The following is a 144179-nucleotide window of genomic DNA, read 5'->3' on the forward strand; positions in this document are numbered from 1 at the left end:
GCTCCACACTGTCCGCATAGAGCCTGACTCAGGGCTTGAACTCATGAACTGTGAGATCATGACCTGGGCTGAAGTTAAGTCAGAGGCTTTACAAACTGAGTCACCCAGGGGTCCCTCTAATGAATGATTCAAACTAAAATAGGGATCAAAATGTTTAATGTTTTCAAAAATACCGTAAAATATGTATCCTAAAATTATTTTATTATCTTTTAACGTTCGACAGAGTGCGCATGCCTGAGCGGGGGAGGGGCAGAGAAAGAGACAGAGAATCCGAAGCAGCCCCCACCCCCGCCCCCCGCACTGTCAGCCCAGAGCCCCATGTGGGGCTCGATTTCGCAAACCCTGAGATCATGACCTGAGCTGAAATCAGGAGTCTGAGGCTTAACCAACTGAGCCACCTGGGTGCCCCTAAAATTATGTTACGATACAAAATATGGATGTTAAGTAATCTTTCAGTGCTGCTATACCTTTTTTTAAAAAAAGATGTTAAGTAGTCTCTACACCCAGCATGGGGCTCAAACTCACAACCCTGAGATCAAGAGTCGTATGCTCTTCCAACGGAGCCAGGCAGGGACCCCAAGTACGGCTACACCTTAACTTTGGAATGGGAATCACAATTTTTTTTTGTAAGGTCTTGTGTTGAAATCTTTACCCCAGGGAAAAAAGAGAGGGAAAGCACAGAGTTTTGGGTTCCTCTTTGTATCCCTAAATATATCATGGCTGTCGTCTGCTGTCTGAGGTGCCGTGGTTTAACTTTTGTGTGGTGTTGGTGGTGGGCGGGGGTTAGGATGGGCTTATGTGCCCCTTGTTTGTACAGTGAATAACAATAGCATTGACGTAGAAGCCTAGGAAGACCACTCTGCCACTTCTAATTAGTGTTTAAAAAGTACACAGACGGGACGCCTGGGGGCTCAATCGGTTAAGCGTCCGACTTTGGCTCAGGTCATGATCTCACAGTTTGTGGGTTCAAGCCCTACGCCAGGCTCTGTGCTGACAGCTCGGAGCCCGGAGCCTGCTTCGGATTCTGTGTCTCCCTCTCTCTCTGCCCCTCCCCTGCTCATGCTCTCTCTCTGTCTCTCAAAAATAAATAAGAAGTGTTAAAAAAAAAAAAAAAGTAACTAAAAGTATATGGAATCTTTGAAAAGTCTTTCTAGGCATGTATAAATATTTGTTCATCACTCTTCAATAAGCAGAATACTTTCGCTCACTTTCTCCCATTGTGACGATCACAACACACTGTAAGGTTTATTTCTTAGATAAAAGAAATTCCTACAGGACATCTGAGGCTAAAAAAAGAAGTTACATAGGTTAGCCAGCAATTTACTTCGGAGGTCGTATTTGAACCCAGTTTTAAACACTAGAAGCCTTCTGCCCCTTGTCAGAATATCACATGGTGTCCTACCTACCAGTCTAAGTAAGCAGCAGGATCTGCATAAAACACTGGAATTTTCCAGAGGAAACAAGCTCTCTAGATGTTTACATTGAAAAGACTTACCCCATGAATAAGGAGGGCTATGTTCAAGTCATGCATTTTTGAGGCTCAGCTGTGGATATTGATGATGTGGGACTAAAGATAAACTTGGGCAAAGTGCAGTCCTGAAATTCCACCACGAACAGAAGGTACTAGACCACAAGCACTGCAGACAGCTTCTGTTGCCCTCTGCGTGCGTCACTGGTATGTTATCTGATTCGGCCTCGCATCCTTGTGGCCTATGGGTTAAGTGTGACTGGTTGACCCGATTGGATAAAGTTCAGGATTTTTCCTTAGAGCAAAGGCGAAGTTGTTTCAAGGACAAAGGCTAAATTCAGATGGAGTGACAAAAGTCAACCCTGCAGACTCTTGGTTTCTTAAGCGTGGTCTTTGAAAACGTGGACTACTTCGTGTAGACCAGTAGCTCATACTAATATAAGAGGCTTATTGCACAACGGTCAACACGCTTCTTGTCGCTAACGAACTGTATCCTTTTAAGCTACGCTTGTGCTCTTACAGTAATTTCTAGAACTTCCGCCAGGAAAGGGCCACAGTGACCACTCACCACTTTCAGCCAACATCCAATTTTGTTATTATAGTAACCTCGAGTAGATGGGCTCCCCAAGAACTTTGCAAAGAACTTGTGAGCGAATGCTGTGCAAAGTGACTTTACTAAATTCACTGATATTAGCCATCCCCCAATTCACAATTGCAGCCCTTTAAAGAATGCCACACGTGCATTAGGAGGCATTTTGCTTTGGTCCTTCTAACCAAAATAAAACTTCTGGAGTTTACTGTTACATGAATACACAGAATCATCTTGATGGCAACTTTAATGGAGACTTTCTGAACGTCATTCTAATCATAACCTTTTAATGACAAGCTGTGTAATTAAAACAATTGGAAATAATAGGGTAGTGAGCACTGGGGAGATATTTTAGTATGCCTAAATTGTTGGGATGTTCAAGATTTGTATAAAATTCTGGGTATTTCCATCCAGGTTAGCTTATTCTAATAAACACTACAAAGAACATATATGGGGAGGAAATCTAGATGCACAGAGGGATAAAGAGACTCCCAAGCAGACTCCACACTCAGCACAGAGCCCCACGACCGTGAGATCATGACCTGAGCCAACATCCAGAGTTGGAGGCTCAACCGACTGAGCCACCCATGCGCCCCTGGGATTTTAAAACATTAAGTCCCGTCAAGGCAACATGGATTTGGTGGTAGTCTCACAGAAACGTGACCGGAACGTGGTTACACTTTTTAAAAAGCTAACACCTGAACAACTGAAAAAGGCAGCACGGCTACTGCGGGGGGATGGAAAGAGGAAGCTGGGAAACGCAGCTGGGGACGACTGCGCGAGGGGTGGGGAGCATCGAGAACGTTACACGCCGACAGCTGAACCGCCATGGCTACCCGACGGTCAAAACGTGCTCCAATTTCTGGCTCACCGGGCTCCATTTTGGTAATTCTGCGTCCCACGAGACAAGGAATTCATGTGAGTGCACTCTGTTCCCTTGGCAACTAACTATATCACTACCACAAAGGCCGATGGGTTTGGTGTAAACCAGAATCGCACCTCCACGACCATGGCCCGCCTTCATACAAAGACATGGAAAAGCTAGTGCTATCGATGCACTCATTTATTTATTGGGAAACAGTTTGGGGAAAGATATTTAGAAGAGGGAGCCACATAGGCCTGCCTGTGAGGCAATGAGTAATGTAAGGAGTAAGAGGACAACTTTGATGTGCTGTGAAAGCGGAGAGATTTCTTCTTGACGCTCTAGTTACACAACCCGTACCCGTCTCATGCTGTTGTGACTAGTAATTACCAGTTCGTGGTGTGAGATTTCAACTATCTTAACCGGAAATACTCTATAGATAATAGTAAATAGCCAGTTATTCAATAAATTGGAACTTGTTTGAAAAGCCTCTCTCTCTGATGTTTTAAGGAGTACACAATTGTTCACAGTCCTCACCAACGTGAAGGTGCCTTGGGAAACAGCAGGTACCAAAGTTGGACCGTGACTTGTCTGGCACTCCCGATCCCCACGCGTGTCAGGACGAGCGACGACAAAATTCTCGCAGAATTTTTGAAAGCCATTATATAATGATGATGTCATTTGTCAGGCAATTAAAAATACTTTAAATTATGCACAATTGCTTGTAGTGCTGTTAAGAGTCCTCTGGGAAATGGGGCGCCTGGGTGGCTCAGTCGGTTGAGCGTCTGACTTCCACTCAGGTCATGATCTCGCTGTTCGTGGGTTTGAGCCCCGCATTGGGCTCTGTGCTGACAGCTTGGAGCCTGGAGCCTGCTTCGGGTTCTGTGTCTCCTTCTCTCTCTCTCTCAAAAAATAAAGATTAAAAAAAAAAAAAAAGAGTCCTCTGGGGGTGCCTGGGTAGCTCAGTGCCTGAGCTGACCCTTGATCTCAGCTCAGGTCTTGACCTCAGGGTTGTGAGTTCAAGCCCTGCACTGGCCTCCACCCTGTGCATGGAGCCTACTTAAAAAAAAAAGTCTTCTGGCAAGATTTCCAGAGTACAAAATGGCCACAGTTGCAAAAGTTGCTCACTCATGGTTTCAGTGCCTCAGGCTAAACTTGAGGAATATTCATGAAAATGTGGTATTTGCAAGGATTTAGTTATGTCTATGGTGGCATGAAACGGAGGGCCAAAGCATACATTTCTACTAGACCATGTCTAACCTGTTTCCAAAGTTGATACCTACATGTATGGGACACCTCTTAAAAAATGTTTGAGAGAGACAAAAAAGAGAGAGAAAAGAGAGAGAGAGAATGTGCGGGGGAGGGGCAGAGAGAATCCCAAGCAGGCCCCACGCTGTCAGCCCAGAGCCTGATGTGGGGCTCAATCTCACCAACTGTGAGATCACAACCTGAGTCAACATTAAGAGTTGGCTGCTTAACCGACTGAGCCCCCCGGGGGGCCCCCAGAATTCATAATTCTAAACAGGTTGGATAAAGAGGTAAACTTGTAGTATCTGATTATAACTGGAATTGCTGAGAACTCAGGCATCTTACACGCTCGTGAGATTCGGCTTGACACTCGTGGGAGTTAAGAACTCTTCAAGACACTGAGCAGTTCGCCTTAGAGGCTTGGACTGGTTAGGCAGACAGTCACCGGTACAGCGGAATTCCAAAGACGTTACAAGTGACACCTGCATTAGCTATTCACTGACGGGTGGAGGGCTTCGCGGGTGGCATTTCCAAATCAGTCCGAGAGAGGAGTATTACACCACCAATTGGGAATTAGACCGGCAGACGCATCTTTGCTATGAGCGTCCACAAAGTTGGAGACCTTTCGGAAGCCACCCGTGAAAGTGGTAAAGATTTTTCTCACCCTGCGAGTGTCGGAAACTCCCGAATTGCCCAGATTATAGTGATAGTGAGCACGGAGGGATTCTTCCGTCTTGCAGGCCTAGCACCTGCCCTGAGGCAGAAGGAAAGGGGGACATCTATGAAAATGGTTTAGGAGCACAGTGTTTTCACGGGGGGTACGGACGCCGAATGGAGAGGCATCGCCGGGTATCTTCGCGTGGGGCAGTTACTGCTTTGATGAGAGCACACAGGGAAGCGATCTTGCATTTTGTCACACTGATGCTGGCCACTTGTTTCCACTAACACGAGGACTGGTGCTGCCAGTAAGACTTATTTAAGGCAGGAACGGAACAGGTGGCGCTCAGTCTAATGGCCTCCAAGTGTGAGACACCTAAGAAGTATGTAAACCAAATAGCTTTCAGCTGACTGCAGAGTCTCGTTACCACTATGTTAAGAATTGTTTGAAAGAATTTCCACCTTACAAAGATGATAAATCATCTAAAAGTATGTTCAAAAATTGGCCAAAGACGGCTTGTTTATATTCTGAGAGTATGACTAATAATAAAAGCTATCGATTGGTGGACAGTAAGTTTTAACTGCTTCCAGGTTTCGCTAGTAAGTAAAAGACATATTTATGGAAATTATTTTAAAGTATTACCTAAAGTTTTGTGGCTTTAGACATCACTAAATCACATTCTAAAAAAAAAAAAAAAAAAATCCAAGGCAATCCGTAACTCTTTCTAAATATTAAAGGAAAACGGCTGCTTTGCACCCAACTTCAGAAAGAACTGTGGTGGTTTAAAACAGACAATTTCCCCCCCACCACTCCTACACTTGCAATCTGAGTGGGTTCTGTTAGTCTGACCAAAAGACAAGTGGCCTAATTGGACTCCCAAGCGTCTGACTTTTGGTGCCTCTTTTAGGAATGCTGTTGCCACAGCTTAGAACCCCAGGGCGTTACGACAGGCCACAAGGGGAGCCGAAGCATCCCCGAGGACAGCCCTAACTACCCTTCAGACACTCTCGTGAAGGCGTCACGTTGCGTCCGGCCTGAGTGGGGTCAACAGATGCCCGCAGCCACGTGAGCGAGTACCGGGTCTAGAATGAACAGTGACGCAACAATGGGCACTTGACCCAGAGATCGGGACCAAGAGCGCGGTGCTGCCACAACAAAAGCCTAACGGTTGGCGCGGCCTGACCACCAAGGCTGGGAAGGTAGGGAAACTGCTCCTGGGCTGGAAAGATGACCAGTTTTGCGGCGGCAAAACAAATGTGTGCCTCTGGCTGAAAGTTTGGAAGAAACACTCCAAGTGAGAATTAGTTCATTCTGGCTGTGTGTAACGAGGCATGGGGAGAAATGGTTCCAGAACGCACGTCTCTGGGAAACGTGACTTGACGAAATAAAATACGAAGAAGCACTTGAAAACAGTTGTGGCAATCACACCACGATAGCACAAGAAGAGAAAAAAACAAAACAAAAAAACAAAAAAAAAACCCAGTAGAAAAGCTCTTAGTAAAGGCTGTGGGCTGTACATGAAAGGAAACGTAATCGTAGTTCACGACTTTGCTCAGCCAACAGTAGAGAGTCATGATAACGTAAATGCTACTGAACCAGCTGGAAAGTAACATAGTAAGTTACTGGAAAAACAGCAGAGAACGTTCTTACGCAATAGCTAAAATGTCATATAAGAAAGTAAATCGATAAATGATTTAGCAAGATAATTGCAGTGTAGTTGTATTATTTGGCACTTATAAGCTACAAAGTATACCTCTAGGTGACACAACTGGGAAACAGAACAGGGGCTTGGGAGAGGGTTCACTGTCTTGAAAGCATAGACATGTTTTACGCCATGATAATTTAAAAAATAAAAATGAAAGTTTACGTAATTTTTGCTCCTTCTGTTCTTAGCATACGCAGAGGTATCTTTGCGAACATCAGTAAAAGTACCCACATAATCCATGTGTGCTTAAGTTTTACTTGCAATAAAATGATTTAAGCACGATTCTTGTAATAAAGCAAGCTACGTTTCTATGAGAGATTGGGTAATGAATGTAACAGGCTTTGATTATGCAAAAAATCTTTATAATACCCAGTGTTTACTGAATACTTAATGTTTTTCAAATTGTTTATAGCACTTTATAGGTTTATTAACTTCATCACTTAACCTTCAAAATAACCTTATGAGGTAGGTCCTACCATACCATCTAGGGAGAAAACTGAGGTTCAAAGTTAATGCACGTCGCCCAAAGTGAAGGTTAGATCTAGATGGAACTCAGGGGTTCTGATGCCCAAACGCTCAGTACACTGACCGTAACCATACAAAGGGAAGAACTCCAAGAGTTTTGCCAGGTTCCATTTCTCTTTTTAACAAAGAAAACTGCATTTTCTCTCCATGTGCTTTATAAAGGGATATGTGAACACCGATGGGATGGCCATAAAACAGGATGTAAGAAAAACGATAAGCGACAAAATCCAACATGAAAGAGCAGCGTCAATGAGATGACGGCTTCCACGTCGTGTCGGGCCACGGCGGTTCCACAGCACAACGACCACATATTTCTATGTGTGAAAGGCACCCAGTCAGTCAAAATGGTCCACCTGGCAGATTCATTCAGACCCAACCAAATCTGCTTAACAAAACCGCTCTGGAGATACGGCAGTTTATCGCTTTGGTATTCTTTGCACTGAGAGGTCATGGAAGGACTGAATAGAAACATGTGAAATCATTTGTTCATTTATTCATTAATATGTTGTCAAATTCAGTTTTCTATACACTATGGTGTTTATTCCATTTTCTGTACTATTAGATATACATATTTAAAAAAATATTTAACTTATTTTTAAGAAGAAATTAAATATTTTCTGAAAAAGAATCATTTTATTATCGTTCTCTAGCAACAAACCTGAAACAAGCCTCCTCCAACTCAACTAACTCATTTAAATACCTTTGCTCCGTAGCAATTTGTCTAAATATCGAGTTTACACAATTCTATTCTACAGAACACTGTTTTACCCTGTTACACAGTATATAGTTAAAGAACATTTTTGTAATAAACAAGTTTCTCTTTCGATATGATACAGAACAAGTTTTTCACACTTCCCAGCAATCACTCGAATATATTAAAAATGCATCCTTCTTTAAAAGGCACACACATTTACAGGTTCAAATCTTTATTGTTTTAAAATTCTACATGTCTTTTACAATACAATATTTTGTTATTTAAATGACCTCTAAATGGTTAATGTACAATGAATATGCTTTTTCTGAACTCAAACCATGGATTACGATTTCATCAACAGGATTATTTCCAACCCAAATCAAAAGAGGTCGGGAAGGTTTTGAGTGCCGTGTTTGAAACGGTCAAGAGCACACACGCTTCCCCGTAGAACCCAGGTGGCCGCTGTTCAAAGTGCTTTTGAAGACTGCTGATTATGGCTGGCCTTAACATCAGTCGATCAAATGACAAGTTTTTATTTTGAAACGTCAAAGGGCATTTAAAAAAATAAATGAAACAATTTGCTTTAGTAATCTACAGACGCAAACTCAAAGTTATGATTATCTGCATGCAGTAACACTCCCCTTTAAATAGTTCTGAAGAATTTATACATTTTATAAAGAATGTGTTTCAGAGTGCAAGTTTTCTGATATTGATTTCACAAAAGGACAAATGCTGGTAATAAGAGCTAACATTTACTATCTAAGTCCAAGCTAATGTATACGTAACAGGCAATTAATATGGCTCACCGTAAGCCACAATGCAGGGTATGCCCTTTGAGAAAATGAACTACTTTGGTCCGCATTTCTAGTTATCTGGGTAAAAAAACCAAAAACAAAACCATTTTAAGTCGGCCAAGGCTTTTGATGAATTTATTGTTCCTAAAACGTAGCCAGTTAAAAAGGAAGTGATATACACCAATGAAGTGTATTGTCACGGCGACCTCCGTATAAAAAGACGGCCTGCTGTTTTTGGAGTGAGGAGTAAGCACTGTAGGACAGATCAGGCAGCTGTCACAGAACGTTTGATTTCTTCCTTAAGTTATACTTTCTTATTCCATGACACAGCTTTCACTCTGTAAAACTTTGTCCCCAGAGGAACCTTGAATCGGTTTTGTGCCTAAGAAGAAAAGAAGAGGAATGACTTCAATGGTTAAAACCAAACTACACAGTACTGTCCGATCGTACTGCTCAGTGCGAGAGTACTGGGGGCTGGGGAGCACGGGCGAGCAGAAGTCTTTACCAAAGCGCCCAAGACCCGCCCCTCCCCAGGCTGAGAGTACACGGAACCACTAACATTGATGGAAGAAAGAGCTGGTAATCGTTGCCCAACAATACGGTACAAACGGAGCCACGGGTCGCGATTTCGTACCGAAGAACTGTCAGTACACAGTTTAAGTTCCATCAGTGCTTTGGAGCAGAGAGGCCCCAAACCGTTCGGTACATTCCACCGACTCTACGGTGTCGACACTGCTGACACTACAGTCAGGGACGTGTTCAGCCATCAGACAGTTCACGTTATCTTCCTTCCCGGGGGATAGCATATGAAAATAAGAAAACAACAACTCTGCCTACAAACGGATGCACTCAGTCATCAGTTACGCTACGTGTTCTTTCTTCGCACACGAAAACACTAATAACTGGATAGTCACAGGAGAGCGTAGTAGTTTTCACGTACAGCCTGAGGAGTTGTTGGTAATCACCTATCCATGTCCACTCTCTAAAGAGAAATAACAAATCCTTATAAAACTCCTGGTTCGTACTCACACTCCTTGAACTCAAGGCCTAACCGGGCCTAACTCGATCGAGTGAGCTAAAACGCCAACCACTGCCCTATGAACAATTTCTGTGTATAGGAGTATGTGAATCTGAATCTTCCTTATGGTTCCTAGTTTATATTACCTGATGTAGTTTTTACCTTTTTGGCTTGACAGTATTCCTTTTCCATTACTTTTCCAAGTACCCAGGGTCTTCGAGATGCACCTGAAGCTAGTGAACGAAAGTGTGAGTTTCTTTTTAAAAGTAGTTATAATTACCCATGAAAACATTAACTGCCAGAATCAAAACAGACGAATAAAGTTCTCAGAAGTGAAAAAAGGTGTAAGACTCTTAAAACTGAAATCCCTAAAAAACAAAATGTTTTCTGAGACAGAAATGGAATCATTTTACTTTTCAGCCATTGATTTTAACTTTCTTCACTAAATATAGATGGTAAAGCAAATCACAGAACTAATAAAAGTTCAAGAACTACAAATAATCTAAGTACAAATCATGAACAAATAAATCTAGGGATTCTAAGTTAGCTCAACAGTGCCATCTACCGAAATGCTAATGAAGATGGCCATTTCTATTTCTGAAACAGTTTTTCAGACAAAATTTATCTTCTAGGTTCAAAGCAAAGCACTGCCTTTGTGGGGGTGGTGGGGGGGTGGTGGTGCTTTTAACGTCAGTGCTCAAGGGTAGGAGCCTGTGTCACATCTGTCCCGCACAGCGCCTGGCACGGCAGCGGGTAACATGATTGGTGCACAATAAATAACATAAGGGCTAACGGGTTAAGAAGCAAAGCCCGGAAGGGCGGTGCTTGTGTGAAGGGGAGACGGAAAATGCAGGGGGAGACGGAAAATGAGGGAGGAGACAGGATGAAAAGCTAATCCTCAAAGAGCCAAAGTGTGACAACCTAAGAAAGGGAGAGTACTCATTTCATTTTTAAATTCATTAAAAGAGAAGCTAATAAAAGAGTTGATTTCCAAAGTATTGGGTCAATAAATGATCTGCTTAGGCTAAAGCCTGAGATTCCCAAGAGAAGACAAATCTGATCTTTATTCCCTAAACATAGTTTGGCAGGATATAAATGAAGGATATCATGAATGAACTATCAGAAATGGAAAATGCTCTACAGAGTAATTTAGCACTTCACAGATAATGCGTGATTTCTGAAAAGAATGATCTAAAACTGAATGCTTATGTTTTATGTCTGAGGAGTAATGGGTCCCACTGTCAAGGGCATAAAAACACTCTAGTATTTTGTATTTCTTTAAAAAAGTGGGGGTGGGGTGGGGGTCAGGAGGGTAGAGTTCCTTGGTAAAGTAAGACTGTTAAATTCTTTTCTCCAAGACTTGTGATAGCCCTTCACGTGGTAACGTGCACTGTAACCTCTAAGGGTACACAGGAAGTGTTTCCTAGATTTAAACACTAACTCTCCTATTCTTGGGAAAGGCACACTGAAATTTTTAAAGATCCATGATATACCTTAGCCCCTTATAGTTCTGGAAACAAAAATAAACACGTTTGTGTATATTTATGCATTTATACATTTAGACATACACATGTAGAATAAAACAAATGGGGCAAAATGTTAACAACAGGTGAATCTGTAAAGGTCTATAGGTCTTTTTTTGTTTTTTTAAACGCTGGTACTTGTGCAACTTTTTGGTAAATTTCAGAATCATTTTCAAATAAAAAAATTTAAAGAAATGAAAAAAAACCCAGAAAATCGAAAAAAAAATGTTGTTCATTGTTTTCAAGGCACAAAATCAGTACGTTGTAAGCTTATCTTCTCATTTTTCAAGGTTCTACGAAAACTGTACAAGTCTATCCGCATTTCTGTATACCCATCACCAACAGCCATGATGGAGTGATCGTGTGACACTGGCCTAATTCAAAAATTGGTATTTGCCCATGTCGGTAAGTCATTCCACACGGACACATCAATTGTAATGGGCATATATTCCTGTACTTTAATAATCCTATTTAAGCTAAGTACCCCAAGGTATCTATTCTCTTTTAAAGATCAAAGCAATAGATAATAGACACGGTAATGTAGTATATTTTAACACATTTTTTTTTTAAAAACCAAAAAAAAACACTAAGTATTGAAAAGTTTAATGAAAAAAAAAAAAAAAGGAAGAACGTAAGATGATAAGCAGGCTAGAAAAGGCATTTTACAACCGGAGAACTTTTTTTCTAAAACTGGTCTTTACTGCCTTTATAGACAAATGAGTGTGTACTAAGCTAAAATAGGCTGCATGTGTATGAGAATTTTGACAATATAATTCTGCCTCTGCTAGGGTATATCTGATCCAATCTCATTAAATCCACTCTATTTTCGAATTGTCAGTAGATCCTGGAAAATAATCTGGATAACGCAGATTTTATAAAACAGCAACGACAAAAACAAAACGAAAAAACGAAACAAAACAAAAACAAAACAGAAACAAAACAGAAACAAAAACGTATTAAGCAGAGTTCCGTCTGAGTGATGTAATTCTGTTATGATTAGACAGGAGGGGAAAACCTCTGACATACTGCATGCGCTCCGGCTTCGCTAGTGTGGTTCCGGATGTGACACTTACCACCCTCACCTGGTTTCAGATCCAGGGCAGGCAGAGACTCCGAATGCAGGAAATACAAGGTTGGACTAACGGTAAACAACACGTAATTGTCATGGCGCTCGTCTAGGATGATGAGCACCAAATCTCCCACCTGAAAACTGAAGAAAGGAATGTAATTTATTGGCCTGCAGAGTCACTGCCGCACTCTTCTGAAAACTTCAAGCATATATTCTGCAGTGTTCAGCCCTATATTCAAGTATCAAACACTACCTATTGTTTAGAAAAACAAAACAAAACAAAACAAAACAAATGCTTGGATGAGGGGGGAGACCCCCCCCGGGGGAGACCCCCCCCAGTCATCTAGTCACAGGAAGAAGATGTTTATCCTTTATCTTCCACTCACACTACGTGCTACCTGCTATTTCTGTCTCTGGGTCTAGTGCTCTTCTGTTTGAAAGAAAACCCAGCAGTGTTCAGTTCATGTACTTAATCAGGCTTAAACAAGTCGGTGGAAATGACTGCTTTGGGGTGACGCCTGAAACACGGAGCGAGGAAAGAAGGAAGGGGGTGTAGCTGCCCATAGGCTCTAAGTGATGCTCTCTTCAGAATCAGTTTTCAAAATGTTCAAAATATGAACAGGCCTTGAAGGCTAATCTTGCGGCCTCACTGAATTTCGCTCTCAGTCTAGCAGTGTTTTAGTGGAGGGTTTAGGGTTTTCTTGATGAAGTATCATCTCATCTGCAAATAGTGGAAGTAATACGTCTTCCTTGCAGAGCTGGATGCCTTTTATTTCGTTTTGCTGTCTGACTGCTGTGGCCAGGACTTCCAGTACTATGGTGAACAGAAGTAGTGGTTACCGGAGGGGAGGGGGGTGGGGGATGGATTAAGAGTAAGTACACTTATCACGTTGAGCCCTGAGTAACTGAGTAACGTACACAGTTGCTGAAATACTATGTTGCACACCCGGAACTAATGTGACACTGTACGTTAACTATACAGGAATTCGAATTTAAAAACTTAATAAAAAAAAAAACAAGGAAAGTTAACCTTGGATTTCACACTTGCCATGATCATTTAATTCTGTAGGTCTTGCACCTGATAAATCATCAGAATCACTGGGAAAGCTTTTAAAAGAGAACAGTTTTTTATTCATTAATTGCTTATCCTACAAATCCTCGATGCCCGCCTCACAGGATGTGGCAGGCACTGTTTTGGCTAAACACCAGAACATCTTTAAAAAGGCAGATAGGACCTCTCCCAGGCAGTTTTTTCTTTTTCATAAAGCTCATCCCATTCTAATCTTTGAAAGGCCCAACCCTGGATCTGACTTGACATACAGCTGATACATGAAAGCAGATACCATTTAGCCCTTTGAAATCACTGAGAAAAGAGAAGATTCTAATGAGGGTCAGTAACCACAGACGTCTGACAACCAAAAATTTCATTGACAGACCTATTACGGACAAAATACAGAAGACTAACCAGTGCTTGTGAGCTGTTAACAATGCTTTTCAAAAACCTTATTACGGAGACCCTCCTTTCCAACAGCCCGTGTCAAAACCCAATATATTACGGTGAGGTAATGTGGAACAGGATGGCTGTCTGTGAAATTATTCAACTGATAAATTTAATAGTGTATTATGAATCTGTAGTGTATCAATTACAGTGAAGTCTGAAAAACAGAAACCAGAAACACTGTAACTTAAAAAATCTATTTGAAATGACTCTCCGATCTAAAATGAAAAAGACTAAGGTGATCAACAGGATTTAGAAGCGGTGGCATTGGGGGTGCCTGGGGGCCTCAGTCGGTTGAGCGGCCGACTTCGGCTCAGGTCGCGATCTCACGGTTTGTGAGTTCGAGCCTCGCGTCGGGCTCTGTGCTGACAGCTCGGGGCCTGGAGCCTGGTTCACATTCTGTCTCCTTTTCTCCCTGCCCCTCCCCAACTTGTACTCTGTCTTTGTCTCTCAAAAATAAATAAATGCAAAAAAAATTTTTTTAAAGAGGTGGCATCAGCTGAAAAGTGGAGTCAAAAAGATTTCAGAAATATCTGTGTACAAATGATAATTAAAGCTGTAATAGGAATGGCTTTGAATGTAATCCTAATGTTTCCAAGAATAACTTAGAAAACCTTTACTTTTAATAGAAAATGTTTTACTACCAATGAGTACAAAACACTCAGCTCAATGCACCTGAAATCTGAAGGATTACAGCCACTGAAATATATTTCCATTAACAATCCAATACGATCTAAATCAGTGACTCTCTTTCACAGGAAAAACTTTGAGAAAATATAAATAAAATACTTACTCTCTAATAGCTATCTTTTCCGAATGCCTTGAGGATACCGAAGACATGCTCTGAGACATCTAAAAAAATGGACAGTTCATAAAGCTATTTACACAATTAAAGCACCACATATATTTATTAGGTCCTTGCTGCAAAAATTTCTCTCGATGTCACACACATTCAGATCTGTGCCTCAGCTTTTAAGAGTCCAAGCATAAGGTTCATTAATGTAATTCCTTTCCTTCAACAATAATTTTCAGTGGACAAATTCACCTACACTTTTACTTATGTTATTTAATCAAATTTGGCTGCATTAAAGACTACGTATAGAATATTTTATTTGTAATTCCATAGCTAATATTAAAAATATCACAGGGAAAGAGATTAACAATTTTTGGAGAAGAGTTTGCCAATTCTAACACATCAGTTTCAAATCTACTGGTAAAAGAACAAACCAAAAAACTCTGCAGGAAAATCTTACTCAAAGACTCACTAACTTGGAAAAACAAATAAACACAATGCTACTCTGGCTGAAAAGTGGGTGGGAGAACAAAGTTCTCAGAGTCGGTAAAGTCCCTCTCTGACGTCCAAGGCAACTTCTGAGAAGCTTCAGTTTAAAAACCCACAATTCTGAGCAAGTGCTAAATGAGGAAAGGTGTGACTGTCACCCATTTCCTCTCCTGAAGATGAACAAAATGGGACGAGACACGCGAGCGGACGCGCTGTTGCCTTAGCCCAGCTGGGACGGCTTGCTCTTCAAACGGGCTTTAATCCATTTCTGACACCATCACATGACCCACGGGGCACGTGTCCCCCAGTCTCAGGGCCAGAAAGGATGGTGAAGATGCCTTCACTTCCCAAGCAGAGTGGGCAGCACAAATCAAGGACAGACAAGTGCATTTCTCTTATTAAGTCTAATTCTGATTCTCAGAATTTCTTCCATTGCTCTCTGAACTTTATATCTGGAATAACGAAGGGTCTCATTCGTGCTTGAAACAAAATAAAAAGAACAATAACAAATAATGAACAGAAAGGCCTAAAAGTACAGCAATTTAGTATCAAAATCATCCAAATGGTCTACATACTGCCAGTGAAGGCAAGTTTGACCATCCATTTTCTGGACCACATTTTATTTAGATTTTTTAAAAAGCTTAAGTTTTTCATATATTTATTATAAATGAGGTCTTAGATTTAAGAAAACACTGTGAAAACAGCTGTAAATTGACATAAGAGTATCCTTAACATTGAGACACCTCTCTGGGTGGGAGTGGGGTCCTCTGGATCTGAAGGGCAAAACTCCTTCTTTCATAAACACTTCCCAAGCATCAACTGTGTACCAGTTACTACTGAAGGTGCTAGGAACACAGACAAGACTGACTACAAAACCCTTGCCAAACAGGGCTTAAAATCTATTGGAAATACTGCATCAAACGGCATGTTGAATGATGTCTGGGACAGGCAACTCTTCTCAGTCTTTTTGAACAATGGTTTGCTGTACTTACAAAAACAGCAAATAGACTTAAGACTGTCTTGGTGATAAATTAATGATTGACTATAATGACTGTAGACTAATTGACCATATGACTAATGACTACAGAATTTAGATGTAATTTTTGCTGTTCAATAAGGTATAGGAAAGAAAAGCAGATGTTTCCCTACAAGACACTGTTTTTAAAAAGCTCAATTCTAATCAGTATCAAAACTTTTCAAAAGTACTGAACACACGCCTTAAGATTATTCCTATTTCCTCATAACTTACAATTATTAGAACTTGCAAAATGAAGTAACTGCCTTATTAAAACAAGTAAGATCAACTGTACAACTGTTCAAGTAATTGGTTAATATGTTTGCAGGTTAGAGTAAAGCCAAGATTAATTCAGAAGATTATACAGGGTATCATGCAAAGTGTCAGGATCAAACATGTTCAGTTTAAAAAAAAAAGTGAACGGACATAATGTATTAATTACGCACCCTTAAGAGTGAATATGTTAATTTCCAAAAGGCCTGTAAAAAGTACTTCTAACTATAAAGAGTTACTGACTTAAGAATCCCAACTTGATGTTACAAATACATGTAATTACGGAATCCTAAGTGATCATAGCTTATTAATCACCGGAAACGGTCTTGAATTTGCTGACTGATATTAACGTGACATTAGTAAGGTAGTCAGCTTCGTCCGTTCTACTGCCACGGAGGGCACCTCTGACCTACGGTCACCTCTCTGAGAATCAAGTCATTAATGACCCACACGGCCCAATGAAACTACTAGAAATAAATTCATCGAGCCAAACATGTTGCTGACGGTATTTATAATGAAATGTAATGCAAAACATTTTGAAATGTTAACATCTATTGGCCAAGAAAAATAACTTACCAGTCTTTGATTTAACCGCTTGTTTTCTTCTTCTTTCAATTGTAATGTCTGCAGGAGGAAAAAAAAGGGACCTGTGGTTTATCCCTTGTATCTTCTCTACTTGAAACTTCCTAACTGTCAAATTTCCTTCATCTTCACATTAATGTTCTGATCTAGGATGAAAAGTTAGTGAGGATATTCTTTTTTATGGATCCTTTCCAACTGTTTTAATTATTTACAGGCTTAAGAGAGAATTAGAACAATTTTAGGTACATTTACCTAAGCTGAGGGTTCTCAAAGTTTAATATGCTTTAGAATTACTTGTGGAACTTGTAAATGTGCAGTAAATAGCTGGGAGCTATTCCCGAAGACTCTGTAGGGGATAGACAGCAGACGGGGGATAGGAGCAGGTCTGGCCTAAGAGGAGGATTCTGTAGTTATAACACACACCCCAGCTGAATTTCACAAAGGTGATCACACAACCCTTTAATAAGAATGCACGATAGAACACAAAGTTATAGAATTCTGACTTTGGATTCTTACTGGACGATTAAGCCTGAAAAGAGCAAGAGAAAATGTTGAAAATCTTAAAAGCCCAAGGAATGAAAGTGATCTATGAGTAAGGATATGTTAACTCTGAATCAAAATTATATATAACCTGATAGTACAATTGAGAGGAAACCCCTTATTGCCATTTTTTTAAAATTTCAATTAATCTCAAAAAAAAAAAACCCACACAAAAAACAAAACCCCTAACTTATCTCATTATTCATACTCTATTTTTGCCCACTTCTAGAAAATACTTACCTTATTTTTGAAATAAATACATGAGGGTTCCTATTTATAATCTTTTGTTGCATTCTGAACTGTTATTGAATAAAACCATTATTCCCTATATTCATTTTATAAAGACCACCAATCTTCTTTTCGGATATAGACTTCATTTACTGGGAAGAAATGACAAATAAGAGACCTGGAATACTATTACCAAATATTTAGCCACCTGAATAAAAAAAATGACAGGATTTCTCAAAACATTAATCGCAAAAGTAACCACTTTTTAAAAGATCTAACTTTATAAACACAACCTGGTATGTTTTCAATATAAACATTTTGTAACAGCGTCCAAAACGAACGCGAACACAGTCAACACTGCATTTCAAGAAAGAAATTTACTTACTCGTTCTAACAGCATTATTCTCTGTTTTTCTTCAGATAGCATATGGATATTTTCTCTAAAAGAGAATGATTTATTTTAGTTTAAGTCTTTTAAAATTCTGGACTTTACATTCTTCAATAAGATTTGGAAATTTAACTATTACTACAGAGCACTTTAAAAATTAAAGATTTGGACTACATTTTCTTTTTTTTTTTTTAATTTTTTTTTTTTTATGTTTATTTATTTTTGAGAGAGACAGAGTGCGAGCGGGGAAGGGGCAGAGAGAGAGGGAGACAAAGAATCCGAAGCAGGCTCCAGGCTCTGAGCTGACAGAATAGAACCTGATGCAGGGCTCGAACTCATGAACAGTGAGATCATGACCTGAGTTGAAGTCGGATGCTCAACTGACTGAGCCACCCAGGCGCCTCTGGACTACATTTTCAAAAGCAGCCTTAATGTTTAAATTAGGACACATTTCAATGGTACATGTTCTTTGTAACTGGAGGTCTTGAATCCAGATCGACAAACCTTTTGAAATTATAAGCAAAACTTTGTGCATGCATTTTTCTAGGGGCCATGTCTTTTGAATCTGAAGTTTTCCCCCAGAGAGGAAGAAGCGCTCCTCTTCCTACGTGTGGGTTAATGTGTGGTACCAATAAAGTGGTATTTCCTGGGTGGCTTCACCATTAAAACTAGAAATAAAACACAATACATCTATGAGTAAGCTACAGACAGAACTTAAAGTTTTATTCCACAAAAAAATAAACCAGATCTCAATAAAGATTTCAGTGGTACTACTAAGTGGCTAGAAATGTGCTCATCTCTCTGCCATGCGTAAATCTGCCCATCGCACTAAAACACTCAAAAGTTAGAAAAGAAAAAAATGTCTAATAGGGTACAGGCTTGAACGTTGTATTTTTATTACAATTCTTTATGGAGGCACAATTGGGAAATAAATTATGAGACATTCAAAGTGTAAAATATGATGATGTGATATACATACACATTGTGAAAACATAAGTTCAATGAGTCAACTAACACCTCCATCACTTACCTTTTTAGCAAGGCAGGGAGAATGTTGAAATTCTACTCTTATCAAATTTCAACTATACAACACAGTGTTATCATTTACCGTGACCATGTTACATCCTTAGGTCTTGTTCATCTTATAACTTGTACCTGAAAGATTGCAACCTTTATCCAACCTTGCCCCCCCCAGTCCCAGCTCCTGGCAACCACTTTTCTACTCTATGAATTTGACTTTTTATTTAAAGATTCTACATATAAGGGATACTATGCGTTATTTGTCTCTCTCTGGCTGGCTTATTTCATTTGGCATGTTGGCCTCCAGGTTCATCCATGCTACTGCAAAGGGCAGAATCTCCTTCTTTCTCATGGCTGAATAATAATTCGTGAAATATTTTTGTTCACCATTTTCTTAATCCATTCATCCATCAAGGGATACTTAGGATGTTCCCATGTATTGGCTACTGTGAATAATGCTGCCGTGAACATGGGAGGACAGAGATCGCTTTTGAGATAATGGCTTCATTTCTTTTGCATAGATGTACCCAGAGCTGAGAGACAGCTGGATCATACGGCAGCTCTACTTTTAATTCCTTGAGGAACCACCATATTGTTTTCTATACTGGCTGTACCAGTTTACATTCCCACAAACAGTTCATGAGAGTTCTCTTTCCTCCACATTCTCACCAGCACTTGTTACCCACTGCCTCTTTAATAACAGACATCCTAAGAGATACGAGGAGCCTGGTATCTTGTGGCTTTGATTTATATTCCCCTTATGATTGGTGACACTGAGTACCTTTTCATGTAGGTCATCCGTACGTCCTCTTTGGAAAAAGGTCTATTTTTTGCCCACTTTTTAACTGGGGTTGTTTCTTTGCTGTTGTGTGGGTTCTTTATATATTTCAGGCATTAACAATGTATTAGATGTATAATTTGCAAATATTTTCTTCCACTCCATAAGTTGTCTTTTGATTTTGTTGATGTGCAGAACCTTTTTAGTTTGATGTAGTCCTACTTGTTTATTTTTGCTGTCTTTGCTTCCAGTGAAAACCCCCCACACCACTGCCAAGCCAATGTCAAGGAGCTTCTCTCCTATACTTTCTTCTCTGAGTTTTACAGTTTTGGGTCTTCTATTTAAGTCTTTAATCCATTTTGAGGTGATTTTTGTGTATGGTGTTAACATAGGGATCCGGTTTCATTCTTTTGCATGTGGCCGTCCAGTTTTCCCAGCACCATTTATTGAAGACACTATCCTTTCCCTACTGGGCATTCCTAAACTCCCTTGTCAAATTTTAGTTGCCTAATATGCAGGAATTTGTTTCTGGCATCTCTATTCTATTCCATTCAGCTTTGTATCTACTTATGCCACCTGTTTGATTACTACAGCACTGTAATACAGTGTGAAACCTGTCAGAAAGTCAGAAAGTGTGAAACCTCTAGCTTTGCTCCTCTTGCTCAAGATCGCTTTGGTTATTCAGGGCGTTCTGTAGTTCCGTATGAATTTTGGGATTGCTCCTTTCCATTTCTGTGAGAAGTGTTACTGGAGTTTTGATAGGGATTGCAAAGAATCTTCAGATTGCTTTGGTTAGTAAAGACATTTTCATAATTTTAATTCTTCCAATCCATGAACACAAAATCTCTGTCCACTTATTTGTGTCTTCTTCAATTTCTTTCACCAACATCTTGTAGTTTTCAGTGTACAAATCTTTCACCTCCTTGGTTAAATCTATTACTAAGTATTTTACTTTTTGATGCAATTGTAAATGGGACAGTTTCTCAAATCTCTTTGTTAGTTCATTGTTAGCATATAAAAACATTACTGATCTCATGTCCTGCAACTTTCCTGAACTTATGATTAGTTCTAACAGTTTTTGGTGGTCTTTTAGGGGTTTCTACATATTATCATGTCATCTACAAAGAGATAATTTCACTTCTTCCTTACCTGTTTGGGTATTTTTTATTTCCTTTTCTTGCCTAATTGCTCTGGCTAGGACTTCCAGCACACTATGGTGAAAAGCAGTGGCGAGAGTAGGTATCTTTGCTTTGTCCAGATCTTACAGAGAAACTTTCAGCTTTCTGCTGTTGAGTATGATGTTAACTGTGTGTTTCGCATATACAGCCTTTATTATGTTGGGGTACATTCACTCTACACCCACTTTGTGAAGAGTTTTTATCATGAAAGGATTGATGTTGAAAATTCTGTCAAGTGCTTTTTCCTCATCTATTGAAATGATTAAACGATGGCCATTCTTTGTTTTGTTGATGGCGTAGATTGCACCAGTTTGCTGAGGTTGAACCACCCTTGTATCCCTGGAATAAATCCCACTTGATCCTGGTGTACATTCCCTTTCGTACGTTGCAGAACTTGGTTTATTAATATATTGCTGAGCATTTCTGCATCTATGTCCATTATGGATACTGCCCTGTATTTTTCTTGTAGCTCCCCTGTCATGCAGGTAACAGGGTAATGCTGGCTTCATATATTGAGTTCCGTAGAGCTCTTTCCTCTTCTATGTTTTAAAAGAGTTTCAGGAAGGTTGGTATTAGTTCTTCTTTTAAAAAAAATGTTTGATAGAATTCACCAGTGAAGCCATCTGGTCCCAGACTTTTCTTTGCTGGGAGGTTTTTGCTTACAGATTCAATCTCCTTACTTAACTGGCCTGTTAAGATTTTCTATTTCTTCATGACTCAGTCTTGGACGGTTGTATGTTTCTAGGAGTGTATCCATGTCTTCTAGATTGTCCAATTTGTTGTAAATGATTGTACATAGTAGTTTCTTACAATTCTTTATGTCTGGTATTAGCAGTAATGTAGACTTCTAAATTATTCTGGGTAATTCCCCATTTACATTTTAAGCAACTGACTAAAGCAGGAATTGTGTCTTCTAAATGTTAATTCTTTTTTTTTGTTTAAACTTTTTTATTTGAGACAGAGTGAGCACACATGAGCTGGGGGGCAGGGGTAGAGGGAGAGCAGGGAGAGGGTGTAGAATTCTTAAGCAGGCTCCATCCTCAGCATGGAGCCCCACATGGAGCTCGATCCCATGACACTGGGATTACTACCAGAGCCCAAACCAAGAGTTGGGACACTTAACCGACTAAGCCACCAAGGCACCCCTAATGTTAATTCTTGTAGGAAGAGGCTATGCCTAAGACAAGGTCATGAAGATTTAATTTCATTTTAGCTTTTACACTTAACTCTGTGATTCCCCTGTCTTGTAAATAGGAGATCCAATTTCATTCTTTGTTTGTGGATATTCACCTGTCCTGTCCTAGCACCATTTACTGAAAAAGCTACCATTTCTCCATTGAATTGTCCTGGCACCATAATACAAGGATTCAGGTTCAACAGACTATAAAGTTAAGGGCTTATTTCCAGACTCTATTTCAATGGTTTATATATATGTCTACATACATATAACTACACACATATATATCAGCTACCAACATCCTTATTACTATAGTTTTGTATTAATTTCTGAAATAAGGACATGTGTGTTTCCAACTTCATTTTTTTTGAAGACTGTTTTGGTTATTTTGAGTTCGTTGCATTTCCATATGAATTTAGGACCCACTGTCCACTTCTGCAAAAAAGGTGTATTTCAACAACAACCGTGTTGAATCTGCAGATCACAGAGTATTGCTACCTCAACAAAATTAAGTCTTTTTTTTTTTTTTTTTAAGATTTTGTTTTTAAGTAATCTCTACATTCAACGTGGGGCTTGAACTCACAACCCCAAGATCAAGAGTTGCATGCTCTACTGAGTGAGCCAGCCAGGCATCCCAAGATTAAGTCTTCCAATCAATGAACATGGGATGTCTTTTTAGGTCTTCAAGTTCATTCAATAATATTTTGTAACCTTCAGTGTACATGTCTTGAACAACTTCTGTTAAATTTATTCTTAAGTATTTAAATTTGTAGTGAGATTCTGGGGACTGTCAATATACAAGATCATATTATATATACAAATAGATAGTTTTATTTCTTCCTTTCTAATCTGGATGCCTTTAATTTCTTTTTCTTGCCTAAGTGCCCTTTATAGAACCTCAGGTGCAATGCTGAATACAAGCAGCCAAAGTGGACCATCTTCTTGCTCTTGATTTTTTAGGGGAAAGCATTCAGTGTTTCACCACTGAATATGATCTTCTCGTGGGTTTTCTTTTTTTTTTTTAAATAGTTTTGAAGACTTTTATTTTTGAGAGAGTGCATGCACATGTGCACGTCAGTGGGGAGGAGGGGAGAGAGAGAGAGAATGAATATGAATATGAATATGAATGAATCCCAAGCAGGTGCCACACTGTCAGTGCGGAGCCCAATATGGGGCTCAAACTCACAAACCGTGATATCATGACCTGAACCGAAACCAAGAGTCAGAAGATGCTTACCTGACTGAGCCCCCCAGGAACCCTGATGTTTAATTTACTTATCGCATTCCTGAAATACTCCAATGAGTCATGACGATCATCTTTGACTCCATTCCATCTGAAATGTTAAAACTGTCCTTGGGATTTTTTACACCTGTATCTTAGTCTCTGTAATTTTTAAATCCATACGTGTGGTTATGGTTCTATTCATTCCATGTATTTGTACCTTCTTTTTACTTGATATTTTATTTATCATAGTTTACATACTTTTATTAATTTCATTTTCTCATACATGTACTTGAGATTACATAATTGTCCCAGTGTTACCACCTTGATTATAGCTCTCATTTTTGATACTTTTGTTTAGACTTAAATAACTCAATTTCGATTTTCTTATCAATACCTATGTTGTATACATAGGTATTCAAATTAGCAAATGGATAAACTACTTTCGTTACTAATTTTCAACTGCTTATGCTTAGTGGCTGTAATTACTTCAGTATTTAGAACTCTGAGACTTGTTTTGTGATCTGGTATGTAGTGAATTTCCTTAACGGTTTCTCTATTGCTTTATTTATTTATTATTTTTACTTCATTGTGTCACGAGAGGAAAAAGGCCTACCATAACTGTGGCTCTACAAAGTTCTCGTTCTAGATTTAATCCACTTTCTATTCATACACAATTGATCGAAGTTACATTTTTAAGCAACTACAAGTTACCAACCAACTGCTTAAGGTAAAACCGTGCCCTCTCTAAATCTGAAACTTCTTCTTTAACTTATAAAACCCTTTTGCCTTGAATGATTTACACACTTTTCCCCTTACTATTTTTCTTCAGGTGCTTCTCATATGTAGAATTCAGTTGGATACTTTTTTTTCTTGAGAGGTTTTGCTGCGATCGGCCGGTTAACTGTTCCCGTGTCTGGACTTCCTTCTGTCGCTTACGCCTTCTAATTAGGATAGTCCCTTTAGGAACTCCTCTGCCTTCCCCCGCCCAACACACACTCACCAAAATCAATATATCCGTTACTATGGTAACGCCCCTTCCTCCTAGGTAGTGGACCTCAGAGTTTAAACACTTCCTGCGAACAAGAACAGCTTCACACTCCTGCAGGGAGCCTTCAGCGGGCAGCCCACGACAAGTGTGGGGCACCCGTAAACTATGAAAAGAGGCCAAAGCGACTCACATACACACACAGTCAGCGACACTAAAGTATTGCTCGGATTTGCGGCTCAAAGATCTAAAAGGCACAACGACTTTCAGGCACAGCAGCGCCACACGTATTTCCTGTCCTCGGCGCTTGGCTCACGGAAGTGCACCGGTGCTTGGAGAGCCTGTCCTACTTGGGGCAGCTGAAGCCGGACGGACTTACTGTACAGACATCGTGCTGGTCTCCATCGCCGAGTCGGCTTTGCCTTCGTCTTGCGTTTCCGGGCCTGACCGCTCTGGCTCGCCTGGGAGTTCCGGTGCGCATGCTCCGTAAAGTTCCGGGGCCGCGGCTACGTACGGCGAGGGAACAAAACTGCCGCCGCGCAGCTTGCTGACTTCTTCCTCCAGTTTTTTCTTTTCCTCAAGCAATCGAGCTCGATCTTCAGACAGTGACTCTATCAGATCTGGAGGCCCCCCCCAAGGTGAAATCACACATTATAAACATTTCATGTGACTGTTTTAATCTTAAAAGGCGTTGAAAATACATGACAAAACGTCACTTACCTTTATCTCGCTCTTGCTGTTGCATTGTACTTTTCAGCTTATCATTGAGATCGTTGATTATGTTTTCTTTTCTCATTTTCTCTCTTGTTAAAACAGTGTTAAAGTTGGTCTGGAACAAGAGAATGACAACTGTTTAAATTATCTGCACGTACACAGCAGCCAAGGCGGAATAAACTAGCCAATATTTTTGTTTTGCGTGGTGCATCTGTATGTGGAGAAGCTATAGTGCAGCTCACAAATGATGTATGTCTGGTTTGTTGGTTTGTTTGTTTGTTTGTTTGTTTGAGGGGCAGAAAGGGACGGAGACAGAGAATCCCAAGCGGGCTCTGCACTGTCAGCGCAGAGCCTGATGTGGGGCTCGAACCACAAATCCGTGAGATCGTGACCTGAGCCGAAACCAAGAATCAGACGCTTAACCGAAGTGAGCCACCCAGGCGCCCCACAAATGATGTTTATTTTTAAATAAGAATGCTATACTGTTGTAAATACAGTGTCACTGCACTGTCCTGGTTCCACATTAAGATACGTTCCAATTTAATACCTTTCAAATGAATTCTATTTTCTCATTACAGACTGTCTACCTATTTATCGTCAGAGGAAATTTAGCATGAAGAGATGATTTTAAATTTGGGGGGAAAGAAAGAAAACGAGGTAACGAGTGTTGTTATACACTCCCTTTTTCTTCTTTAATAATCTTCCTGCTTCTGGAATCTTCCTTTTGTTTTTAGCTAAATCTTGACTACCACAGTAATGTTTCACAGAGATGACATCATCCCATCTCTTTATCTGGACATCTGGCTTATAATAACTAGACTTGTTCTTCCTCGACTTTTATAAAAACTTTCCGGGGCGCCTGAGTGATTCAGTCGGTTAAGTGTCTGACTCTTGATTTCAGCTCAGGTCATGATCTCACAGTCATGAGATCGAGCCCCGCATGAGGCTCCAAGCTGGGCAAGAAGCCTGCTTAAGACTCTTTCTCCCTTTGCCCCTCTCCCAGGCACACACACTTGCTCTCTTTCAAAAAAAAAAACAATTAGAAAAAAACCAAAACCCCTTCCTACTATGAAGCCCATGTACTGAAGTGCCTGCACAGATCGCGAAAGTCCCTGTGGCAATTCTCACTGTAGTTTCTTTTATAAAGATGACCAAATGGTTGACAATTTCATTTGCAAAATCTCCATTAAGATCTTCTTTAAACTTAAGAGCCACAGGGGCGCCCTGGTGGCTCAGTCGGTTGAGCATCCGACTTCGGCTCAGGTCATGATCTCACGGCTTCTGAGTTCGAGCCCCGCATCGGGCTCTGTGCTGACAGCTCGGGGCCTGGAGCCTGCTTCAGATTCTGTGTCTTCCTCTCTCTCTCTGCCTCCCCCACTCACACTCTGTCTCTGTCTCTCAAAACCAAATAAACATTAAAAACTTAAGAGCCATAGATGGACGGCAAAGGCCTCTTCCCATCTGCCCAGCATTTGCAATTCCAAAATTAAGAGTCAGGATCCTTCAATTAATGCATACTGCCAATAACACTAAAAACTGGGAGACAGAGTAAGGATATGGCATTTTTAGAGCAAAATTAGTGAATTCATTAAACACTGAGTTAAGCCAGAAAGCATACGTGAAGATGCCTCAAAAGGGGCACTTGTGATGTCTTTTGTTAAGCCATCTCTCTATGTATTATTTATGTAAAAAGAATCAACAAATATTTATAATAGCACACACATTTCTGTCAGTTAATTCATCCCCTACCTAATTCGGGCAATCTAAAATTATGTGTCGCTCATAAAGGAGCACACAGAGAAAGATAGCAAGAGAGTGAGAGTTCATGTCGAATGAATCATACAAGGGAATGTACAACCTCAGATTTTTAAAAACAGAGACATCATTAATGATCTCTTCCTTGGTAATTCTTAAAACTGGTCGCTACTTCGCGAACACTTAAAATTCATTGGCTTCCATAAAGCCGCACTCTTCCTTTTTCTAGTTACTCTCCTTCCTTCTTTTCAGGCTCTCCTTTCTTTCCCCAGGCCTTAAAACTTAAAATGTAAAGTGACTACAGGTTCTGAACTACTGGACTTTCTTGAATTCTAAAAAGACATGAAGGTAATCATACCATCTCAGAAAAGGGAAAAGATCCACATATATCGAACGAATGTGGGTACCAACTATATACCATGTGTCACCGTTTCAGAAACGCATCCCTCGGGGTAAGAAAACCAGGTCACTCTTCTCGCCGGCCCGAGCTGTCACTGCAGACGCCCACTGCCCTACGCGCCCCCCCCCCCCCCCCCCCGCCCCGTGCCTAGCAGTTCTCCCCTCTTTCTCCCTGCCCCAGAGGGCGATCCCTATTAAGTACAAATCAAACTGTGGTCCCTTGATTTCCTCTCCAATTGCTCGTCGTCATCCAGGCCTGCGGTGAAGTACAAGCTCCTTCACCAGACCCCCTACTTCTTAGCGGTCTGGCCCCTGCGTCCTTCACGAGCTTTACACTCTCGGTAGTCATCAATACTAACAAGTGAATCGTCAAAGTTCAACAGCCCGCCATTATCTACCACCGGCCTGTCATGTGGATAAGAATGAGGGAAGTGTAAGAAGTCTGTACCGATTAGCATGTAATTTAGAATAATAAAATTTTAGAGCTCAGGGGGAAAATTCAATCATTATATATGAAGTCGTATAAACACTTAAAAGTAATCGGAATTGAAAATGCTTTTATCATGAGGATATTTAATAAATATTATCAAGGTCAAAGCTGGAAAAATCACATCTAAGATATGAGGCACCCTCAGCTGCACAAAAAAATTATATTCGTTAATTTATATTTAGCTTCTTTAGACCTAAAGTAAATGTAATGAGGGTTGGGGAACATACCTGTTGTTCAGCAATCAGAGATGTTCGAACATTCTGCATTTCTTCATTCTTTCTTTTCTCTTGCTCTTCAAGTTGTTCTAGAAACTTTGCTTTTTCTTCCTGAAGCTTTTCTTGAAGTTCAGCGACTAGGCTTGAAGAATCTTCTCTGGTAGATTCAGTGGCAAGACTTGAAAATTAAATGAAGTATTAAACTTTTCCCCCAAAATAACATATAATCATGAATATATCAAATGCCACAATTCGCTGACATCAGAAAGGCTACGTATCTTCCTTAAACCTAACAATAATTAGGAGATATTTCTGGGTAACCCTCCACCCTTTTTATCTACCAACTGGAAGCAAGTAAGAGGGGAAAGTGCCAGATACTGACACCAGCATGGCTGAACGACTATGATAACCGTATGTGATAAATTCAGGATAACCTGCTTCTACCAGTAAGTGGGAATGTTCTCAATATAAAAATCAATATGCGTCTCAACTCAGTTTCAAATTTCAGTTCTGCTATTCCTACAACTATAATGTACATGACACAGATAAAAAAAGAAAAAAAAGAGAAAGAAAAAAGAAACCCATACGTGAAGATCACGTACGTTGAAAAGACCTTAATTTTTAAAACAGGTTTTGGGTCATTTTGTTAGCTAATGAATAAATAACCCAAAACTACAGGCGGGCTTAAATGTTCACAGTAAATCCACGTATTCCTAATTCATACTCATCTCCCTCGAAATTAGCTAACCCCTGACGGGTTGCTGACAAAGCACCCGAGAGAAGAGAAGAGGAAAGGCGAAGAGAAAAAGCACAAACACAAGTTAGTAAGCACTGTAACTTCTGATACAGAAGTGAATTTTGTCTGTCTTCAACCCAATAATCTTGTACCTCAAAAACCTTTGCCCATGAAGCAGGTAATTAATCCCACCAAAGGAGTCACAAATATGTTAAAACCACAGGAAAAAGGCTGCCGTCTTAGCAAATATTCCCACACTATTTTGGTGACCAAATCAACTCAACTCATTGCTTTAAATGTACACTTACACAATTTCAAATGACACTTTAATGTTTCTGGAATGACGAGGCATTTTACAACCAATGTGGATATTGAAATTGTTTGCTCTTACTTATTCCTGATGTAATTTCATAATCTATAAAATTATTATACAATTAATACAGCAATTGACAATCAGACAAAAACTGTTCACTGTGATTCTTTTAGTCATACTTCCAAATTTACTGATAAAATCTAGTAATTCATATGAACTTGGTCCCCATTTTCTCCTAAGAGATGGTTTTAAATGAGCAAACATCAAGTATGAAGTTAGAGACATAATATTTCTAACAAAGTCTGACACTTCTTAGTTTACAGAAAGGCTTCAACTGGGGAAACACTTAATCCGTAATATAGTAAAAAGGGATAAGGTAAAAGATTTGTTTTCAAAGTTTTCCTTTAGGGCTAGACGACAAAGGGGTACGGAAGGTAAAAACTGTAGCACAGAAAGAAACCTGACAGGCTATGTAAAACAAAGGATTAGGGAGAAAACAGAATATAAATGTGGACTCAACATACCAAGTGTTCAGGATTAAAATTAGGTACACGCAGAGTTTACATATTAGCTTGTCTTCAACAGTGCTTGTCTAATAAAACGTTTTATGTTTTTAATTAAAAAAAAATTTTTTTTTTTTTTGAGAGAGAGAAAAAGAGCAGGAGCCGGGGAAGGGCAGAGAGAGAGGCAGACACAGAATCCGAAGCAGCTCCAGGCTCTGAGCCGTCAGCACAGAGCCCCACGGGGGAATCGAACTCATGAAACTCGAGATCACGACCTGAGCTGAAGTTGGACACCCAACGGCCCCAAAACTTGGGGATTTTATAAGTACAATGTAAAGTCATTAAAGAATTTTATCTAGAGAGAGAATGATAAAATATAAATTCAGGTTTGTGAAAGACTTCTGTGAGGATATTGGTCAGAACACTGGAACACAGTAACAAAGTATAAAGGAGGGAAGGTTCAGCATGAGAAAGGATTCTGGAAGCGTGCGACTCTCTCCAGAGCTCGCATGGGCTCCTGGGGAGGAGGGAGCCGGCCCCGCAGCGCACGACGCACAGCCGCGGTGCAGGGATCCCCAGGGCGCGCCGGGCGAGAACGTTGCCCTGGCCGAAGTACTTCCGGAAGACGGTGTATTGCCTCCCCAAGGACCAGAGACCCTACAGGTGCCAGCGAAAGGCTTTCCATTGGCGGGGGACAGAGGTGCACCCAGAGGGCATATAGCTTTACTGCTGCCTTTGGAGGTGCTACACCACAGATTCTGTGCACTGCGCAGGCAGTGGGACTGTTTTTCTGCGACGAAGGACATCAGACACAGCGTGGAGAGGCTCTACTCTGGAGGATGGGGGGCGGGGCAGTGTGGTGTCAGGTCCTTGAAGATTTGAGTCTTGAATCCCAGCTCCCTGCCCTGCTATTCCGTAGGGCTGCCTCAACAGCAAGGGGTGTGAGATCGCCCCGTCTGGGACGAGAGACTGTGGCGGTGCCGTTTCCCCCCCAACGACAACACCGCAGGACTTCAGAGAGCAGCCCGGTGGCCCATAATGGAGGACGGGCCACTTACACCAAACCCTGCCCCCCTGTGCCTGGCAGCCGCGTGTTTACTTGGGCAGGGGTGACTCGGAGCCAGCGCACAGGGCCTCTCCTGCAGAAGACCAGCACAGAGAGCACTCCGCGGGCACAAAGTGTTCCGAAAATCCAGTGCTTCGAAACGACACCTGCAGTTCTGGGGGAAACAGGACCAGGCCTACTGGGTTTTGTTTTGTTTTGTTTCTTCTTTTGTTCTTTTGGAATCAGGCTCATAGTTTTTTGTTTGTTGGGTTACTTTTTTTTCATTTTTTTTTTCCAGGCTTATTTTAACAAACAAATCAAAGCATACTATTTAAAAGTCCAAACCCGCCCCAGGACAAGCAAGGAGGAGCTCTGCACAGGACTGACCAGTGGGAATGAGCAGCCAAAACTCAACAGCAGAGTGCACACGGTATACGCCAGAAACTCTTCCTGAAGTGCCAGGCTGGGGGCAGTGTATTCCCCCTTTTTAATACGGCATTACTCTCAGGTGCAGAAAACATGACAAGCTTTCGAAACACACAAAAGACAGACACGCAGCCCAAATGACAAGATGGAGGAATTCTCCCTAAAAGAAAGGTCAAGAAGAAATCAAAACCAGAGACGTGCTCAAAACAGATATAAGCGATATATCTGAACAAGAATTTAAAATAGCAGTCATAAGACTACCAGCTGGGCTTGAAGAAAGTATAGAAGACACCCGAGAAAACCTTGCTGCAGAGATCAAAGACCTAACAACTAGTCAGGCTGAAATAAAAAAATGCTATCACTGAGATACAAAACTGACTGGATAGTCACAATGACGACTGAAGAAGCAGAGGAAAGAATAGGTAACACAGAAGATAAAATCATGGGAAATAATGAAGAAAAAAAAAACTACTGGATCATGGGGAGCCTTTAGAGAACTGAGTGACTCCATAAAACAAAGATTATCTGTATCATAGGAGTCCCAGAAGAAGAGCGGGAAAAAGGGGCAGAAGGTTTATCTGAACAAAGTTTTAGCTGAAAATTCCCTAACATGGGGAAGGAAATAGGCACTCAAGTCGAAGAGGCACAGAGAACTCCCCTCAAAATCAACAAACACAGGTCATCACCATGACATATTGTAGTGAAATGTGCAAGATACAAAAATAAAGAAAGATTTCTGAACAAAAGGCCCTTAACTTACAAGGGTAGATACATGAGGTTAGCAGCAGACCTGTCCAGTGAAACTTGGCAGGTCAGAAGGGAGCGTCAGGAAATTGTCAACGTGCTGAATGCAGAAAACATGCAGCCAAGAATTCTTTAGCCAGCAAGGCTGTCATTCAGAATAGAGGGAGAGTTAAAGAATTTCCCAGACAAAAACTGAAGGAGTACATGACCACTAAACCAGCCCTGCAAGAAATTTTAAGGGGGACTCCTTGAGAGGAGAAAAAAATAGAACAAAACAAAAAGATCAAAAGTAACAAGGACTAGACAGGACCAGAGAACATCACCAGAAATATCAACTCTACAGGTAACACAATGGCACTAAATTCACAGCTTTCAATAATCACTCTGAATGCAAATGGACTAAATGCTCCAATCAAAAGACACAGGGTATCAGAATGGATTAAAAAAAACCCCAAGATCCATCTACATGCTGCCGACAAGAGACTCATTTTAGACCTAAAGATATCTGCAGATTCAAAGTGAGGGGGTGGAGACCATCTATCATGCTAACAGTTGTCAAAAGAAAGTCTGAGTAGCCATACTCCTATCAAACACACTATATTTTAATGTTTATTTATTTTTGACAGAGAGAGAGACAGAGCATGAGCCGGGGAGGGGCAGAGAGAGAGGGAGACACAGAATCCAAAGCAGGCTCCAGGTTCTGAGCTGTCAGCACAGAGCTCGATGCGGGGCTCGAACTCACAGACTGTGAGATCATGACCTGAGCCAAAGTCGGACGCTCAACCGACTGAGCCACCCAGGAGCCCCAAACACACTATATTTTAAAACAGAGCCAGCAACAAGCGATGAAGAAGGGCATTATATCATAATTAAGGGGTCTGTCCACCAGGAAGATCTAACAACTGTAAATATTTATGCTCCCAACTTGAAAGCACCCAAATACATAAATCAATTAATAACAAACATAAAGTCAATGGTAATAATACAACAATAGTAGGGGACATTAACAATCCACTTACAGCAACTGACAGATCATTTAGGTAGAATGTCAAGAAAGAAACAATGGCTTTGAATGACACACTGGGCTGGATGGACTTAACAGATATATTCAGAACATTTCATCCTTTTTTTTTTAAAGTTTATTTATTTATTTTGAGAGAGAGAGAGAGAACACATGCAAGTGGGAGAGGGGAAGAGAGACAGAGGGAGAGAGAATCCCAAGCAGGCTCCGCACTGCCAGCATGGGGCCTGAGGCGGGGCTTGAACTCACGAACCACGAGATCATGACCTGAGCTGAAGTTAGACCCTTAACTGACAGAGCCACCCATGTGCCCCTCAGAACATTTCATCCTAAAGCAGCAAAATACACATTCTTCTTGAGTGCACACGGAACATTCTCCAGAACAGATCACATACTGGGTCACAAATCAGCCCGTGACAGGTACAAAAAATTGAGATCATACCATACATGTTTTCAGACCATAACATGATGAAACTTGAGGTCAACCACAAGACAAAGTTTGGAAAGCCCTCAAATACATGGAGGTTAAAGAACATCCTACTAAAGAATGAATGGGTTAACCAGGAAATTAAAGAAGAAATAAAAAAGACATAGAAGCAAACGAATATGAAAACACAACAGTCCAAACCCTTTGGATACAGCTAAAGCAGTCATAAGGTGAAAGTGTATTGCAATTCAGGCCTAGCTCATGAAGCAGGAAAGGTCCTAAGTATACAAATTAACCAAAGGAGCTAGAAAAGGAATAGCAAACAAAGCCTAAAGCCAGCAGAAGGGAAATAAAGATTAGAGTAGAAATAAAGGCTACAGGAACAAACAAAAAAACCCAGTAGAACAGATCAACAAAACTAAGACCTGGTTCTCTGATGAAATCTTAGCAAGACCTACCAAAAAAGAGAATGACCCAAACAGATAAAATCACAAGTGAAAGAGGAGAGATCACAAACACCACAGAAATACCAACAATTATAAGAGAATACTATGGAAAATTATATGCCAACAAACTGGACAACCTGGAAGAAATGGACACATTCCTAAGCACTCACACATTTCCAAAACTCAAACAGGAAGAAACAGAAAATTTGAACAGACCCATAACCAGCGAAGAAATTGAATCAGTCATCAAAAGTCTCCCAACAAACAAGAGTCCTAGGCCAGATGGCTTCCCAGAGGAATTCTACCAGACATTTAAAGAAGAGTTAATACTTATTCTCAAACTCTTCCAAAAAAGCTTCCAAACTCATTCTATGAAGCCAGCATTGCCTTGATTTCAAAACCAGACAAAAACCCCACTAACAAGCAGAATTACAGGCCAATATTCGTGATGAACCTGGATGCAAAAATTCTCAACAAGATAGCAGAAACTGAATTCAACAGCAAATTAAAAGAATTATTCACCATGATCAAGTGGGATTCATTTCTGGGCCACAGGTCTGGTTCAATATTCCCAACTCAATGTGATATACCACATTAATAGAAGAAAGGGTAAGAGCCATATGATCCTGCCAACAGATGAAGAGCATTGGACAAAATACAGTATCCATTCTTGATAGAAACCTCAACAAAGTAGGAACAGAAGGAATACACCTCAACATCATAAAGGCCACATATCAAAGACCCACAGCTAATACCATCCTCAGTGGGGAAAAACTGAGAGCTTTTCCCCTATGGTCAGGAACAAGACAAGGATGCCCACTCTCACCATTACTATTTAACACAGGATGGGATTCTTAGCCACAGCAATCAGACCTCAAAAAGAAATAAAGGGAAGACAAATCAGCAAGGCGGAAGTCAAACTCCCACTATTTGAAGCTGCGTGATATTCTACGTAGAAAACCTGAAAGGCTCCACCAAACAATTGCTAGAATACATGAACTCAGCGAAGTTGCAGGATACAAAAATCAATGTGCATAATCTGTTGCATTTCTATGCACCAATAATAATAGAAAAAGAAAGAGCAGTAGAAAAAGAAATCAAGGAATCAATCCCATTTACAACTGCACCAAAAACAGTAAGATACCTAGGAATAAACTAAAGAGGTTAAAGATGTGTAGTCTGAAAACTACAGAACACTTATTAATATTGTTAAAATGTATTACCCAACGCAATCTATACATTTCATGCAATCCCCATCAAAATACCACCAGCATTCTTCACAGAGCTAGATCAAACAATCCTAAAATTTGTATGAAACCACAAAAGACCCTAAATAGCCAAAGCAATCCTGAAAAAGAAAAATAAAACTGGAGGCATCACAATTCTGGATTTCAAGCTAGATCACAAAGCTGTAGTCATCAAGACACTATGGTCCTGGCACAAAAACATATGCAAACATATGCCAACACATGCATATGCCAACATATGCAAACACCACACACACACACACTCTTTGCACTTCCTGTGTACACAGGTGTATGAGAAAGCCCTTTCCCCTTAAAAATAAGGTATACTATTAATTTTTCCCAGTTACATAGGAAGGAATGCATCTTATTTTAATTTTGCATTTCCTTAATCCCACGTAGACTGAAAAGCTACTTGCATGTTAGCCATTTGTACTTCTTCACTGATATGGCTGTTTATATCCTCTGCCCATTTGCCTAACGGCTTGCCTTTTCCTTACTGACTTGTGGGAGTTACATTATGGACACAACCAATATCCTTGTGTCTTGCTGCTGCTTCCCACCGTCCCTCCACGATGCCTCTGGCACATGTGCAACCAACCGAGTGGTGGAAAGCAAGGAGGTGTGCTGGGCTGTGTCATCGCCTCAGCATCATTTCTTCTCACCGATTTCCTTTCTTTTGTTTTAAAAGTTTATTCATTTTTGGGGGGGTCAGAGAGAGGGGCGGGGGGGGGGGAGAGAGAGAGAGAGAGCGAGAGAGTGTGTGAGTAGGGGAGAGGCAGAGGGAGAATCCTGAGCAGGCACTGCGCTGTCAGCACGGAGCCCAACGCCGGGATCAATCTCACAAACCGTGACATCATGACCTGAGCCCACACTGAGGGTCGGGGGCTTTAACCGACTGAGTCGCCCAAGTGCCCCTACTTATTTTTTTTCAAATGTTTCTTCTGTGTGACAGAGAAGCCTAGAACTGCACCGTCCAGAAACTCCTTCCCAGTTAAGTTCTGAGTTCAAGTTTGCCAATGATAGACGAGAAAGAGTCTGTCACTCTCCAGAGGTGGCTATGGCTAGATATGGGGGCTACGTAAGATTCCGAAGGGTTTTCCAAGTGAAATGCCTGCACTGGTGCCCCACTAGGCAACTGATGTGGAAGTCTCCAAGGAACTGTAGCCATTTCCTTTTTTTTTTTTTTAATGTTTATATATTTTTGAGAGAAAGAGCAAGCAAGGGAAGGGGTGGGGTGGGGGGGGGGGGGAAGAGAGGACCTAACAGTCTCTGTGCTGTCAGTGCAGAGCCCGATGTGGGGCTCGATCCCAGAGCTGAGATCAACAGTCAGATGCTTAGCCAGCTGAGCCACCCAGGTGACCCTGTAGCCATTTCCTGACGAGCCACCCACTTTTGGTGCTTCCGATGGCTTTGAATCCAGATTTCCAGGTCTTCAGCAGCAACTCCCTTACCCCGTCCCTCCCTTAGGTCTCCCCAAATTCACAGAAGTTCTCATTTTAATATATAACCCTTTAATCCTGGAGTATTTAAGAGATTCTGTTTTCTAGACTCAATCCTAACAGACACAAATATGATCCTTGGGGGAAAAGAGCATAAAGACAGCAGTCTGGAATTGGATGCTCTGATCTGCAGGCAGTCGTGACCTCACTGCCAGCGGGACACGAACTCTGGGAGAATAGGGCATTCCAGGGCCTAACAGCTGACACCTATAGCTGTCTGGCTCAGTGGCTCAGGTGGCTAAAGGTTTTAGAGACGCCATAGCTGTCCCCACCGAATCCCACCCAGGTGTTTTGGCCAGCAGCAGCAGCCTCTGTTCCCTCATCTAAAGATTAGTGTCCCCTTGCCCCAGGGTCCCATCTCAACAAGCTGACCCCTCTCAACCGGCTCCCCTACTATTTAATTACTTCCAGACCCATCTCTACTTTCAAATCTCCAGATCCCAGGCGAGTTGAAAATCTAACCAAGGAGGAAGTCCAACTGCAAAGTTTCCATTTATTTTGGTAGCAATATAGGGAACATGTATGGGAATACATCCGACAGGAGTCTGAAGGGGAAAGGCAAACATAGGGATAACCGAGGCCACAATTATCTGTACAGCTACAATAATCAGAGACTCTACATTCAATGTTAACAGTTTACTTCACTGCCTGCCTGACACCTGGACCTAATGGCCAACACTACAAGAGAATGCGATGCGGAGAGGAGATATTCTAGACTACAGGCAGGCACACAAAGGCGGGTAGGCCAGATGCAGCTTTTACCCGTTGGTGTAACTCAAGTTTTACTGCAACGCGGCCACACCCAGTCATTTATATGGTCTCACTTGCCTCTTGCCAAGTGAGTAGCGTGGACAGAAACCTTATCGAAGGGTTACAATGGTGCCAACCAGTCCCTTTATCAACGATTCTCAAAGTGTGATCCACGGAACCCTGAGGTGACTAGAACACTTTCAAGGGATCAGTAAGAGCACAGCTATTTTCATAATAATACTAAAATGACATGTCTCTTATACTTTGCTGTCATCTGTACATGATAAGATCGCTGATCCCTTAGCATAAATTAAAGACAATAGTGCCAAACTGTACTTTTAGTCACTGTTTCCTTTCCATCAAGGCAGTCGAAGCGATAAAGAAAAAGGCAGGTTGATTTTGGAACATCCGTAATGTGGTAAAAATTGTCACTATCGAAATCTGACCACGGAGTATGCACTTTTTAGTGTCAGGTGTGACAAAATGAGAACATATAAAGCCCTTCTGCCGCTTCCAGAAGCGTGTCTGTCTCACGGAACAGTTCTTGTATGACTGTTCTGGCTGTGTGAATTTGGCTGCTTTTTTCATCCTATACGATTTCTATTTGAAAAATGACAATCTTTGTTATTTAAATTTGAGTTTTCCAACAGACATTTTTTTTTTCAAAAATGACCCACATGAGTGTGTTACTTCAATGAACACCTGACAGAATTTACCAGTGGTAAAATGTCACTCTTTAAGAATAAATTAAAATTTTAGAAAATTTGGGGCACTTGGCTGGCTCCGTCAGATGTTAACTCTTAATCTTGGGGTCATGAGTTCAAGCCCCATGTTGGGTGGGCATAGAGAAAATGTAAAACTAACAACCCCCCCACCGTGCCCCAAACCTTAGAAAACTTGTATCTGCCACTATAAGTTTGAGAGCTTCCTAGCACCTAAGATCTTTTTCATAAAATTGGTAGGTATATTAACATCTGATTTTTCTGTCAATAAAATATGTCAGTATTTACAAGATCCGTTTAACTCCGGGAACCAGTGGTTTTCAAATGACCAAAATCATGCATGAGTAAAACATCCACTCCAAGTGCAAGACAGATCGTTCAACAGATATTAGCAAGTAACAGTAGGAAAAAAATCCACTTGACAGTTTAATATTCCATACTGAAACCAATGTTTAAGAAATCATCATTTGTTGGATTTTTATTTAGTATCAAAGAAATATTCACAAGCATCTGAACAAGCTCTTGAAATATACCTCTTTTCCAGTTACATGTAAGTGAAAGGCTGAATTTTTATCACCCGTTAATCAAAAGACACCGCAACAGATTGGACGCAGAAACAGGAGACTCCATTAAGCCAAACATTAAGGAGATCTACAAATGTATAAACACAATGGCACTCTTCTCACTAATTTTCATCTTAGAAAACGGTTTTTAAAGAACAAATTTCGTCTTGAGGAGGACACCCAAAGAATGATGGTGACAGGCACCGTGGAAGAGATTTATTATTTGTACCCTGGGAGGGTCCAGAGAATGTACCCTTCGCCAAAACTTTGGGAAATTCGACTTCAAAAGGCTCTGTAGTGGTACTCCGCAGGACAAGGAGAGCAGAGTGGGGCGAAATCGCTGAAAATCAATGACCTTAACGGGAATGACAAGACTCTGGAGGGGTGGAGGCCGATCAGCGGCACTTAACCAGACACACGATGTGGGGCTGTTATAGACAGCAGTGCTGGAGCGGCAATTAGAAGGTCTGACCCAGAAACACTCTGGTGCTGGCTGTTCGCAGGGCTAAGACAGAATGGGATGATCAAGGATTAAAACTTCAAAAGCCTGTTTTGTTTGGTTTTGTTTTTTTACAACTCAGTATCTGCTGCTCAGAGAGCTAATTAAAATACAGAGAATCACTACCCCTCACCCAATCCCAAGACCTGAGTCAGTCACCAACTACAATGCCAAAGTTTGATATTATGGTCTCTTTTATAGTCTTTAGCATAGGGACCTGTGCCCACTTCTCAGGCTGACTGTGTACTCTGGGTAAGTAATTAACCAACTCTGGAGGGACTAATGAATGCTGGCTCTGAAGGGGCTCGAATGTCACTGCAGTCCACCAGGAGATTATGGACAGCCAGGTGATACATGGAGCTTGGACCCAGTGGGTCCCTTACATCCACAATTTATAGTGGAACAGACACAAAAGCAACTGTTGGAGATACCCTGTTGGTTCCCTTATTTACGGAATGGAGACGTATCATGGTGAAAAGCCAAGTCAAATCCCTAAAACCGCCTCTCGCTTCACATGATATAAGGGAGATATCTACCACATTCTTATTCAACTTAAGTGTGTGTCCTGTAGAAAACGCACAAAAACAATGGATTCTCGTCAATTCGATCAGGCAGCGGCTCCAAGAAAACAGTTATTCCACACGTGCCCTCTCTGCTGTGGCAAATCAGCAAGGCTACCACTACCTGACACGGAGCTACTGACTTAGTGATTTCTTTCCCCTTCGTAGCTCTAAGTAGACACCGGGGCTGACAAACTCCTTTAAAGGGACGGGTGAACATTTTCGCCGGATGACCCGTCACACCTACTCAACTACGCCAAAAGCAACCACAGGCAACAAACAGGTCAAGCAACGGGTATCTGTGTATTCCGATACAGCTGCGTTTACAAAAACAAGTGGTGAGCTGGATTCCCACAGGCCAGTCTGTCAATCCCTAGTATAGACCCCAAGAGTCCGTCAAATTTCACCTACAGCAACAGCAATACGCTTCCAATGTCTTATCGTCTCTGGATTATACCAATTCTCTAGTCCTCTGTTAAAACCACGCTGGCAGGGATATTGGTCTTCTGGCGATTCCTCAAGATATCACACTAATCTGAGAGGTGGGGAAAAAGAAGAAAAAAAACAGATCACACCAATCCGATACAGTTATGGCATTTATGCACCTTGGGCCAAGCAGGCAAAAGCGGCAACCACCTGAGCTACCAGGGCAAGGCACACGTGTGCCAGAAGGTGAGCGATAAAGCAACAGATGAAAATTCAGCTGCTTGTTGGCACGGTGAAATTTCTAAGCGCCCGGTGGTCTGATCACGTGAGCTGCCCCCTCTAAGGTGAAGGGCCAAGCTGCTGCCAGGGGAGCATCTCGGAATCCTGCAGGCAAGACGCACCTGGGTATGCCGCTCCGACTCGTTTACGGGAGAACCTGTGAGGCTCCCTGGTCGGTAGAAGGCCCAGAGCGGCGAGCAAGTCGCTCGGCCCCTCGGGCCACGTTTGCCAGAAGACGCCTGAAGTGTCGGTAGCAGAGATGAACACCGCACAGAGCTTTTGGCGAGGCCGATACGAGAAATCACAGCTGAGACCCTTAGAATTGTGAAGCGCACCACCAGCTCCCTGTCGTAAAGTGACTGCGGCTTGCTGCTGGGGCTGTACAGATTGACAGACTGGCCACGGTCCCCCAAGCTACTGGGTGGCCTGAGCTGACCGTCGTCAAGCGAACACTTGAAACCACAGGCTGGGTAGACACAGCAGTCTTCTTTCAGAAGACAGGTGTGGCGTGCGTGAGAGCCAACGAAATACGGCACAAGTAAGAGGCTCCGGTTCCCAAGGTGCCTCCTCCCGCTACACTGCCTCTCTCCCCCTCACCGCTCTGACATTCACCAGGAGCGAAAAAAACTGGCAGGCCTGGTTTCACCAGGATTCTGCAAAATGCACTGCCACGATTCAAAGGTCCAGTTGAGGTACAGAGCCCCACTGAGGAGTGGCTCCGAAGAAGAGTAGAGAAGGGAAAGTTCCCAGCGGCAACATGTCAAACAGTGTACCCGAAGTTAGCTGGGAGGAGAAATGGTCAGGGGTACAGATTTACGCTGCTTCACGGAGACTGGTCAAAGGCTCGGCTGGATAGTGAGGGACTCGGGAGAAACTAGATTGAAAGCTGGTGGGAAGGTTTCTGGAAAAGAAATACGGATCACACTCTTAAATGTGCAGGATATGTAAGTATGAGATTAGGTTCTGAGTATATTCTGTCCCGCTGTGAGGAACCTCTTGATTCTCAGATGGGCAAGGTGAGCATTCTGTGAGTATCAATCAGTCCTATTCAAAAGGTTCACGGACAACTATCCACAGAGGCGGGAAGTGAGGTTACATATGGGCTCGGTAACATGGATTTCTGTGCGTCTAGTAACCAGCAGCGAGCCCCCGATATGGCAGTGCTCATTTGGGAGACCAGCCAGCTACCTGGTGGCAGGCTGATCCCACGGGACTGTTTCCGTCATAAAAAGGATAGTAATCTGTCTTCACAAAGACAGTTTATTACTCTCCGAATGGAACTACCTTCCATGCCCGCAGTATTTCTGAACATACCCACCATTCCGGAACAGACAAAAGGCCTTATTCACTGCCATGATATTCTACTAGAATTGCTTCTGAACAAGGAATTTCATTTTACAGCGAAACATATGTAGCCATGGCCTGTAGCCCGTGGAAGTCACTTATCTTACCACACAGGCCAACCCTTAAAACAGCTGGGTTGATACAACTGTGGATCACTGCACCGAAAGCTCAGTTAGGGTACCAGATGGGCGGCATTCTGAATGGCCAGGCTGAAGGATGCAGTGCGCGCCCTGAACCACAGACTACTTTGTGAAACGAATCCTCCCACAGTTAGAACACACAGGCTGGACAACCAGGGATGAAAACTAGAATAACTAGTATCTCAATGAGCCAAGAGCAAAAATTTTGCTTCCCTTCCCTACAACTCTGGACCCTGCCAGTTTAGTTCCCTGCAAAAGAATTCCTTTGCCAAGAGACAGAACCGGGGCCCCAGTGAACCGGAAGCTTCAACCACCACATGGACACCTAGGGCTCATCGCAGCACGGAATCAACACACAAAGAAAGAAGCTGCATTATGTACTGATACGACTGAACTTATCAACGGGAAACAGCTGCTCCTGCACTGTAAGGGCAGAGGAAGATGCCTGAAAGTCAGAAGCTTTCCTAGGATGTCTCTTGGCACTGCTGTGTCCATTGAGAAACAAATGAGCACCTACATGAACCGCATTACAGGAGGAACCATTAACGGCAGTCTCTTCAGGCCAAGAAGTGAAATCAGCGGAGGTAACGTCTAAGGTAGAAAATGGAGTGCGGAACAGAAGGAAGCTGCAAATACCTACTAGAGTTGCAAGACTAATTAGAGAAATAAAGACTACCATAATTAAACCTCTACATATTGGATCAATTTTTTTTATCTTTATTCCCCTTCTCTCATTATTTTACTATGTAATTAATGTTGTGACAAGTGTAGTTAACCCTGTATTTCAGTATTTAACCTACAGAATATCAAAGAGAGATTAGGTCTGTGCAGAGAGAAACATGAAGAGCTCCAGGACGGCTAAAATGACAGAATGAGTCTCACGTGTCGAAGAGGGTGAGGCTATCGGAGGTGATGTGAGGGACATAAGCTGAATCACGTCCAACAGAAACCTGACATTTTAAGTGTCTCTATTTGGAATCAATATGGGTAGAGACAGGAAGGCTCCCCTGAGTTGGAAATGGGAGGTATACAGTGCTGGACTGTCATCATTCTGCCACTGCTCTCCCTCCTCTTCTAGAATCTCATCCGCACTGTACTGCAGAGAGGCTATATTTCCGAGAATCCCCTTCTAACTAACTGCAAGTTTGCCAATGAAAAGAAGTTAGGAAAAAAACTTCAAATAAACCAAAAGAAGGAAATCAATGAATTAAAAAAGGAAGAAGTCCTTGAAAACACTTGAAATTTGCAAAACAATCCTTCTCTGGAAATCCAAGATGCTAATCCATTTTATTATTATTTTTTCCTATTTTTTAAAGAAGTTTATTTATTTTAAGAGAGAGTGCACACGCACAAGATCTGGAAAGGAGAAAGGCAGTCCAGGCTTACTCTCCAGAGGTGGGTGTACCCAAGATAATTTCCACAGGAGCTTCCTGTCAAGTGAGTGAGAGCGGCCCATTTTGTGCTACAGACTGAGCTGCATCACTGGGGCTTGGAAGAGATTCTGGGTCGCCACAGCAGCTTTCCAGTGAGCCGTGAAGAGCTATCAGCTTTGGTGGGCATTTCAGCATCTGTTTTCTTTCACCAGAGCTTTCCTTGTTTTTAGAAGCCATTCCCTTGACCTTAGCTCCTCTAGCCCCGTAAATGTTCGTGCAGGCCCTGATTCCTGGATTAAACCCTCCAATCCCCCCAGAATACGTAAAGAGTTTCTGTTTTCAAAACAGAAGGGGAAGTTGAACTGTAGGTCAATATATGCATATTACACAGCAGAAAGTCAATCACAAGAGACTGTAAAAGTGATCAGGCAAGAAACAGGTTAAAACATACCAGGCATACAAACCTATAAATATATTCACTTGGAAGAATTAGTGATAGAGCTCGTGGATAATGCTCCAGAAATTCTTTATTAGGCCATAAAACCCCTCAGTGGAATTTAAAGAGCAGAAATAACTGAAGACTACTTCTCTGGTCAAAAGGCAGTAACATCAGACAGGAACAATATTAAAAATGCAAAAAACCCAAAGCCCCCAAAAAACAACCCCCACTGTATAAAACCTGGAATTTAAAAACATTATCTTTTGAACCGCAGAGGGAATAACTGAACTTTAGTATGAACTTTAATATCAAGAAAATAACAATGAAACTAGCCCCAATTTAGAATTTAGCCTTTACTAAGCGCTGCTCAGAGGAAGGTGTTATCTTTCATACATACGCAACTTCTTAAAATGGTTTATTTACTTTATTTATTTACTTTGAGAGAGAGCGAGAGAGCACGAGCGAGCAGGGGAAGGGGCAAAGAGAGAGGTGAGAGAATCCCAGGCAGGTTCCGCACTGCCAGTGCAGAGCCTGATGCAGGGCTCGATCCCACAAACCGTGAGATCACAACCTGAGCCGAAATCAAGAGTTGGGATGCTTAACCGACTGAGCCACCCAGGTGCCCCACACATCCACAATTTAAAAAGAAGGGAAAACAGTAATTTTCAACTGGAAGAAATTAGAAAAAAAAAACTTCACATAAACCAAAGGGAATTTAATGAATTAAAAAGGAAGTTGTCCTTGAAAACACTTGAAATTTGAAAAAAAAAAAAAAATCATCCTCTGGAAGTCCAAGTGCTAATCCATTTTATTATTATTTTTTCTATTTTTTTTTAAGTTTATTTAATTTGAGAGAGTGCACACGCACACATGTGCTCACGGGGGAGGGGCACAGAGAGTGAAGTGAGCGAGTGAGCGAGCGAGAATCCCAAGCAGGCTCCACACTGTGAGCAAGGAGCCCTACAAATCGTAAGATCAGGACTTGAGCTGAAATCAAGAGCCGGATGCTTAACTGACTGATCCACCCAGGGGCCTCATCAAGATACTAATCCATTTTACAAAGCCACTAATGGACTTAGGTAGTGTTATTTTTTAAATGTTTCTAAGAAACACTGACTATAAAAGTTTTTATTTTATAAAAATACCTGTTACTATATTTACCTAAGATATGTAAGTAAATCAAGGTACTGTGATTACACACACAATTAAAATTTGACTCGCCAATATTTTCATTCTATAATTACAGCCTAAAGTAATTCTTACCTTTTTGCTATTTGATTCTCAAGATGTTTAACTTTTTCTAATAACTCTTTCTCAACAGCTTCTCTCTCCAATTTAAACTCCTTTAGGGCAGTCTGAACAGCTTCTTCTTTTTCACAATTAAGCTTCTGAATTAACCGTTCTCGGTCTTGTTCCTGGCTCATGACAAATTTCTCTTTGTCCTTCTCAAGTTTCTGGATAATAGCTTCATACTTCTCCTCCTGCTGGGTGAGTTTTTCCTCTTTTTGCTTTTCAAGAGCACTCAATTCCGCATCCAGTTTACCCTGCAGTTCAGCTATTTCTTCTTTCAGGTTTTTTTCCACTTCAAATGCTTGGTGGTGCAAGGATGTTACTTGGTTTAATTCAGCTTTCAGCAGGTCAGATTCTTCTTCGTGTCTACTAATTAACTCTGAAATGCACTGATCTTTTTCAATGGCCATTAAAGTTCTTAGTTCTGCCAAGCCCACCTGGTAGCTTTCGTTATTATCCTGAATCTTTTGGTTGAGTTTACTTATCTCTGTTCTCAAATTTTCCGTCTCTTGTTCAAGGAGAGATTTTAAGGTCTCCTTCTGCTGGGCTCTGCTTTCTTCCAGCAAAATTTTTATTTCATCGGTTTCTGCTTCCTTCAACGCAAGTTCAACCTCTAACTTACATCTCACGTCCGACAGATCGGAAACTTTGAGTTTTAATTCCTGGAGCTGTTGTTCTTTCTCCTGGATAGCGGCGGCATGAGACTCCTGGATCTGGTCGATTCTGTGCTGATTCTCCTTCTTCAATTTCTCCAAAGACGCCCCGTGGTCGGTCTTGGCCTTCTCGACCTCCTGCATGTGCCTGGCGTGCAGAGCGTCCTCGAGCTCCTTGAGGTGACGCTGCTCTAAGCCCTGGAGCTCCGTCCGCAACAACTGAATCTTCTCATCATTTTCCACGTGCAGCTTCTGCAGGTCTTCCAGAACGGTCTCCCGCGAGTGTTTCAGCTCGTCGATTTCGCAGCTCTGAGTGCGCATGAGACTTTCCATCTCCAGCAACTTCTGATCCTTCTCATTTTGCAGGCAGATGACGGCTTCTTTTTCGTGTTTAACCAAAGCAAATTCGTTATCTTTGTTTTGTAAAACCTCCTCGAGGCACGCCAAGTCTCCTTTCAGCTTTTTAATTTTGTTTTCGTTTTCCTCGCTCTCCTTTCTGAGTGCAGCAAGTCTGTCTTCGTACTCACTTTTTAAAGACTGCAGTTCTTTTTGATGTTTTTCGTTTAGTGTCATTTCCAGAGAATATCTTACCTTTTCAATAACGTTTCTTATTTCTAATGCTGTACATTTTAAAGAATTTGAGAAGTCACACTGTCCTTTCTGGACAAATGTTCTGAAGTGGCAAAGGTCTTTCTTGATGGTTTGTATACTGAAATGCGAGTCTTGGGCAACAAGTCGGCACTTTTCCAACTGGACATTTAGAGAAGCACGATCTCCTAAATCCTCTTTCCCACATACAGTTGTATCCTGCATCCGTCTACTGTCTATTGCATTGATGACTGATGAATAAAGCGATTCCACCATCATTTCTGGACTCTGTGGATCACTTATAGGATTAGGAGATGACAAATTTTCTTCTATTACAAACTCATTCACAGCAGACATAAAATCCGATTCAGGACTTTCTGCTAATGAATCTAAGTCCAACGAAACTTGATGAATAGTCTGTTCTATGTTTGGATGAGGGATAGTTTCAAAATCAAAGGTATGTGCATCGATGCTATCTGGAGATAATTCTTCTAAGGGACACACCGCAGGACACAAGGGATCCTGAACGGCGAGCGGAGGAGGAGTTCTCGGTGAGGTAGTAGTTGCAATTCCTGCTGTACTTTCTATCCTTGGTGAGGAAGCCGACTGCGGGGATACCTGACCCACGGATGCCTGGAAGAGAGAGGGACAGGCTTTACAGAGCTACAGCAACAAAAACACGTAATACCAGTGAAGCAACCACTTGTAAGAACTTAATTTGCCTTTTGTTCACTCAGTAGATCTGTAATGGTCTGTGACATTTCATCCAAACTTTGTGCTGCTTTTACCAAATTGTGTAGAGCGAGTACATGCTGGTGTAGAGGTTCAAAATCACAAAGTAAGGGAACCCTGAAACAGAATGCAATTAAATTAGAGTTCTGATTCTGCAATGACAAGATGGATACCTACACGCAAATATGTCAAACTGTGTCCAAAATAACTACAGTATTAACATCCTCTTCAAATCAACCCCAGCAACAGCTTCAGGGGCCTGAGGCATAATCATTACAGTGATGAATTAGAAATCCCCCACAGTATACAAAAAGTCCGAGTAATTACTAGAAAAGAAATTAATTGCATGTAAGGCATTAATTTCCTTCTGTTTTATCTTCGTTTTCTGATCATTTGCATATTCCCTAGAAATCTCCTAAAGCAGCACAGGAAAGCCAGTCTATCATAACGCATTTCTATATTCGGGCATCTCCTAAGACTACTGGTGCTACTTTCCACAGCTCCAAAATAAGGAAAACATTGTAAGGGGATAACCCAAGTCAAAAACACTAATGACATTTACCTGAGGAATGGCTGAACTTCTGAAGGACAAAATGATTGCAGAAACTGTAGATCTTTTAATGAAATATCTGGAAGTTCACAGTCAAACTTTCGAGGCTTCTGTGTCTACACAAAACAAAACAAATCAACTCAAAAGTGACCAAAAGACATAAGAGGACAAACTCACGAATGCTTCTTTACTGTCATTAATTCCAATATAACAAAGAAGCAAACGTGCTACAAAGCCCCTACTAACATTTAAGGAATAGAATAAAACAAAATAAAAACAAGGGACTGTTCAATGACAACATGGTATACTATTTTCTGAGTCTCAAGTAACTGGGAACCATAAGCTGTTGGTGATTAACTGTCGGCACAGTTCCTTTCTCTCGTCAGCTTTTTAAAAATGGGGTAGCAGCCTGTCAACATTAAAGGAACACATCTGCGTCACTAGCACATAGGCTGTTCCCGAAGTTTTCTTTGACTGACAGCCTCACCATGAAGATCTCTCTAGCCCTGGCCCCATCTCTATGCCTATCGCTTACTAGCACGCCTTGTTGCTGTACTGTGAAAAGTTTTCTCCTACGTAACACTGCCTTGCTTGCCTTTCACTGATCTTTTTTCCATTACATTTTCAAATATAAACTCTTAGCCGATTTCAGCTTCTTTAAAAACAAATTAGATTTATAACATCATTTCTTTATGATATTGGCAAGCAATACTTTGAGAGAGAGAGAGAGAGAGAGAGAGAGAGGCAGGCAGCGTGTGTGGGGGAGGGGCAGAAAGAGAGAAGGAGACAGAGAATCCCAAGAGGCTCCATACTGTCAGGGTGGAGCCAGGTGTGGGGCTGGAACTCACGGAACGGTGAGATCACAACCTGAACGGAACCGAGAGTCCGACGCTTAGCCGACCGGGCCCCCCAGGTCCCCCCGAGAAATACAACTGTTAAAGTAACTCCAATTGTTGGATTCATTACCTAACCAGATTTAGAAATGTCAAGATGTTCTTCATTAAAGAGTGTGGGGAACCCCATTACATCGCTTATTCTTAGATACTCAAAATTGCATAGTTAAAGCCCTAAGAAATCCTGCAGTATACAAACATGGTTAACAGCTAAGCAGTGTATCTGAAGACCAACAAAAAAACCTACAGCATTTCCCGAACTTCTTTGCCCTGTGGAATCATTTTTTTCATGAAATAAAATGATCGATCCCCGGTAATCCTGGTTTCACAACACAAATGTATTTCTCATGGGTTCAATGAAGACCACCTCAAGAGCTAGCTACCCTCTTCTGATCTGTAAACAAATGAATAAAACAGGATGGAGGTGGTGGTGGTAGCAGTGGTGGTGAAGAGAATGAAAAGGGGAGAGGACAGAAGGACGAGAAGGGGCCGGGAAGGGGAGAAAAAGGAGGGGAGAGAGAAAGAGGAGGGGGAAGGACACGGGCAAAATAATAAGCAAATCTGTTCCTACCAATCAACAGCTTAACAGTATAGTATGGCTTATCCTCCTGTGTTATGAAAACCCTTGACTGAAAACTATGAATGTATCTTAGAGTTAAATGACAACTGGCTTTTAAAACCAAAACTGTTTTTACGTTGATAAAAAAAAAATCCTACATGTTTCTGAAAATCTCCCTCCTTCTGAAATAAAGGTTTGAACACATACAAAATATAGTCACGGTTAGAAAATATACACACAAGGGGTGCCTGCGTGGCTCTGTCAGTTAAGCGTCCGACTTCAGCTCAGGTCATGACCTCATGGTTCGTGAGTTCGAGCCCCGCGTCGGGCTCTGTGCTGACAGCTCAGAGCCTGGAGCCTGCTTGGGATTCTGTGTCTCCCTCTCTCTCTGCCTCATCCCCGCTCACACTCGAGCTCACCCTCTCTCTCAAAAATAAACAAACATTAAAAAATAAATTAAAAAGAAAAAGAAAAAAGAAAATACATACACAAAAGGACGGGGGCCAGGAGTCCAATCCCTTAAACAGACGATTTCTTAAAAAGGACTTCCCTGTGTAAAGAAATGAACAACACGGTTATTTTATAACTTTCTATTTCGGGGGGAAAAAAAACCCTCTGGTTTTTAAAAAAACAAATGGACAATTCTTCATATTTGAATTTTAACAATGGATTCAACTCTACAGACCTTAAAAGCAATGTTCCTCCAGATCTGACTGTAATTAATACCACATACATGCTACAGAATAATACATTCATATCTACAAAACAGAAACAGCATTTTTCATCACATATAAATTTATTAGTGAAGAGCACTTACTAAACAATTTCCCAAAGGATTCCCTTTTTGACTTTTCAGCTTCGTATAATCGCTTTCCATCTTTGACCAAAGCACCAGCCCACTAAGAGGAGGAAAGCTGATGTTAGTGTCACGCACCAATTCATTAAGGCTCATACACAACGAGAACAGAATTCAACTTGCGTACCTCCCTGTAGTGTTTAATGAACATTTTTCTCCTTACAACCTCAACAACAGCTAAGCAGTACATCTGAGGAACTGTACTAAGAGCTTCAACAATTTTGACTCTTTCTAACAGTTCTATTACGAGGCGGAGCAAAGCTTGCAATTTCTCTCCGTCTTGATCAGCATGAAGCATCACAAAGCAACACCACCTACAGAATGAAATTGAGACACACAAACTCTATAAAAATGATCTAATCCCAAGTTTATCAACCAATCAAATATTTCAATGTAATGGTAAGAGACAATGACTCCATTACGTGGTAGAAATTTTAAAAATCAATGCTAGCCACCCTAGATTCGATGGAACAGTCACTTACTTCAGTCTGACATGTAGGTTATTTGCTAGCTCCTGTTTGGCAGTGGTACACTTCTGTTTAATATCCAACAGTTTTCTGTGATTTTGCAACATAATCATCAACTGATTTGCGTGACTCAGGCACAAATCAGGTAATACAGATGCATCCTTCAAGTTTTCAGCTCTCATCTGATTAGCTAAAAATCCCTTTGAGAGAAAATATTGAAAAGGATATTAACTTTCTTTCATGAAAGACATCAACATTCATTTAAGACGAAAAATCTTTGTTAAACACGAACTGTTCTACTTTCAAACATGATTTTTTTTTAAAGTTCATTTATTCTGAGGGAGGGAGAGAGACGGCGAGAGCGAGCACGCACCCACATGGGAGGGGCAGAGAGCGAGCGAGGAAATCCCAAGCAGGCTCTGTGCTGACAGCACGGACTTACAAACATGAGATCATGACCTGACCCGAAATCAAGAGTTGGAGCTCAGCCAACCCTTAAACAAGATTTTAAAAATCTACTTTACTGAACGTAGGTGTGTTCATAAAAAGAGATTGTTTTTAAGAACTCTCTGCTCATCTAATTCTACTCCATTTTCACGCTAGGGGATTAAAAAAAAAACACAACAAAAACCCACTGGGAAGAGTGATTTGTCCAAGGACACACTTAGTCAAATTACAACTGGAACTTATGTGTCTAGACTCCTACATCATGGGTCAGTCAGAGCATGACATTACATAAAACATGGGCACTGATTTTAAGCCATGAAATAACTGACTTAATCTAACCTCTATGATACTCAATAGTATTTTGTACATTTCCCCAAAAGAGTAACAATCAATTGACTGCACTTTTTATTGAAAAGTCATTCCTCTCTCCAGTATTTCTGGACTACATTTTGTTCTACTATACAGATAGATATATAGATACATAGACAGATAGGTAGGTAGATAGATGAGTGCAAATATTGTTAGAACAATAACTTAAATGTGTAATTAAACAAAATTTTTTAATGTTTATTTATTATTGATAGACAGAGAGACAGAGCCCGAGCAGGGGAGGGGCAGAGAGAGAGGGAGAGACAGAATCCAGAGCAGGCTCGAGGCTCCAAGCTGTCAGCACAGAGCCCAACACGGAGCTCGAACTCACAAACCACGACATCGTGACCCGAGCTGAAGTTGGACGCTTAACCAACTGAGCCACCCAGGAGCCCCTTAAGTGTGTAATTTTACAATGCGATTTATTATTTGGTAAGAAAAATAACTCTCGTACTTTTTCTTGGCTATCCTTACTCAGTTGTTTTCATAGGTATATGCATCATTTTGTTAAGTAGGGGTTGTGTTTAGGCTACAAATTAATTCAGACAGATATGCCATATTTAAAACAAGGCAGTTGTGGGGTGCCCGGGTAGCTCAGTAGGTTAAGAGTCTGACTCTTGATTTCAGCTCAGGTCAGGTCATATCTCATGGTTCGTGGGCTCGAGTGCCGAACCTTCTTTGGATCCTCTGTCTCCCTCTCTCTATCCCTCTCACTCTCTCTCTCAAAAAACAACAAAAAAATAAATGTTAAAAAAAAAAAAAGGTAGTTGTGTGTACAAAACTTTAACCAAAACCTAACAGCAAACACTTAAAAAAGGTCCAAAGACATCTTGATGATGTTGTTACTAAGTATTTTTATTGTATTTGTAGGTTCTTTTTCCTTCTCTAAATAATTAAGGTGCTATACAAGTTTCAGGATTTGCACATCCATCCTACTCCCATACTTGCTGCTGTAAATAATTATCCTTCTAGGAACAATATGGCTGGCGACAGTATGTCTTCCAACTTTTGGTAGTTCTCACTCTCTGTTTTCATGTCTTTCTAAATTTCAAGAACACATTTGAATTTAAATGATGTGCATTAAAATAAAGTCAAAATGGTTTAATATCTGAAAATAAGACAATTTCAACAGTAATTGTGTATCTTACTTCCGTTGCAATATGCTATATGCTCAACTGTGACTATATTTTTCCGAATTTAAAAATAACTTACTGTGCTTTCATCAACTGTGTTAAAATCTTAGTAAGTTTTCAACTACTCTTTACTGAACCCAAGTAAATGACATCATCCATCCCCCAAACTAAATTCTCGACTATCAATAAAGAACTTCCTGACAGCGGGAGCACATATATGCAAGGGTTGCAAGAAAAAATGTAAATCCATTTTCAATAAAATAAATTTGTTACACCATCCTTAGTATAATAGACTAAGTAGAAAAATCCTTACAAGGTACAAGCTTCTTAAAATAAGTCACAGGAACGAAAAGTACAGCATAGGGAACAGAGTCAACAATACTGTCGTAAAGTCATACGGTGACAGATGGTGATTACACTTAATTACGGTAAGCACTAAGTAATGTACAGAAGTGTTCAGTCACTACATTGTAGACCTAAAACTAATAGAGTATTGTATGTCAACTATGCTTAAATTAAAAAAAAGTAAATAAAAAAACCAGAATAATCTCTGATGTCATGTAGTATTAATTTTTTGTGTAAATAAGGACTGATAGCTACATGATGCATATATGTTTAAAAGAAAATTACATAGGTGACTGAGCGAAGATAGAAAGCAGAACTTAAACTATATCATAATTCTGAATTTCACTAGATTATCTAATAAGAATTAAATAATCATGACAACGTTCTAAAGAAATATAACTACTTGCTAGTTTACTACAGTATTTACGACTGCCCTCAAGATGTATTCTGTGAACTTTTCGTTTAGGAAGAAGATTCCTTGTTATTTATTTATTTTTGAGAGAGAGAGAGAGAGAGAGAGAGAGACAGAGCGTGAGCAGGGAAGGGGCAGAGAGACAGGGAGACAGAGAGTCCCAAGCAGGCTCCCTGCTGTCAGCGTGTAGAGCCTGACGCAGGGCTTGAACTCACAAAATAATGAGATCATGACCTGACCGAAATCAAGAGTCAGGTGCTTAACCCACCGAGCTGCCTGGGTGCCGCCCCTGTTATTTTCTTAGTTTGCTGATAATCCTTAAGGATAAGAAGATGGCTAAAGAAATAATACATACTGAATAAATTTTCAAGGCTCCAGTGTTCACAGACCTGGTGAAGTTTCTCTGTCAGACCAGATAGAAGGGTCCATAAACATCACCAGAAGTGTTGTGGTTTTAAAAAAATTACTCGCTTAAAGCTTCCTGAACTGATCTTTATCATATAAGATATGTAGACAATAAATCTCCTTCTATCATTTCTTTTCCTTTCTCTTCAAGAATGCTTAGAAGATTGAACTGCTATGTAGATAAAATGAACTACACAAAATTGTGTTTCCACAAGATTTAAAATCAATTCCTCAAATCAATTAATCTGAATTTATCTACTTTCACCAACCATTCTCAACAAAATACTGATAAGCAAAGAAAATATGTGCAATGGGAAAAAAAAATATTAGCTGTAACAAAACTGAGAGATGAGACATCTATAAATAAAATGTGAAAGATTCCAGACCAGATTAAAGAGAATTCTAACATTTCACAAACTTAAGACTATGCTAACCCAAATTCTGATTCTAGAAGTATTGATCGCCTACCTACTATGGGTCAGGAACAGTGACAAGGCACTGTGAACAGGGCAATGAGAAAGACAGACTACAGTCCTGCTGGCGTGGAGCTTATATTCTTCAAGAAGAAAGTGCTTTTTAAAAAACACACACCATCACTTAAATATGATTATGACATAGGCTAAGAAAAACATGCGAAGAGAAAATAAATCGGATCAAGACTGCAAAATCAGAGAAAGCTTGTCTGTGGAAGTGATATCTCAGTTAAAACCCTTGACTCTGAATCCCGTGACAGTCAAATACATAAAAATAGGGGAGTGAAAAGTTGCTCCAATGTGCACATATCACCTAACCTCAACAGGTTATCTCCCGTCTCTCATGAGTGCACTGAGAATTATCTTATTAAAGTCAATTTCTCTCAGGGCCTCACTCAGGCAAGCCCAGCTGACATCCATCAATCTTAGGGACTTAATTTGCATCTATTTTACAGTTTTGTTCTGAATATGTAACACACTTAATGTTAAAAAGTATGCAGGAACATCAAAAAATTTCACTGAGGAATAATTAAATGAGAATTTAATTGCCCCTCAACGTCAAAAAAGGACTATAATGTTTCAGGTATCAAAATCAAAGAAAAACGTATTTTTTTAAAGTAGGAGTATTATCGCTAGTTAGGATAAAATGTTCTAAAAGCTAAATTCTATAAGCTACTACAGCTTAAAATATTAGCAAAAGCTGCAGATACATTAGGGGGAAAGAAGATGGTTGGACAGGGTACTTCTATCACCACAGGACATCAAAAATTAATTTTCAAATTTTCACAGGAACAGTATAGGACATGTCTACTAAATTTTATTTCAGTCTGGGTTCAAGAAAGTTTAAGGGTCAGGTCTGGAAAGCAAACAAAAAAGGATCAAATCTAAAGGAAATCCTTCTTCCATTAAAAAAAAATTTTTTTTAATGTTTATTTTTGAGAGACAGAGGGAGACAGAGTGTGAGTGGGGGAGGGACAGAGAGAGAGGGAGACACAGAATCTGAAGCAGGCTCCAGGCTCTGAACTGGCTCGAACTCATGAGCTGCGAGATCATGACCTGCACAGAAGTCCAACAACGCCCAACCAACTGAGCCACCTAGGCTCCCCTCCTTCTTCCATTTTTTAAAGACAATAAAAAAGTACCATTAGCCTTTCATCACGGCAACTACACTTCCAGAAAAATGACATATCCTTGTATGACACAAGTCCATTTGCTGAATCCAATGCAGATTTGAGAATAACATCAGCAACAGATTTAAAAAAAAAATACAACCATATGTAAAACCATTCCTTGTAGCTGCCTGATTGTAGAAAAAGTATTACACACACACACACACACACACACACACACACACACACACACACACACACCCCTACACACACCAAGAGATTTGAAGGAACCAAAGAGACGAAATAGATAATCTAAGAAAACTGGAAGCCCTGGTTTATTCAATTAGGGAAATAGCTATAAAGAAATATGGAGATTCAAACTTTTTAAAAAATGTTTATTTATTTTTGAGACAGGGAGACAGGGAGAAGGACAGAGGATGCAAAGTGGGCACTGTGCTGACAGAACTCATGAACTGTGAGACCATGACCTGAGCCAAAGTCAGATACTTAAGCAACTGGGCCACCCAGGCACCCCCAAAGGTGGCTCATTAAAGGAATGAGGAGTTCATAAAATTAAATATGAAAAATGACTAATACATCTGACTACAGCAGAATTCAAAATTTCTGTGTAACAATTTTTATAACACTATCAACAAAGAGAAAAACAGTTATCTGTATTATTTACAACAGACAAAGAATTACCCAGACTACATATATAATAAATTCTTACAGAAAAACATTAGGATAAAAAACTGGAGGAAATAGATGGGAAACACTGATATAAGGGAAACAGCTCTTCTCATTAATTACTGGGAGTGTTGATTGATTTTTCCTTTATGGAGGGTATAACATTACTAATTAATATTTAAAATGCACAAACACCCTAGTCCAACAATTCCATTACTGGAGGCTGTCTCTAAAGAAATACTAGAACATGCATGTTAAGACAGAGAAGTGCTAGGATATTAAAACAGTGTTTGTAACCTGAAAAACTGGAAAGAACCTGAAGAATCATCAAGAGAAGTCTGGTTGGTTAACTAAATTGTTTGATTCATTCTATCAAGGGTTAAAGTGAAAAAGAATGACATCGGAGAAACAGCAAAATTTCAGGAATTCAGAGCTGTCTCAAGTAATGATAAATTGTAATTTAATGGTAATGCAGACCAAGCTTCCTGTGGCATTAGTTACTAGAGACCTAAGAAAGCAGTGAAGGAGAAGGGCCAGTATCTAAGGAGAAGGAGGAAACCGAGAGAGGCCAGTTAGGCAACTAAGGAATGCTTTGCCTAGAGACAAGTGTTGATTCCTGAAGAGAGTCCAAAACTAAGAATAAAAAGACAAGCAATCCTGGGGCGCCTGGGTGGCTCAGTCGGTTGAGCTTCCAACTTCGGCTCAGGTCATGAATTCGAGCCCCACGTCGGGCTCTATGCTGACAGCTCAAGGCCTGGAGCCTGCTTCAGATTCTGTGTCTCCCTCTCTCTGCCCCTTCCCTGCTCGTGCTCTGTCTCTGTGTCTCAAAAATGAATAAACGTTAAAAAAAATTTTTTTTAAAGACAAGCAATCCTTCTGACATTCTCACGGAGCTATGAAATAAAAAACTGGAGATCGGTGCCAGCCAAAAAAAAGGATGATGGAACACACTTTGTCCTAGTACCCCCAAAGCTATATCCTATGGAACTCGAGTCTACAAAAGCAGACTGGCTAACACAAGGACTGGAAGACCAACTTCTATCACCTAAATCCCTGAAACTGGATTAAGATGATCTAAGATCGTAACTGCCCTTTCAACACGCACACAAATTCTCTCTAGAAGAAGCTTCATGCTTCCTTGGCTTTTCTTATCAAAAATAATGCCTAATGGCACATGAAAAGGCAAGACCACATTAATTGTAAGAAACAACAAAAACATCCACAGAAACACAGGCACAAGCATGGAGCTCAGATACAGACTTTTAAATTACTATATGGTTAATTTCATCAAAGAGATGATGGATGAGACAGAATATCTTGGTAGATAATTTGAAACTATATAAACAAAAGAACCAAACTGAAATTGTAGAGCTAAAAAACAAACAAAAACTAAAAATCAATAAATGGACGTAGTAACAGCTATTCAGTGGGAAAAAAAATTAATCCCAATTGTTAGGTCAAAAGGAAACATCCGGAATAAAGCACAGATAGATATAACAAATGGGAAATACAGGAAATAAGAATAAATGCAAAGAATGAGATGAAAGGTCTAATTCGTGTGTAACTGGAACCAATGAAGGGAAAAGGGAAAGGGTGAGGCAAAGGCAAAATTTGAAGAGAAACTGATTGGGAATTTTACCAAAAGACATGTCAGTAAGCCACAGCTTCCCGTAGTACTATGTGCCCAACCCAAAGCAGGAGAAATACAAAGAAAACCACATCCTGTCATATTATTGTAAAACTGTTAACAACCAAACCAAAGGCAATGTGCGAAAAACAAACTGTCGACAGCCTAGACTCCGTATCAGGAGAAAACACCTTTCAGAAATAAAGGTGATTTAACGAGATTTTCAAATGACAAAAACTAAATATGCTACTAAAGGATACTACAGGATATTCTAATGCATATGAAACTTACAAGGATGCATGTGTTACTTAAAAGGAAAAAAGCTAATCTGGAAGACAGAATACTAAATATTTAAAAACAAAAACTTTTAAATGATAAAAATAATCCAAAGGGCAAAAGCACAAAGACATAATTGAAGGAAAAAAAAGAAGAAAAATTGGAAATGGTACATTTAAAAACAAATATTCAGTAATTTCATTAAATAAATGAAGTAGGAGCGCCTGGGTAGCTCAGTTAAGCGCCCAACTCTTGATTTTGGCGCAGGTCACGATCTCACAGTTCACGGGTTCAAGCCCTGCCTCGGGCTCTGCGCTGACAGTGTGGAGCCTCCTTGGGGTTTTCTCTCTCCCTCCATGTCTGCCCTTCCCCTGACTGTGCTCTCTTTCTCAAAATAAACATGAAAAAAAATTTAAAAACTGTTAAAAAAAAAAAATTAAAAATAAATAAATAAATAAATAAATGGACTAAATGTTCCAATTAAGAAATTTCTCAACTTATTTGCAGGCCATCAAAACCCTGATGCCCAAACTTGACAAATACGTACCAAATGAAAAATACATACAGGGGAGCCTGGGTGACTCAATCAGTTAAGTGTCTGACTTGATTTTGGCTCAGGTCATGATCTCAAGGTTCCTGAGATCGTGCCCCAAGTCAGCAAAGATAGCACGGAGCCTGCTTGGGATTCTCTCCCCACTCCTCTCTCTGCCCCTCCTTTGTGCACATTCTCGCTCTGTCTATAAATAAATAAATAAATACACACACACACACACACACACACACACACACACACACGAATATAATTCAGTTTACCAAAATGTTAAAAAAGACAACATATTATGACCATGTTGAGTTTATTCCAAGAATCCAAGGATGGTTCAAGATTAGAAGCTATTAACTTTCTTAATTTGATAAAAGGTTTCTATTAGGACAAGGAGAAAAAATAAACTACTAGAAACATTATAATTGTGAAATAACCCTTCCTGTAGATCAGAAATTAAACAAGGACACCATTATCACATTCTACTCAGCAGCGTACTAGGATTCAAAGTCAGTGTAAATGCACAACATAAAGGGATCCAGTTCACACGGTGGCTGGATACACGATCAAACAAAAAAAGGAGAGTCTGTGAATTACAGATGAATTCAATTAAGAAACTATAAAAATGCAATTAAGTATTTTAAACTTTATTTAAAAAGAATAAAGCAAGGATATACATGTTTTATCTACCTACAACACACTGCGTATAATGCCATGCAGGTGAAGCAAAACATCAGTACCCACTTAAAATGATTTGTACGTTCTAATGTAAGAACACATTTGGAGGGAAAATACTGGCAGAGGAAAGTTAAACTAGAAAAGTGTGTGTTAGAATCAAGATTATACAAGTCAACTCTTTTGTCAGAGTACTTTCGAGGGTGGGTCACTAGAGTGGCAGGATACGTCTAGGCTAACCACTCTTTCACTTCCATCACTTTAACCTAACTTGACAACAGAATTCTTAGAACACTGCATTAAATTTGACCTAAAAACCTAAGTATTCGTAACCTGAAAGATTTCATATTTTCCTCCTGTACCTTTACAAATCTCATTTATTCTGGGGCGTCTGGGTGGCTCAGTCAGTTAAGTGTCCGACTTCAACTCAGGTCGTGATCTCACGGCTGGTGGGTTCGAACCCCACACAGGGCTCTGCGCTGACAGCTCAGAGCCTGGAGCCTTCTTCGGATTCTGTGTCTCCCTCTCTCTGCCCCTCCCCTGCTCGCACTCTCTCTTTTGCTCTCTCTCAAAAATAAACAAACATTCAAAAAAAAAAAAGGAAAGAAATCTCATTTATTCTTTTGTAGTCTTTTGAGGGGGGAGCAGGAAGTACTCAAGTGTTTAGTACAAGGGCTGTTTTATCATGCTCCTTCCACATATGTTTTTTCCCCAGCCGCACACAACATTTTCACGGTTTATCTTTCAGTTACTACCTGAAGTGGTCTCGGCTTGCTTTATTTTATCAAACCTGAACATTAAGAACACGCCATCTTCCTTAACAGTGAAGGATGAGGTGAAATGATGGTGCACAGCAAACTGATATCACACATAAAATACTGGTAGAGAAACTACAAACAGCTTTTCCCGAGAGAAGTTTGGAATGGGCACCTGAGCGAGTTCCTTCTGTTCATTCACCAGTCGGCTGCAGCTAGCGATCATCTGGTCCAGGGCATAGAGCCGGTCTTCAAGTCCTTTAATGGCTTTCATATTCTGATTATCAAGTTTGGCAATAGTTTGACGGCATTCTGCTATAAATGGTCGAATAATCCTTGGATCAAGCTGAACAACAACAAAAGATATGAATGAAGTTTCCAGCAAATACTTTAAAATACATTTCTCACTACTCTGATACACAGCTTCAGAGGAGAAAAAAATTGAAAAATACAGAAAAGTAAATGCACGGGAATCTAAGTTATACTTTCACAAAACTGAGAGCAAGAGAATTATGTTAATAAAAAATTACTGATTATACTGGAATACATAATTAGGAATTCCAGGAAGTATATTGGAAATTGGAATTGGAAGGCAGAATTCCTGGAATTCTACCTTCCAATCGATGCCTCAATTTCATCAGTCCTCAGTGTCACACCGTAAATGTTATTTTCATGGTCTTATAAAATAAAGCAGAGTTAAAAACACAATTTCCCTCAAAATGTATCAACATCTTCAAACTTAATTCCCTCCTACAGATATCTTTATTTTCAGCCTCTATCTCCTAAAGAAATCTGCTTGATCAACCCAACTTTCTTACTCTTCCACAAATTTTCTGGAATTCATGAAACCTAACAAATTTCTCTCTACACCCTTCCCCTTCCCTTGAAAGAATACACTGGCAGTGGTTTTCACATGTCGTCTCCGGAACTCCGGAAGCTTTCGGGCATCACCTCACTGGTTCTTCCACAGTTCCCTTCTCTGGCTCCTGTTTTCTCATTCCATAAACACAGATGATCCAGGACTTAGTACTTAGCCCATTTTTACTATGTCTTGTGTGATTTCAGAATGAAGCATGATTTCTATGAAGCTCCCAACCCTTTTGTAATGCCTGATCGTTCTCATACATTTTCAGCCTGTTTCTGACACCTTCCTAATAATATCTCCGTGTGAGTATCAACCACAGTATCTTCTATTTCTAATTACAGTTGTCTCCTGTTGAAATACCCAAATGGCTTCCCTCTGCCCACGATGACATCCAAAAAACATAGCACACAATGAAGGCTTCGGTGATTGGCCGGATATGAGCAAATCCTTCCAGGCCTATCCTCTTTTCAAACTGAATTGCTCATTACATCCAGACAAGCCCTGTGTTTCTCTAGCTCTGATCTCTGTTCATACTGATTATCCTGCCTAGCTGTTGAAAAGCCCATCTCTGTCCTAGTCAAATATTGCCTCCTTCATGATGCCTTCCCTAATCTCTACAATCAAAGGGACCATAAATTATCCAACGTACAGTGTTTGGTACAGACAGGACATACAAAAGCAGTTAAAACTCAGCTATTTTATTGTTATTATCAATAATCCAGTGTAATTTATAAGAGGCTGCATTTGTAACACTACAAAAAAGTTAACAGAGTCACTACTTAAATACAGGCAGCCATCTGCCTATTAATGAAAACTTGTGCGTACATTAACATTTCCTCACTTTTCTTAATTTCATGGTAACTGAGTCTAATCTGTATTCGTTTCTGACCCAAGATAACGTACAAACCAAAGACTAGCTATAAATCATTAAGACGATAAAAAGCTAAAGAAAGGATTAAAATAGATTCAAATTTTTCGCCTGTACAAAATTACAACTACACAAAGGCTTCAGACAGAGATGATTTAAAGAAGAAAAAACAACCCCCAAGCCAGAGCTCCTAATTCTGATAGTTCTGTATTTCCTAATTCATTGAAAGTACGATGCAACTACACTGACAATATTAATATGGAGGAGCATTTTGTGAATCACTTGAGCACAGGCTATGTAACTTGACTTCCTAAAATCTTACTCTACTTAATGGTTTATTCCATTTGTCCACAAGTAATAAAAAATAAAAATTCCAAATAGAGTCTCTGGAACAATTTTTTAAAATAGTATTTTAAACCACAGAATCCTACTAATAATTATTTAGCGAATTTTCAGCAACCGAACACAGTCTTCCACTATTTGTCCCTCTTGGACTCTTCCACCGACATCTACAAAGACTAACATTATTGTTGTCTTAGAAGAGAAGAAAATAAAATTTTCTCATCCTCACCATTCTTTCCATCCCACCTCTAAATGCATGCCCATTGCATAAACAATATTCCAGTAAGATCACAAGAATCATGAATGAAATACTAAACCAAAAGTCAATAAATTACACTGGTATTATTCTGAACAGCTTAGAAATGAGCTCAATGTGCATGTTTCCAATTATTCATCATCAGATATATGAACGTTTGCCTTTTGTGGTATAACCTGAACTAGAATATCCAAGATTCGTTCTAATATGAACACACTACGACCTAAGAAAATATGTGAGTACACAAAAACGCAGAAACAACTCGAAATTTTTCTTGGTACGTGAGGGGAAAAGGTAGGTTGTGAGAATCCCCCAAGTATTATAAAACAGGATTCCAATGCCATATAGATGGGCAGGGGCAATCCATAAAGGCAGTGCCAGGATTTAAGCCCTTCTGATGTCCAATCTTAGGCTAGTTCCGTAACGCCTACATCTTGACTTGTTTCCTGAAAGAAGACACTTGATTTTGCCAGTTGGAAATACATGTTAACAAATGCTGCTGAAACTGGGATCGGTATGTAGAAAGGAAGGCTTCGAACAGAACTTGCTTTGAGAAGAGGAACATCAAATCTTGGCACATTTTAAAGTTCACTGGCAAAAAGTACTACTATCAGAGAATCAAACAGCTTAGTTAGCTGTTTTGTGCAACTACGTAACAAATGTGAGATCAAAGGAAGGCACCCTGTGACACGAGAGAAGTCCTACACTCCCTTCAATGTGTCTTTAGAATCCCACTAGTAGTATTAAGAATAAATACACAAAACTACCACGAAAAATATTAACCTTATAAAAAACAACATGGCAAGTGCAATTTATTATGCAGTATATCCCAATACACCATCCCACACTGTGTAAAATACAGGCAGATATATATAAACAAATTCTTCAAAATAGGTTTTCACTGCTTTTGAAGAATTTTTTTTAAATCTAATGGGCATGCTCAACTAAAAGAGTGCCGTATTACAGGCAGTATTTTAAGCTACGTTAACTCGTTTCATAACAAGTAACTATAAACAGATAAAAATTTATATTCTGTTTTTACAATATAATGGCCATGTTAAGTACCACAAAGACTTCAGATATTGTTGGTATGTACTATGAAAGTAAACATTAATTCAGGTCAATAATGTGACACCCCAGTGATATTACTCTAGCTAACTTCTGTTTTCGGTAGCTATAAACTCTTGTGAATTTTCATTAAGCCAGGAAAGGATCATTGTTTATTTCCCCTTGTTTTGTAACATGAGTAAAACTTACATGGCTGTGCTGGACTTCATTTAACCATGCAAACACAAACCCAATTTCAAATCCTTTTGAATATATAGATATCTCAATCACCTAATTACAATCATGTGCTTGCCTTTCCACAATCATAGATTGGAATTTTCAGACTACTAAAATGTCAACATTTTAAACAGGAACCCTAGTTTTCACTCCTTTTAGTCAGTAATCTTTACATCATATATTACACATTCCCATGCCCTGGCAAATGTCTTAACTGAAGCTTTCTTTGTTAACAAATAATAAATGGCCAAAAAGAAATGCCTCCTTTAAAGGATGTCATCAAGGAAGTAGACAGTTAAAGAATTAAGAAGAAACCTAGAATTTATTTTTTTTTAGGTTTTCCATTTTGAAAGGAAATGTGCTATTTTCCAGGCAACCCAGACAAGGCACTGCCTTTCTCAATGTTCAAAGATCAAATCTCTTTTCCAATTGAGCTCCCTTTTAAACATGGTTAACTACTGTGCTCGTTATCTTTAGACAATAGCTGACTTCAAAACATTATTTCATTATTTCTGTATTACTGAAACACGTGCCCCATCAACTTCCTTTCTGACTTCAAAGATTTTCCATCAGCTTATGGATCACATTTTAAAAGATATTTATTCCCCATGCTGAAAAGTCTTTGTAAGTATATTCGGGGGAGGACTTAATCCAAAATACAAGCTCATCATAATTATGAAATACAACCAAGAACACAATGTCTAAATTTTGAATTTCAAAATATTTCAGGCAGATAGAGTATTTAAAGTTTCTTTTAGAAGTCAGAAAGACCTCCCTCAAGGGGGGATGGTGATTGGAAAGACATACACAAGGTTTTCAGGGAGATGAAAACGTTCAGTGTCTTCTTTGGGGTGGTATTACTCTGTGGCCTAACCACTCAAGAATTTGTGTATTTCACTGAATGTAAATCATTCTCCCTCCTAAAAAAAGTTTAATTATAAAAATCAAATATTGTATCTTTCATATTTTCCAAAAAAACCTTGAAAGTTCTATAGCATTTATAAATGTGAACATCTGATCCATTATTAAATTAAGAAATATGATAGGCTAGAGGTGGCCAAATATTACCATTTACCTATCTACTTATATTTACAGAGAGCTCAGTACTTCAGGCATAAGAATGAAGACGTTAAGACTGTTCAAGTTTTACCTAGTAGAAGTAAGAGCCTAGCTGTAGGAACAAATGAAAGAATAGGAGATATTAAAACATCTAAGTAATATTACAAGGTCAGAAAAAAAATATTGCAAACTTGTTACCACCGAAACCTTCACCATTTGAGTAGACACTTCAAGGCTCTGAACTTCAGGACAAATTTTACATCTCTGACCTCGAATAGTCATCACAAATTTACTGTACATTCATAAATAAGGTTACAAGTGAAAAGACTTGATTTATCCTTGATTTATCCAAGGGTGAATCCTTGAAGTCTCACGCCAAGACTCATTATTTCTACTTATAACATAATACCATTGGCCCATCATATAAAATATTTAGTATAAATAATGTAACTTCAAATAGTTGAAATGACACAAGAAATATCAAATTAACATGACTTACTCTGCTCATAGAATCAAAGCATTTCCTGACCAATGATTCCACATCATTAGGTCTATCTTGAACATTTATCCAGTCTAACAAAGAAACATTAAAAAAAGGCAGATCACCGTCTTTAGCATCTACTGAAGCTTCATCCTGCGGGACAGTACTTTGACAAGATTCCCTCATTTCTTTTCCACTTTCAGCATCTGTGGTATCTGGGGCTACGTGTTCCACTGACTTGTGAAATGAGGTTAACAAAGACTGGTTAGTTGTTCTAGGCATATCAGGAGAGAGCACCAGTTCAGTGGAGGTTTTCATTTCAGCCTTTTCTGAGCCTTCATGTTCAGGCAAAGAATCCAGTCTTCCCAAACATTCCCTGTAACTATGTCTGGTTAGGCACTCCAACAGCGGAATCTTGGCCATGACTGAAACCGCAGTTCCTAAACTTAAAATACAAAAGATCTGTCAGTAAAATAACGGGACTGCTCCAGTTAGAGACTAGCATTTTCAAAGAAATAGCATTTAATTGTTACACACATAAATATTACCATCTATTTTTTACATTATAAATACATAGTCTATGTTCTTTAAAAGAAACCTAGTTAGAGGTTAACTAACGCACGAACACATTAAAATACCACCCTCGAGTAAAGGTGGCCAGCTTATACTTAACAAGTGAACAGTTGGTTTTCATCAAACCGTAAGACATAAAAATTCAAATTTACAAAAATGATTTACCACAACAGTCCCTTCAGGCAGTCAAGTATTTTTTGATAAGCTGAAAGCACAGGATAAAATTAACAGTCCTAATAAAGATTAAGGTAACTCTCACGTTCATTACACCCTATAGACAGGTAGATGTATGCTGTCGAAAGCTATGGAAAGATGAAGTGATGATGATTTGATTGCTGTAAAAACATCTGTGAAATGCTTTAAGCTCTTACATGAAACTAATGTATCTAAGAGAACTTTCCAAACAACAGTCAGTTGAAAAGGCTGTCATATAAACAAACTCTTAAAAACTTTCTAGTCTTTAAGTAATCACTCCCTTCCTTCCCGAGATCTGTCCTATTGGCAAAGCCAAAATCTAACTCATACCTCAAAATAAAAAATCTGAATAAGGTTCATTTGAATTAGAAAGATGTTACTTCTCTCCAATTCAATTCAAAGTTAACAAAAAATGTAAAAACAAATGAAAAAATGAATGTAGAAAATTGAAAGCAAACACACACAAAACAGAGGCTACATTCATGCTGAATTATTGCTATGTTTTTATATTCATTATAGCCCTTTTCCAAAACAACCACTGGCTATCAGATGTGCTTATATGCAAAGAACCAGAAAACCCCCTAAACGCCAGCTAGAACACAATGGCTTCTTTCCATCTCAGCAAGCCTACATCATATGGCAGTATTTAAAGAGGAAAACAAAATTTTCCTTGATTGCCAAATGTTTGAAAACTTTTCCATTTCCATTAGATGTGTTATGTTTATATTTTGCCTTTAGTGTAAAGTTGGTAGCAGGGCAAGAAGGAGGCAAAGATTCTTGGGTTTGTAAATGATTTCCAAAGTCTCTTAAGCCCTTTACATAAAGAAAACAAGGTAAGAAAAAGAAATGTGGGAGATCCATAAAACATGTGGTGAATAAAATTGACCATAATTTTAAAATTTCAGAATCCGTCAAAGTCATCATAAAAGTCTCAAAAAATGAACAAGTATTATACAAGCAATTATTAGAAATGAAATCAGTTACTAAAACAACTGAGAAGGTACTTTAACCAAACGTTGTATCCATTTTAATGGCAAACATACTGAGTAAGTTTTAACTTGATGTCTTCTATGGATTGCAGATAATTTGAATAAATACTTTCAAACTTGAAAAGTAGCTTTTGGTAAGAATTTGAACAGTCCTCCAGATTGGCCATGATTGCAGCCCAGCCTTGGTGTTGAAGGTGTTCATCATGGACCAGACCCTCACAGAAAGAGCAAAGTTTCTTGGCAACTTCATACATTTCCTGTATCGAAAAGGAAGAAAGAAACACAGTAAAAGAAGGTAGTGTTTGCATATGTATATTTACCTGTATGCATGAATGCAGTGTAAATATATTTTAAACAAAGCATGACAAGGCAACGTTTTAGTTTATCTTATCACTACGGTTTGTTGTTGCGACAGTAAGGAGGAAGAAACTCCTAACTCACCCCCGCTGGGACTATATGTTGGTGGAGCATCTACAGAGGACAACTCAACGATAACTATTAAAAGTAAAACGGCATCTATCGTCTGGCAGTGATTCATCTCGTAGAAACTTACCCTATAAAAGCTTAAAGAAATGAACAAAAAAACACTAAAAGGTTCTTTATTTCAACTATCAAATGAAATAAAACCCACCTCACTGTCTACCAAGAAATTATGTGCGTCTATACAACGCAATCCATTTAGCATTCAATAAGATGAAGTATCTTTATATACTCATATAGGTGTGAATAGAAGTATCTTTACATCTCATAAAGGTATGAGGAGGTCAATACACATTATTAAATTTTAAAAGGTACAGTGCTTGATTCATCAAGTGAATTTTCCATTTTTACTACAATATGAAAATCAATTATGGGTGACTACAGATCCAAATGTCACAGACGTTTTTCTAAAAAGGAGCGCTCGTGGAAGACAGCATAGCAGACACACACCAGCACCTCTACCCTGGCTGCTGCCTTCGTATCTCTGAGATAAGCACGTGTTCCTTAAATAAGACCCAAGAGCAAAACTTTGATAAAGTGGACATTAAACGAAGAATTTTAATTCATCACAACACGTCATTAGTTGAACGAAAAGGCAAAAGGCAAGCAACAGGGTGGCAGAAGATATTTTCAGCATTTAAATACACAGCTTATATAAAGATGATATGAAGTCCACTCTAAATTAATTACATAAAAATTAGCAACCCAATAACGAATAATTAAGAAATTAGAAGAATAACTTCACAAAACGGAAATGAAGAGTCTCATAAACATATGGAAACCTGCTCATCCTTATTAATTATCAAACAAATACAAATTAAATTACAATGGCCTCCCACCCATCAGAATGACTAAAATTAAAAGCACCAAGAAAACCAAGTATCAGTGAGTTTGTTGAGCAAGTAGAACATTCGATGGTGGGTACAATCACTTTGAACGCTAGCAGCACGTTAGCAAACAACGTGCAAAGATATTCACAGCAGCCTGAGCCCCAACAGTCTAAAACCTGAAACAGTATCTGTAGATAAATAAGCCGTGGCATATCTGAACAACGGAAAACTGCTCAGCAATGAATACAAACCATTAACGCGTGCAATTACGTGAATGAATCTCAGGAACATAAGATGAATGAAGGAGGCCAGACACAATAGAAAACAAACTGTAATTCCATTTATTTAAGGTTCTAAAAGAAGCAAAGCAATCTATGGTTTTAAAGTCAGGATATTGGTTGATTTTATGGAAAAGCGACAATGACTGGGAGAAAGCATGAAGGAGGACTTCTTGGGGTGACACCATATTTTAAAATTTCACTTTGTGAAAATGTGCTAAAAATGAATGTGCGATAATTTGTACATTTTTTTTTATTTTTAATGTTTATTTTTGAGAGTGAGACAGAGCATGAGCGGGGGAGGGGCAGAGAGAGAGCGAGGGAGACACAGAATCGGAAGCAGGCTCCAGGCTCTGAGCTGTCAGCACAGAGCCTGACGCGGGGCTCGAACCCACAGACCGCGAGATCACGACCTGAGCTGAAGTTGGACACTTAGCTGACTGGGCCAGCCAGCCGCCCCATAATTTGTGCATTTTCTAATATGTACATAACTCAGTAAACAAAAATCTATTAATTTTACTAATGAAGGTATCCGAGTCCAAGGTCACACCACAATTGGGGTGACCAAATTTCAACTCTGGCAAGGTGAATCTAGAAGATCACACTCCTGTCATGGTTGTAGCACCTCTACTTCCTTTTAAAATGCACGGACATATTCATGGTTTGGGTTACAGTAGCTCGGAAGTGTGTTTTAAAATCTGAGAAAGACACGTTATTTCCTCTACCTTCCATTCTTATTTCTCTTAACTTTCCTAGATATTCCTGGACACTGAACCTTCCCCATAAACTTAAAGTCCACTTTATTTAAAACAAACTGAACAAAAAAACTCAAGAGCTCCTCCTCACTCTCCAAAGCAAAATGCTTCATCGTGGCAACTTTGAGTGCAATTCATTAAGTGCAAGAATATATTAACATTATGACTGGAAATATTAAGAACAGTATGTCTTTTCATTGATTTATAATTTATGTTCTTAAATAGCATGTTATGTATTTTTTCTTGCTACTGAGACTGTAATGTATTTTCCATTTCTATTCCAAAGCAGGGCCCAGTGCCAAGAAATGTGAATGTTTATATATTTATCACATATCCAAGCCACCTTATCAAAATTCTTGATAGAGTTTTATTAAATCCTCTTGAACATTCCAAATATACAACCGTATCATCAACTAAAATGGATGTTTTTCACTTTCTTCCATTAATTTTACCACTTCATTTTCATTTTCTTATTTCAGTACATTTCTCAGTTCCAAAAGAATACTGAATAGTTGGATGGCGATTTATGCAAAAATGGCTCTAATGTTTTGCTGATTTGAAAGCGGATTATTTTCTATATTTGGCCAATTCTGTATCTTATTTATTTTGTTTCCTTCTAGAGCTAGTTTACTTGTTAGGAATAGCTGCTGGGGGTGCCTGGCTGGCTCAGTCAGCAGAGCGTGTAACTTGATCTCAGGATCATAAGTTCAAGCCCTACATTGGGTGTGGAGCCTACTTAATTAAAAAAAAAAAAAAAAAAAGGAAGAGCTGCTGAATTTTAACATGTCTCATCTGGACAATTTAACACGACTCTCTGCTTTCTCCGGTATTAATGACTGAGGCAATTAATTATATTAATAAATTTCCAAATACTGAACCACCCGTGCACTGCAATAATATATCCTCTTTGCTACTAAAATGTATTACTCTTTTGATACTCCTCTGGTTTTATCTGTAAGAAAAAATAAATACATTCCGGATTTTTGGGATACAAAAAACTAAATGTAGCCCATAAGAGCTTTCTGATTATGAGAGCGACATTAAAATATTTAATTTACTGTTTAATTATTATAAACACACATGAAGCTTACTGTTTTAACACATTTTGAATGATTCAGTGGCATTAGGTCATTCACACTGCCACGCAACCATGACCACTACCCATCTCCAGAAGTCTTTCATCATCCCAGAATGAAACTGCAGCCAATAAACAATGAACTCAACCCTCCCTCACCCCCCAGCCTTGGGTAACTATCCTATTTTCTGTCTCTATGAACCTGACGCTTCTAGGTACCTTGTGTAATTGGGATGGTATAAATATCTGTCCTTTGTGTTTGGTTTATTTCCCTTAGCATATCTATCCCTCGAGGCTCCTCCGTATTATGGTTAATATCAGAATTTCCTTCCAGACAAAGCTAAATAATATCCCATTGTATGGATATACCACATTCTGTTTCTTCATCCACTGGTGGACAGTTGGGTTGTTTCTACCATTTGGCTATAGGAAATAATTCTGGTATGAACATGTCATTACATTTTATACGTCATTATATTTTATTAAGTTTTCCTGAAATTATTAGCATTTAGCCGTGTTGACAGGCCAAGACAGATCTGACTTATCTGTCTCATAAATTAAAAAAAAAATTTTTTTTAATGTTGCTTTATTTTTGAGAGAGAGAGAGAGAGAGAGCACGAGCATGAGCGGGGGTGGGGCAGACAGAGAGAAGGAGACACGGAATCAGAAGCAGGCTCCAGGATCCGAGCTGTCAGCACAGAGCCCAACACGGGGCTCAAACTCACAAACCACGAGATCATGACCTGAGCGAAGTCAGAGGTTTAGCTGACTGAGCCACCCAGGCGCCCCTCTCATAATTTATTATAAATTTCACTTTTTTCTGTTTAATGTTTTGATATCCACTTTGTCATCTATAAATACTGCCATTAAAATTTTCTTGTACATTTATCTTTCTATAAAAAGAAAGCTGGCTAAATTAATTAACAAGCGGTATACTGGATTGTATTACTCTCATTACTTTATATTTAGTATCGCTTGTATTATATCGTTTCTGGATTTTTGCTAGATTAATGAAGTTATTATGCAATCGCTGCTACTCTTTATGCCCCCCCCCCCTTCCTATTTCTGTGTTGATCCTCGCCTGGAAGAACCTTCAGTGGTTTTTAACATGTCAACTTGCATCACTAGATATTGCTAGGACTGTTTATTTCTAGATTAATCCTCATTTCATCTTCTATTTAAATTGTTTTAATATAATGCATTTTAATATCACGCCTTCGTTCAATCTAGCTTTACTTATTCTTTTTGACTTGTCTCTCACTTAGAAGTTACATGTCCTATTTGATGATCCTTTGATTTCTGTACATTTTTCTTAGTATTATATTTTTCATCCAAATCAAAAAATATTACTTTTTAAATATGTAGGCTAAAGTTTTATTAGTTTATTTGTATACCAATATTCTTGCTCTCTTGAGTTAATCATAAAACAAATCTAAAGGACTCTTACAGAAATTCAGTTTACACAATTTGTTTTTTTAAAGTAACTTTGCCTTCTCAAAAACATTTCTAGACTGATGCTTATCAAGTATGTCCCAGAAATAGGAAGTTAATTCTCTTTTTATGTTGTATCCTATGTGAAAAATGGGGTAGTTTTCACAAATGTATATGCTACACTAAAACAAACGGCTGAGATTTACTTACAAAAGCAAACGTTAACACTAAAGACTTGATATTTTGTTAATCTGTTTATTTTTATAAACGATAAATCCTCTTGTGTGGTTCTAAAGATAACATTTTTCCGTGTCGGAAAGTAAAGTAACCGTGTCTTGCTGATGACAGTTTAGGGCCAGGATCACAGTGAAGTACTGGCGATTCAAAAAGGAAAACGAAAGAGGCCTGCGCGACGACCCACGGAAATTACAGAAGCAACGTAAGAGGCATGTTTGTAAAGAGACTTTGTTCTCCTCCAGGACCTAAATGCGGATATGGAAGAAAGAATCACATTTTTAAGAATTGTGTAAGCTCTCCCTCTGCTTCTGTCTACTCTAACACAGGTAACTTTACTCATCACAGCAGTGTTCAGAAACCATCACCTGCATACCATCATTTAGGAAAGAAGTGAAGAAATCATGGTTAAAACAGCTCTTCCACTCTAAAATCTTGTAACTGTTTGCAAATGTCGAATGACTAACAATGTAGGAATCTGAAAACCAGACACATCGACCAGCAAAACATCTCCTCACGTGGTTATTTTTGTGTTCTGCCTAACAATGTGTTTTTGCCAGCTACGTGAGGACAGCTGACACACGAGGTTCCGTTCGTTTCAGGTGTACCGCTCTCTGCGTTGGGCTGTGCTCCCCGCAAGCACAGCCACCATCTGTCACCATCCACTTCTACTGTAACATCACCGTGTTCCTTATGCTGTACCTTATATTCCCACTAATTCATTCCATAACTGGAAGCGGCATCTCCCGGGCTTCCTCACCCATCCCCCAACACCCGTCCCCTCTGGCAACCATCCATTTGTTCTCTGTGTTGTTTAGATTGGAATGCTTTTAGGAACCATCCATTTGTTAGAACGTTCATCGATGCCTAAAATAAGCTGAAACCTCGTGAAAATATTACCAAGTATTCGAATAAGACATCGTTTTGTTAAGTGACCCACTTTTAATTTTAAACCACACTAGATGTAAAGAAGGACAATAATCACAAAAAATAACTATGATGATTTTTATCTTACCACTGCAAGTTGTGTCCTCGACGCAACGGTGTGAAAAACTGCAGGCATCATAAGAGATTCTTCAACTTTTATTTCCATGTCGTTTTCTGTCGAAAAGGTCGTTTTCGGAATAGCGGGTGGACGATCACATAAGATCATCTCTTTGTTAAAAAGAAAAATCGGATTTGTGTCCTGTGGCAATAAGACAGCCAAAGAAACTCCGGTGAAATGCTGTGAAATACCGGCCGCGCGCGCTGCCCTCAACATAGGGGGCAGACACCCCTTCCTCCCGGACGCCGAGTTGCCAACTCCCCGGGCGGGGAGCCGGAGCGCGTGCGTCTGTGTGCGAGGGCTCGCGACACGTACCGTCCCAGCACTGTAGGTGCACACTCTTCGGTCCGCAGCCATGCATTCTCCTCCGTTGACCACCAGCACCTGATGCTGAATAGCAATCTTGTATTTGCTGTGAATGGCATGCTTGAGGTCTGCCACACTTTCGGGGGGAGGCACAAAAGATACTAGTTATTGACATTTCCCAGGGACAAAGTCCTCACTATCGAAGTGGCACTGTGTGAAAATACCTGACAGATACTAATTAATTTCACTCTCAAAACTTTCCCCAAAACAGTAGTGGAAAATATAACCTTCTTGTTTCTGGAATTAGACTCCATAAGCTGGCTGATCTCTTAGGTGAATAAATCAACCATGTGGTACGTCTAAAAGTAAGTCTATAAAATACAGGCAGTAGACATATTTATTTCTGTGCTCTTTATATAACATAGCAAAGGAATATGCTCAAATTAGCATCAGGTCTGTTAAAATTCTCAGAACACAGATGTCTGTTAAAATCCCCACATCACATTACACAAACTACATGAAGTATAAATCGAGAAACTGCTTCCTTTCCCTATCTTTCAGAAAATCATTGCTTTACAGGTAAAATTGTATTTTATAAAAACTAGAACTTTAAGAAAGAAAATGAATTCAAATTCCACTTTTAAAACTAAGAATATTAATTCCACAAATTATTCATAATATCTTCTGTGTCAGATTTATTTATTCTCTACTGCTATCCGGTCTTTGCTGTTAGGGCCAAAATATAAGCAGGAATAGTTGTTACTATTTCCTCTCTTGCTGTTTGGCCCCAAAACGTAGCCTCACTGCCCCTGACACCTCTCCCCACCTTTCACAAATATAGGAGGGCATTCATTAGTCAAATATTTGAATTCGCCGTAAAGTTGGAGAGTTATGAAGATGTACGAGTCTTCCTAAATTGGTTAAAAATATTAAACTGATTTTATTCTCGCAACAACAAACAAAACAAATACCACTGACTTTACTCATACAAAGGAATAAAAATCAACCACCAAAATACATGGGACCGACAATATTGCTTTATGTAGCTAGCAGTAATTTCCTTAGTGGTGTCCTGGGAAACTTAAGACAAGCAATCAACTATGAAAACTTCTTCTACTTGATAGAAATCAGTTCGTTTGTGGGTAAGTCTGTTTATCATGAATAACATATTCACACAAATGGAACAAAGCATAATTTTATGAATTTAACTTCAGCATTTTAGGAAGGATGGCAATTATACACGTAATATGCGGAGACCGAAGGTTTCAGATATCGCTACCCTTATTTAACAAAAAAAGTTTTCTCCAAATCAATACTTTAACTTTTTGCATATACAAAATGCGAAACTGATGACATTGAATGAAATACAGCTTACGTTTGCACTGTAAGTTCAGTGTCAAATGTCAGGGTAGTTCCAGTGTTAACCAGAAATACATATAACTTCATGATGATTTCTCTGGATTCTGTGAGCTTATACCTCACACTCTGATCTGGTTACTAACAGAAACAGATAAGAAGAACGGTCAGTTTTACAAACACAACAACAAATACAAATATCCTCCCATAAGACATGGTATAGTTGTACCACACAACAACAACGACGACGACGACGACCAAGTTTTTGAGGTCTAAGATGGTTAACCAGACAATTCGGCAAACCCATTGCTAAAAAAATCAACAGTAGTGAGACTAAAAAAATGCATAATTGTTCTACATTTTAAAAATTAGCTTTAAGGAAGAGGTCAGCAATTAGAACAAAAATTAAGTGTACATTTCACACTGTTCTCATGTACCTTTCTATATTAAGAATTAAAATTAAACATTTGATCAAAGATCTTCCTAACTCAAGAAGTTCCTCCCCAGCTGGTTCCTTATAACAATAAAAACACTGTCTTAAGGTTAAACTTACTAGCAGCAAATAAGAGTAGCCACTACTTGCAAGTTAGGGGAAACGAGTTAGTTCCAACTCCTTCCACCAGCTGTCTCTTAATCTAAATTCCACCTCCACACTGAGTTAGAAATGCTCCACGAGAAACTGTGACCCTAACAGTTATATCATCTCCTTGAACAGTGGAAAGTGCACAGGTCTGGAGAAGAGAATATTCAAAACAACTCTGCCACAACTAGTTGTCCAAGTCAAAACCTCACAGAAGAAATAAACTTCCTCATTTATGAGAAGGGACAGAGTTCAAGATCTAGCATTTGATTTTAACAATGAGAGTAAAATTCCACCTAATTAATGAAAGTGATGAAAGATAATCAAGTCCTAGATGCTAGAATATATCTTTCTTTATGCTCTTTTGGAGGAAAATCATCAGGGAAGAAGGAAAAAACGAAGACAGCCTTAAAATAATGTTTGTAAAATCATTATTTTACATGCGCTAGATAAAAAAAAGTTACGAATTTAGGAACGGTGACTTACCGTCAGGCACTATGAAAAGGACTACCACTTTTCTTAAAAAGCAGATTAAAACTGGCTTATGTTTGCTTTGCTTGATATTGGCAACTGAATGGCATTACTGGTTAAACTCAGTGAACTGGAAAAGAAGAATTTCTGGATTATCACAGAGAGAAATAATTCGGTATATGACAACATATGGTTATTGTTCTCTTCCTTTAAAAATTCCCTCCTGAAACTCTGTCTGTCTGTCTTCCTACCTGCACATTCACTGAAACCACAAGAGTGTAATTTTGACCCATAGCTCTCCATTAAAAGACCTAAAACACAAGTCTCTAAAGAACTCTCCCAAACTGTCAAATTCTACAGCCATTTCTTAGTTCTTAAAATATAATGGTAAAAAAGAGCCCAGCTGTGGAGTCTGACCGCCTGGGGTGTGATTTTGGCCCCGTTACTCGTATAGGATCTTGGGCAACTTTCCTAGCGGTCTGGATTTATTGTCTTATAAAATGAATAAAAGTGGGACCTGTGGCAGGCAGCCTCTAAAATCGCCCCTCCGCCCCCAGGTATCCACACCCCGGCGACACCCCCGGGAATCCACACTCCGGTGACACCCCACTTCTACGAGGCGTGGGCAGGGCCCATGGTCTGTGTCCAGCCGATGAAATACGGCAAGGTTAACGAGATGTCACACGACTGCTGTTCAAGATTGTAACTTGCCCGGTGCCAGCTGACTCCCTCCCTTGCCAGCTCCGATAAGCAATGAGCTGCCACGGAGGGGCCCGTGTGGCCAGAAACTGAAGTCAGCCTCGGGAAGAGGCCGAGGCTCTGGGTCTGACGGGCTGCGAGGAGCTGACCCTGACAACCACCACTGAGCCCGGAAGCGGGATCCCTCGCTGGCTGGGCCTCAGACGAGACCCCGGCCCCGGCAGACGCGTTCACTGCGATCTTCTGACAGACCTCCATACACAGGACCCAGCTGACGTATGCCCGGAAAGTGTGGACTGAAACGTTTCTTATACTCAGCAAAAGATAATACACACAGCACCCCACATCACAGGGATATTACGAGAATTAAGGGAGACAAAGTACATATTAGCACAGCACTCGGCAGGGAGTAAGAATTCAATAAACAACCCTAGTACCCCTGCTTGGGCTCCTTCTCCTCTGCCAACTCTCCAGGGTTTGGGTGGGACCTCACCCCCCCCCCCCCCCCGCCCCGCCCAAATCCAAGAGTACACTTTATCTTACAGGTTAAACGAAGTTCTCTTGTTTTCTGAAGGATTCGGTAGCTAAAAGTACGGTGACTAAAATGGAAGGAATATCGGTACCAGAGATGATTCATTAATTCATTAATTCATCTACACAGAACAAACGCTTATCGAGTTTCTGTATTCTGTGAAGAAAACAGACAAGATCTTTCCCCTGGTGGTGATCACAATCTTGAAGGAGAAAAAGAAATTAAACGCAAAGAAAGCAAACATAAGTTGCGATAAATGCAACGAAAGAGGAGTGTGGGTACCAAGAAGGACCTACTTTGCACGTGGATAATCAAAGTAGAGCTCTATGTAGGTTACATTTAAACGGGGTCATGGGGATGAGATGAAGACTGTCCTGCGAAGGTGGAGTGAAACAGTACAAGACGACACAACATTTGTGAGCCTAAATATAAAATCTTTGTCATAATCACTACATTATTCGAAGTTTTTGCTTTTGTTTCCTTTTAAATACTGTTTACCTTTTTTGTTTTGGTAGAACTTCACACTTAGTCAAAAGTTACAGAAATAGTACAAGAAACTCCCTTGCACCCTTTACCCAGTGTTGCCAACTCGGTACGTTGTGCTCCATTTGCTTTATCATTTGGGCCACTTAATGCTCCATGCCTGCCCCCCTCCCTCCCTCCCCCACCTCTCTCTATAGATACACGTATATTTATACAAATAACCATATACACATAAATACATACGCACAAGACGTATTTTTCTGAACTATCTAAGAGTAACCTGCAGACAGAGTGGCTCATTCTTCATAAATATTTCAGGATGCATACATCCTAACAGCAAGAATTTTCTCATACATGACCAGAGTTCATTCATCAAATCATAAAATTTACCATAGATGCCATATTCTTATCTAATCCACAGTCCATACTCAAATTATTGCCCCAATGATACCAGTCTTCCCCCTCAATCTAGGATCCAATTCGGGATAATATACTGTATTTAATCGTTAAATCTATTTAATCTCCTTCAATCTGGAATACTTCATCGATCTTTTTCTTTTCATGATCTAGGTATAATACTGCCCATAGTTCATCAGAGGCTTTAGAAATTACTGTAAAGATGTCCTAGTGCCATTCTCCTATTCCATCATCCTTACAGTAAACAAGGGAAACTCTGATAAATGCAGCAGCTACTATGTGCCTTTGAAGGAACACCGATCTCTTCACCTGGTGCTCACCCTGAGTAACAGCTCAACCTAAAAAGCACAATCGTTAACAATGCTTACAAAAACAGCTACACAAAGCGTATGTGAGAATCAGTCTATATGCAGAATTCATGAATAACGTAAGATGATTTCAAGGATTTCAAGGAGAGTTTTGATTGCTGTGGCCCCAGACCTAGGCTATGCTTTTGCTCCACTGTACAGGCAGACTGGATAACACTACTTGTCTTTTGTCATTCAGCTCATTTCTAACAGTCCTAAGTGATGGCAATGACAATCATTTGAGAAGCACCTCCTGACCTACCTGATAGAACACCCAATGTCTTCCTCCATTACCTATGATTTAAAGCCCTTGAACTGGCGACTTTGACGAGAGGCCTCCTTCTGAGGCTTCACTCTCTAAATCCTCATCTATTGCCAACTACCACCCAGGATGTAGGCTAGAAAGCATAAGAGAAAAACTAAGTAGTAAAATGAATCATAACTGCTCCATGGTCTTACCACCCCAGTGTTCTTTGAATCGATGTCAGCCTACTGGTAATCCTACAATTGGTATGGAACCACAAAAGACCCCAAATAGCCAAAGCAATCCTGAAAAAAAAAACAAAACTGGAGGTATCACAATCCCAGATTTCAAGATATGCTACAAAGCTATAGTAATCTAAACAGTATGGTCCTGGCACAAAAAGAGACACACAGATCAACAGAACCGAACAGAGAGCTCAGAAATAAACCCACAATTATAGGATCAATTAATCTTCAACAAAGGAGGCAAGAATATGCAGTGGGAAAGACAGTCTCTTCAACAAACGGTGTTGGGGAAACTGGACAGCTACATGCAAAACAATGAAACTTGGACCACTTTCTTCACACCATACACAAAAATAAACTCAAACTGGATTAAGACCTAAATGTGAGACCTGAAACCTTAAAAATCCTAGAAGAGAGCACAGGCACCCATTTGTCTGACATCAACTATAGCAACTTATTTCTAGGTATGTCTCCTGAGGCAAGGGAAACAAAAGCAAAAATAAACTATTGGGACTACATCAAAATAAACAGTGCACGGCAACAGAAATAGTCAAGAAAACTAAGACAAGCTACTGAACAGGGGAAGATATTTGTGAATGACATGTGTGACAAGTGGTAAATATCCAAAATCCATAAAGAACTTCTATAACTCAACACCAAAAAAACCCAAATGATCCAATTAAAAAAAAAAAAAAAAAAAAAAAGATGAACAGGTATTTCTCCAGACCTACAAGATGGCCAACAGATACATGAAAAGATGCTCCACATCACTCATCATCAGGGAAACACAAATCAAAACCGCAATGAGATATCACCTCATACCTGTCAGAATGGCTAAAATCAACAACACGAGAAACACCAAGTGCTGGCGAGGATGTGGAGAAAAAGGAATCCTCCTGCACATCTGGTGGGAATGCAAACTAGCACAGCCACTGTGGAAAACAGCATGGAGGCTCCTCAAAAAAGTAAAAATAGAACTACCATATGATCCAGTAATTCCTCTACTGGGTATTTACCCAAAGAATATAAAAACACTAACTGGAAAAGATATGTGCACCCCTATGTTTACTGCAGCATTATTTACAATAGCCAAGTTATGAAAGCAGCCTGAGTGCCCACTCATAGATGAATGGACAAAGATGATGTACACACACACACACACACACACACAGTCACAAAAAAGAGTGAAATCCTGCCATTTGCAACAACACAGATAGATCTAGGCAACAACACAGATAGCTCTAGAGGGTATCTTTATAAGTGAAATAAGTCATTCAGAGAAAGACAAATACCATATGATCTCGCTCATATATAGAATGTAAGAAACAAAACAAGTGAACAAGGAAAAAAATAAACAAACAAAAAAACAGACTTTTTATGAGAAGAAACTGATGGTTACCAGAGGGGAAGAGGGCGGAGGGATGGGTGAAATAAACAGGTAAAGGATTAAGAGTTCCCTTATGATGAGCACTGAGTAATATGTAGAATTGTTGAATTACTACATGATACACCTGAAACGAATATAACACTCTGTGTCAAGTAAACTAAAATTGAAATTAAAAAGAAGACAAAACCAGAAACATAAAATAAAAAAGGGAACAGCAAAACAAAACAACCCAGGCTAATAGCTTCCATGACCACAAAATCTTCTTTATTCATTTCATACGTCCTAAGTACACGGCACATAAAATAATCATCACTAACGCTTACTGAGTGGTTCGTTATATGCCAGCCATTATGCTCAGTAGTTTTATATGCAACGTTTCCCTTATTTTTCGTAACAGAAGATATCCATATTATTGCTGTTTTCTTTTGAAGGTGAGGAAACAGATTCAGAGATTACTCGACTTGCCTACAAGTAGAAACTTGGTAAATATGAGATCCAAGAGTCTGAACCCACCTCAGTTTACACCATTAATTCAATAAAAATTTCACCTGAGAATATAGTATACCCTGGGCATTTTCTTAGCTTCAGATGTTAAAGAGCACACAATACGACAAAATTGCCTACTCTCATGAAGCCTACATCCTACTGGGCAACATGAAAATTTTATATCTACACAAACTCCATCTACTTTCAAAAAGAATAGCTACAAAAATGCAATTATTTATATTTAAAAACAATTCCAAAACATATGCTTGCACTCTTCTATGTTTTATTCGTTAACGATACGGACATTGTTGACTTAGCAATAACTACCACTGATTGGAAACATGAACTGAAGACCTATACCAGCTACATATCCCAACTCAATAACAAAACTGTGGATTCTAAAAAAAGTTCACTTCTCTCTCAAAGTCACGTAACAAAAACAACCAGAGTTCAAATCGATGGCCGGATCAAGAAGGAAAGGAGAACACGAACAGGTGCTGCTAAAACATCTAGGAAGCACATCCCATGACTTGCTATTTTATTGTTCCTTTACAAATCCCGATACTCACCCCCCCTCACACACTCAACAATTCTATCACTTTCTACAACCAGTTTTAAGTCTGCATTTTCCTAAGGGTGCCCGGGTGGCTCAGGAGGTTATGCGTCCGACTTCGGCTCAGGTCATGATCTCAGTCGGTGGGTTTGAGCCCCACGTCGGGCTCTGTGCGGACAGCTCAGAGCCAGGAGCCTGCTTCGGATCCTGTGTCTCCCTCTCTCTCTGCCTCTCCCCTGCTCACGTTCTCTCTCTCTCAAAAATAAATAAACATTAAAAAAAAGTCTTCATTTTCCTAAATATAATAGAAAACAATTCTAAAATTAAGTAAGGGGGGGTGGGATGGCAGAACACTTCAAAATTTAACACGGTAACGTTTTCCAATGAAAAGTCACCATCCAAGAACTGGTGTGCACCCAGGTTATGGGAGAACAAGATTCCCTTGGGTACACAGATAACACGGTTCCCTGCACACAGACTGGAAATTCTTCCATACTGTGGGTCATCTTTGCACGGTGGGATTCTCCAAAAACTTCACAGATAAAGGGATGTACACAGAAGAACTTGCCCATGGTAGCCAAGAAGAACACGGGCGAGTGAAAATGCTGCCAGTGGCCTCCTTTGCTCTGCAGCCCACACAGGCTGTGGGGGCACCGTTCCAAGGGACAGGTGGAGTTGCAAAGACCCACCTCCACTCCCAGTGCTGTGTTCGCTACTCAGGGTACACACTGGGGGCCACCGCCACGTCAGGGACTCTGCAGCTTCCGCTGGCGGCAAGGAGCGAAACCAGCCCTGGAATGGGAGCCCCAGGTCACCTGGCCTCCTGCCGCACCTTCAGGAAGAAGGGCACCCCAGGATCTGGGAGCCTCTGGACACAGAGTAAAACTTACTGATTGGCCTCTTCCCCCAGCCTGCCAGGCCCCTATCCCTCAGGTGGCCCCCGTGTGTCCAGAAAAAAAAGCTTCAACCGATGGCAACTGAACACAAAGCGTGCCCAGCACCCTGGATGGCCCATTCTGGACACACGGGACAGGGCAAGGCAGTTTTTTCTTTCGTGATGTAAACACCTACTTAAAAGCCTTGATCTTGCCTCTTAACCAGCAAGGCCTAAATACTTATCTGGTCCTTTATAGAAAAAGTTTGGCGGCTTCTGCTCTAAGCCTTGAGCAACTGTGGCCAGCTCAGCGAGAGCTTGCACAGCCCGGCTTATCACCAGGCACCAAACAGTCAAGAGCTGAAGCCGCGCGGCAGACACGCTGGGTGCAACGGTAACACCGCATGGAAATGACAGCAGCAAGAGCAAACAGGAAGCCCTCCAGGAGACAGGCCCAATTTCCTGGCTTTCTTTCTAACAGATGACACGACTCTGGGCAGGTCACGGTAATCATTCATTTTCTGACTTTGGGGAAGCGTGAAGTCCAAAAAAAGGATGAATCTTTCCATTACCCGCTTCACCATTTGAGCATCAAAGGACGTGATCTTTCTCCTCAAAACTGGCGCGTGGGACAGTGTTACAACAAGTGCCTAAGGGTTAATGGCTTTGTTTTTTTTTTAAAGGAGTTCCTATTAATTAGTAAGAAAATCGCAAAAATCCACAATAAATAGTGCAAGAGAAAGTTATTAAAACAGGTAACCAGTGAGGAAAATACATGAAACCTCTTCAGTGATCAAAGAAATACAAATCTCAAAAAGAGATCTTCACCCATCAAACAAACAAGGGTTCCAGCCTAAGATCCCTAGATTTTTAATCTAAGGGAAGAAATACAATACAAAAAGAAAGGACTTTAGAAATGCTCGACCCAAAAATGTCTCTTTGCACAAAACACACACTGCGCAGCCCCCTGAAACAGAGGCAGTGACAACCCAAGAGCACTAAGTACCCACACTGTCTTGTGTAGAAAAGAATCAATCTTGTCCAAAGAGAGGTCTGGCCTTGAACCTTGGCTACAAGGAGGGGAACTGTAGGTCTCTGGAATGTCCTGCTTGATAGGAGTGTCTTTGTCCGGGGGTTTTAGAACAGTCTAACGACGGGATTTATGACAGGGCTGGGAGGACACACGGTATCGGCTCCCGTCTCCAGAAAAAATGGGAGACCAAAGGACATTAGCTGGACCTCCAGGAAGAGCCAGAGAGTGAAGTCAGCCGCCTTGTAAAGGTGATAGGGCCCCAATAAAAACTCTGCACACCAAAGGCCCAGGTAAGCTTTCGGGGTGAGCATTACTCTAGGTAGCGTCACCCCCTCTGGCTAAGAGAAAGGAATGCTGTCCCCGACTATGGGAGAGGGCAACCAGAACCCTGCTCTCTTCCACACGCTGCTCTATGTACATCTTCCCTTGCCTGCTTTTCATGTTAATTTGTATCCTTTCACTACATAAAACCATAAATAGTATAGCATTTTCCCCAAAGTCTGTGATCCACTCTAGGGAATTCTCGAGCCAGAAGGTGGTTGTGGGGACCCTGAATTTGTAGTCAGCTGACCTGAAGTGAGGGCGGGCCTGGACACCACCCAACAGGTGGCCAGTATCCAAAGTGAGAGCAGTCTTGTGGAGGTGGACCTTCTAACTCTAGAGTCGACTAGAATCATCGTACGCCTATGTTGTGGTTTCTAAAAGGAACCTTTGGCGAAGCGACTGATTCCAAAAGTCTCAAGTAGAAAATGTACTAACACCTAAGCCTAGAACAGGGACATGTGCCATACAGCAAAGAAGCTATCAAACGCTAATAAGAAAGACCATGTCAAAAGGGCAAAGAAATCAGCCTGAGGGGGCTTCCATGACTAAGATGGGGCAGTCTGCGCATCAAAAGAATAAACAGCATAAAGCCCATAAATGTTCACGTTCACAATGATACAAAAAAGGAAGGACAAATCCTCAGTGACTTACAGTAGCAACTCATTCTGAAACTAAAAACGGAAAGGATTTAAGCATTTATCCTCTCTTTCCTACATAAATTATACTTCAGGGTAACCAATGATAAAGAAACACCTTTTTATAGAAAAGCTATTACTACAGACAGAGTATGGAAAATAACAATTTGACAACGAAATAATGGATCTAGACATCAAGAGACGCTAAAATAAGTAGAAGAAATCTGGCAGATAAACTAAGCCGACAAACACGAACACACCCATCACTTGTCACACCGCTAGGCTCGTGTCTCTAGGTGTTTCAACCGGAAGTATACCTAGAAAATATTCTCACCCACCTCCCCCGAAAAACACAAACCCAAATTTATTAGACTCTACCTCTACCTACGGTTACCAATTTACAGGTAACATGGGGTACAGAGAGAAAAGAAAAATACTGTAAGAAAAACAATCAGCTAAATTCGGAGAAATAAACATTCTATAGAACAATGAGCTAGATTAACAAATGGCTTCAAAAAGAGAGGAAGAATTCTACTTATTAAAAGAGATGTCAAAGGCATCATAATCAAATGTAACGTGTGGATGTGTTTGGATTCTGAATCAAACTATTAAAAAAAAACATTTTTGAAGTGTAGAAATCTAAAGATGGATTAGGCATTAGATTACACTGAAGAATTCCCATTCCTTTGCAGGATGATAATGGCATTTCAGTTATGAAATAACGAATTCTGAAAACTTAATATGTAAAATAGTATTTGAGATGTTTTAAAACAGTCTAGCAAAAACAAAGTCAGGAAGCGGGAGAGAGAGGGAAAAGTCAGTTGGGCAGAAGGACAGATAAGCTCAGCCAAATGCCGGTAACTATTAAAGCAAATGAGATGGGACAGTTGAGAAATTCCCTATAATATTCTCTCTATGTAGGACAAACAGATGGTTACCAGAGGGGAAGAGGTGGGGGGATGGGTGAAATAGGTGATGGGGATTAAGGAGTGCACCTGTGATGACGAGCGCCCGGTGACGGATGGACGTGTTGGATCACTATATTGCACACTAAGACTGTATGGTAACCAACTGGAATTAAAATAAAAACTTAACAAATATATATTCTCGCTACTTTTGTATATGTTTGCAGATTTCCATAAGACGGTACAAAAAATACCACAAGCATTTTGACGATCATACTCAACGTTCACATTATAGGTGGGAATCTACTATAATTACGGCCTTGCTGGAAAAGCAATTGGTGTTCATGGAGTAGGTAGGTAAGTTTTATAAGCACACATTTCTCTTCACCTGGTAATTGTATCGTAAAAATCATCTTACAGAAATAATCTGAAGTATAGTTGAAGTATACACAAAACACTTCATTACTTGTGAATACTTTTAAAAATACTTGCCTACTCAACTATTCACAGGGTAAAATAGGATATACGATAATATTTAACAAGGTTACGATGTTGAACGAATACAGTACACGCAACAGAATTACAATGCGCAAAAAGAATAAAGGAAAAATGATGACAGAGAAAATACACCAAAACAGTAAAAATAAGTACCTCTGTATTGGAATTAGTAAAAATCTAGTTAAACAATTAGCTGCTGCCAGAATACCTCACCTTCCCGGTTATCATGTGACCTAAAGTGAGGGAAAAATAATGGACTTTTATGTAGGAAGAGTTTAACGCACCTGATTTAAATTCTTATTCTGCCATTTACAAGCTGAGCGAGTTAAGTAACGTACACGCCCTAAGATTCAGTTTTCTCATCTCAAAAGGACAGAAAACATTTTCCTTGCTGGGCTATTGTGCGCATATCTGTTCTTCAAAATTAATAAGACTAAAATTGTAAGAGAAGGGGAAATGGCGGGGAGAGGGGAGGGCCTGTATGGCCCATAACTGAAACAAGACTGGCCATGAGATAACCACAGACACAAAATGATGGACGCAAAATGATGTTTACGTGTGGCTCAATACTCTACTCCCTTTTTGTGTTAATTTCTGTAATAAGTAAATATAAATATACAAGAATAAAATTTACAGAGCAGTTCAGATGTTCCTCATCCCTACAAAAGAAGAAAAATGATCCAGCTAAAAGTGTGGCTCAATAATCTGTTTTTTCTGTATTTTGGTTGGATGGCTTCATTTTTGCTTTTTTGAGCAATGCTAGGACTTATTCACTAAAGCAAGCACATCCTATAAAAGGCTGCCGTAAAGAACCTTGTCTGCTCTGAAACCTAACCCCTAACAGTGCCTAACAAAGGGCTACATGCATGTGAGAAACTCTGTGTCCTACACTTCCCACCATCCATGCTGGACAAAAATTTAACTTCCCCCCACATCTATTGGTCATATTTTCTCATGTTGATAGTGAGTTGTTGAAACACTTTCTAAAAGCAGCTTTTCACTGTGGTAAAACAGAGCTGAGAAATTTTCTTTCCCATAATTTCTCAAAGAGACTTGTCAACTTGTTAAATAAGTCTGGACCCAGCATATCAAATCTCAGCAGATCGTATTTGCAGCTAGTGCATGAACATGAGGATATGCAAATTGTGTATACATGTATGGACTTTGTGAACAATAATTTCAGTCAATGAAAATCACAACTTCCTATAAGTAAGCATGTATATACAGAAATATAAAAATCAAACTTCTGTTTTATACCAACATCTAATCAATATACAATATAAAGGATATGCAGAGCTTTCTTACTCTCAGCCTTAATTCTTCAGCAAAAATCACCACAGACATGAAAAATAAAATTTACTTTTGAGTTAACAGTTTCCCTGGACCTAACATTGCAATGAGAAAAAATCTGACCTTGATGGTACCCAAGGTGCCCACCTATGCAAGAGTCTGTAAGATACAGTTTATGTACAGGGTTGAAACTATCTATTTAGAGAAACAGACAAAATTGAATCTCTCTCTCTTTTTTTTTATGTTTATTTTGAGAGAGAGAGCACGTGTCCATGCGAGTGCAGGGGAGGAGCAAAGGGGGGCGGGGGGGAGGGGGAGGAAAGAGAATCCCAAGCAGGCTCTGCACTGTCAGCACAGAGCCTGACACAGGACTCGATCCCACAAACCACAGACCGTGACCTGAGCTGAAACCAAGAGTCAGACGCTTAACCGACTGAGCCGCCCAGGGGCCCCCTGTCACCACACAGCTGGATTTCCATCTGCTAATGTGTAAAATGGGAATGTTAACAATACCCGTCTCGTAAAGCTTTGTGGACAACAAGTAAAATTATCTATGCAATGAGCTTAATATTTAGCACAATGCCAAGTGCACATTACATACTCCAAAGTGTTACCTAGGAACAGGAAGTCACTCTTGAAACACAACAGGGAGTACTCAAGGGCATCTATTGAGTGAATAAGCTCTTGTGAGGAAAAGTACCCTTAGCATACCCCTTGCAAGTACCCAACAAAACAGAGATCAAACAGTTAACTGAGAAAGATCTCAACCAACTAGCTTTTGGTAGTTTCCTTAGAGCCAAGGTATCCCAAGGCTCTTTAATTAAAAACCAAACACAATATAATAATAATCAACCCTACCTTAAGCAGAACTTCCTCTACTGAAGTGTCACTCCTACTGACCTCTTTGGGTTCACAAGATAATTAAGATGCCATCTGTGTGACCAGAGTGCTTGGTCTGTGTACTTCCTTCTTCCCCTTATTCCCATCCAGTGCTTCCTCCTACGTGCCCGAGCCCTGACAATAACCTACCTGAGCTCCTTCTACCGGTAGATTTCATCTCAAATCCACCCTGGAGGACACAACCAACTAAATCATCTTAGGTCTTAGTTTAATGCCACTTTACTTCTCCCCAACTAAAAATGCTTCATAACATCTACTCAACTGTCTACACTCCTTGGAGTAAACAACCCAAGACTGCCTTTCTGTGCCTCATGACATGAAGCTCCACACCACGGAAACCCACCTCCTGATGAGAGATGAATAAGCCTTGGTCCTTCATGTCATCTCACTGCATCCATTTTGTAACCATGAAGTCACAAACATCCTGTGTCACAAATTCTCCACCAATCTACTGGCTGCCAACAATCTTCCTTAGGCTCTTAAAACCCACACTTAAAATTTTTTTAATGTTTATTTATTTTTGAGAGGCAGGGAGAGAGAGAGAAAATGCGAGGAGGGGAGGGGCGGGGACACAGAATCTAAAGCAGGCTCCAGGCTCTGAGCTGTCAGCACAGAGCCCGATATGGGGCTCAAACTCACAAACCACGAGATCATGACCTGAGCCGAAGTCACACACTCAACCGACTGAGCCACCCAGGCGCCCCAGACCCACACCTGAAATTTTAACTAATCAAATAATAGTGTTGGTATCCAGAACATAAATAAACATCTTGCTCTACATTTTTCCCCACATGCCAAATGTCTTACATTCCCAAAACCGTATTGTAAATGGCTAGAGAAAAGCTGGCCATGCCTTAAATCGCTCTTCAAGATAACACACTCAGGGGCACCTGGGTGGCTCAGTCAGTTAAGCGGCTGACTTCGGCTCAGGTCATGATCTCAAGGTTTGTGAGTTCAAGCCCCGTGTCGGGCTCTGTGCTGACAGCTCAGAGCCTGGAGCCTTCTTTGGACTCTGTGTCTCCCTCTCTCTCTGCCCCTCCCCCACTCGTGCTCTGTGGCTCTCGAAAATAAATAAATGTTTAAAAATAAAAAATTAAAAAAAAACCACACACTCACTACCTAAACTACTAGACACTGGACAGTCGATAAATGAGGCCAAGGCTCTGGAGAAGGACTAGAGCAAGAACCAAAACCGTGAAATCAGAAATACAAAATGGCTCAAAGAGAATCCACTGGAATATTTTATTTATAAGAGTGTGTAATGTACATATTCTTATTTTCTTGCAATCAAAATAAGATATCCAAAGCTGAATTTGCTCCTTGGTACGTAATTGTTAACACATTCAGCAAAAAGGGGCATTAGTAATCAAGCACATCTTTGGTCATCTTGAAAATGAACAGAATTCATCCTAAAACAATACTGGAACAGAAGTTAAAAAGATCTAGGTTTTATACTAGATTCACATTTTTCCTTCTGTGACCTTAAGAACCTTCACCAGATCTGTTTCCTCACCTAAAAACTGAAAAGGGTATACTGGCTAATTCCTCCATGTTTTTATAAAATGCCAGATAGTCAAATGTACATTAAACTCGTTTCTAACTTTCTCAGTGAGCCAGTCTCTAAAGATTAAAAAAAAGAAGCATCAGCTCTCCTTTCAAAGAGCTGAGTTACATAAAGTGAACGTGACAGTGCAATGCAATGCAGAGAGGCAGGCAAAAGTTCTAGAAAAGAATGAGATAGGCGAGAGTCCACATAAAGGTGATGCCATTCCAAAAAATACCCAAAAAAGAGTATGTGAAATTGACCAATGACTTAGCCTCCTTGACCACATTTACTAAAATGTTAAAGAGGATAAGCTTAGCAACTCACTAACTTCCTTGAAGAAATCAATCATTAAGAACAGCTAACGCTGGGGCGGCCTGGACGGCTCAGTTGTAACTGACTCTTGATTTCAGCTCAGGTCATGATCTCATGGGTTCATGAGCTCAAGCCCTGCATCAGGCTCTGTGCTGACAGAAAGGAGCCTGCTTGGGATTCTCTCTCTCTCCCTCTCTCTCTCTGCCCCTCCCTTGCTCATTCTCTAAATAAAAAACAAACATTTAAAATAAAAAAGAGCTAACCCTTTTATCAACTTACAAAGTTGGGATTGCTCATAAGCACATTTTCCCTTAACTCATATAAAATCTACCAAATTTCTAAGTGGATTACATCTAACCGATCCAGAACTAAACTCTTACAAGCAATGGTAAAGTGCCAGCATATAAGTCAACTGTCGCTGAAACAATTAGAATTTTACTTTAGGGGCGGCCACCTGAGGGGCTCAGTTGGTTAAGCATCTGACTCCTGACTTAGGTTCCAGTCACGATGTCACAATTTGTGGGTTCGAGCCCCATGTCAGGCTCTGCACTGACAGTGAGGAGCCTGCTTGGGATTCTCTCTCTCCCTCTCTTTGCCCCTCCCCGTGTGCGCTCACGTGCACGTCGTGCTCGCTCTCTCAAAATAAACTTTAAAAAAAGGAAATTAACTTTATATGACATAAAATTTAAGCCCAGTACATAACACAGTACTACTTTTCACCAAATAGTCAAGATTTTCTAAAATTTGGCACAATGCTCATTTTCTGTATAAACTTAATTTTTATAAAATGAAGTCATACTTTGTATGACAAAAGCTAACCCAAAGCAATTTTAAACTAAAAGCAACAGGTTAATAACTCAGTAATTGACACAAGATTTTCTTAAAGTTATTATGTGGTCTTTTCCCTAAACAACGTCTTTAGTTTCTGTCCATTGAGAAAATAACTACTAAGTGCCTATTATATATACTTACATACATACACATATATATATTGGGGGGGGGGGGGCAGGGGGAGAGAGAGACCCTGAAGGAAAGAGCATTTATCAAAACATGTCAAACGTACTCTAACAGTAATTAAAACCAGGAGCCTGGCCCATTAATAGATAACATATGGAACAGAACAGATTCAAATGCATCTTCATATACACACACAGAGATAAACATTATAATTTCAAATGGGGGAAAGCATACATTGTGTAAGCAACAGTACTATGACAAATGGCTATCCACACATACCGAAAAATAGTCTATCTGAAATGCCACCTGTTTTTACCCTTCAGGTTACTTCTAAGGACTAAAATGAAGAGTGTGGACTCTTGTTATCTTATAACAAGCACACTGGCAGTTTTGACAAGAATGAAAATGGGTACAACTTATAAGATTTAATCTGGCAATACGAAAATATAAATTATGTATTAAGATGTACAAACCAGCAATTCTACCGCTGGAAATATATTGAAAGCAAAAAGACAAGTGTACAAAGGTATATATCCAATGAAATCTTTATTTTTAACAATGAAAATTCAGAAAACTATCAATCATGATTGATCAAATAAATTATGCTGCAGCTATATTATGTGACATCATTTAGATATTTAAAAACGTTAGCTCTATACATATTGATTACTGATATATTTATTATTCAGTAAGAAAAGTTAGTTACAGTACATATCATGTGATTCAGTAGGCAGATTTTATTTTTATCGTATTAACTAATGCTGACGGAGTACGTGTATCCACAAACATTCAAAAAGCGTGGCCTACGGCAACTTTTTTCTAGATATGTCTCCTGAAGCAAAGAAAACCAAACCAAAAATAAACTATTGGGGCTATATCAAAATAAAAAGCTTCTGCACGGTGAAGGTAACAACCAACAGAACTAAAAGGCAACCTACGGAATAGAAGATATTTGCAAATGACATATCTGATAAAGGGTTAATATCCAAAATACATAAAGAACTATAAAATTCAACACCAATTAAAAAGTGGGCAGAAGACATGAACAGACATTTCTCCAAAGACATATAGATGGCCAAGAGACTCGTGAAAAGATACTCAGCACCACTTACCATCAGGGAAATGCAAATCAAGACTACAATGAGATACTACCTCCCACCTGTCAGAATGGCTAAACTCAAGAACAACAAATGTGGACAAGCATGTGGGGAAAAAGGAGCACTCTTGCACTGTCGGTAGGGATGCAAACTGGTGTGGCCACAATGGAAAACAGCATAGCGGTTCCTCAAAAAGTTAAAAATAGAACTATCCTATGATTCAGCAATTGCACTACTGGGTATTTATCCCCAAAATATAAAAACACAAGGGACACAAGCATCCCTATGTTTACAGCAGCATTATTTACAATAGGCAAATTATGGAAACAGCATAAGTAAATGTCCAATGATGAATGGATAAAGGCGATGTGGTACACACGTACACACACACACACACACACACACACACACACACAAGAATATTATTCAGCCATGAAAAAGAATGAAATCCCGCCATTTGCAATGACATGGATGGAGCTAGAGAGTACAATGCTGAGAAAATAAGTCAGAGAAAGACAAATACTATATGATTTCACTCATATGTGGAATTTAAGAAACAAAACAAATAAGCAAAGGGGAAAAAAGAAGCAAACCAAGAAACAGACTCAACTTTAGAGAATAAACTGATGGTTACCAGAGGGGAGAGAGTTGGGGGGGGCCCAAATGGGGATTAGGGGTGCACTTGCGGTAATGAACACTGGATGATACATGAAGTGTTGAATCACTACAGTGGACCCCTAAAACTAGTAACACTGTATGCTAACTGAAATTAAAATAAAAACTTAAAAAAAAAAAACTCTGGAACAACTTAACATCGATCTTTTTACAATGGCTATTTCTGGATGCGGGCCTTTCACTTTCTTTGGTGTCCTTAAAAATCACATTTACAACCAGGCGTAAAAATACTTCCATTTTGAAAAAGAAGAAAAGACAACAGTTTATGCACCACAAAGAAATAAAAAACTTGAGTATGCTGCACTAGAACAGCTGGTCCAACTGAAAGAGCAAGTCAATGACCCCCATCTGCTGTCCCCATTCTAGCCCCCAATTTGCCATCCCAGTGTAGATATGCCTCTCCACTCCACAACCTTCCCTACGTGGTCATTCATATTTAGTTCTCCAACTGCTATCTTTATGTCCATGTAAGAGGGAGAACAGAACTGTGAAAAGAACATGAGATTTGGAACCAGAAAAGCTATTTTTAAAAATTTTTAAACGTTTTTATTATTTATTTTTGAGAGAGATAGAGAGACACAGTACAAGTGGGACAGGAGCACAGAGACAGAGGGAGGCAGAGAATCCAAAGCAGGCTCCAGGCTCTGAGCTGACAGCACAGAGCCCGACGCGGGGCTTGAACCCACAAACCGCGAGATCACGAACCTGAGCCGAAGTCGGACACTTAACCGACTGAGCCACCCAGGTGGCCCTCAGAAGCCTATTTTTAAGTCTTATTCCCTCGATCGACTGTGTGTGACCCTGACTAACCTCATCAAACAAACTGGTTTTTTTAGAGTTTCTAGTGTTAAGTAAGCTCTACCCCCAACATGAGGCTCGAACTCATGACACGAAGATCAAGAGTTACATGCTCCACCAACTGGGCCAGCCAGGCACCCCCAAACTTAAATTAGTTTGATTACAAAAAAACTCCCTATCTCACAGGGTTGTTGTGAAAATGTAAAGAATCTACACATAAACGGAAGAGTTATGCAAACTCGAGTGCAATACAAACATCGTCAGTTACCGTTTAACCCAGATCTCTGCCTCGGGGCACAGGACTAACACTCAGCTGATGCTAAATATCAGCCGTTAGCAATCATATTGTTTGCTGCAAACCTGACATACCCACATTTCAATTCAGTGCTTTTCCTTCACAACTATTTACTCCCTAACTTCTTTAGTCAAAAAAAACCCCTCGTTCCCCTGCTGCTCGGAACTTCAGTTATTTCTATCTAAATCCTATCCGTTTTTCCTTCAGAATCCAACCCTTCATTTTCCAAGGACACACCCCTTATTTTAGAGCCTAGAAACTCTTCCCACTGCCTTACCCTACCCACTGCCTTCCCACCCCAAGCCTCCCTGCGCGCTCCCACCAGTCACAACCACTGCCATCAGGCTGCATGCCTCCTGTACCTTCAAGTACCTTCCCTAGAACCTCACAGCTGCCTACAGCAGGTCACAGATCAATGGCATACCTCGCTCTGTAGCTTGTTTCTTTGCAGCTCTCTCCTGTGACCACAGTACAGTACCCCCAGTATGGTTTCACTGAATTTCATTATCTGTCTGCCCCTTTAAGGGTGTGAATTTGCCACCTCTGGCTTAAAGCTAGATTAATATTAAACTGTCACACTTTGAAGCCAGATTTACCTCTATGTGAATCCCATCTCTCTCAATGAGGCTCAGATAATCCATATGATCAGTTTACCATCCGTGGGCTGAAATACCTTCTACAGAGTGTATCTCAGACTCCATTACAGTGCAAAAACGGTGGCGATTATAACTAACTCCAGTATTCACAGACTTCATAATTAAGCCCTAGTTTACCTTTCTAGAAATATCTCTAACTACTCCTCGACAAGAAACTTCTATTCTCTCCCTTTATATAACCCTGCCAGATAAAACTCCCCCAATTTCTGCTCATCTGAATTTTACTCATCCAAGTATGGTCCCAAAACACGGTTCTATTAGCACTTCTGGGACGTATTCCCTAATCACAGGTGGTCCACAAGAACTCTTTTCCCTCTGAATTTACGGACCTACATAAGGTAGTAGAATTATACTGGAGAAAAAAAATCTCATATCACAAAAGGACATTTGTTCTTCCTGGATCCTTCTGGGATACGGTCAGCTATAAATGAGGGGACTTAAAGGGGTGATATATTTTTCTTTTTTTTTGCTTCGAGATATAGTTCTATTTCTTAAAAAATGCTTCCATTCACTTCACTCCCAGATACATAGGAGTTACAACTAGACTTTCAAGTCCAGAAGAAAGAAAGAAAAAAAAAAGCATCTCCAATACCCGTGAAAACCACCATCTATCCAATTTATCGATTGGAGATGAATTTACAATTTCCTCTTTTGAGAGAGTACCGATAATGATTAGGTCAGTCATTACAGTTCATTGTCAATTTTCCAAAATTTAGGATTAGCTTCCTTATGGGGAAAACAAAGGGCGGGAAAAAACCTCAATTTCTGACATCCCAAACTGAACACATTCAATCATTATTCACACTGCATTTGTTGAACACTCAACATAAGCCAAGACTGTGCCAGGTGCTGGGATTACAAGTACCCACAAACTGCTTTCAGGTCTAGCAGAATTCACAAAATTTGGATGAACTATACACACTGGCCCAAAAGTTTCATAGGGAAAGAACAAGAATCGGAAATAATTTTGTCGGATTTGTAATTCTGCAGGTTGCAATTTGACCTCAAGGAGGGACCACTAGGCGCTGCATCAATGAAAATAACGTTCACCACAAACGGAATGTCTGGGTTACCCAGGGACTGAAAGCTGGACTTCAAACCCTCCAAATCAGATTATTTCCATCTGATCCTACCCTTTCTCTGCCAAGAGGAAAAGAAAAAGAGAAAAAGAAGAGTAGGTCAGCCATTTTCCTCACACTCCCCCCAAAAGAACCTTCTCCATAAAAGTTCAAGGCCTCCTAAATGAATGCCTTATCTACAAGTAAATACGCAACTTCAAATTCAGACAGCTCCAACAGAATGAAGACAACAGGACTACTTTTAATAGTCTGGCATATTCCTTCAGATTTTTCTCCTATGTGTTGAGAAAAAAATGTATGTGTGTAAACACGGACAGTTTTGTTTCATAAGAATGAGATAACACCGCGCGTAATGCTATACAACTTATTTGAGCTGAATAATATATGTGGGAATCTTTCCCTCAGTACACATAAATGTATTCAACATGTTGTTCTCCTGCCACTCATAAAAAATTATGCAAAACGCATGCTTTACTGATAATCTGAATTTGAAAACATTACTAGTCTTAAAAAAGTCCCTATAGAAAATATCATTAGTTTTGTCATTTTGAATTAGTCTTATTCACAAAAAGTAAATTCATTTTGTATTATTGTGTTTAAACATGTTTTCTTATACATACTATGTCACTTGACAGCTTCTGCTTAACAGAAATTCAAAAAAACTGTTAAAATGAATTTAAGTCAAGTTTACTAGAAAATAGCCGTCTTGCCTCCAAATCATACCAAGAACGGAAGCCACATCCGTTGCTTCTGCATTAGTGTCACCAGCTGAGCTATGACATCCAGGGCTGCACCTGGTCTAATTTTTGAGGGATGGCAGTACCAAGTGGGGACCCTCCCTGTAAATGTGAATTCAGGTTTTCTAAACTCTTAATATTCGCAGAATTGTGTCTATAGCAAAAGTGTTATAATTCTATGCTTCGTTTTAGAATACTTAGTTTGAAAATGCAATCAAAATTATATACAGTAAATTCTGAATTAGCTTTGTTCTAGGAAGCCTATGTAAAAACACAGCAATCTCAAGAAAAGGATGTGCATATCTGGAATTTGCAAAATAGCACCTAAAAAAACAATAGATATATTAGCGGTACGGTACTGATTCGAGTAACATTTCAACAGATAGTCTGGATAGTTACTGATCAATTATTACGTGTAGAGTATGAAGGAAAAAATGATGTGTTTAGTCCCGAACCAGTAACAACAACAAAATGGAAATGAGTCATAATTATTTTCATCCTTTAACACGATTACAAGCTAATAAAATACGAGAATTCAAAAGAGGGCAAAGTCATGGGGGGTGATTGGGAGCGTGGGGTGTCCTCCATAATCCTGAGGGTACTCACTAAACAGCTGTGGAAGAAGAAACTGACCAATGAAAGAAAGGGTGCATGAAAGTACTCAAGTACTCTACTTGGAAAAAGTAATTTAAAAGGACCTCATCTTTATTGAGGGATGGAAAGAAATGCCATCCTCTCAGGAGACAGCCAACAGAGGTCCACTTACAGGCAAATTAGGTTTATTAGGGCCACAATAATAAGCAAACCAGAAAAGTGATAATTAAAATTCACACGCTTTTATCAACAACAGTAAGTACATCTTTAATGCAGCACCCTACAATCTGTTTCTCTAGCATCATACCTATTCCAGCATCTTAAAGCAGGCTGCATTTGCAATTTATCTTCTTTAACATTTCTCAAAGTTCACCATTTCCTATAATCTTATACACAAAGCTTACATATAAAGTTCTTCTAATTCATTGTTCATGTTACAGGAGCTAAAACTGTGTTGCAGGGGTTTACCATTTCCTGAAAACATACGTGAATTTAGGTACAAGTTGCCTTCTAGCCTTGCTGAGTTTACTGGACCAAACCTCCGTGCCTTTGCACATGCAAGATTACGGCACTTTACAGCTTCCTTACTGTTACCCAAAAAACCTGACTATCTACAGAGCCCTCTCTACCATCATTCTCCTAGTCATGAGTCACCCTCCCCTCATTCCTATCAGTCCACCCTCAGTAACCTTTTCACTTTTTCTCTGTATGCCAAATATCTCACTCACAGCCTTTGCATTTACTATTCCTTCTGCCAAGAATGCTCTTGCCTCAGATCAGATAGTCACACAGCTAGCTTCCTTGCTTCTCCTGGGTCTTTATTTCAAAGTTAACAATCAGTGAGGACTTCCTTGGCCACTTTATCCAAAGTTTCAACCCCTCAATCCTGACACTCCTCTCCTCCTGTTTGTTTTCCTTCCCAGCCAGCATGCGTCTCTTACTCCATATTTTTCTTGAATGAGTACAGGATTTGGTTTGGTTTGTTCACTGCCAAATCCCCAGTACTTTTACACCAGTGTGCCTGGCACACAGTAGGTACATGATCAATCCCAAGCCAAAATTTGTTGAGGTGGATAGGACATCTTTTTAAAGAAAAGGGAAGTGACTTATCCATGTCAGATCATGATTCTAAAAATATCGCTACACTCCATAAAAACCCAAATCTCCTTCAGTACTTTTCCTTCAAATTTCCAATAATGCTACAATATTGCAATCAGTTTTATACATGACTCCAATTTTCTATTATAAGGCAAGAACAATTTCTTACACATTCCTCTATTCCTTGTAATTACTGGTCCAATGGTCTACCTGTAGTAAGTAAATAACTGCATGAATGAATGTGTGTAGAAAGGCACTGCTAGATTTTCACTTCAGTTTCTTGAGCCACTACTATCTGTACTACAAAAGAAAAGGCTTAATTGGGGTTAGAGAATAGTACTATCCAAATAAGAACATTTTACTAGATATCCCTTTTAAAAAAACACTTATAAGTTACACACATCCGCAAAGGGCAGCATATAGCAGGTGCTCAAACATTTGCTGAAGGCATGAAAATTTAAAGACAGTCTCAAAATCAGAAGCCAAAGAAAAGCTCCTCTTAATCTTACATGACAAAAATTTAGGTTCAGAAGTGTGGCTTTTCAAAAACAAAGGTCTTGTGTCCTCTGCCCTTTAGGACCTGATGAATCTGACTTGCTAAAAGTCAATGTGTCATGCATTCTGAATTTGTATGTGTTAGCAAGGGCCAGAAAAATTTTCTGAGACAAGAGTACTGCTTCACTGCCTTCCCTGTCATCCAACACCATCAGAACTAGGCCAATGATTAATCCTAAATTTGACTATCATGAAACATTCAAAATAAAGAAAATTATGCGCCAAAAGCGGTCTGAGTCCATATCTAATGTCCATCAACAGACATTTATCAACATAAACACCAACATAAAGCATCTCTTTCATAAAACTCTAGATTGTAAACACAACGTAAACACTAAAATTAAAAAAAAAGACAGGAATGTTACTGAGAAAATGTGTTCATTAAGGCCACACTCTGCTACAACACTAAATACAGAAAAAGCAAAAAACATCTTCCCACCCCTAACAATTGTCTGTTTACTAAAGCAAAAAACCCCCCAAATAAAATCTTCAAGGTACTTTTGCTTCCCATAGTAATATCACCTCGGAATGGTAAAGACCCAAGTCGTATCAAATATCGAAATATAATTCTGTGACTCTTCATTAAGCGGATTTGTCGATGTAAATTAAAAATCGTCTCCTCCTAAGTTGCTTACCTTCTGACCCATCGGACAGATCAACAAGCAGCATCAGCACCCAAAAACCTAGAAACTATACAATAAAATAACAGGCACATTTTCATAGGGCCCAAATCATCGCTCTACGTACAGTGAACTCGAGGCAAACATTGTTATCTAGCTTAATGACTTGTAGTAACAAGACTCTATCAACAGTGAGCACATTAGTCTTCCTTGACATCCAGGCACACGGCACTTCGTGGTATGACCGCACTTTAAAGAGTTCCTGATGGAAAAGACTAGATTACGAAACCATAAACAATAAACATAGTACATCCACCAGGCGGTGGAAGAAACTATTCATTCCCCCCCAGAAGCTGCCATTTCTCCTGTTGTTCTCCAGCTTCGACTAAGGAAGTTGTGAAATCCGCAAACACACCCCATCCCAAATCTATCAGTGGGGCGGGCGGAGGCTGAGTCATTCCTAAGAGTAACTTTATACCGATCTCGCACTCCGGGGTCGGGACAAAGGTATCTCTGCGTTCCTCCCGCTGTGTGCTGCGTTCGGCCTCGGCCCAATTCCTCTCCCCGGGTTCTCAAGTCACAGACAGCCTTAGGGCTAAGTCCAGCCGTGACCACAAGCCAGGATGCTTCCCGGTAGGGTCGGCGTCCCTCGCCCTCCGCCACTCCCGAAAACTCGGCCCGCGGCCGGCCGGGGACGCGTTCACAGGGAGGGACCCCGGCGGCCCCGGCCGAGGAAGCCGCACGCAGGCCCGCACCGGGCGAGTCGGCCCCACACCTCCCGCAGCCCAGCGGGGCTTCGACTCAGACCGCGTGTCTCCACCGGGGCTGTCGCGCTAGGGAAGCAGCCGCAGGGCAACACCTGCCGCGGCCGGATGCGCCGGGCCCGCGGGCGCACACACCTGCGCGCGGGCGGCGCTCGACCCGGCGGGGACCCCGGCGTCCCCGGCCCACTGTGTCCGGGCTCGCCGCGCGGCCGCGGTGCCAGATGGGGGAAGGGGACCCGGGCGGCGACAGCACTTACCTGGCAGCACCTCCTCCTCCACCGGCGGCAGCAGCAGAGCCGGCAGCCCCTGGCACCATCTTCCGCCGCCGCCTCGTCCGCGGCGGCGGCTACCAACCGCCCATCGGGCACCGCCAACCGACACAACCGCCGGCGTCCCAGGTGCCGGTCGCGGCCCCGAGCTCCGGGCGGGAGGGAGGGGTCGGGGCGGAGAGGGGACGCTGTCAGGCCCCTCGGCTCTGGGTCAGGGGCCGGGGGGCAGGGGGCCGCGGCCGGTCAGAGCCGAGGGGCCGGGGCGATACGGAGACCCCCCCAAGGCAGCGCCGAGGGCTCTGCAGGGCCGCGGACACCGCCGCGGTTGGGTTTGTTATTGTCGACTCCGTCCCTTCCTCCGCGGAGCACGCCGGGAAACGGTGGGCGGGGGGTGGGGCGCGCCGGGCGGCCGGGGCGGCGCAGAGAGGCGCGCGCAGGTCCGGAAGTCGGCAGGCCGCCGGGAAAAGGGGGGGCGGCTCCGCCCTCAGTCGCGGTCGGCCGGCCTGCGACTTCGCTGTCCTCTTCTGACCCGGGGACACAGCTGGGGCGCCCTTTGGCGGTGCGAGCCGCGGTCCGGCCGCGGACTGCCCCAAGGTGATTTTGACCTTTCTCGCCACCGCGAGTTGGCCTGAGGCGGACCCCGCCGAATTTTGGATCAGCCCCAGGTCAAACAGCTTATCTCTTTCCACCTGTCGCGGAGGAGCGGGGCCCACGGAGGTTGTGTGCCCTCGTCGCCCGTCCGCATACCGGGCAAGATCTGTAAGAGGATGACGTACCTGGCTGTGGCCCGGCCAGGCTACATTGCCACCACCACACCCCCACCGCCGGGACTTGAAACAGCTGATAAGTGGCTCGGGTAACTTCGAGTGTGGGGCGGCACGATTTTTCTCGGACCAGGTAAGCCCAAGAAAATGTCCAAGAGACCAGAAGGAGTTAAGGCTTGGTCGATTGGAGTGAAGGTGTAAGCAGCACGACCCCCCACTTTTCAGCTTTGTAAACGGAGTTGGTTCTCAGGTGGGTTAGCGTGAGTTCCCGAGGGGACACGATTTCTGGGGGATCCTGAGTGTGTGCGGATGATCGGCCACAGGCAAGGGCTCGAAACTACAAGGCTTTGGGTATTAAAATGTGGTGAGCAGGAGTTACTCGTAGAATGATTATGCAACACTCTTTAAATTCCTGTTCTGTCGAGGCATGTCTGGTACAAGTGAAAGCCGAGAGGTGCTGTCGCTGTCCGAGCGCCCTTGAGTTGGGTTTACGTAGAAATGAGCATTACCACCGTTTTCAGGAGCACCGAAACGGAGCAAATACTGTTAGGAAGCAAAGTTTGCAACCCTTCGTTTATCACGGTGGAAACTGGTTTAAAACAAAACAAAACATTGGACTGGACGACTGGCAAGCATGAGGGATTTTTAGTTTCCATCACACTTACCCGGTATCTGAAAGTTTTATTTGAGAAGAGCTTTTCTTTGTTTTCTTACTTTTTTTTTTTTTAACCACTTTATGTTTTAGTTTACATTCCTGTATATTCCGAGAGAATCTTGTCTGGCAAATTATTTTATTTGTTTCGTTTTTATTTTTTTTTTTAAGCTGGATTTTTTTTTATACCCCCAGCAAGATAGAGCTGAGAAGTGAAAATTGAGAGGTTAAATTGTTCTTATGCCTCGGGAGGAGGTAGGAACTGGCAGGACCGAAGAAAGACGCTGATTTTATCAGTCACTGCATAGGAACGGGCACACAGAAACTAGGTAGTGAGGAAGATTTGGCCAAAAATTGGTTAAGCAAAACACATTGGGCCTCTAAAGAATATACCGGTGCTTGAACTTCTCTTAGCTGTCACTGACACCCGTCAGTCCCAAATACCACACACTACAGCCCGGAATGTGAAAACATCACTGAACTATGCCAGTGATAATCTCTTAAATAATGAAATGTTTTTCAATGTTATTTGTCTGACTTCTTTCTTTGGAAAACAAACAATTCAGTCCTCATCTTCTCCTAGTCATAGTTTGGAAGAAAGGACCAGAAGTGATTGGTTTATACCTTAAAGGTTGTACATCCGCTCCAGAATATAAAGGTTAAAAGTTCATATGCGTTCAGTGGTGTTTCTTAGTGATACATAACATTAGCCTTGTTATGTATATGGAGGCATCTGGAGTAAGTACTCTTACAAATTACTGATGCTTATGTCCATAGTAGTAAGTTTCTTTTTTTTTTTTTAATTTTTTTTTTTAACGTTTATTTTTTTTTGAGACAGAGAGAGACAGAGCATGAACGGGGGAGGGTCAGAGAGAGGGAGACACAGAACCTGAAGCAGGCTCCAGGCTCTGAGCTGTCAGCACAGAGCCCGACGCGGGGCTCGAACTCACGGACCGTGAGATCATGACCTGAGCCGAATCATGACCTGAGCCGAAGTCAGACGCTTAACCGACTGAGCCACCCAGGCGCCCCCCATAGTAGTAAGTTTCAACAGGTTACATCTTCTTTCCTCCGAGAACGACGTTGAAAACTCTGTATTCTCCCTTCCTTAGTAAATTAAGACAACAAAACTCCCTCATGCAGCATTACTTTTCTACCAAGCTGCTTGACTGATAAGAAGTCCACACTCTATAGCCTCATTTCCACCTGCTGCACTTTTCTCGCCGAAATGCAAACAGATTAATAGGGGCCTCCAAATTATTGCGTTAAATGGACAGTGCTGATACTTTCTTTGAGCTTTCTCAAGCACTCGCTTCTTTTTATTCACTCTTTAATTTGCTTCCCTTTTGCAGTGTCTCCCTCTTCGCTCTTAAATCTCTGTCCTTTCATTTGGTCCTCTTCCAGATTATCAAGTAATTATAAAATGATGTAAATGATGCAAATATTCCCAGTGGGAAAAGAGGTGAGAGGCTTAATCTTGTCCTCATTACATGATTATTTCTTAATTTAATAAACATCTGGGGCTTTTAATAGATTTATAGTGAGGGCAAAAGAGAGTGGTTGTCTTTAGGAGTATGTAGGGGTTACACAGAGTCTATAGAGAAACACCATTAAGTACTTCAAATCAGTTCGAATCTTTAAAATCCTGTTTTTCCTTCAGGTCTCCATTTCAGGGTCACTTTCTCAGGGAATCCTTCCCTAACATGTCTGCAGTTCCTCTAGATTATTCTTTCACTATCTAACATGCTGAAATGTAAGTCCTTTTTTAATAGAGGGAACTATTTCCCCAATATGTGGTATACACACAAACATTTGTTGATGGTGCCCTACGCCTTTTTTCCGGCCTTCAATTTATACTTAGACTCACCCCTCAACCAGTCTCTGTTATTTACTCCATCCAGGACCATGTTGGTCAGGTGTCTTTCCTAGCGGCCTCACTGGTTTTGTTTTGCAAATTGGATACAATTTAAGCTTTTTAACATAGCATCAGAGCCTCTTCATTTTGTAGCAATCCATCTCTCCAGCTTACCTCCTGGCACTTTTCCCCTTTACACGTGTGAGTTTCCTCATCCAGGAAATGTTCCTCCCTCCTTGTTCATTTCTCACTCATTTTTTCAAACAGCTTGGACAGGAGCCGGCGTCTAACTTCTGGGCAGTATAGTGATCCACTCTGTCTGCTGCCTCTGCTCCATACCACACAACTATAAATTCTTGTCTCCCCTCTAAGTCTATGAAACCCTAAGGTTTAGGAACTATGAATTATTAATTTTTAAGCTGCTAGAACTTTCTAGAGAGATTGGCACATAATTAGCAATTAATAAAATACTTGTATTGAAGGTTGACTAAGAAGTTACTGTGGAAAGTTGCTGCCCTCAAATATCTCAAAAGCCTGTGCAGGGGACCATTCAAACATCACTGGTCACAAGTTTAAATGACACTATTTCCTTACCCAGAATACATCAGGATATTGGGGAGATTGCAGTTTACAGCTGAATTTTGTTAACTCTGCCTGATCGGGGATTTTATTCTGCATGCATTACGAATTTCTCAACCTAGCATAATTGCCCTCATTTTCTCTTAGGTTATGTTCAAATAGCCAGCAACTGCAATTAACGTAATTTGGCTTTTTTCAAAGAATGGGTTAGAGTTGACCATTTTTAAAGGTTAGCTCCTTTTAAAAAAGTTTTGGCTTTCATTTTTAAGATCATAGCTAATGATGTATAAAACGCGGTCATGCACTAAGAGGCTCTGGCACTATGATTGTCAAGTTAATATTCTCAGTACTGTTTACGGATGTTAAAGCTGCCCTACTCAGCTGGTTTGTTGGTACTCACATATTATTAATGATAATGATGCTAGTTAACTTATGAGTGTGTGTCTTCAAAGCTAGTGATGAGTGTAATGGGCCAGTGAACAACACTGTGTCTAACGCTGCAACACATACAACACTTCCAGCCTGCTTCATTGCCCAACAGATTTAAATTTTTTTTTTAACGTTTATTTATTTTTTTTTTTTTGAGAGAGAGACAGAGCATGAACGGGGGAGAGTCAGAGAGAGGGAGACACAGAATCCGAAACAGGCTCCAGGCTCTGAGCTGTCAGCACAGAGCCCGACGGCGGGCTGGAACTCACGGACCGTGAGATCATGACCTGAGCCGAAGTCGGCCCCTTACCGACTGAACCACCCAGGCGCCCCCCCAACAGATTTAAACCAATAGATTAGCACAAACTATTTGTAGTCATTTTTCACGTTAAGTTCTTGTCTTTCATTATCTTGAAGAGTTTTTCAACCAAGTGTCCAAATACACAGCTGAAATGTCCTAAAGCAGAAGCTTATCAGTTCTACAGATACAGAGACAGATAGACAAATATCAAGTGGTAGTTGGACTTCAGGTGGTGCCTTTCAAACTTCTTTATTGTGACTCACATTAAAAATTACGTTTTAGGGGCGGCTGGGTGGCCCCGTCCATTCAAAGTCCCAACTTCGGCTCAGGTCATGATCTCGCAGTTCGTGAGTTCGAGCCCCGTGTCGGGCTCTGGGCTGACAGCTCAGAGCCTGGAGCCTGCTTCAGATTCTGGGTCTCCCTCTCTCTCTACCCCACCTCTGCTCACACTCTGTGTCTCTCTCAAAAATAAATAAACATTAAAAAAATGTTTAAAGATGGGAATGCAAGCTGGTGCAGCCACTCTGGAAAACAGTATGAAGGTTCCTCAAAAAACTAAAAACAGAACTACCCTATGACCCAGCAATTGCACTGCTAGGCATTTATCCATGGGATACAGGTGTGCTGTTTCGAAGGGACACATGCACCCCCCATGTTTATAGCTGCACTATCAACAATAGCCAAAGTATGGAAAGAGCCCAAATGTCCACCGATGGATGAATGGATAAAGAAGATGTGGTTTATATATACAATGTAGTCTTACTCGGTAATCAAAAAGAATGAAATCTTGCCATTTGCAACTACGTGGATGGAACCAGAGGGTATCATGCTAAGTGAAATTAGAGAAAGACAAAAATCATATGACTTCACTCATATGAGGACTTTAGGAGACAGAACAGATGAACACAAGGGAAGGAAAACAAGAATAATACAGAAACAGGGAGGGGGACAAAACAGAAGAGACTCATAAATATGGAGAATAAACTGAGGGTTACTGGAGGGGTTGTGGGAGGGGGGATGAGCTAAATGGGGAAGGGGCATTAAGGAATCTACTCCTGAAATCATTGTGGCACTATCTGCTAACTAATTTGGATGTAAATTTTAAAAAATAAGAAATAAAATCAAATTTAAAAAATTAAAACATTATACGGGTGCCTGGATGGCTCAGTTGGTTGGGCATCCAACTCTTGATTTCTGCTCAGGTCATGATCTCACGGGTTCTTGAGTTCGAGCCCTGTGGTAGGCTCTGTGCTGACAGTGCAGAACTTGCTTGGGATTCTCTCTCTCTCTCTCTCTCTCTCTCTCTCTCTCTCTCTCTCTGTGTCTTTCTTTCTCAAAATAAACTTAAATACATTTTAACATTGTGACTTGGTGCATACATACAGGCCTCTGTCACTGAAACCATGTTTTATGAAAACAATACTTGCGACTCACTCCAATATTTTCTATTCTATTTTTGTTGCAATGCTAATCTTGACCCACTAAATTGATTTTACCACCCTTCAATGGCTTGGAAGATCTTAGATTTGGCAACAGGCCGCAAACCTTGAGATATTTTGCCCCTGATTTTTCCATCAGTGCTTCCTATGCAGACTACACCCCTGGATAGTAAAGTTTGTGATTATGTTTATTAAAAAAAAATAAATAACCTAACTGAAGCTGGTGCAACACTAGTGAGTGTATCTTAGATGACAAATGTGGGCTTTAGGTGCAGACCTGTTTGTCTTAATAGCTTTATCCAGTTTCTATTCATTTTCTCCATTTTTACAGATGGGGAAATGAGGGGTTAAGTAACCAGTTCCTTCTAGGTAATGTCCTGCAGCTAGAAACTGTATTGGCCAGTATAGGAGCCCAGCCAATTTGACAGGCTGTAGCCTTAAGCACCACATTATGCTGTCCCTTAATTTCCTGCATTCCTAGAGGGGGGAAAAATTAAAATTTTAAGTCTAGCAGTAGGCCACAGAATCTCAGCACTATTCACATTTTGGGCCAGGTAATTTTTTGTTATAAGAGGGCTGTCTTCTACATTTTAGGATATTTAACAACATTCTTAACTTCTACCCGCTAGATGCCAGTGGCACCCCCAGTTATGCCAACCAAAAATGTCTCTGGATGTGTTGTAATGTTCCCAGAGTGACCAAATCCCTTTCTTCCCAGAACCACAGACTAAAGCATGGTACATCCATACAATGAAATGCATTGCAGGCTTTATATTGTAGGGAAATATTTAATGACAAAGGAAAATAAGTTAAAATACAGAACTACTGTACTGTTTTTCAAGGTGCACTCTTTTTGGTATGTTCACATCTCTGAAATCCGGATGCATTTAACAATGAATAGGGTCCTGCAAGCTTCTTGATACGGGAAACCAAGGCAAATGAAAAGTTTCCTTACTGCCTACAGCCCATTGACAAGTCCTTGAAACAGGCAGAGTCACCTTTCTCTGGGGACTCAGCTGCCTCAGTCATGACTTTGCTAAGGGCAAAAGGCAATCTTAGCTTAACATTATCCCATCCCCCAGGATCCTATAAGTCTACTTTAACATATAAAAATTCCTTTGGAAACTTCTTTATCTCTACCCCCACGAGCTCTATGTTGGCAATCATACTCCAAGCTTATGGCCCACTGATGATAGACATCTGAAGGGTCCCATGACTGAGGTTTTACTGGACAGTAATAAGTGACCTTTTCCTAAACAATACCCACCCTCAAGGTCCTGGAAACCTTTCTTCCAAAATTCCTTAGAGACTTATGCTATCCCTAACCCTTTCCCAGCCTGAAGGTCTATAACCAGTCACCTGTGACAAACCCAGTGTAGCTCTTTTTGCCCATAGGTCCTGTCCCCGTGCTTTAATAAAATCACATTTTTGCACCAAAGACGTATCAAGAATTCATTCTTGGCTGTCAGCTCTGGACCCATACCACCGCTCCAAAACCACATCATTGTTACCCATCTGCCCTTCATTACCTGTTTACGCAAGATATCAAAAACACTAGCTTAGAAAAAAAAAATCCTAAAAGCAATGATGGAACATTCTTTTGAACACAAGGTGTCAAAAGTTTGTGGAGAGGGGATGGGAGACGTAATGCATCAGACGTGGTGGACAGCATACCAAAAAGCAATCCAAAGCCTGCTCTAAGAATTACAAAGCCAGCATAGGAGACTTAGCACCATGACTTGACTCCATGATGGATTTTCAGGAAACACCTGTTGCCAGTGCTTTCACTGGTGAAAAGATGAATTCTATGGAAAAAATAAATTCATTTTACTTAAATTTCTCTTTTTATTTATTGTGGGAGAGAGAGAGAATCCCAAGCTGGCTCCGCACTCTCAGTGCAGAGCCCAACACGGGTCTCCATCCCAGGATCATGATTTGTGCTGAAATCAAGAGTCAGATGCTCAACCGACTGGGCCAACCAGGCGTCCTCTATTTTTTTTAACTTTTAATGTTTGACTGCCTTGATCATATGAAATCTCTTTTTCTACCCAAGTTTATATTTAAATCCCAACTAGTTAACATACAGTGTAATATTAGTTTCAGGTATAGAATTCATATGAAATTTCAATAAAAACTGTCACTGTCTCTTCTGGCCATTGTTATTGTTACTGAAACTAATTTTATTGCATAGAAGAGTAGAGTGTTAAAAATAAATTATCCACTCTAAGTGTCAAATACACTATACAGTGACAAGGCCCAGGACTTACTTTTTTCACTAAGCTCTAGAGGGAATTCTAACGCAAACTTAGCCTTGGGAAACAGAAGAGTAAATCTGTAAAGATCCCTTTGATCCTACTAAATCTTCCTTCTGCTTTAAATCCACTGGTACCACCCTCTCTGACAATGAATTCATCAGAAACATCCTAATCTATTCACAACACTTTCTGAATCTTTGTACCCTTATCAAGGGATTGATTTGAACTTGTCATTCTTAAATGTTCCTTCATTTTTTTTTGAATTGCGCACATTGTTTCTATACAACTAAAGCATAAGCTTGTTTGCATTTAGAAATTGGAAAGCCTGAGATCTTACTTGGATTTAGAAGATCACTTAATACTTATGATTTCGATTTCCCCCGTGTTCACAATACCTGTTTTAGCTTCCCCACCCTACTCTACAGGTTAGAATGAAAACTGCATGTAAAATTTACTGCACTTTGAACATTTTGTACAGTCGCAGAATAATGCTAACAGTGGCTGCTCACACCTTTTGAAAACTACAACCCCATCAGTTCTTAAAACTGATGAAGTGTTTTCGTGCATTTTCATACAAACATCTAGTTATATTTAACAATAAAAGAATGACTTCAAAATATTTCTTAATTTTATACCTTGCTTGTTATTTACATTCATATTGTAGGTTTTTTGTCTCCTTTCCTTCTCCCTTTCGTGCCTTTGTACCCCCGAGGTACTGGAAACTGATGAAAGAGAGTTGGTTATGTTAAATGCCTGTCTTTTCCTGTCCGTATTTAAGGCTCCAGGGAACTACTTGACGTTCCTGTTTCAAGAAGGTTGAAAATATCCAACAGCGCCAAATAAGCTGAGCATCCAGCCTTTGAAAAGAAGTTACGGTATGGATGTCTTCAACACAGTGGATAGTAGATTCAAAAGAAGCAAAAAATCTGTATTAAGTGATTAAAGACATACATTGTTTTCCTATTTCATGAAACTCAGTAGTATTAACTCTTTACATGAAAACATTTTTATTATATTTCTGTGTACTGGCAATAAACATTTGAAAACATGAAACTGAGAAATTTTCATTTATTTTTTTTTAATTTGTTAATGCTTATTTTTGAGAGAGACAGAGACAGAGACCAAGCACCAAGCGGGGGAGGGGCAGAGAGAGAGAGGGAGACACAGAATCTGAAACAGGCTCCAGGCTCTGAGCTGTGAGCACAGAGCCTGACGCGGGGCTCGACCTCACAAGCTGTGAGATCGTGACCTGAGCCAAAGTTGAATGCTTAACTGACTGAGCCACCCAGGTGCCCTGAGAAAATTTCATTTAAATAGCATCCATTTAAAAATATAGTAGGAATAAATTTAGCCAAAGAAATTCAAGACGTGTACACCGAAAATTGTAAAACATTTTTTGAAATGTTGAAAGAAATTAAACATCCCATGTTTGTGAATCACAAGACTTACGGAGATGGTGATACTTTTCCAACTGATACACAGATTCAACACGAGAAATCAACCGCTATAAATTTAAAGTTAATTGGTTTCCAAAGAGAGTACCAAGACATTTCAATGGAGGAAGAATAGCTTTCTCAACAAATGGCGTCGGGGCAACTGGATACCCACATGTAAAAAAAATAAAGTGGGGCTCCCATCTCATACCATGTCCAAAAATTAAACTGGACGGAAAACCTATGTAATAGCTAAAACTATAAAACTCTTAGTAGAAAGCAATAGGAGTAAATGTTTGTGAACTTGGATTTGGTAATAGTTTCTTAGATATGACACCAAAAACACAGTCTATACATGCACATGCATGGTAGATAAATTGGACTTCTCAAAGTTTTAAAAACTTGTGCTTCAAAGGACACCATCCAAAAATTGAAAAGACAATACAGAATGCGAGAAAGTGTTTGTGAATTACCTATCACATAAAGAACAAGTATCCGGAATATATAATGAACTCACAACTCAATAATAAGCAGACCCATTTTTTTCAAATGGGCTTAAGATCTGAACAGGCATCCCTAAAGATATGCAAATAGCCAATAAGCACATGGCAAGATGCTCAATCTCGGTCATTATGGAAATGCAAATTAAAATTGCAATGAGATACCACTTCACATCCTCAGGATGGCTGAAATCAAAGACATAATAACAAGGATGTGGAGAAATTGGAACTAATATATTACTGGTGGGATTCTAAAATAGTACAGTCACTTTTGAAAACAGATTAATGGTCCCTCAAAAGAGTTAACAGAGCACCACATAGCCCACCAATTCCACTCTTAGGGGAATAAAAATATATGTCTCCACAGAAACTTGCACATAAATGTTCAAACTGCATTACTCATAACAACAGTTGGAAACAACTCTAATGTCTATCAGCTGATCGATGGATAACCAAAAGGCGTGTTCATACGATAGAATATATATGATGCAAGAGTTTCAATTCCTTAGAGTAAATAGAATCACCATACGACCCAGTATTTCTGCTCCTCGGTATATACCCAAGACGGCTGAAAACCTGTTTTCCCAGCAAAATGTCACAAATGTTCACGGCAGCAGTCTTGACAGCCAAAAAAGAATGTAAGCATCCCAAATATCCACTGATGAATGGATACACCAAATGGCCCATGCATGCAGTGGAGTATTATCTGGCCACAAAAGGAAAGAAGCACTGAATCGTGGTACAACACGGGTGAGCCGTGGAAATACACTAAGCAAAGGATCTAGTCAGAAAAAGCCACGTACTCTGATTCTGCTTGTACAAAATGTTCAGAATAGGCAGTTCCTGGACAGAAAGTACGTGAGTGGTTGTCAGGGGCTCTGGAAAGGGCTGAAGAGGGTATGGCTGCTGGTAGGCATGAGGCTTCTTTTGGGAATGTTGAAAATATTCTGAAATCACATAGTGGTGGTTATACAATCACATGAATATACTAAAAGCCACCACATCGCACACTTTAAAATGGTCAATCTTTGGTATGTGAATTATATTTCAGTGTAACTGTTTCTTAACATTTTAAAATTATATTTAAAAAAATATGAGATAAATAGCAGAGAGAGAATAGCCCCATAAATCACCTGTTGCTAAGCTTGGTTCATTGAACCATCATTGAAGTGATTTAAAAGTACTTTATGTATGTATGTACGTATGTATCTAGAGAGGGCACAAGTGAGCGAGGGTAGAGAGAAAGGGGGTTCACCCGAAGCATGGCTTGAACTCCCGAACCTTGAGATCATGACCTGAGCAGAAGTCAGATGCTTAACCCACTGAGCCACCCAGGTGCCCTAAAGTTACTTTAAAATTGGAAGTCTGATTTAACCCTCACTTGAGGTGGCAGTCCTTCAGAAGGAAAATCTAATGGAAATGTAATCGATAGCCCTGGGTGCAGGCAGTAATAAGGTGGTGCATTGTCTACAGTCGTCAAACAAACAATTCAGTCTGCTTTTATCATCACCAGGTACCATTAATCTTAAACGGTGCCAGTGAAAAAATGCTCTCTAAAAACTGTTACTCCAAGTCAGGGTTTCCCGGTCTGTTGTCATTTGGGGCCAAACAGCTGTCCTGTTCATCTTCCCATGTTTAGCTGCATCCCTGGTGTCTACCCACCTGATTTCAGTTAGTAGTCTCCTACCCACAGTTGTAATAACCCAGAGTGCCTCCGGTCATGGCCAAATGTCCCAAGAGACAAAATCGCCAAGACAGAGAACCACTAATGTAAATTCGAAATAAATGCTGTGGTTTCTATTAACGTGTAATAACCCACATATGTAAGCCTCAAAAGTAAGTACATTTTATTACTTATCTTTTTTTTTTTTTTTTTGATGTTTATTTATTTTGAGACAGAGAGAGAAAGTCAGAGTGAGAGCTGGGGAGGGGCAGAGAGAGAAGGATACAAAGAATATGAAGCAGGCTCAGGTTCTGAGCAGTCAGCACAGAGCCCAACACGGGGCTCGAACTCATGAACCGCGAGATCATGACCTGAGCTGAAATCAAGAGTTGGTTACTTAACCAACTGAGCCACCGAGGTACCCCTATTACTTATCTTTTAATAAACATGATCTTCTGTGGGGAAGTTAATTCATGTCTCCAACTCCTATGGTACTATATAAACCCTACCTATAAACAGTAGACTCAAAATATACAATGACGGCACCATGACCGTAAAGATGCCTAAACACAAGTTGAGTAACTTAAATTCTGTCATTCTGTGGGCAGATCATTCTTAAAACCTTGAAAACCTGTCTTTGAAGCATTTCTATATCTTTTTCCTTTATAAAAAAATTTATAAGGAAAAGTATTACTGTATTACATTTTTTCCTTTTCTGTATCCTAATTATTTTAACATTTCACTTAAAATTTTTTTAAGTTTATTTGAGAGAGAGAGAGAGAGAAAGAGCATGCACAAGTTGGGGAGGGGCAGAGAGAGGCAGAGAGAATCCCAAGCCAGCTCCACGCTCTCAGCACAGAGCCCAGTGTGGAGCTCGTTCTCATGAATCACGAGATTATGACCTGAGCCAAAATCAAGAGTCGGACGCTCAGCCGACTGAACCAACCAGCCCCTCATTTAAAAAAATTTAATGGCATATTTTTCAATGTCTACATTTTTACCTGGCCCATATTATCTTTCATTTTGTGATTAATGAAAGTAATCTTCTCATTCAGAGGAAGAAGGTGCTAAGAATGATGTATACCAGGTGTTAAATGTGCTAAATACACCGTTGATTTAGGAGAAAGAGAAAGTAGCGAAGGAAATTGAGAGAGTATGCGTGAGGTGTCATGGCTAGGTGCTTTCTATATACCTTATTTAGTCTAACACAACAAAACTGCCATTTACATAGCAGGAAACTGAAGCTCGGGCTTAACTTTTTCTCAAATTCTATTTAAACATGTATTGGCAGATTTTTCTGCAGTCTCAGTCTTAGTCTGGTTATTGCTCTCCCAAAACCAAACGATATAATGGTGTACCACTTGTATAATATAATTAGTAACTTTTTAAAAATGTTTATTTATTTTTGAGAGACAGAGCACGAGCAGGGGAGGGGCAGAGTGAAAGGGAGACACAGTCCGAAGCAGGTTCCAGGGTCTGAGCTGTCAGCACAGGGCCCGAGTGGGGCTCGAACTCACAAATCGTGAGATCATGACCTGAGCCCAAGTCAGACGCTCAACCGACTGAGCCCCGCAGGCGCCCCTAGACTGGCCTCTTTTAAGTGAATTCTGTCCCTAGGGCAGAAAGCTAAATAAGAGGAGGAAGTATGTGTGGCATTTTTGCCTTGGGCTCACAAATTTCCTAGCGTGGCCTCAGTAAAATTAAGCACAGTAAGTACTCCTTTGCCCCAGCCACAAAATGCAACATATGCAAATATTAAATAATGTCCTATGCTGAAACTTGCCATCTGTGGTTAATCAGTGTTATAAAGTTCTCACACAGAAGCTGCCCTTGTTGTGATATGAAAATCAGCTGGGGAATCAGAATGTATGGACTTGAGCTTTAAATAATTGGTTTGTCCTTTTAACAAAGCAACCTAGCCAGATTTATTCTTGACTCAGTAAATATAGACAGGGTGTGGTGGCCCTTAACCAGCTGGGTGTATCTCTGCAATTCAAAAGATGACTCATGAGGTACTGTTTACATTTAAAACTAGACAAATTATCCTCGCTGTGTGTTGTTTCCTTGACTAACCAGGGATTGAGGCTATTAATGCCAATTATGAAAACTGAAAAAGTCCAGAGTTTAAAAGCAATAGAAGGCTATTCTTCCCCAACCCCTCTCATTTCCCTCCAAGGTCTTAAACTGACAAGAGGACCGGGTCTGGATTTTCCCGGGTATTCAACTTTGTCTACGCCTTCCCTTCAACACTGTGATTCATAGTGGGGAATATAAGCTATAGTCCCTCAGTTCATACCAGCTTGTTTAGTTTGCTTTGCAATCAGTTTCTTATTATTCATGGATTTATTAGTTCATTCATTCACTCAAGCAATATCGTGAACCAGGCACTCTAACAAGGATGAAGTGAAAAATGGGAATTGCATGGGAAAACTGTAATTGTCCATCAGTGGGTGTGTGGACGTGTAACTTGCAGTCTATTCAATTTATACCACTGCATACTACTCAGTAGATACAATGGCGTGGACCGTGGCCTGTGTTCCGCTGTGATACCTCAAAAACATAGTATTTAAGTAGAAAGTAAAGACATTTGATAATATGCAGTATTGGAGAGGGTGTGAGAAAATGGGCACTTATTTCTTCTTTAAGGAAGAATAATGACAACCCATTATGATTAATATCACCATGAAAGTGTCAGCTCTATTCCATAGACCTACTTCGTGTGTGGGAACTGACATGTGAACAAGAATAGTCACTACAATATTAGTTGCTGTAGTAAAAAATGGATTATTCATTAATAGAGGACAGGGTAAGTAAATGATGGTTTATACATCCAGTGCCTCTGGGACAAAAGAGTGAGGAATCTCTTTATACATTTTATGTAATTATTTGTAACATGCAATGCTGCATGAAAAAAAACACAGGTGCTTAACGGTGTGCTAGCACTTAAGTAAAAAAAGGGGGGGACATATATATATATTTGCTTAATATGCATAGAACATCTCTGAGAGAATACAGAGGAAACAGGAAACGCTGATTGCTTCTAGGAAATGGAACTGGATGTTCCAGCACTTTGTGGGAAAGAAACTTTTCACTGTATACTCCTTTTGAACGATATCTATTCATAAAAGGAAAGGAAGATTGAAAGTTTTTAAAGATAGGGACACCTGGCTGGCTCTGTCGGTTGAGCGTCCGACTTCGGCTCAGGTCATGATCTCGAGGTTCGTGAGTTCCAGCCCCGCATCGGGCTCTGTGCTGATGGCTCAGAGCCTGGAGCCTGCTTCGGATTCTGGGTCTCCCTCTCTCTCTCGCTGCCCCTCCCCTCCTCATGCTCTCTCTCAAAAATAAACATTTAAATTTTTTTCAAAAAAATAAAAGATAAAAAAGAAAGTTTTTAAAGGTAATGTTGAATGGGGGCAAAAGGTAAAACAAAAAATAATATGCAGGTAATCAAAATCCAGACACACACACTGGAATGAAATGTACCACAATCAGGAGGGCAAGGAGAGAATTGAAATAAGATAGGGTGACCCGGGGAGCTTTAGTTATATATGTACTATTTCTTTTTTAAAAATTCTGAAATGCAGGATTCCCAGGTGGCTCAGTCAGTTAAGGGTGAGAGTCTTGATACTGTCTCAGGTCATGATCTCACAGTCATGAGATCCAGCCCCAAGTGGGGCTCTGCGCTGACAGTATGGAGCCTGCTTGGAATTCTCTCTCTCCCTCTCTCTCTCTGCCCCTCCCCCGCTTGCACACACACTGTGCATGCTTTCTCTCTCTCAAAATAAATAAACATAAAAAAAATCTGAAAGACGTACAGTCATAGGTTAAGATGTGTTAAAGGTGGGTAATGGATAGGTTGGGTATTCATTACCTTGGTATCTATACTTTGGTGTTTGCTTGAGATAGTTCCTGTTTTTAAAGGGAAAGTTGTGATCAGGTCTCCAGGACATATGAATATGTGTTCACATATATTCATATTAAATGTTTATTTGTTGGCATTACCAGGGATCATAAAAATAAGGAAGAAACGGTTCCTCCCTTTTAGAGATTTAATCCTGATTAGGAGGCATAAGAATATTATTGAACAGGCTACCCAGCAGACAGGAGAGCAGGGTACGTCACCTCACCCCCCCTCCCTTCCCCTCACCTCCTCTCACCTGGAGTTTAGCTCGCCTTGTCTGTGGTGGGGAGAGGCATGAAGAGTTGTAACTTCCTACAGTGCCGAACTTTATATGAACTTCACCTCTCGCAGCACTGGACAGCAGATGAGGAAACTGGCCTTTCCCCTTTAATCTCATGATTTCTCATCTGGCCCAAGTAATGCCTCACTGCCTACTCTATTTTAAAGTGTCCTTAGGTGGCCTTTTAGGTCCTTCCAATGAAGATCCTGACCTACATGAGGGAGAATTGTGGGCAGACTAAGGACTCAAGCTGGCTTTGGAGCCTACGAATGCTTCCTACTGGCTGGATGATCTTGAGCAAGTACCTTATGTCTCTGTGACTCTGTTTCTTCAAATCTAAAATGAAAACCATATCATGATCCCAGGGTCGTGGGATGCAGCCCCGTGATAGGCTCTGTGCTGAGCATGGAGTCTGCTTAAGATTCTTTCTCTCTCTCTCTCTCTCTCTCTCTCCCTCTCTCTCTCCCTCTGCCCCTCTCCCTGGCTCCCGGACTCATGCACTCTCTCTCTTAAAAAAAAAGGGAGGGGGGAACACCTGGCTGGCTCAGTCAGTTGAACATCCAACTTCGGCTCAGGTCTTGATCTTGTGGTCCGTGAGTGGCTCTGTGCTGACAGCTCGGAGCCTGGAACCTGATTCGGATTCTGTGTCTCCCTCTCTCTCTGCCCCTTCCCCACTCATGATCTGTCTCTCTCTGTCTCTCAAAAATGAATAAACGTTAAAAAAAAATTTTTTTTAAAAAGATTGTGTAAAATGAAAACCATAGCACTACTTTGTCAGGATAGTATAAATAACACTTATAAAGAGTTGGAGATGATACCTACCCTGTGGTAAGTGCTCAATTAATTCTGTCTGTTATTCACCCTAGATATAATCTTTCCTGTTTTAGTTTATGCCTTTGCTCAGGCCACCGCTTTTCCTGGAATTTTCTCTGGCCACCTGTCAATAGGCTACCAGTTTTTCAAAATTCTTTTTTCTGGGTCTCCCCAACTGAATGTCATTTCTTTGTCCTCCCAAACTTCATGGAACTACAAACCTTCTAGGGTGCTTTTTACTCTGCCTTTCTGAAGTTATCTGGGAACTTGTCTCCTTTCCCATTTTATAGATCTATAAACACACACAAACGCACACACTGACAATGATCTAGCAGAATTCTTGCTGAAGGCAGGCCGGGGTGATCAGACATCACCTGGGGGATGGTAGAGGTCACATATATATCTATCTCCTTACAAATGTTTTTCAAAGTATATATATGCATGCATACACAGATACATCACTAGACAGATTTTATTGAATTTCTTTTGATACCTTTATGTACTTTATGTTCCATGTACTTTCTCTGTAAGCCTCTTTGCCATAGACATCTTTCCCACAAACATTTTCTTTTCCATTTTTGCCAAGAACATTTTTGCTGCATAATTGGCTAAAAGGCAAATTTTCTATAAAAGATAAAAGATAACTGGTTGACAGTTTGGTTTCATTTCTCCATTGATGCAGTGCTCCCGTTTTTATATATGTCTTCACAGTGGTGCAGAGTTTTGAACCCCCATTTCCCATTGAACTTGGGAACATCTATCAATGGACTGGGACAAAATGCCAAGAACAAATGATAGTGTAGAAGGCTTTCACAATGCAAGACTAAGCTCAGTTACAAACCCACATCCTAGTATTTGGAAACGGCTACCTCTCTTAATAAAGGAAGAGATTTTAGTGAAAAAAGAACAAAGTGTGATGCTGAATGAGGGGATGAATCGATAAGCAAAAAAAAAAAAAATGTTTAATACTGTGAGAAATGAAATGAAATGGGCCCATGCATGACAAGAGTTTTAAAATGGAGCTGGCAGGACATTAAGGACAGGGGCCTGATGTACGTCCCCAGCAAGGGCACCATGAAATTTTGGACTGGGCCAAACCACAAATATTCCAAGGATTCAGCCTGGACACCTGCAACCTGCTACAGTAAGACATTTTGCTTCGTAACAGCCTTAGCCAGCAGTTATATTCAGTCAAGATTACTTTTCTGCTGTCGACACCAATCAGAAATTCTTTTGTAAATAACATACGTATGTGTTCCCTTTTGCTTTAAAAACCCATGACTTCTGTTCCCTAGTGGGACACTATTTGGACTGCCACCGAAATCTGTGTGCCCAAATTGCAACTCTTTGATCCTAAATAAACGCTCTTGCTTAAATCGCTCGCGGACAGTTTTAGGTTGGCACTACCACGAACAAAAGGCTTTGGAGACAAGTGCTTAGATACAATCCACAAAATGAATCAGGGATTGGCACAGTACTCCATGAAGCTACACACACTTTAGATGTATTCAAATGCTGTTTTCAATTTTTTGACAGTCTCTTTAAATGTCACTCATCTGTCACGTTGCACCACGTCCTTTTTAACGAATGTCCTTTTCTGTGTGATTTTACGTCCTACAGCAAAATTGCCTCATGGTCAACTAGTTGTGCGGCGAAGATGGCTGTGGAAAAAGTGCTTGGGGCAAAGATGCTTACAGCGAAAATACTGGACATACTTTGTAGTATTGCATCATATGGAATATTTCTATATCCATCTGTCCCTGCAGTTTACAATCATACGATTATTATGTGGAAATGTGTTTTTTTCCCTTTCCTTCCCTTTATTCCACATTAAGTCACAAATAAACTACGCACAATCATAAGGTTGCTCCATATAGTCCAAGGTCTAGGGAGTGAAGAAACATTGCTGTGATTTCTATCTCTGAGGAATCACCTTCTGGAAATACTATTTAGAACACGTGAGTGCTTTTTTTGCTCTTTCTCCTTTGGGCGTGTTGGTTTGGCCACACTTTGTCTCCCTTCACTTGCCCCTTTGGTCTGTCTAACCCAGTGACAGTTCTCTCCTTTTGCTTGCTTTTGGTGTAGTATTTTTTCATAACCCTGGCTTTTAGGAAGGTTGGTTGCCAGAAAGTTAGTGTTTATTGCCCCCAGCTTTTGTTTCCATTTTTTTTCTTAATCACCTCTTTCCTCTCTCCCATCCTTCAATTTCAGGCTCTTAAGAAAAAGGTAATCATAGACGTTAGTAAAGATATTCGCATTTTATATCGTCTCTTATACTTTTGTAAGAACGCTGTGTTCTAATACGGAGTTTCAGCAATCATCTGAGTAACCAGTGGAAACCTCTTGGGGTCTGGAGTGTTCTTACAATCCGAATTTAAAAACCCATAGACCTGTTTGCATGTTTGACCTTACAGCTATGCCGTAAGCCTCACACATCACCTTACAACTGCTGTATCTCTCCATGGACTCCGTGAACTACCTCCAGGGTGGAATATTACTTTCTGGCAATACACAATGTTACAATTCCCACGTATATGGTCTCCCTACAGGGCTAGCTGATGGAGCTAGATGACATTATACATGTTACATTATATATTCTGCAGAGTTTTACTCAGTTAACTTTAGATAGATTAATGAAATTGCCAATATCTGATGACCCTTTGACCAAGGGTCTCTCTCCTTGACCAAACTTAAATCAGACTCCTCTGAATCCTTTTCCTTAATACACCTCGACTTTCGGGCTTCCATGTTTGTCTCTGTGTTGTCCTGTTTTAGCAAGAATCCTGCTGAATCGGTTTAGCCAGTGTCCCCGTCCTCAATATCTGACCATCCTCCCTATCCAACTGGGGTCCTTATTCTCTAGCAGCCCCAAGTGATCTCTGATTGCCCTGGCCTGCCCTCAGCAAGCATACCGCCAGGTCAGGTTAGCTAGACTCTCCCACTATCCCTGAGGTTTCTTCTTAGTAACTTTTTACCTGCTGACCCCCACCCTGCCCCTTTGCTATCCAGAGTTGAGGCCGATCTCTCTCTCCTATTGCAAAACCCACCATAGTAGTCCCTATACCTATCACAACAGTCCCCCTGAGTAAAGTCTGATTTACCGTCCTCTAACAAGTGTCATTGAATAATTTTGTTTTCTTTCAACACCTTTCATGTGTTCAACCTAATGCATGTTAGGCGTTGCAAGAGGCCCAGTGAACTCAGTGGTCATTAAGCCCAAACTCACAGGAGGCAACTGTCCCCTTAACATATATTGTTTTCTCTCCTCTTCCTTCCTGCCTCCTTTCTTCTCTCTTTCTCCCTCCCTCCTTTCATCTTATCTTTTTTCTCTCTTTGTCCTTCTCTCCTTTTTCATCCCACCATGTTCCAAGAAGATGCGATGTGAAAACTTTGTTCTCATTACAATAGCAAAGTCAGAAGTAAACGTTATGGCTCACAGTACGAGTTACCTAGATTTCTCTCTCATTATTTAGACAACCGATTTCTTAAATTTGCCATTCTTGGGAGAACACCTAATTCTGTGTGATAACGGATTTTAAGACACTTGAATGATATCTTTTATCTTTTATCTTTTTGGATAATGACTTCTATTACATTAAGGGATAGTTAAGTTTGAATTCCTATGATCACTTTTGTTTTTCCAACTAATTGCTTTGCTAGTTGAGATTTGATAAAATGAATTTCATTCCCAAGAGGTTTTCTTGTAGATTTTTAAAATAATGTATACAGATATTACCTAATATAAGGTTGCTTTTTTGTATTTTTAGTGCACAGAATCTAATTTCCAAGGGAGAAATTTGCTCTTTACCCCATCGACTACTGGGAACGAACTGTTTTATAGAGTTTGCCCACTCATGCAAAGAATTATTGCAATACATGGTCTTAAAGAGGAGAGAATAAACCATACTGCATATTTTTCAAAATAACACCAGGGGTCGCTGTGGGCTAGAAACCTTCAAACATGTTCAGACATGTTAATCACAAAATTTTTGTCTGAGTACTTGCTAATTGATGAGATCACAGTTCATCCCTGGTTTCATAACAGCCCATATTACCTTTAATCACCTTTAAATTGTCCAATTTTAATTCAACAGAGAAAAACCTCTCCCTTTGGACTTTTTAGAAGCACAGCCACAATAAGATCAGTAATAACTAAGTGTTACACTTCCAAGAAAGCCGGGAATCCCTTTTTTTCCATCAAAATTAGGTATGATAACATAGTTCAGTAGACAAAGTCAGATTTAAAATTAAGAAAGACGAATTTTACATCTTTCATCTCCAAATCTTACCTTTGCTGCATGTAGCATAACCTTTTTGCCTAAATTTCCATTTGGTAGGGAGAGACTAAGTTACAGGATTTCTAAAATCCTATCCAACTGGTAGTTTTGTGATAACACAATTAAACTTGAAGTCTATTGCTTTCAGTTTTTTTTTTTTAATGTATATTTTTATTTTTGAGAGAAAGAGTGTGTGCGCAAGTTGGGGAGGGGCAGAGACGGAAGGAGACAGAGGATCCAAAGCAGGCTCTGTTTGCACTGACAGCAGAGAGCTCGATGCGGGGCTCAAACTCATGAACTATGAGATGATAACCTGAACTGAAGTTGGTTGCTTAACCCACTGAGCCACCCAGGCGCCCCTGCTTTCAGTATTCTTATATCATATAGCAGGTCACAGAACTTTCCTCAAGTTCACAGAGGGCCATTTTGCTTTGGGACGGGGTTGGGGAAAACTGAACTAAACCTAGGGCTATTTTAGAGAGGTAAGTCCAAAAAAGAGAAAGTTCTAGGATTCATGACCAGAGAGGACAAGCCTAAAATCTTCCCTTGAAAGGAGCTAAGTCTCCACAAAGCTTGACTCTAACGCTTTCCTTCAGGTCATATGTTCACACACACTTCCATGTCCATTAAATACAATATGACTCCCTCTCCATCCAGCAGTGCTTACCCTCTATTCCCCAACAACCCCTCGGGACACACCCAAGCCAATGGATGAAACCAAGGAAACGTTTCTTTACGTCAAGGTCTTGAACCCAGAGTTTTAGAGGACTTCCTCAGGGTTTTTTGTTTTTTTGTTTTTTGTTTTTTTTCTGGCCATGTCTTCCAGCTTCTCCAACTGTCTTTGCTTATGCCAGTCTTCTTCCAAAGGACCGTCGCCTTCCATAAGTTGATAAATCATTTTTCATTTCCCTGCTAATGTGCATTCCCTCAACGCTTTTTGCTCCTCCTTTATTACCTAGTCCCAAAACACGAATTCATGTGCTTAGTGAACTTTCACAGAAATTAGTGTCACTAAGCTATTGTCTGCCAGCCACCTTACCACTCTCACTTCACTTCATGCACATTAATCTAGTTATTATACACAGGTATTCTTTGCATCTGCAGTAAAATTTTAAACTTGCATGACAAGTGGTCGAGTCACATACTTAAGCGCAGACCCTCAATCAATATCCTGGCAGAGAACAACTTTCAAAGTAAATCTGGTGGACAGAATAGTTTATTTTCACCTCTCAGGATTTCTTGATAGCTTTATGGATTATTAATTATATTAACGGCAGAATTTCGTCCTTTTGGCCACATCTGATTTACCTTGGTTTCACTTAAATCTGGTTACATACTTCTTCAGGATTAGACCTCATAAAAACCCCAAACACTTCTCAGTTTTTCAAATGCATCAGGACCCTCTAAGTGAATAAAAAGGCGATGCCTAGCAACACATTAGTCTCTATACGTGTTTAACAATAAATGGAAGAGAATCATTATCAATCCTAACAACAAGAGAATTCTTCTTAGTCTTATCTAGTTCAAAAATGGGGTGGGGGTGGGGTTATTGAAGATTCACAAATATTCTTTACGAGTATCTAGGTTTAATGATGGGGAGTCCACAAATCAGAGACACGCCTAAAGCTGGTTTCATTCCAGCTCGAGAAACGGTTGCTTTTCTGCTTCCTCCTTCCAAAAAGTAGTCTTTACTGAGTGGTAACTGCTGTCCTGGTGATTTTATGGTGCTTCGCCTCGAGCAGTTTTATGAGACCTCACCCTCTCTTTCTTGAAACAAAGCTACAGCTTGTTTATCCGTCGTGCTCCAGTATGGAGCTTCCGCTGCAAGGCCTACTTTCCTGACATGATGGTGTTGCAACCTCTATTGGTAATTCCAGAGACAAATTGCTGTCGTTGGGAATGTAGTAGAGGAAAGGTGTGGAGACACTCGTTTGTATCTTGTGTTGAAACCCTCGGGCATTCACGACGATGCTCATCTCCCACTCTCCCCAGACGGTTGACAGCAAGATTAAAGGTTCAAGTGTAAGCGTCAGAACCATAGTCGTAGTAGAAGATAAGTGTGAAGGGAAAACCACTCCTGGGTCTCGTCCATTTGACATCCTACTGCAACACTGCTTCACTCACACACCAGGTGTGATGGTCGTCTACACATCAAGAAATTCTGCGACAGCAGTGGGGAGTCTTACAGTATAACGCAACTATGCACTATCTGCCTAGAAGGGCATTAGATCCCACGGGTTAAAGGTTCAGTCCTACAAGATTGCTCTCCCCCCAATTCCCCTTCTCGTGCAACACGATATACAAATGAATCTTACTAAAGGCAAAGGGATGTAGGATATGTTGAGATCCCATCTACTTTGGTAATTCCATAGTCAAGAAAAGATATGCCCCACCATGGTCATAGCAGCATTATTTACAATTGCCAAGACAAAGAAACAACCTAAGTGTCCATCGACAAATGAGTGGATAAAGAAAATGTTGTACATATATAACAGAATATTATTCAGCCATAAAAAAGAAGGAAATCCTGTCATTTGTGACAACATAGGTGCATCTTGAGGGCATTATGCTAAGTGAGATAGGAAGACAGAGAAAAAACAAATACTGCATGGTACCACTTTTTTGTGGAATATAAAATAAAATAAAATAAAATAGTCAAACTCATAGGAACAGAATAGAAAAGGGGTTGCCAGTGGCTGGGGTGAGGGGAGGAAATAAAGAGAGGTTGGTAAAAGGGTACAAATTTTTAGCTTTAAGATGAGGTTATGGAAAAATTATTAAGTTTTTTTTTCAATTTTTAAGTTGATTTATTTATTTTGAGAGAGAGAGAGAGAGAGAGAGACAAAAAACTGACAAACCACGAGATCATGACTTGAGCCGAAACCAAGAGTTGGATGCTTAAACGACTGAGCCACCCAGGCGCCTACGTTTGTGTAGAACAACTTGGATATACAAGTTTACTATTTCAACTGTAAATTTTTGAAATCTAGATATAGATCGGATATTTGAATAAAATCTAGGGTCTGAATTGAGATGTACTTCAAGGGTAAAACAGTGGATTTTGAAAGGTTGGCATGAAAGATTATAAAATATCTGGACCAAACTATTTCGTATTAACTACACATTGAAATAATATTTTGAGTATATTGTGTTAAAATATATTAAAATTAACTTTAGCTTTTTAATGCGGCTGCTGGACAACTCGTAATTACAAATGTGGTTAACATTACCTTCCTACTGAAGGGTGCTGACCTAGAGTCATTTTTGGAGGAGCTCATATATGTTACATATTTTTCCTATAGTTTTGGGCATCCTTGAACTAAATTTTAGCCACATGTTTGAGGGTGTAGACCTTCAAGTGTTGGGGCTTCTCTTAGAATATAGAGCATATGTCTTATAATTTGATTTTCATGATTATGATTAGAATACCAAAAAGGGCTGAATTCAAACAACTCCTTGTTTTGGTTGTACACTATTGAGATTTTCCACTTACAGCTCATTGATTTGCTTGTCTATGGATCTTTGCAGGGACCTTGGAGTTTCCTCCAAAAGGGTCAGAGGAGGACCTCGTGACTGTGAAGGAGAAAGTAAAATGTCCGTAAAATGCACATTACGTGATGATATGGCTTCATGTGTGTTCTCTTCAGTCATAAAAATCATACGCACTTCAGTGATAAAAATCACATTGCTGGGAGAGCCTGGGTGGCTCCGTTGGATAAGCATCTGACTCTTGATTTCGGCTCAGGTCTTGATCTCACAGGTTCGTGAGACTGAGCCCCGCATTGGCCTCCATGCTGATGGTGCAAAGCCTGCTTGGGATTCTCTCTCTCCCTCTCTCTCTGCCCCTCCCTCACTCGTGTGCATGCTCTCTCTCTCTCTTTCAAAATAAATAAACTTAAAAAAAAAATACATGTTTAGAAAAAAAAAATCACCTTGCTGAAAATGTGTTAAATAATGCCCGCAGGCCAGACATGATCACAGACATTTTCTGCATGACTCTAGTTCGTAAAAAGATTACTACATTTGAAAAAGCGTTTCTAAATGATCTTTGTGCTAAACATGTTAACGGAATTGTATTGCATGTTTGATATGCAATACATGTCTATTCATGTTAGCAATTTAATACATCCATCAAATAATCAATCTACCAGGTCAAGATAAAGTTGATGTATTCATCTTAATTTCATTTCTGAAGAGGTAATATGCACATTTGGAAAAAATCAGGAGATACAAAGTATTCAGTGAAAGTATCTTTCCCAGGCCTGTTTTCTCTCCATCTGCTTCCCAACAACCTTCTAAAACACACACTTAGGTGACCACCTACCCAGTGTTACTATTTTTGGTGGATGTGGGCAGAGTTTCCTTAGCGTATTCCTATAAATCCAGATAGTCTTAAATTCCCCTTTTTATACAAAAAGAAGAATATTGAAAACATTTTTAAGCCTGTTGCTTTTTTTTTTCTTTTTTTTCACCTCATGGCTTGGAGATCTTTTTGTGTCAGTTAATGGAGCCGTTCTGTTTCTCTGTTTTAGAACTATCTAGTATTCCCTGAGCAGATATCCGATAATTTATCCAACCGGGCTCCCATTGACAGACACTTGGATTGCTTCCAGTAACAATTTCACAGTGAACAATCTTGGGCACAGTCACTTCACATGTACAGCCACGGAGCTAGAATGACTGTGCGAAAAGTATAATCATCTTTATTTTTAGAGGATGTTACCAAAATGCCCTCCAAAATGGAATTTGGACTTTTACCGCAAGTATGAGTGTTTATTTCCCCATTGGTGTTTTCTAACTTTTACTTTGTTTGTTTGTTTGTGTTTCCTTACAAAATCACGACCAGGATACTAATGTTCACATAGTCAAGATATAAAACATTTCTGTCACCACAAAGATCCTTCCTTCGGCCCTTTTGTAGACATCCCACTTGCCTCTCACTCAAAGCCTCTCCTTAACTCCTGACAACCACTAATTTGTTCTTTGTTTCTATAATGTTGTCATTTGAAGAGTGTTATATAAATGGAATCATGCAATATATAATATTTTGGGGTAGGTTTCTTTCACCGGCACAATTCTCTAGCAATCCATCTAGGTTGTTGCATAGATCAATAGTATCATTCCTGTCTGTTGCTGGGTAACATTCATTGTATGCATGTTCCACGCATACATTTAGTTAGCCATTCACCCATTGAAGGTTATCTGGGTTGATCCTAATTTTTGGCTATTGCCAATAAAATTGCTATAAAAACTCATGAACAAGTTTTTGTGTAAACATACATTTTCTTTTTTTTTTTTTTAATTTTTTTAACGTTTATTTATTTTTGAGACAGAGAGAGACAGAGCATGAACTGGGGAGGAGCAGAGAGAGAGGGAGACACAGAATCGGAAGCAGGCTCCAGGCTCTGAGCTGTCAGCACAGAGCCCGACGCGGGGTTTGAACTCACGGACCGTGAGATCATGACCTGAGCCGAAGTCGGACGCCCAACCGACCAAGCCACCCAGGCGCCCCAGTGTAAACATACATTTTCATCTATCTGGCATAAATGCCCCAGAGTGCACTTTTTGGTCACATGATCGTTACATGTTCAGATTCTTAAAAACTGCCAAAATGTTTCTCAGAGTGACGCTGCCGTTGTTATAGCCCCATCCGGTTTCTCCAAATCTTCATCATCATTTAAAAAAAAAAAAATTTTTTTTTTAACCTGATAGATGTGAAATAATATCTTGTTTTGGTTTCAACTTGCATTTCTCTAGTGGTTAATGGAGCTGAACATCTTTTCAGGTATCTATTTGCTACCTGTGTATCCTCTCCGGTGAAATGTCTCTTTATGTCTTTTGTCATTTTCAAATTGGATTTTCCGTTTATTTTAGGGTTTGAAAGTTCTTTATATCTTCTAGATGGTAGTCCTTTGTTGAATATATGGTTTGTAAATATCTTCTGAGATCCTTTCTTGTTACAACACGGTGTGAATTATGTTTCTAAACCACTAGAGTAGAGATAAATTAGCAGATTAAAGCCCAAATTACACATTATTTTTAGTAGATTTTCAGTGCATAGTCCATTTCCAAATCATTGGTTCACCATCTAAACCGTGAGATTGGGTGTTATGACAGAGTACTTTATCTTTTGATGTTTAATCAGTATCCATTATGCAGTTAGCATACTTAGTAACAGTTACATGTTTGCTTTTAAGTTTCTCTGAAATACAGCCTGCCTGATACCTGACATATTTAAGGAATCTGGGGCTTTAAATTATTATAATGACCCCAAATATGCTGTATTCCTTATTTTACTTAATCTACCCAACCACTGAAAGATACTATAGTTGACCCTTGAACAACACAGGGTGCCCTGTGCTGTTGAAAACCCATATATAACTTTTGACTCCCCCAAAATTTAACTACTAATAGCCTACCGTTGACTGGAAGCCCTACTGATAACATAAAACATCAATTAGCACATATTTTGTATATTATATATATTATATATTGTATTCTTGCAATAAAGTAGGCTAGAGAAAAAACATCATTAAGAAAATCATAAGGAAGTTGGGGCCCTGGGTGGCTCAGTCGGTTAAGCATCCGACTTTGGCTCAGATCATGATCTCATGATTCATGGGTTTGGGCCCCGCGTCAGGCTCTGTGCTGACAGCTCAGAGCCTGGAGCCTGCTTTGGATTCTGTGTCTCCCTCTCTCTCTGCCCCTCCCCTGTTCACAGTCTGCCTCTCTCTCTCTCTTTCAAAAACAAACATTAAAAATACATACATAGTAATGTATTGTAAAAACAACTCTGTGTATAAATGGACTCCATGCAGTTTGAACTTATGTTGTTCAAGGGTCAACTGTACTGTTACTTTTATTTTACAGATAAATGAATCAAAGCCTAAAAAGATTAACTAGCTCCGGTTGCACCGAAACAGAAATAAAATTTAAACCAGGTCTCAATCATTCCAGAAACTCTTAGCTACCATTCAGTATTGTCTCTTTGGGGCTAGGTCTTGTTGTGGAATGGTCTGGCTTGCGAAGAAGTCATGTTACAAGTTATCATGTGCCTTCACCCAGAGAGGGTCTGAGAGAAGTACCATCAAAGAGGCTCTGATTGGATTTCCATTTTGACCAAGATGGATAAAAGGGATTGAATTTGCCCTGAGGCCCGCCCTAACAGAGTTTAAAAGTGAGCCTCAACACAATCCAGTGGATTTCAAGTAAGTTACCTGCATCTTAGAACTGAAACCTACAGGTATTGAAAGGAACACCAAAAACCAACATCCAATAACATGAAACTGACAATGTTGGCATCTAATTGTAGGATTGCCGGGTGTACAGACAGATACTCCACCATGTCCCGACGCCAAGGGGAAAAGAAATTAAGACACAGATGCAGAAATGACACAGCTAATACAATCAGCAGACAAGACACTAAAACATTGCTAAAAACGCACTTCGTATCTCAAGAAGGTTAGAGAAAAGCACGCATGTGATGAAGAACAATGGAAATTATAAAAAGACCCAAATTACACTTGTAGATGTGAGAAATGTAATATCTGAGACGAAAAAACTGTAGACGGGATTAACAGCAGATAAGGCATCACAATACACCCCTTGAAAGGACTTGAGAAATTGAAGACAAAGCAATTGAAAATATCCAAATTGAAACTCAAAATGCAGGGGAAATGATTTTTAAGAAAATGAGTAGAGCAGGGGCGCCTAGGTCGCTCAGTCGGTTGAGCATCTGACTTTGGCTCAGGTCATGATCTCGTGGTTCGTGGGTTCGAGCCCCATATCGGGCTCTGTGCTGACAGCTCAGAACCTGGAGCCTGCTTTGGATTCTGTGTCTCCCTCTCTCTGCCCCTTCCCTGCTCATGCTCTGTCTCTCTCTGTCTCTCAAAAATGAATAAACAAAAAAATGAATAGAGCAACATAACGTGTCCTAAAATACATCACACGTAACTAGTGTCTCACAAAGGTGTAGGTGGGGGTTCAGACAAAATGCTTGAAGAAATTATGGCTGAATATTTGAAAGTCAACAAACCCCAAGTAAAAGAAACAGGAAGAGAAACCCAAGCAGGCACAGGACACTAAAAGTAGTTGACAAATTAGCACATGAAAAAATGCTCGTAATTATTAATCATTGGGGTCTTATAAAAAGAACTAACAGATCCAAAATAGAGTCACTAGTGCTCAGCCCCATGTTAGCAAACAGATTTAATACCTAACCTGACTGTAGGTCTCTTCAAGAAAAGTAACTTAATAACCAGTCAGTCTGGAATGGCCTGGTCAGGACTAGTGAGGTAATTTGCTTTATAAAGCCCTGCCTTTCCTTTCTTTCTTTCTCTTGTTCCCTTTCTGCCTAGGAAAGCCTTCCATTTTGTACAAGTCTTTGGAGTGCCTTTCTATTTGCTACACAGGATATTGTCCAAGTCATGAATTGTTAAATGAAGCCAATTTGATCTTCAGATTTACTCCGTGGATTTTTGTTTTTTAACGAGGGAAATGAAAATTAAAGTCATAATGAGACACCACTCCATACCAACTAAATGCTCAAATTAAAAAGACTTCCAATATAAAAAGTTGGCAAAGATGCGAAGCAACTGTAACTCTCACACTTTTCTGCTGGGAATATAAAATGGCACACCCACTTTGGAAAAAGTTTGATAGTCTTTTATAAAATTAAATGCTTCCATATGACTTAGTAGCCCACTCTTTTGTATTTAGCCATGAGAAATAAATTCCTATGTTCACACGACACCAGTACAGCAAATCCTCAAAGCAGCTTTACACACAAAAATCAAACCCTAGAAACAACCCCAATATCCTTCAATTGGTGAGTGGATAAGTAAATTACAGTATGGCCATTCAATAGATGTGTTAATATCAAAGGACCAAACTAAAGATTCAGGCAACAATGCGGAAAAATCTCCAAAGCAATATGTTAAGCGAAAGAAGTCCAACACTGAAGTACTCCCCTCACACTACTCCTGGCCTTACACAAAAGATTACATAGTGTAGGGTTCCGCCTAAACGAAATTCTAGAAATGGATAAACTATAGTGACAAAAAGCAGATCAGCAGGTTCCAGAGATGGAAGCAGGAGACTGACTTCAAAGTGACCCAGTGGAACTTTCTGGAGCGAAGGAAATATTTTATATCATAATTTGGGTGGTAAATACACAACTGAATACATTCGTCAGCATCAAATTATACACTGAAGGTTGGTGTGTCTTATTTTTTGTAAATTATAGCTGATCAAAGTGAGAGTGAGAGGACATTCTAGAAGCTATGATCCAAGCAGTAAAATGGGGAAAATAGGGCAAAGTGGGAGCCTGAAATCTCTGATAAGCTCTGCTTGCTCTGAAGCGCTGGTGAGATATTTAGGCTGAGACAGTGAACCCAACTGGTCTGTTTGCCAGGATGGAGTTGAGTTGGTTAACATTTGTCCAACCTGGGCAGAAGAGGGGAGTAAATGTGGTCAGTAAGGCTTGGGGCAGGGACAGAAAAGGGAAACAGGTCCCATGAGTGATTCAGAGAACTGCAAATAGATCATGGCCGTTAAGTACATTTTTGGAAAGAAGTAGATGCAAATACAAGGAGTGGAATGCTGTAACAGAAAAGCAGTAAATGCTTGTCCCCTTTGCTCACAGGGCACACTTCCCTGAAAGGCACTTCTCTAACAGTGCTCACAGTCATTTGATGGAAGACATTTGTATTCCACTTCAAAAGATAATAATACTCAAGATAAACACGCTGCCTTTCTTAACACACTCTAGTGAGCCAATGGTTTCAGGATCAATTGAATATATCATTCCTCAGATAAAACCAGAAAAGACTCCTCTGGGGAACAGTTAGTAAGCTAAGAATTATTCTAAGAGTAACTGCTTTTGACACATTTGATCGACAATAATAATAGCTTATTATTCTAGAATAATCCCTCTCCGTAAAACTCTTCTAAGGGTTGATTTGCAAAGAAGTTTCTAGCCCAAACATTTCTGTTTAGGCTTATGGCTGTACGTGCAGACGTCTTGAAAGACTGAGAAATCCCACAGCCCAGGAGAACCCAAGCCACCTGAAGAAATTTCAGATCTTTCTAGAGTGTGTATTCCAATCGCAGGAAATGTATTTCAGTCGTGAAAATTTGTACAATTTCCGCTAAATGCTGTTCTTCTCTAAGGAAGAAAAATGTCACTTTGCTTTACTTCAAGTTTGTACAAAGACCATGCAGAAGTTAATTTTACTTTGAAAAAGTTTTGGTTTGAAGAAGCTTTGATGGAAAGCCCAGTTAGCTTTCACATTCAAAAAAGGGTTTTGTTTGAAAATTATCGAATTCACAGTTGGATAGAATAAACTGCAACAACAATGTTTTTAATAATTTTATATACATTTTTTGAAATTTCTTTGATTTAATAGCAAACTAAATGTTTAAGAAACCAAATTCCCCCCCCCCCCCCACTTTTTTTTTTTTTTTTTTTTGGCCTGGCAAGAAATAAATTCAGTACTTTTTGTTTAGTATTTTACATACAAAGCAATTGGAAAAAAAAATATCTCAGTAACATTTGCAAAATCTAATTTCACTCACCTTTTCCTGGTAGATTGTCAATAGGCAGAAGAAAGCAAATGCTGTAGAAGTGTTAGTGTAAATTAATAATCTTCTTCACATTCTCTTTGGGGTATTTAACCATAAGCCCCACCTCTTGCCTTTTGATTTAAATGTAAAAGACAAAAGAGCTTGTTGGTCTTTGGATAGGAGTAACTAATACCTCTGAGGAGATGGAGTACAGATTTATCCCCAGAGGCAGCCTTACCTTGTAAAACTCTGTGAAAAGGGTAACAAGTGTTGTGCTAGAATAGTTTAGATTTATACGTTGCCTCAATGAATAGTTATTGGGTCAGAATATTTACTGTGCTCCAGGAATTAGTAGGCACTAGAAATGTAAAAACAAAATCCAGTCAGGCCAGGTCTTGTCCTCAACTAATTTAGTCTTCTAAAAAGGAATGATAAGTGAACAACTATCAGGCACAATTACAGTACAGCAGGGTAAGTGCTACAGTGTGCCAACGCACTGGGTAGTTGTGTGGTTAGCAGGAGGGATGCTGATTTTGAGGATAACAAAGGGTAGGAAGACGGGAGTCCGAGAAGGGGGTTGGAAAGGCATACTTTGGGAATACTCTACCAAATTGAAAGACAAAATCTGGCCCAGAGGGAAGGAAGGGCCTCTTTCCTCTCCCCAGGCTGAGGGCCAGTATTTACAAAACTCCCAGGCTAGAAAGGGAAAAAGGATAAGGTATCATTGGAGTTGAGAGTTTTAGTAGAGGATGTAGTATAAAAGGCAGGTGGGAGAAGATATAAATTGAGTCAGGATTGTAAAGTTAACTTAGGACAAACTGAAGGCACTGAATTTGATGAAGGGAGCTGTTGAAGGTCTTTTAACTGGTTGATGACATAATGAGATTGGTGCTATAAGGGAGATGATGCCCCAACCCTACCTCGATCGGCTTGGATTAGAAGGGTGCCGGAACACGGAGTATTTACAATGTGCAAGAATTCCAAGGTGAGGCCATGAGAACATATGGCCAATAGAGAGGACATAAAGGCCATGGAATGGTTCACCACCAGAGTGTCAAAGACTAACGTGCAAATGGGTGAATTGTCCATTTTAAAATAAAGCCACTTAGAACGATGGCAAGACTTAGGAAAGAAAGACTCTGAGTCCAAGTTTAAAATTAATAATAACAATAGCTAGTAAGTATCAAGTCATTAATATGTGCCTGCCACAATCCTAAGAATCTCATATAGATTGTATTATCTAATTCCCAAACATACCATAAATGGTGAGAAGTAATCAGGAGATATATAGTTGGCAGTCATAACTAGTAGTATGGGGTGGCTGGAAATTTAAGAGTGTTTCTTGAGCATGAGAGCAGTTAATGATCTGGAAGCAGTTTATGGGAGTGACATCACTGATACGAAATGAGAGGGCCAGGGGGGAGGTGGTATCCTCAGAAGAGAAGCAAAGGTATGGACTTTGTGAGCTTTTGTTTTTCAAATTTTAATTTAAATTCTAGTTCATTAAAATATAGTGTAATATTAGTTTCAGGAGTAGAATTTAGTGATTCATCACTTACATGTAAAACCCAGTGTTCAACACAAGTGCCCTCCTTAACCCGTCACCCATTTAACCCATCCCCCCCCACCCACCTCTCCTCCATCAACCCTCAGTTTGTTCTCTGTAGTTAAAGTCTCTTATGGTTTGCTTCCCTCTCTTTTTCCCCCTTTCCCTATGTTCATCTGTTTTGTTAGAAGGGACTTTGAAAACCCAGTTGTGGACAAGAGCTGGTTCACCATAATGTAAAATTGCCAGAGGGATAGGTTCAGACACAGAGTGGAAAAGTTTGGGAAGGTGAGAAAAGGGAGACATTCAAATTTGGGAAAAGGAAGCACAGAGTTACAAGGAGTTGGTCTGAAGATTTATAGTGTTAAATAAGAAAAATTCAGCTGAGTATATTTTAAAGAAATTGGCATTGATTGATGCATAAATCGGGCAGCACCCCATCTAACAAGTAGAAGGGAATTTCAAAGGGCTACAGAATGGGAAAGTTTTAAAGGAAGGACGAGAAAGTCATAAACAGAAAAAAAAATTATTTCAGGTGAAGTAACCTTTCTTTGGGGGAGAAAAGGGCCTTATTAGGTGGATTACATCATCTTCCTTTGGGGGATGGAGAGGACCCATGTGCCCAGGTCAGCACCTTATTATTGGTGCTGACCAGAAAATTCTGGACTGACCACTTAAGACTACATTTCTGGGAGAGGTTGAAACCGCAATAAAGTAAGGCATTAAGCCCTGATTGGGTGACTTGGCCAAGCATAAGTGACTCCATTTTGGACCTGTGGTCTTCTTCTCAACAGCAGACAAACACAGAGGACTCGAAGACACCTAGCACCCAGCAGGCCTGCCCAGTATTGGGGAAAACCGAATTTTTACATACCAGACAATCCTTGTGTGTTTAACAGCCAATTCATAAAATCTGCCAATGTTTTATTGTAGTTTTGTTGTTGTTGTTGTTATTGCTGCCCAATTCATGTTTCTACCACTAAACCCTGACTTCGGATCATTACCTGGATAATTCCATATTTACAGTAGCCACTTGATGAATGTACCTGTTATGGAAAAGCAGTGAGTTTCCGTAGAAGGAGTGTGGGGTTAAGGTCCGAATCCTATATTCCCCATGCCTTAACTTCGTGTAAGTGATTAGCCGTTCCAAGTTAAATTTCCCATCTATAAAAAAGGGATGAAAATATCTACATTTTTTTCTATACTAATTTTTTTCCATTATACTAATTTTTTCCATTATACTAATATTTGGCATTTGCATGCTTTTAAAGAATGAATTTCAAATTCATTTATTTCTCTCCATCTACTTCTTCTGCATTACTTATTTATATATATTAAATATATATTTTATATTTTATAAATATTATTTATTTATATTTTATATTATATATTATATTTTATAAATATTTTATATTTATATATTAATATATATTTATTTATATATATTAAAAATAATTTCAAACATAAAAAAGTGGCAAGGATGAAAAGATCTTTTATCTTTTACAAGAATACAAAATATAAAAGACAAAAATATCTTTTATCCAGATTCCCCAATAGTTACCATGTCTCACATTTTTCCTATTTTTCTTTCCTTCTTTCCTCCTTTCTCCCTTTCCTTCTCTCTCTCTCTTTTCTCTCTTTCTTCCTTTCTTTCTTTCTCTTTCCATCTTTTCTTCCTTCTTTTCTTTCCAGTTTTTCCTAACCCATTTGAGAGTAAATTGAACGTCATTTAATACTTCTAAAAACAAGGACATTTTAGAAGGACTCTACAAACAAGGACTCTACAAACATCAATACAGTGTCATCATCCTATTGTATACATTGACATTCCTGATTCAGATTTAATATTTCTTTTTGTTTTCGTCTTGCTAATTGAGGCTTGTTTTATGAACCAATCTAAATTTTTTTTTTTTTTAAATAATTGAATTAAGTTCATTGTTGTTGGTTCCCCCCCCCCCCATGACATATTTCTGGTCTCAGACCCCTCATATTATTTCTGGTTAAATTTACTTATATACTATGTTATATTTATTATGTATTTTTCACTATGTGGTATTTTTTTTTTCAAAATTATTTTTTAAGTTTATTTATTTATTTATTTTGAGAGAGAGAGAGAGAGAGAGAGAAAGAGGAGAATGCATGCTGGGGAGGGGCAAAGAGAGGGAGAGAGAGAAAATCCCAAGCAGGCTCTGAGCTGTCAACGCAGAGCCCAACGCAGGGCGCAATCTCACAAACTGTGAGATTGTGACCTGAGCCAAAATCAAGAGTTGGATGCTTCACCAACTGAGCCACCCAGATGCCTCCTGGGTCTTAATCCGTTTTGATAGGTGTCCTGCACCTGCGAGTACTACTATATTAAAAAGGGGTCATACACGGCCCAGGGCCTGGCCCTTCAGCAAGTGTTTTTGGTGCAGGCTGCACGCACTCTGTTGTTGCGTTTTGGCTGCTCTATCCCACAGGTCAGTCCTCTGCAGAGCTCCTCCTCGCTTGTAGCAGAGACTGTTTGGACCTTCAACCGGGTGTGCTTTAATTTGTTTGTTGAAGTGAACCTGGGGGAAAAAAAAGAAAAAGGGCGGCATTGGAAGCGGGGGTGGGGGGTGGGGGGTGGGGAACCTGATCCCATAAAAAGAGAAAAATGAAAGGGGTGAAAAGAAGACCAAACAGAGAATCAAAAAACTCCACAAAAAACCATAGGCTAAATCCAGAGAAAGAGAAAGGAAAATAAAGAAGAAGAAGAGAGAGAAAAGGTGGAAAAAGAAGAGTAAAAATGCCTGATCAAACTATGTATATATATAAATTAATTATATATTAATTATTCTATATATTATGTATATATAAATTAATTATATATTAATTATTCTATATATTATGTATATAATTAATTAGTATATATTAGTGTATATATATGTGTGTGTGTGTGTATATATATATATATATATATACACTAAGATATATACACTAAGAATTGACCAAAAAAAAATCAGAAACTATGAGCCTGATTCCAAAAGAAAATGAGGGTAGAAAGAAAAAGAACAGAAAAGTAAAGAAAAGAAAGCAAACAAAAACAAAACCCAAAACGTTTGTCTGCTGGTGCCTGGGACAGGTGGCTGTGCTGGTCTGGAGGAGGGCCCGTCTGGTTGGGTCAGTGTCAGTCCCATCCGGGTACAGAAGCAGTTGCCAGGCACAGAGGGGCGGGGTTTGGTGTAAGTCCCGCCTCCACTGGGGGTCGCCTTGCTGCTCTCCGAAGCCCCACGGGTTGTTGATGGGGAGAAAAAGGGCGACGCCCCACTCTCCTCCCCAGGACCGGATGCCTCCTACCGGCTGTTCAGGCCGCCCTCACGGAATCGAGAGGGCGGTGAGCACGTCGTGCCGCACGGCCTCCGGGGCCTCCTAGGCGATCGGTTGGGCTGGGGTTCAAAACCCAATGTCTTAAAGGATCCTGCAGCGCGCAGACCCTGTTCTGGCGTAGCGCCGCCGCTCTGCCCTGCCGGTAAGAGGCCTTTGGCTCGCACCTGCAGGGTCTTCTGTCCTCGGAGAGGCCATGAACCCTCTTCCCAAAGTACTCAAGGAAGGGGACTGTTTTCTCCCCGTGCGCCCCTGAGATCTCTCCAGCACCCCGACCGGCTCCTTCCTCCCAGGGGCGTGCCTACGGCTCCAGCCTTGCTCCTGAGAAAGTCCCGCACTTCTGCATCTCCAAGTTTCATCACCTAAGGCTGTTCACGAAATGGCAACTGGCACTCTTCGTATTTCTTCTTCCCCGGTTCCTGGTCTAGAGACGTCTTCCTCTTGTGCTAACGCGATTAGAAAGCCCTCTCTCTCTCCCTTTGGTCTCTGCACAGAAGAGGTTCCCTCCCCTCCATGCCCCTTCTATCTCCCCCAATTCACTTACATGCACCGGAGCCCACCAAGCTGTCTCCCTCCAGCTATGGAGATCCTTCTGCCTCTCCACAGATTGATTCCTTGGAATTGAGGTGTTCCAAGGGATCTGACCTCAGTTCAGCTGTGAACGAGATACAAGGAAAATCCCGGTCCCCCTGCTTCTCCACCACCTTAACTCCGCCCTCTGGTCTTGGTCCATTTTGAGTTGATTTCTGTGTCTGGTGGAAGAAAGTGGTCCACTTTCATTCTTTTGCGCGTCCAGTCTTCCCAACAAAAACAGATCCCAAAAATCTGTTGAAGAGACTTTTTCCCATCGCGTATTCTTGTCTCCTTTGTCAAATATTACAAGTATGTTTCTGGGCTTTCTATCCTGGTTTATCGATCTGTGTGTCTATTTTTGTGCCAGCACCCTATTATTTTGATTACTGCAGTTTTGTAGTGACTTGAAATCTGGAATTCTGATATCTCTAGCTCTACTCTTCTTTCTTCAAGATTGCCTTGGCTCTCAGGGCCTTGTGTGGTTTCATACACATTTTTGGATTGTTCTAGTTCTGTGAAAACCGCGGTTGGTGTTTGGATAGGGATTGCGTCAAATTGTGTACATTGCTTTGGGTAGCATGGACATTTCAACAATGTTTGTTCTTCCAATCCGGGAGCTTGGTGTATGTCATCTCAGTGTTTTTCATCGGTGTTTTATAGTTTTCAGAGTACAGGTCTTTCACCTTCCTGGTTAAGTGCATTCCGAGGTATTTTATTATTTTTGATGCAATTGTAAGTGGGATTGTTTTCTTAATTTCTCTCTCTGCTACTTTGTTATTAGTGTATAGAAATGCAAAATATTTCTATAGATTTATTTTGTACCCTGTAATTTCGCTGGATTCATTTATCAGTTCTAGTAGTTTTTTGGTGGAGTCTTTAGGACTTTCTCTATACATACATGTATACATACTTAGTATCGTGTCACCAGCAAATAGTGATAGTTTTGCTTCATCCTTACCAATTTGGGTGCCTTCTACGTATTTTTGTGGTCTGACTGCTGTGGTCAGAACTTCCAGTCCTGCGTTGAATAAAAGTGGTGAGAGTGAACATCCTTGCCTTGTTCCTGATATTAGGGGAAAAACCCTCAGTTTTTCACTATTGAGGATGGTGTTTCCTGTGGGTTTTTCATATATGGTATTTATTATGCTGAGGTATGTTCCCTCTAAACCTACTGTGTTGAGGGTTTTTATCGTGGACGGATGTTGTACTTTGTGAAAAGCTTTTTTTGCGTCTGTTGAGATGATCATATGGTTTTTATCTTTTCTCTTGTTGATGTCATGTATCTTGTTGATGGATTTGCAAATACAGATCCACTCTTGCCTCCCAGGAAGAAATCCCACGGGATCGTGGTGAATGATTTTTTTTAAATGTATTGTTGGATTTGGTTTGCTAGTATTTTGTTGAAGATTTTTGCATCTAGGTTGATCAGAGATACTGGCCTATAGGTCTCCTTTTTGGAAGTGTCTTTGGGTTTGGCATCAGGGTAATGCCGAACTCCTAGAATGAATTTGGAAGCTTCCCTTCCTCTTCTATCCTTTGGAATAGTGTCGGAAGAAGAGGTACTATCTTTTCTTTTTTTTTTTTAACGTTTTATTTATTTTTGAGACAGAGAGAGACACAGCATGAACGGGGGAGGGGCAGAGAGAGAGGGAGACACAGAATCGGAAGCAGGCTCCAGGCTCTGAGCCATCAGCCCAGAGCCTGACGTGGGGCTCGAACTCGCAGACCGCGAGATCGTGACCTGAGCTGAAGTCGGATGCTCAACCGACTGAGCCACCCAGGCTCCCCTTTTTAAATGCTTGGTAGAATTCACTTGTGAAGCTGTCTAGTCCTGGACTTTTGTTTGCTGCAAGTTTTTTGGTTACTGATTTGATTTTTTTTTTACTGGTCATCGGTCTATTCAAATTTTCTATTTCTTCCTGATTCAGTTTTAGGAGGTTGTATGTTTCTAAGAATGTATCCATTTCTTCTAGATTGTCTAATTTGTTGGCATATAATTTTCGTAATTTTTTTTATAATCCTTTGTGTTTCTGTGCTGTCAGTTGTTATTTCTCCTCTTTCGTTTCTGATTTTGAGTCCTCTCTCTCTCTTTAATTGTTTTTTGATAAATCTGGCTAAAGGTTTACTAATATTGGTAATCTTTTCAAAGAACCAGATCCTGGTTTCATTGACCTATTCTATTGTTTTGTTTTGTTTGAGTTTCTATCTTACTTATTTCTGCTCCAATCTTTATTATTTCTTCCTTTCTACTGGTTTGGGGTTTTGTTCTTCTTTTTCTAACTCTTTTAGGTGCAAGGTTAGGTTATATATTTGAGATTTTTTTTTTTTTTTTTTTTTGCTTCTGGAGATAAGCCTGTATTGATATAAACCTCCCCCCTAAAACAGGTTTTGCCGTATCCCTAAAATTTGAGAGCATTGTGTTGTCATTTTCATTTTTTTTCCTGTATTTTTCTACTTCCTTTTTGATTTCTTGGTTGACTGATTCATTGTTTAATAGTGTGTTATTTAACATCTAGGTATTTGTCCTATCCATGTTCTATCCATATTTTTCCTCATGGTTGATTTCTAGTGTCATGACATTATGGTTAGAAAAGGTGCATGATACGACTTTAATCGTTTTGAATGTGTTGAGACCTGTTTTGTGGCCTAATGTGTGATCTATTCTGGAGAATGTTCCATGTCCACTTGAAAAGAATGTGTATTCCCCTGTTTTAGGGTGGAATGTTCTGAATACATCTGTTAAATCCATGTTGTCCCGTGTATCACTCAAAGTCACTGTTTTCTTGTTGATTTTCTGTTTGGATGATCTATGATTGATGTAAGTGGGGTGTAAAAGTACTCTACTAATAATAGTAGAAATATTATATTACTATTGATTATTTCCTTTATATTAGTTAATAGCTGCTTTTATGTATTTGGGTGCCTCATGTTGGGTGCATAAATATTTAAAATAGTTATGTATTCTCGTTAGATTGTTCTCTTTGTGATTATATAGTGTCCTTCTTTGTCTCTTGTTACACTTTTTGTTTTCAAGTCTATTATGTCCAGTAAGTATTGCTACCCCGGTTTTCTTTCATTGCCATTTTCGTGATTAATTTTTTCCCATCCCTTCATTCTCAATCTGCATGTGTCTTCAGGTCTGAAATGAGTCTCTTGTAGGCAGCCTATAGGTGAGTCTTTTTTTTTTTTTTTTTTCATCCATTTCATTATCCTTTGTCTTTTGATTGGAGTTTTTATACGATTTACATTCAAAGTAATTATTTATAAGTATGTACTTATTGTCATTTTGTTGCTTATTTTATGGTTGCTTTTGTAGTTCTTCTCTGTTCCTTTCTTTTCTTGCTCTTTTGTGGTTTGATGGCTTTTTTTAGTGATATACTTGGATTTCTTTCTCTTTATTTTTGCATATCTATTACCAGTTTTTGAGTTGTGATTGCCATCTGGTTTGTATGTAACATCTTAAGCATATAGTAGTCTATATGAAGTTGATGGTCACTTAAGTTTGAACCCATTATAAAAGCACTAAATGTTTATTACTCTTCTACACATCATATTTCATGTATATGGTGTTATACTTAACATCCTTTTATTGTGTTAATTCCTTGACAGTTTTGTATTGATATCCTTGATTTTACTGCTTTGACTGATTTATATTGATATCCTTGATTTTACTGCTTTTGTGCTCATGGTCTTTCCTTTCTCTTTCTTTCTTTCTTTCTTTCTTTCTTTCTTCCTTTCTTTCTTTCTTTCTTTTTCTCCTTCTCCTTCTCCTTCTCCTTCTCCTTCTCCTTCTCCTTCTCCTTCTCCTTCTCCTTTTAAGTAATCTCTACACCCAATGTGAGGCTTGAACTCATGACATCAAGAGCAAGAGTTGTATGCTTTTCTGACTGAGCCAGCCAAGTACCTCCATAGTCTTTCCTTTTCACTCAAAGAATCCCCTTTAACATTTCTTTAAGGCTGGTTTAGTGGTGATAAATTCTTTTAACTTTATCTGAGGAAACTCTATCTCTCTTTCTATTCTGAATGATAATCTTGCTGGATAGAGTATGCTTGGTTGTAGTTTTTTTCCTTCCAGCACTTGGAATAAGTTCTGCCATTCCCTTCTGGACCGCAAAGTTTGCTGGAAAATCAGCCGATAGTCTTACGGGGTTTCCCTTGTATCTATTTATTTTCTTTTCTCTTGCTGCTTTTAAAATTCTCTATCACTACTTTTTGCCATTTTAATTATTACGTGCCTTGGCATGGACCTCCTTGGGTTGATTTTGCTGGGGACTCTTTGTCCTGTGGATCCAGATTTCTGTTTCCTCCCTCAAATTAGGGAAGTTTTCAGCTCTTATTTCTTCAAATAAAATTTCTGTCCCCTTTCTGTCTCTTATTCTGAGATCCCTATAATGAGAATGTTATGGTACATTGTGTTCCCTCAACCTGTTCTCACTTTTTGTAATTCTTTTTTCTTTCTCCTGTTCAGTTTGATGGCTTTCCATCACCCTATCTTCCAGCCCATTGATCCATTCTCCTGCCTCCTCTAGTCTGCTATTTAGAGTAGTTCTACTCTGCCGCTACCCACTGGTGTATTTTTTATTTCAGTTATTGAGTTCTTCATCTCTGATTGGTTCTTTTTGCTATGTTTTCTAGCTCACTGATGTATGCCACTCTTTTCTCAAGTCCAATGAGTATCTTTATGACCATCACTTCAAATTCTCTACCTGCAAAATTGCTTTTCTCCATTTTGCGTAGCTCTCTTGCCGTGATTTTGTCCTGCTCTTTCATCTGGGACATACTGTGCTGTCTCTTCATTTTGTCTGACTCTCTGTTTCTATGTGTTAAGAAACTCAGCTAAGTCTTCTGCTCTTGAGAGGAGTGCCTTATGAAGAAGAGGTCTTGCGGTAGTCTGTAGTGCAATATCCCTTGTTTACCAGAACGTGGCACTTCAGGGCTGTCGCCTACGTGTCCCGTGTGCACCTTACTGTTATGGTTGAGCCACATTTGCCTCCAGTGCAGTCATCTGCAATGGCTCTTTTTGTGTGAGCATGATTAGCTGCCTGTGTTGTTAATGGGCCAGTCCGGGGCCACCTTGAATTTGATTCGGGGTAGACCAGGTGCCGGCCAGAGCTCCAGCTGCGTGAAACGACAGCACACTTTCCCTGTGTTGTCCCCTGAGAAGCTTTCATTGGTGGCCAGCGCCTGTAGTCAGACCGGACGTCTGCCCCAGCTCGCTGCTGGGGCTGCGGTTGATCTAGTGTGTGTGATCACCTTCCCCTCTCCCCGAGGCAAGCGTCACTTTGAAGTGGTGCTGTCCGTTGGGGCTGCTTGCACAACGCCATGCTTGTGGTGCCACTTTGGACGGATCCCGGCCAAGGACGGGTTGGAGGAGGTGGCCCGCGGCGGAATGCGGGGGGCAGGTACGTGGGTGTTAGGAAGGTGTGCATGGGTCTGCTGTGGGAGGGGAACCGGGACCACTTTGGAGACCTGCCAAAGGCGGGTCCTCCTGGGCTTGTCCTGATATTAGTAAGTAAATCTCCTTCCTTATACCCCAGGCATCTTTCCAACTGCTGCTTCTGTGAGGTATCTCAGCTACGTTGTTTGTGATGCTGTCTCTCTAAGGGCAGAAGCTCAGTTTCCTGTCGTCCCCGGGCTCTCCCAGAGCAGAGCTGTTGATTTTGAAGTTCCAGGTGTTAAGTCCCGTGATTTTCAAAGCTGAATGTCATGGGGATTGCCTTCCCAGTTCAGGTCCCTCATGCCTGGGATGCTTGTTGAGGGGTCCGCGCCTCCTGTCCCTTCTCCGTACTTGAGGTGTCCCTCCTTCCCGTGGTCAGTGTTGCGGGTCAGTTTGGTTTCGACTGTATTCCCACCCTTCTTACCCTTTCCAGTGTGGCCTCTTTTCTATGATTCGCTGTGGAGAGTCTGCTCTTAAAGTCTTTGGGTTATTTTCTGGGTTAACACTGATGTGGGTGTCATCTAAGTGTGTCCGTGAAACGAGGGGAGTCTGGGATCCTCCTCCTTGATCATCCTCCTGGAGATTGTTATTTTTTCTTTAAAAAATTTTTTTGTAATGTTTTTATTTATTTTTGAAGGAGAGAAAGAGACAGAGCATGAGTGGGGGAGGAACAGAGAGAGAGGGAGACACAGAATTTGAAGCAGGTTCCAGGCTCCAAGCTGGCAACACAGCCCGACGCGGGGCTCGAACCCACGAACCTTGAGATCATGACCTGAGCCAAAGTCGGACGCTTAACCGACTGAGCCACCCAGGTGCCCCCTTATTTTTTCTATTTTGAAAATTAATTTGCCTTCATTTTTTTCTAATATTTAGGAAGGCTTATATTTTAATCCTAATAGTTACCTTTTGACTCATAACTTTTATACTTTATTCTCCGTCTTTTTCTTTATATTATTTAATTTGATGAATTTAAATAATGTTTTCACTCCCACTTATTTCCCAGACAGTGTTCGAAATCATTCTTCCCCCTTTTCTCTTGTATCTAGTTTTTAGCTTTATTTCTGCTTTGTTATAGCATTTCACATTTACACACTTTTTGTTTCCTTACCCTCACTTTGTTAACTCTTAAATCTACTTTTGCCAAAGCTCCCAATTATTTTGGACAGAAGAAACCTGATATTCTATGCATATCTCAGGAAGGGCTCATGTGTACAATAGTCCTTGAGTTCTTACATGTTGAGCACTGGTTTTCTATTGCCTTGATAGTTGATGGAGAGCTTGGTTAGATAGAAGATCCCTGGTTCTTTCTGTTTTTTAGTTTCTTAAAAATACTGTTGTGCTATTGCTATGTTTTTTGCTGTCCAGAAGTCTGTTGCCAACCCAATTTATTTTCTTCTTGTCTTTTGGATTGAAACAGAGAACTCCTCTTTATTTTAAAAGTCTTAGAGTTCTATTATGAAATGTCTCAAGAGTTGATTGACACATTTTCCCCAGTTACATGATTTTCCCCAGGGGCTTTCAAGAAGTAGATTTAAGTTTTCTTTTCTGTCAGGGAGGTTTCTTGAATTATATTTTACAATATTAGTTTCATTTCAGTTTTGATTTTTTTTCCCCCGAGAACTCAAATGAGGTAAATATTGAGTCTTCTTTGCCTGTTCTATATGTACATCTTACTTTCTGATGCTTTTCACCTCTTTCTTTTGACATCTGAATTCATGGTGTTCTGTCACATATGTAGTGCTTGTTTAATTATATTTAATTTTTGTCAAAATGTTGTATTTTATTTTTCATTTGCTTTGAGGGTTTGTTTTTTAATAGATGCGGAGAGTGCTGTTTTCAGCTGAAAAGATTTGATTCCAATTTTCTGTTGTCTTCTTTTAAATTCATTGTGCGAATGATAAGTTTTTACTTGTTTTTGGATTCTCTTGAATCAGCGTCAGCAGGTAATTTTACGAAGTGCAGATGGACACTTTAGAAAGTTTACCTGTTTGTCTTTTGTTTTTAATTTCAAGAGTGCAATCTTTTGCCACAACCTTAAGACGAAATTTATTTAATAAGTATCCCTCCTGATTTGTCTTCTTTTGATTCCTTGGCTGCCTTGTTTTAGCAAACCCTTTCATATGCCTTTTTCATTTTCCCTTAGACACCAAGCCTCCGAAGGACACTTCATTTCAAGGGATATCATCGAACCCCAAATGGTGCTTTCTCCAAATCGCCCCCCTTGATCCCATGTATTTTACAAGTTCTTTCCTTTCTATGCTCTGGTAAATAATCCTGTGATCCAGTGATCAAAACTGTCCTCAGGTTAGACTTATATACACTCATGCCGGGACATTTTCAGGACATAATCTTTGTGCTGTCACCACGAGGACCTCTCTTCTCTTCTGGGGATCCTTTCCTGACTGTGCTCCAGTGTGGTCCGCTACTCCAGATGTTTGTCCGTTTTCATGGATGTGAAGCTTATAGTTTTCGCTGTCTCCTGGGTAAGCTGTAAACTGGGTTTGGATAGTTTTATTTGTTCTCTTTGTTCTTTGGGGGAGGATGTGTGGATGAACTTCAATTTAGGTGGCAATCGGATCTTATGTGATGGCCAGATTATATTTCTTTTTAAAGAGGAAATAGACCTTAAGCTTTATTCCTACTTGAAATGTGGATTGACACTGTTGTACCATCATCTC

At 40.2% G+C, this 144179-nt stretch overlaps 1 protein-coding gene and 1 long non-coding RNA gene across 3 annotated transcripts; one reads left to right on the forward strand and one right to left on the reverse strand.

The window, feature by feature from the left end:
* Positions 1–7528: 7528 nt before the first annotated feature.
* On the reverse strand, positions 7529–99000 carry RB1CC1 (RB1 inducible coiled-coil 1). Its single transcript, XM_019435236.2, has 24 exons — positions 98885–99000; positions 75008–75122; positions 73961–74082; positions 72595–72721; positions 72250–72420; positions 66206–66408; positions 64413–64839; positions 59415–59585; positions 50001–50185; positions 49646–49832; positions 49480–49561; positions 49151–49212; positions 47223–47326; positions 46651–46777; positions 44661–46561; positions 27908–28073; positions 25043–25151; positions 24702–24942; positions 17957–18011; positions 16798–16845; positions 14445–14503; positions 12158–12294; positions 9724–9794; positions 7529–8925 (listed from the first exon to the last, which is right to left on the reverse strand). The coding sequence occupies exons 3-24, from the start codon at positions 74029–74031 to the stop codon at positions 8848–8850; spliced, it is 4782 nt and encodes a 1593-aa protein (XP_019290781.2). The 5' UTR covers positions 74032–74082; positions 75008–75122; positions 98885–99000; the 3' UTR covers positions 7529–8847.
* A 318-nt stretch (positions 99001–99318) lies between these two features.
* Positions 99319–108223, forward strand: LOC109258445 (uncharacterized). Of its 2 annotated transcripts, none has more exons than XR_008420010.1 (2): positions 99319–99793; positions 107949–108223. It is a non-coding gene; the product is annotated as an uncharacterized LOC109258445 (long non-coding RNA). The 2 variants fall into 2 exon arrangements; XR_002076321.2 differs by lacking the exon at positions 107949–108223 and adding an exon at positions 100086–100840.
* The last annotated feature ends 35956 nt before the right edge of the window (positions 108224–144179 follow it).

This window comes from Panthera pardus, unplaced genomic scaffold, assembly GCF_024362965.1.
Source record: "Panthera pardus isolate Hobbes unplaced genomic scaffold, ASM2436296v1 HiC_scaffold_7, whole genome shotgun sequence".
Taxonomy (NCBI): domain Eukaryota; kingdom Metazoa; phylum Chordata; class Mammalia; order Carnivora; family Felidae; genus Panthera; species Panthera pardus.

Bases quoted from the DNA above. Each gene is read 5' to 3' on its own strand.
- RB1CC1 (XM_019435236.2), bottom strand. From the start codon at position 74,031: ATGAAGTTATATGTATTTCTGGTTAACACTGGAACTACCCTGACATTT. The intron at 18,012-24,701 runs GTAAGTCCGTCC...ATTCTCTTTTAG, and splicing joins ACCAGCACGATGTCTGTACA to AGAAAATATCCATATGCTAT. The intron at 8,926-9,723 runs GTAAAAACTACA...TTTTCTTCTTAG, and splicing joins AATACTGTCAAGCCAAAAAG to GCACAAAACCGATTCAAGGT.